Consider the following 144179-nt stretch of genomic DNA (forward strand, 5'->3'; position numbering starts at 1 on the left):
CAATGCCGACTTAAGTACAATAAGACTGACTCTTCCTACTGTCTATGTTTTGTACCATTCCTGACACACTAGTTATAGATTCCGATGCTTTACTTTAGGATTACTGTATCCCTCTGCCCTTCTTATTGACGATGAAACACTGAAATTGCAACGGAATTAAATACAAAAGGGACGATGCCGACTTAAGTACAAGATGACTGACACTTCTTCTGTCTATGTTTTGAACCATTCCTGTGACACAAGTTATAGATTTCGATGCTTCACTTCAGGTTTACCGTATCCCCCTGACCTTCTTATTGACGATGAAACACAGAAATTGCATCGGTATTAAATCCAAAATGCACAGTGCCGAATTAAGTACAAGAAGACTGACTCTTCTTACTGACTATGTTTAGAACCATTCCTGTGACACTAGTTATAGATTCCGGAGCTTCATTTCAGGTTTACTGTATCCCTTCGACCGTCTTATTTACGATGAAACACAGAAATTGCATCGGAATTTAATACAAAAGGCACAATGCCGACTTAAATACAAGAAGACTGACTCCTCTTACTGACTATTTTTTGAACCATTCCTGTGACACTAGTTATGGACTCCGGTGCTTCACTTCAGGTTTACTGGATCCCTTGGACCTACTTATTGACGATGAAACACAGAAATTGCATCGGAATTAAATACAAAGGGCACAATGCCGAAATAAGTACAAGAACACTGACTCTTCTTACTGACTATGTTTTCAACCATTCCTGTGACACTAGTTATAGATTCCGATGCTTCAGTACTGGTTTATTGTATACTTCTGACCTTCTTATTGACGAAGAAACACAGAAATTGCATAGGAATTAAATACAAAGGGCACAATGCCGACTTAAGTACAAGAAGACTGACTCTTCTTACTGACTATGTTTTCAACCATTCCTGTGACACTAGTTATAGATTCCGATGCTTCACTACAGGTTTATTGTATACCTCTGACCTTCTTATTGACGATGAAACACAGAAATTGCATCGGAATTAAATACAAAAGGCACATTGCCGACATAAGTATAAGAAGACAGACGATTCTTACTGTCCGTGTTTGAACCATTCCTGTGACACTAGTTATAGATTCCGATGCTTCACTGCAGGATTACTGTGTCCCTCAGACGTTCTTATTGACGATGAAACTCAAAAATTGCATCGGAATAAAATACAAAAGGCACAATGCCGACTTAAGTACAATAAGACTGACTCTTCCTACTGTCCATGTTTTGAACCATTCCTGTGACACTAGTTGTAGATTCCGATGCTTCACTTCAGGTTTACTCTATCCCTCTGACCTTCTTATTGACGATGAAACACAGAAATTGCATCGGAATTATATAGAAAAGGCACAATGCAGACTTAAGTACAAGAAGACTGACTCTTTTTACTGACTATGATTTGATTCATTCCTGTGACACTAGTTACAGATTCCGATGCTTCACTCCAGGTTTACTGTATCCCTTGGACCTCCTTATTGACGTTGAAACACAGAAATTGCATCGGAATTAAATGCAAAAGGCACAATGCCGACTTAAGTACAAGAAGACTGACTCTTCTTACTGACTATGTTTAGAACCATTTCTGTGAAACCAGTTATAGATTCCGGAGCTTCATTTCAGGTTTACTGTATCCCTTGGACCTTCTTATTGACGATGAAACACAGAAATTGCATCGGATTTAAATACAAAAGGCACAATGCCGACTTAAATACAAGAATACTGACTCTTCTTACTGTCTGTGTTTTGAACCATCCCTGTGTCACTAGTTATAGATTCCGATGCTTCACGCCAGGTTTACTGTATCCCTTGGACCTTCTTATTGACGATGAAACACAGATATTGCATCGGAATTAAATACAAATGCCACAATGCCGTCTTAAGTACAAGAAGACTGACTCTTCATACTGACTATGTTTTGAACCATTCCTGTGACACTAGTTATAGATTCCGATGCTTCACTTCAGGTTTACTGTTTCCCTCTGACCATCTTAATGACGATGAAACACAGAAATTGCATCGGAATTAAATACAAAAGGCACAATGCCGACGTAAGTACAAGAAGACTGACTCTTCTTACGGACTATGTTTTGAACCATTCCTGTGACACTAGTTATAGACTCTGATGCTTCACTTAAAATTTACTGTATCCCTTGGACCTTCTTATTGACGATGAAACACAAAAATTGCATCGGAATTAAATACAAAAGGCACAATGCCGTCTTAAGTACAAGATGACTGTCTCTTCTTACTGTCTATGTTTTGAACCTACCCTGTGACACTAGTTATAGATTCCGATGTTTCACTCCAGGTTTACTTTATCCCTAGGACCTTCTTATTGACGATGAAACACAGAAATTGCATCGGAATTAAATACAAAAGGCACAATCCCGAATTAAGTACAAGAAAACTGACTCTTCTTACTGTCGATGTTTTGAAGCATTCCTGTGACACTAGTTACAGATTCCGATGCTTCACTCCAGGTTTACTGTATCCCTCTGACCTTCTTATTGACGATGAAACACAGAAATTGCATCAGAATTAAGTAAAAAAGCGCAATGCCGAGTTAAGTACAAGAAGACTGACTCTTCTTACTGTCTATGTTTTGAACCATTCCTGTGACACTAGTTATAGATTCCGATGCTTCACTCCAGGTATACTATATCCCTTCGACCTTCTTATTGGCGATGAGACACTGAATTTGCATAGGAATTAAATAAAAAGGGCACAATGCCGACTTAAGTACAAGGAGACTGACTCTTCTTACTGTCTATGTTTTGAACCATTCCTGTGACACTAGTTATAGATTCCGATGCTTCACTTCAGGTTTACTGTTTCCCTCTGACCATCTTAATGACGATGAAACACAGAAATTGCATTAGAATTAAATACGAAAGGCACAATGCCGACTTAAGTACAAGAAGACTGACTCTTCTTACAGACTATGATTTGAACCATTCCTGTGACACTAGTTATAGACTCTGATGCTTCACTTCAAATTTACTGAATCCCTTGGACCTTCTTATTGACGATGAAACACAAAAATTGCATCGGAATTAAATACAAAAGGCACAATGCCGTCTTAAGTACAAGAAGATTGACTCTTCTTACTGACTATGCTTTGAACCATTGCTGTGACACTAGTTATAGATTCCGATGCTTCATTTCAGGTTTACTGTATCCCTCTGACCTTCTTATTGACGATGAAACACAGAAATTGCATCGGAATTAAATATAAAAGGCACAATGCCGACTTAAGTACAAGAAGACTGACTCTTCCTACTGTCTATGTTTTGAACCATTCCTGTGACACTAGTTATAGATTCCGATGTTTCACTCCAGGTTTACTGGATCCCTTGGACCTTGTTATTGACGATGAAACATAGAAATTGCATCGGAATTAAATAAAAAAGGCACAATGCCGACTTAAGTACAAGAAGACTGACACTTCTCACTGTCTATGTTTTAAACCATTCCTGTGACACTAGTTATAGATTCCGATGCTTCACTCGCGGTTTACTATATCCCTTTGTCCTTCTTATTGACGATGAAACACAGAAATTGCATCGGAATTAAATAGAAAAGGCACAATACCGACTTAAGTACATGATGACTGACTCTTCTTACTGTCTGTGTTTTGAACCATTCATGTGACACTAGTTATAGATTCCGATGCTTCACTTCACGTTTACTGTATACTTTGGACCTTCTTATTGACGATGAAACACAGAAATTGCAACGGAATTAAATACAGAAGGCACAATGCCGACTTAAGTACAAGAAGAAAGACTCCTCTTACAGACTATGCTTTGAACCATTCCTGTGACACTAGTTATAGACCCTGATGCTTCACTTCAGGTTTAATGTATGCCTTGGACTCTCTTATTGAAGATGAAACACAGAATTTGCATCGGAATTAAATACAAAAGGCACAATGCCGACTTACGAACAAGAATACTGTCTCTTCTTACTGTCTATGTTTTGAACCTACCATGTGACGCTAGTTATAGATTCCGATGTTTCACTCCAGGTTTACTTTATCCCTTGGACCTTCTTATTGACGATGAAACACAGAAATTGCATCGGAATTAAATACAAAAGGAACAATGCCGACTTTAGTACAAGTAGACTGACTCTTCTTACTGACTATGTTTTGATTCATTCCTGTGACACTATCTATAGATTCCGATGCTTCACTCCAGGTTTACTGTATCCCTTGTACCTTCTTATTGACGATGAAACACAGAAATTGCATCGGAATTAAATACAAAAGGCACAATGCCGACTTAAGTACAAGAGGACTGACTCTTCTTAGTGAGTATGCTTGTAACCATTCCTGTGACACTAGTTATAGATTCCGATGCTGCACTTCAGGTTTACTGTATCCCTTAAACCTTCTTATTGACGATGAAACACAGAAATTGCATCGGAATTAAATACAAAAGGCACAATGCAGATATATGTACAAGAAGACTGACTCTTCTTACTGACTATGCTTTGAACCATTCCTGTGACACTAATTACAGATTCCGATGCTTCACTTCAGGTTTACTGTTTCCCTTGGACCTTCTTATTGACGATGAAACACTGAAATTGCATCGGAATTAAATACAAAATGCACAATGCAGACTTAAGTACAAGAAGACTGACTCTTCTTACTGACTACGCTTTGAACCATTCCTGTGACACTAGTTATAGATTCCGAAGCTTCACTTCAGATTTACTAAATCCCTCTGACCTTCTTATTGACGATGAAACACAGAAATTGCATCGGAATTAAATACAAAGGGCACAATCCCGAATTAAGTACAAGAAAACTGACTCTTCTTACTGTCGATGTTTTGAACCATTCCTGTGACACTAGTTATAGATTCCGATGCTTCACTCCAGGTTTACTGTATCCCTCTGACCTTCTTATTGACGATGAAACACAGAAATTGCATCGTAATTAAGTAAAAAAGGCGCAATGCCGAGTTAAGTACAAGAAGACTGACTCTTCTTACTGTCTATGTTTTGAACCATTCCTGTGACACTAGTTATAGATTCCGATGCTTCACTCCAGGTATACTATATCCCTTCGACCTTCTTATTGGCGATGAGACACTGAAATTGCATAGGAATTAAATAAAAAGGGCTCAATGCCGACTTAAGTACAAGGAGACTGACTCTTCTTACTGTCTATGTTTTGAACCATTCCAGTGATACTAGTTATAGATTCCGATGCTTCACTCCAGGTTTGCTATATCCCTTGGACCTTCTTATTGGCGATGAAACACTGAAATTGCATCGGAATTAAATACAAAAGGCACAATCCCGACTTACGTACACGAAGACTGACTCTTCCTACTGTCTATGCTTTGAACCATTCCTGTGACACTCCTTATAGATTCCGATGCTTCATTTCAGGTTTACTGTATCCCTCTGACCTTCTTATTGATGATGAAACACAGAAATTGCATCGGAATTAAATAAAAAGACTCAATGCTGACTGAAGTACAGCAAGACTAACTCTTCCTACTGTCTATGTTTAGAACCATTCCTGTGACACTAGTTATAGATTCCGATGCTTCACTTCAGGTTTACTGTATCCCTTGGACCTTTGTTATTGACGATGAAACACAGAAATTGCATCGGAATTAAATACAAAAGGCACAATGCCGACTTAAGTACAAGAAGACTGACTCTTCTTATTGTCTATGTTTTGAACCATTCCTGTGACACTAGTTATAGATTCCGATGCTTCACTCAAGGTTTACCATATAACTTGTCCCTTCTTATTGACGATGAAACACAGAAATTGCATCGTAATTAAATACAAAGGGCACAATGCCGACATAAGTAGAAGAAGACTGACACTTCTTACTGACTATGCTTTGAACCATTCCTGTGACACCAGTTAAAGACTCTGATGCTTCACCTCAGATTTACTGTATCCCTTGGACCTTCTTATTGAAGATGAAACACAGAAATTGCATCGGAATTAAATACAATATGCACAATGCCGACTTTAGGACAAGGAGACTGACTCTTCTTACTGACTACGTATTCATCCATTCCTGTGTCACTAGTTATAGATTCCGATGCTTCACTTCAGATTTACTGTATCCCTCTGACGTTGTTATTGACGATGGAACACGGAAATTGCGTCGGAATTAAATACAAAATGCACAATGCCGAATTAAGTACAAGAAGACTGACTCTTCTTCCTGTCTATGTTTTGAACCATTCCTGTGACACTAGTTATAGATTCCGATGCTTCACTCTAGGTTTACTCTATCCCTCTGACCTTCATATTGACGATGAAACACAGAAATTGCATCGGAATTAAATGAATAAGGCACAATGCCGACTTAAGTACAACAAGACTGACTCATCTTACTGTCTATGTTTTGAACCATTCCTGTGCCGCTAGTTACAGATTCCGATGCTTCACTCCAGGTTTACTGTTTCCCTTGGACCTTCTTATTGACGATGAAATACCGAAATTGCATCGGAATTAAATACAAAAAGCACAATACCGACATAAGTACAAGAAGACTGACTCTTCTTACTGACTATCTTTGAACCATTCCTGTGACACCAGTTATAGATTCCGATGCTTCACATCAGGTTTACTGTATCCCTTGGACCTTCTTATTGACGATGAAACACACCAATTGCATCGGAATTAAATAGAGCACGCACAATGCCGACTTAAGTACAAGAAGTCTGACTCTTCCTACTGTCTATGTTTTGTACCATTCCTGTGACACTAGTTATAGATTCCGATGCTTTACTTTAGGTTTACTGTATCCCTCTGCCCTTCTTATTGACGATGAAACACTGAAATTGCAACGGAATTAAATACAAAAGGGACAATGCCGACTTAAGTACAAGATGACTGACACTTCTTCTGTCTATGTTTTGAACCATTCCTGTGACACAAGTTATAGATTTCGATGCTTCACTTCAGGTTTACTGTATCCCTCTGACCTTCTTATTGACGATGAAACACAGAAATTGCATCGGTATTAAATCCAAAATGCACAGTGTCGAATTAAGTACAAGAAGACTGACTCTTCTTAACAAGTTGTTTTGAACCATTCCTGAAACACTAGTTATAGATTCCGATGCTTCACTCCAGGTTTACTGTATCCCTTCGACCGTCTTATTTACGATGAAACACAGAAATTGCATCGAAATTTAATACAAAAGGCACAATGCCGACTTAAATACAAGAAGACTGACTCCTCTCACTGACTATTTTTTGAACCATTCCTGTGACACTAGTTATGGATTCCGGTGCTTCACTTCAGGTTTACTGGATCCCTTGGACCTACTTATAGACGATGAAACACAGAAATTGCATCGGAATTAAATACAAAGGGCACAATGCCGACTTAAGTACAAGAACACTGACTCTTCTTACTGACTATGTTTTCAACCATTCCTGTGACACTAGTTATAGATTCCGATGCTTCACTACAGGTTCATTGTATACTTCTGACCTTCTTATTGACAAAGAAACACAGAAATTGCATCGGAATTAAATACAAAGGGCACAATGCCGACTTAAGTACAAGAAGACTGACTCTTCTTACTGACTATGTTTTCAACCATTCCTGTGACACTAGTTATAGATTCCGATGCTTCACTACAGGTTTATTGTATACCTCTGACCTTCTTATTGACGATGAAACACAGAAATTGCACGGAATTAAATACAAAAGGCACATTGCCGACATAAGTATAAGAAGACAGACGATTCTTACTGTCCATGTTCGAACCATTCCTGTGACACTAGTTATAGATTCCGATGCTTCACTGCAGGTTTACTGTGTCCCTCAGACGTTCTTATTGACGATGAAACACAAAAATTGCATCGGAATAAAATATAAAAAGCACAATGCCGACTTAAGTACAATAAGACTGACTCTTCCTTCTGTCCATGTTTTGAACCATTCCTGTGACACTAGTTGTAGATTCCGATGCTTCACTTCAGGTTTACTCTATCCCTCTGACCTTCTCATTGACGATGAAACACAGAAATTGCTTCGGAATTAAATACAAAAGTCACAATGCCGACTTAAGTAGAAGAAGACTGACTCTTCTTACTGACTATGTTTTGAACCATTCCTGTGTCACTAGTTATAGATTCCGGCGCTTCACTCCAGGTTTACTTAATCCCTTGGACCTCCTTATTGACGTTGAAACACAGAAACTGCATCGGAATTAAATGCAAAAGGCACAATGCCGACTTAAGTACAAGAAGACTGACTCTTCTTACTGACTATGTTTAGAACCATTCCTGTGACACTAGTTATAGATTCCGGTGCTTCATTTCAGGTTTACTGTATCCCTTGGACCTTCTTATTGACGATGAAACACAGAAATTGCATCGGATTTAAATACAAAAGGCACAATGCCGACTTAAATACAAGAATACTGACTCTTCTTACTGTCTGTGCTTTGAACCATCCCTGTGTCACTAGTTATAGATTCCGATCCTTCACGCCAGGTTTACTGTATCCCTTGGACCCTCTTATTGACGATGAAACACAGAAATTGCATCGGAATTAAATACAAAAGCCACAATTCCGTCTTAAGTACAAGAAGACTGACTCTTCATACTGACTATGTTTTGAACCATTCCTGTGACACTAGTTATAGACTCTGATGCTTCACTTAAAATTTACTGTATCCCTTGGGCCTTCTTATTGACGATGAAACACAAAAATTGCATCGGAATTAAATACAAAAGGCACAATGCCGTCTTAAGTACAAGAAGACTGACTCTTCTTACTGACTATGCTTTGAACCATTCCTGTGACACTAGTTATAGATTCCGATGCTTCACTTCAGGTTTACTGTATCCCTCTGACCTTCTTATTGACGATGAAACACAGAAATTGCATCGGAATTAAATACAAATAGCACAATGCCGAATTAAGTACAAGAAGACTGACTCTTCTTACTGTCTATGTTTTGAACCATTCATGTGACACTAGTTATAGATTCCGATGCTTCACTTCACGTTTACTGTATACCTTGGACCTTCTTATTGACGATGAAACACAGAAATTGCATCGGAATTAAATACAGAAGGCACTCACTTCAGGTTTACTGTATCCCTTGGACTTTCTTATTGAAGATGGAACACAGAAATTGCATCGGAATTAAATACAAAAGGCACAATGCCGACTTACGAACAAGAATACTGTCTCTTTTTACTGTCTATGTTTTGAACCTACCCTGTGACACTAGTTATAGATTCCGATGTTTCACTCCAGGTTTACTTTATCCCTTGGACCTTCTTATTGACGATGAAACACAGAAATTGCATCGGAATTAAATACAAAAGGAACAATGCCGACTTTAGACAAGTAGACTGACTCTTCTTACTGACTATGTTTTGTTTCATTCCTGTGACACTATCTATAGATTCCAATGCTTCACTCCAGGTTTACTGTATCCCTTGGACCTTCTTATTGACGATGAAACACAGAAATTGCATCGGAATTAAATACAAAAGGCACAATGCAGATTTAAGTACAAGAAGACTGACTCTTCTTACTGACTATGCTTTGAACCATTCCTGTGACACTAATTATAGATTCCGATGCTTCACTTCAGGTTTACTGTTTCCCTTGGACCTTCTTATTGACGATGAAACACAGAAATTGCATCGGAATTAAATACAAAATGCACAATGCAGACTTAAGTACAAGAAGACTGACTCTTCTTACTGACTATGTTTTGAACCATTCCTGTGACACTAGTTATAGATTCCGATGCTTCACTTCAGATTTACTAAATCCCTCTGACCTTCTTATTGACGATGAAACACAGAAATTGCATCGGAATTAAATACAAAAGGCACAATCCCGAATTAAGTACAAGAAAACTGACTCTTCTTACTGTCGATGTTTTGAACCATTCCTGTGACACTAGTTATAGATTCCGATGCTTCACTCCAGGTTTACTGTATCCCTCTGACCTTCTTATTGACGATGAAACACAGAAATTGCATCAGAATTAAGTAAAAAAGCGCAATGCCGAGTTAAGTACAAGAAGACTGACTCTTCTTACTGTCTATGTTTTGAACCATTCCTGTGACACTAGTTATAGATTCCGATGCTTCACTCCAGGTATACTATATCCCTTCGACCTTCATATTGGCGATGAGACACTGAATTTGCATAGGAATTAAATAAAAAGGGCACAATGCCGACTTAAGTACAAGGAGACTGACTCTTCTTACTGTCTATGTTTTGAACCATTCCTGTGACACTAGTTATAGATTCCGATGCTTCACTTCAGGTTTACTGTTTCCCTCTGACCATCTTAATGACGATGAAACACAAAAATTGCTTCGGAATTAAATTCAAAAGTCACAATGCCGACTTAAGTAGAAGAAGACTGACTCTTCTTACTGACTATGTTTTGAACCATTCCTGTGTCACTAGTTATAGATTCCGATGCTTCACTTCAGGTTTACTGTTTCCCTCTGACCATCTTAATGACGATGAAACACAGAAATTGCATCGGAATTAAATACGAAAGGCACAATGCCGACTTAAGTACAAGAAGACTGACTCTTCTTACAGACTATGTTTTGAACCATTCCTGTGACACTAGTTATAGACTCTGATGCTTCACTTCAAATTTACTGAATCCCTTGGACCTTCTTATTGACGATGAAACACAAAAATTGCATCGGAATTAAATACAAAAGGCACAGTGCCGTCTTAAGTACAAGAAGACTGACTCTTCTTACTGACTATGCTTTGAACCATTCCTGTAACACTAGTTATAGATTCCGATGCTTCATTTCAGGTTTACTGTATCCCTCTGACCTTCTTATTGACGACGAAACACAGAAATTGCATCGGAATTAAATAGAAAAGGCACAATGCCGACTTAAGTACAAGAAGACTGACTCTTCCTACTGTCTATGTTTTGAACCATTCCTGTGACTCTAGTTATAGATTCCGATGTTTCACTCCAGGTTTACAGGATCTCTTGGACCTTGTTATTGACGATGAAAAACAGAAAATGCATCGGAATTAAATAAAAAAGGCACAACGCCGACTTAAGTACAAGAAGACTGACTCTTCTCACTGTCTATGTTTTGAACCATTCCTGTGACACTAGTTATAGATTCCGATGCTTCACTCGCGGTTTACTATATCCCTTTGTCCTTCTTATTGACGATGAAAAACAGAAATTGCATCGGAATTAAATAGAAAAGGCACAATACCGACTTAAGTACATGATGACTGACTCTTCTTACTGTCTATGTTTTGAACCATTCATGTGACACTAGTTATAGATTCCGATGCTTCACTTCACGTTTACTGTATACTTTGGACCTTCTTATTGACGATAAAACACAGAAATTGCAACGGAATTAAATACAGAAGGCACAATGCCGACTTAAGTACAAGAAGAAAGACTCCTCTTACAGACTATGCTTTGAACCATTCCTGTGACACTAGTTATAGACCCTGATGCTTCACTTCAGGTTTAATGTATCCCTTGGACTTTCTTATTGAAGATGAAACACAGAAATTCCATCGGAATTAAATACAAAAGGCACAATGCCGACTTACGAACAAGAATACTGTCTCTTCTTACTGTCTATGTTTTGAACCTACCCTGTGACGCTAGTTATAGATTCCGATGTTTCACTCCAGGTTTACTTTATCCCTTGGACCTTCTTATTGACGATGAAACACAGAAATTGCATCGGAATTAAATACAAAAGGAACAATGCCAACTTTAGTACAAGTAGACTGACTCTTCTTACTGACTATGTTTTGATTCATTCCTGTGACACTATCTATAGATTCCGATGCTTCACTCCAGGTTTACTGAATCCCTTGTACCTTCTTATTGACGATGAAACACAGAAATTGCATCGGAATTAAATACAAAAGGCACAATGCCGACTTAAGTACAAGAGGACTGACTCTTCTTAGTGAGTATGCTTTTAACCATTCCTGTGACACTAGTTATAGATTCCGATGCTGCACTTCAGGTTTACTGTATCCCTTAAACCTTCTTATTGACGATGAAACACAGAAATTGCATCGGAATTAAATACAAAAGGCACAATGCAGATTTAAGTACAAGAAGACTGACTCTTCTTACTGACTATGCTTTGAACCATTCCTGTGACACTAATTATAGATTCCGATGCTTCACTTCAGGTTTACTGTTTCCCTTGGACCTTCTTATTGACGTTGAAACACTGAAATTGCATCGGAATTAAATACAAAATGCACAATGCAGACTTAAGTACAAGAAGACTGACTCTTCTTACTGACTATGTTTTGAACCATTCCTGTGACACTAGTTATAGATTCCGATGCTTCACTTCAGATTTACTAAATCCCTCTGACGTTCTTATTGACGATGAAACACAGAAATTGCATCGGAATTAAATACAAAAGGCACAATCCCGAATTAAGTACAAGAAAACTGACTCTTCTTACTGTCGATGCTTTGAACCAATCCTGTGACACTAGTTATAGATTCCGATGCTTCACTCCAGGTTTACTGTATCCCTCTGACCTTCTTATTGACGATGAAACACAGAAATTGCATCGGAATTAAATAGAAAAGGCACAATGCCGACTTAAGTACAAGAAGACTGACTCTTCCTACTGTCTATGTTTTGAAACATTCCTGTGACACTAGTTATAGATTCCGATGTTTCACTCCAGGTTTACAGGATCCCTTGGACCTTGTTATTGACGATGAAACACAGAAAATACATCGGAATTAAATAAAAAAGGCACAACGCCGACTTAAGTACAAGAAGACTGACTCTTCTCACTGTCTATGTTTTGAACCATTCCTGTGACACTAGTTATAGATTCCGATGCTTCACTCGCGGTTTACTATATCCCTTTGTCCTTCTTATTGACGATGAAAAACAGAAATTGCATCGGAATTAAATAGAAAAGGCACAATACCGACTTAAGTACATGATGACTGACTCTTCTTACTGTCTATGTTTTGAACCATTCATGTGACACTAGTTATAGATTCCGATGCTTCACTTCACGTTTACTGTATACTTTGGACCTTCTTATTGACGATGAAACACAGAAATTGCAACGGAATTAAATACAGAAGGCACAATGCCGACTTAAGTACAAGAAGAAAGACTCCTCTTACAGACTATGCTTTGAACCATTCCTGTGACACTAGTTATAGACCCTGATGCTTCACTTCAGGTTTAATGTATCCCTTGGACTTTCTTATTGAAGATGAAACACAGAAATTCCATCGGAATTAAATACAAAAGGCACAATGCCGACTTACGAACAAGAATACTGTCTCTTCTTACTGTCTATGTTTTGAACCTACCCTGTGACGCTAGTTATAGATTCCGATGTTTCACTCCAGGTTTACTTTATCCCTTGGACCTTCTTATTGACGATGAAACACAGAAATTGCATCGGAATTAAATACAAAAGGAACAATGCCGACTTTAGTACAAGTAGACTGACTCTTCTTACTGACCTATGTTTTGATTCATTCCTGTGACACTATCTATAGATTCCGATGCTTCACTCCAGGTTTACTGAATCCCTTGTACCTTCTTATTGACGATGAATCACAGAAATTGCATCGGAATTAAATACAAAAGGCACAATGCCGACTTAAGTACAAGAGGACTGACTCTTCTTAGTGAGTATGCTTTTAACCATTCCTGTGACACTAGTTATAGATTCCGATGCTGCACTTCAGGTTTACCGTATCCCTTAAACCTTCTTATTGACGATGAAACACAGAAATTGCATCGGAATTAAATACAAAAGGCACAATGCAGATTTAAGTACAAGAAGACTGACTCTTCTTACTGACTATGCTTTGAACCATTCCTGTGACACTAATTATAGATTCCGACGCTTCACTTCAGGTTTACTGTTTCCCTTGGACCTTCTTATTGACGATGAAACACTGAAATTGCATCGGAATTAAATACAAAATGCACAATGCAGACTTAAGTACAAGAAGACTGACTCTTCTTACTGACTATGTTTTGAACCATTCCTGTGACACTAGTTATAGATTCCGATGCTTCACTTCAGATTTACTAAATCCCTCTGACGTTCTTATTGACGATGAAACACAGAAATTGCATCGGAATTAAATACAAAAGGCACAATCCCGAATTAAGTACAAGAAAACTGACTCTTCTTACTGTCGATGCTTTGAACCATTCCTGTGACACTAGTTATAGATTCCGATGCTTCACTCCAGGTTTACTGTATCCCTCTGACCTTCTTATTGACGATGAAACACAGAAATTGCATCAGAATTAAGTAAAAAAGGCGCAATGCCGAGTTAAGTACAAGAAGACTGACTCTACTTACTGTCTATGTTTTGAACCATTCCTGTGACACTAGTTATAGATTCCGATGCTTCACTCCAGGTATACTATATCCCTTCGACCTTCTTATTGGCGATGAGACACTGAAATTGCATAGGAATTAAATAAAAAGGGCACAATGCCGACTTAAGTACAAGGAGACTGACTCTTCTTACTGTCTATGTTTTGAACCATTCCAGTGATACTAGTTATAGATTCCGATGCTTCACTCCAGGTTTGCTATATCCCTTGGACCTTCTTATTGGCGATGAAACACTGAAATTGCATAGGAATTAAATAGAAATGGAACAATGCCGACTTAAGTACAAGAAGACTGACTCTTCCTACTGTCTATGTTTTGAACCATTTCTGTGACACTCGTTATAGATTCCGATGCTTCATTTCAGGTTTACTGTATCCCTCTGACCTTCTTATTGATGATGAAACACAGAAATTGCATCGGAATTAAATACAAAAGGCACAATGAGGACTTAAGTACGAGAAGGCTGACTCTTCCCACTGTCTATGTTTTGAAGCATTCCTGTGACACTAGTTATAGACTCTGATGCTTCACCTCAGGTTTACTGTATCCCTTGGACCTTCTTATTCAAGATGAAACACAGAAATTGCATCGGAATTAAATACAAAAGGCACAATGCCGACTTAAGAACAAGAATACTGTCTCTTCTTACTGTCTATGTTTTGAACCATCCGAGTGACAGTGGTTATAGATTCCGATGCTTCACTCCAGGTTTACTTTATCCCTTGGACCTTTTTATTGACGATGAAACACAGAAATTGCATCGGAAGTAAATACAAAAGAAACAATGCCGACTTTAGTACAAGTAGGCTGACTCATCCTACTGACTGTGTATTGATTCATTCCTGTGACACTAGTTATAGATTCCGATGCTTCACTCCAGGTTTACTGTACCCCTTGTACCTTCTTATTGCCGATGAAACACAGAAATTGCATCGGAATTAAATACAAAAGGCACAATGCCGACTTAAGTACAAGAAGACTGACTCTTCTTAGTTACATTGCTTTTAACAATTCCTGTGAAACTAGTTATAAATTCCGATGCTTCACTTCAGGTTTACTGTATCCCTTAGACCTTCTTATTGACGATGAAACACAGAAATTGCATCGGAATTAAATACAAAAGTCACAATGCCGACTTAAGTACAAGAAGACTGACTCTTCTTACTGACTATGTTTGAACCATTCCTGTGACACTAGTTATAGATTCCGATGCTTCATTTTTGATTTACTGTATATCTCAGACCTTCGTATTGACGATGATACACAGAAATTGCATCGGAACTATATACTAAAGCCACAATGCCGAATTAAGTACAAGAAGATTATCTCTTCTTACTGTCTATGTTTTGAACCATTCCTGTGATACTAGTTATTGATTCCGATGCTTCACTCCAGGTTTACTATATCCCTTGGACCTTCTTAATGGCGATGAAACACTGAAATTGCATAGGAATTAAATAGAAAAGGCACAATACCGACTTAAGTACATGATGACTGACTCTTCCTACTGTCTATGTTTTGAACCATTCCTGTGACACTAGTTACAGATTCCAATGCTTCACTAATAGTTTACTGTATCCCTTGGACCTTCTTATTGACGATGAAACACAGAAATTGAATCGGAATCAAATACAAAAGGCACAATGGCGACATAAGTACAAGAAGACTGACTCTTCTTATTGACTATGCTTTGAACCATTCATGTGACACTAGTTATAGATTCCAGTGCTTCACTTCAGGTTTACTGTATCCCTTGGACTTTCTTATTGACGATGAAACACAGAAATTGCATCGGAAGTAAATACAAAAGGCACAATGCCGACTTAAGTACAAGAAGACTGACTGTTCTTACTGACTATGCTTTCAACCATTCCTGTGACACTAGTTATAGATTCCGATGCTTCACTCCAGATTTACTGTATCCCTCTGACCTTCTTATTGACGATGAAACACTGAAATTGCATCGGAATTACATACAAAAGGCACAATGCCGAATTAAGTACAAGAATCCTGACTCTTCTTACTGTCGATGTTTTGAACCATTCCTGTAACACTAGTTATAGATTCCGATGCTTCACTCCAGGTTTACTGTATCCCTCTGACCTTCTTATTGACGATGAAACACAGAAATTGCATCAGAATTAAATAGAAAGGCACAATGCCGACTTAAGTTCAAGAAGACTGAATCTTCTTACTGTCTATGTTTTGAACCATTCCTGTGATACTAGTTATAGATTCCGATGCTTCACTCCAGGTTTACTATATCCCTTGGACCTTCTTAATGGCGATGAAACACTGAAATTGCATAGGAATTAAATAGAAAAGGCACAATGCCGACTTAAGTACAAGAAGACTGACTCTTCCTACTGTCTATGTTTTGAACCTTTCCTGTGACACTCGTTATAGATTCCGATGCTTCACTTCAGGTTTACTTTATCCCTTGGACCTTCTTATTGACGATGAAACACAGAAATTGCATCGGAAATAAATACAAAAGGAACAATGCCGACTTTAGTACAAGTAGACTGACTCTTCTTACTGACTATATTTTGATTCATTCCTGTGACACTAGTTATAGTTTCCGATGCTTCACTCCAGGTTTACTGTATCCCTTGTACCTTCTTATTGACGATGAAACACAGAAATTGCATCGGAATTAAATACAAAAGTCACAATGCCGACTTAAGTACAAGAAGACTGACTCTTCTTAGTGACTATGCTTTTAACCATTCCTGTGACACTAGTTATAGATTCCGATGCTTCACTTCAGGTTTGCTGTATCCCTTAGACATTCTTATTGACGATGAAACACAGAAATTGCATCTTAATTAAATAGAAAAGGCACAATGCCGACTTAAGTACAAGAAGACTAACTCTTCTTACTGACTATGTTTTGAACCATTCCTGTGACACTAGTTATAGTTTCCGATGCTTCACTTCAGGTTTACTGTATCCCTTAGACCTTCTTATTGACGATGAAACACAGAAATTGCATCCGAATTAAATAAAAATGGCACAATGCCGACTTAAGTACAAGAAGACTGACTCTTCTTACTGTCTATGTTTTGAACCATTCCTGTGACACCAGTTATAGATTCCGATGCTTCACTCCAGGTTTACTATATCCCTCTGACCTTCTTATTGACGATGAAACACAGAAATTGCATCGGAATTAAATAGAAAGGGGAAAATACCGACTTAAGTACAAGAAGACTGACTCTTCCTACTTTCTATGTTTTGAACCATTCCTGTGACACTAGTTATAGTTTCCGATGCTTCACTCCAGGTTCACTGTATCCCTTGGACCCTCTTATTGACAATGAAACACAGAAATTGCTTCGGAATTAAATACAAAAGGCACAATGGCGACTTAAGTACAAGAAGACTGACTCTTCTTACTGACTATGCTTTGAACCATTCATGTGACACTAGTTATAGATTCCGGTGCTTCACTTCAGGTTTACTGTATCCCTTGGACTTTCTTATTGACGATGATACACAGAATTTGCATCGGAAATAAATACAAAAGGCACAATGCCGACTTATGTACAAGAGGACTATGTTTGAACCACTCCTGTGACACTAGTTATAGATTCCGATGCTTCACTTCAGGTTTACTGTTTCCCTTGGACCTTCTTATTGACGATGAAACACAGAAATTGCATCGGAATTCAATACAAAAGGCACAATGCAGACTTAAGTACAAGAAAACTGACTCTCCTTACTGTCGATGTTTTGAACCATTCCTGTGACACTAGTTATAGGTTCCGATGCATCACTCCAGGTTTACTGTATCCCTTGGACCTTCCTATTGGCAATGAAACACTGAAATTGCATAGGAATTAAATAGAAAAGGCACAATGCCGACTTAAGTACACGAAGACCGACTCTTCTTACTGACTATGTTTTGAACCATTCCTGTGACACTAGTTATAGATTCCGATGCTTCACTTCAGATTTACTGTATCCCTCTGATCTTCTTATTGACGATGAAACACAGAAATTGCATCGGAATTAAATACAAAAGGCACAATGCAGACTTAAGTAGAAGAAGACTAACTCTTCTTAGTGAGTACGCTTTTAATCATTCCTGTGACACTAGTTATAGATTCCGATGCTGCACTTCAGGTTTACTGTATCCCTTACACCTTCTTATTGACAATGAAACACAGAAATTGCATCAGAATTCAGTACAAAAGGCACAATGCCGACTTAAGTACAAGAAGACTGACTCTTCCTACTGTTTATGTTTTGAACCGTTCCTGTGAAACTAGTTATAGATTCCGATGGTTCACTCCAGGTTTACTGTATCCCATGGACCTTCTTATTGACGATGAAACACAGAATTTGCATCGGAATGAAATAAAAAAGGCGCAATGCCGACTTAAGTACAAGAAGACTGACTCTTCCTACTGTTTATGTTTTGAACCATTCCTGTGACACTAGTTATAGATTCCAATGCTTCTCTAAAGGTTTACTGTATCCCTTGGACATTCTTATTGACGATGAATCAAAGAAATTGCATCGGAATAAAATACAAAAGGCACAATGGCGACTTAAGTACAAGAAGACTGACTCTTCTTACTAACTATGTATTGAACCATTCATGTGACACTAGTTATAGATTCCGGTGCTTCACTTCAGGTTTACTGTATGCCTTGGACTTTCTTATTGACGATGAAACACAGAAATTGCTTCGGAATTAAATACAAAAGGCACAATGGCGACTTAAGTACAAGAAGACTGACTCTTCTTACTGACTATGCTTTGAACCATTCATGTGACACTAGTTATAGATTCCGGTGCTTCACTTCAGGTTTACTGTATCCCTTGGACTTTCTTATTGACGATGATACACAGAATTTGCATCGGAAATAAATACAAAAGGCACAATGCCGACTTAAGTACAAGAGGACTATGTTTGAACCACTCCTGTGACACTAGTTATAGATGCCGATGCTTCACTTCAGGTTTACTGTTTCCCTTGGACCTTCTTATTGACGATGAAACACAGAAATTGCATCGGAATTAAATACAAAAGGCACAATGCAGACTTAAGTACAAGAAAACTGACTCTCCTTACTGTCGATGTTTTGAACCATTCCTGTGACACTAGTTATAGGTTCCGATGCATCACTCCAGGTTTACTGTATCCCTTGGACCTTCCTATTGGCAATGAAACACTGAAATTGCATAGGAATTAAATAGAAAAGGCACAATGCCGACTTAAGTACACGAAGACCGACTCTTCTTACTGACTATGTTTTGAACCATTCCTGTGACACTAGTTATAGATTCCGATGCTTCACTTCAGATTTACTGTATCCCTCTGATCTTCTTATTGACGATGAAACACAGAAATTGCATCGGAATTAAATACAAAAGGCACAATGCAGACTTAAGTAGAAGAAGACTGACTCTTCTTAGTGAGTACGCTTTTAACCATTCCTGTGACACTAGTTATAGATTCCGATGCTGCACTTCAGGTTTACTGTATCCCTTACACCTTCTTATTGACAATGAAACACAGAAATTGCATCAGAATTAAGTACAAAAGGCACAATGCCGACTTAAGTACAAGAAGACTGACTCTTCCTACTGTTTATGTTTTGAACTGTTCCTGTGATACTAGTTATAGATTCCGATGGTTCACTCCAGGTTTACTGTATCCCATGGACCTTCTTATTGACGATGAAACACAGAATTTGCATCGGAATGAAATAAAAAAGGCGCAATGCCGACTTAAGTACAAGAAGACTGACTCTTCCTACTGTTTATGTTTTGAACCATTCCTGTGACACTAGTTATAGATTCCAATGCTTCTCTAAAGGTTTACTGTATCCCTTGGACATTCTTATTGACGATGAATCAAAGAAATTGCATCGGAATAAAATACAAAAGGCACAATGGCGACTTAAGTACAAGAAGACTGACTCTTCTTACTAACTATGTATTGAACCATTCATGTGACACTAGTTATAGATTCCGGTGCTTCACTTCAGGTTTACTGTATCCCTTGGACTTTCTTATTGACGATGAAACACAGAAATTGCATCGGAAATAAATACAAAAGTCACAATGCCGACTTAAGTACAAGAAGACTGACTCTTCTTACTGACTATGCTTTGAACCATTCCTGTGACACTAGTTATAGATTCCGATGCTTCACTTCAGGTTTACTGTTTCCTTGGACCTTCTTATTGACGATGAAACACAGAAATTGCATCGGAATTAAATACAAAAGGCACAATGCAGACTTAAGTACAAGAAGACTGACTCTTCTTGCTGACTATGCCTTGAACCATCCCAGTGACACTAGTTATAGATTCCGATGCTTCACTCCAGGTTTACTTTATCCCTTGGACCTTCTTATTGACGATGAAACACAGAAATTGCATCGGAATTAAACACAAAAGGAACAATGCCGACTTTAGTACAAGTAGACTGACTCTTCTTACTGACTATGTTTTGATTCATTCCTGTGACACTAGTTATAGATACCGATGCTTCAGTCCAGGTTTACTGCACTCCTTGTACCTTCTTATTGACGATGAAACACCGAAATTGCATCGGAATATAATACAAAAGGCACAATGCCGACTTAAGTACAAGAAGACTGACTCTTCTAAGTGACTATGCTTTTAACCATTCCTGTGACACTAGTTATAGATTCCGATGCTTCACTTCAGGTTTACTGTATCCCTTAGACCTTCTTATTGACGATGAAACACAGAAATTTAATCGGAATTAACTACAAAAGGCACAATGCCGACTTAAGTACAAGAAGTATGACTCTTCTTACTGACTATGTTTTGAACCATTCCTGTGACACTAGTTATAGATTCCTATGCTTCATTTCTGATTTACTGTATCCCTCCGACCTTCTTATTGACGATGATACACAGAAATTGCATCGGAATTAAATACTAAAGGCACAATGGCGAATTAAGTACAAGAAGACTGTCTCTTCTTACTGTCGATGTTTTGAACCATTCCTGTGACACTAGTTATGGATTCCGATGCTTCACTCCAGGTTTACTGTATCCCTTGGACCTTCTTATTGACGATGAAACACAGAGATTGCATCGGAATTAACAAAAAAAGGCACAATGCCGACTTAAGTACAAGAGGACTGACTCTTCTCACTGTCTATGATTTGAACCATTCCTGTGACACTAGTTATGGATTCCGATGCTTCACTCCCGGTTTACTATATCCCTCTGTCCTTGTTATTGACGATGAAACACATAAATTGCATCGGAATTGAATAGAAAAGGCACAATACCGACTTAAGTACAAGAAGACTGACTCTTCTTACTGACTATGTTTTGAACCATTCCTCTGACACTAGTTATACATTCCGATGCTTCATTTCTGATTTACTGTATCCCTCTGACCTTCTTAATGACGATGATACACAGAAATTGCATCGGAATTAAATACTAATGGCACAATGCCGAATTAAGCACAAGAAGACTGTCACTTTTTACTGTCGATGTTTTGAACCATTCCTGTGACACTAGTTATAGATTCCGATGGTTCACTCCAGGTTTACTGTATCCCTTGGACCTTCTTACTGACGATGAAACACAGAAATTGCATCGGAATTAAATACAAAAGGCACAATGCCGACTTAAGTACAAGTAGACTGACTCTTCTTACTGACTATGCTTCAAACCATTCCTGTAACACTAGTTATAGATTCCGATGCCTCACTTCAGGTTTACTGTTTCCCTTGGACCTTCTTATTGACGATGAAACACAGAAATTGCATCGGAATTAAATACAAAAGGCACAATGCAGACTTAAGTACAAGAAGACTGACTCTTCTTACTGACTATGTTTGAAGCATTCCTGTGACACTAGTTATAGATTCCGATGCTTCACTTCAGCTTTACTATATCCCTCCAACCTTCTTATTGACGATGAAACACAGAAATTGCATCCGAATTAAATACAAATCGCACAATGCCGAATTAAGAACAAGAAAACTGACTCTTCTTACTGTCGATGTTTTGAACCATTCCTGTGCTACTAGTTATGGATTCCGATGCTTCACTCCAGGTTTACTGTATCCCTCTGACCTTCATATTGACGATGAAACACAGAAAATGCATCAGAAGTAATTAAAAAAGGCACAATGCCGACTTAAGTACAAGAAGACTGACTCTTCCTACTGTCTATCTTTTGAACCATTCCTGTGATACTAGTTATAGATTCCGATGCTTCACTCCAGGTTTACTATATCCCTTCGACCTTCTTATTGGCGATGAAACACTGCAATTGCATAGGTATTAAATAGAAAAGGCACAATGCCGACTTAAGTACAAGAAGACTGACTCTTCCTACTGTCTATGTTTTGAACCATTCCTGTGATACTCGTTATAGATTCCGACTCTTGACTTCAGGTTTACTGTCTCCCTCTGACATTCTTATTGATGATGCAACACAGAAATTGCATCGGATTTAAATACAAAAGGCACAATGCCGACTTAAGTACAAGAAGACTGACTCTTATTAGTGACTATGCTTTTAACCATTCCTGTGATACTAGTAATAGGTTCCGATGCTTCACTTCAGGTTTACTGTATCCCTTAGACCTTCTTATTGAAAATGAAACACAGAAATTGCATCGGAATTAAATACAAAAGGCACAATGCCGACTTAAGTACAAGAAGACTGACTCTTCTTACTGTCTATGATTGAGCCATTCCTGTGAGACTAGTTATAGATTCCGATGCATCACTCCAGGTGTACTATATCCCTCTGACCTTCTTATTGACGATGAAACACAGAAATTGCATCGGTTTTAAATAGAAAAGGCACATTACCGACTTAAGTACAAGAAGACTGACTCTTCCTACGGTCTATGCTTTGAACCATTCCTGTGACACTAGTTATAGATTCCAATGCTTCACTAAAGGTTTACTGTATCCCTTGGACATTCTTATTGACGATGAAACACAGAAATTGCATCGGAATTAAATATAAAAGGCACAATGGCGACTTAAGTACAAGAAGACTGACTCTTCTTACTGACTATGCTTTGAACCATTCATGTGACACTAGTAATAAATTCCGGTGCTTCACTTCAGGTTTACTGTTTCCCTTGGACCTTGTTATTGACGATGAAACACAGAAATTGCATCGGAATTAAATACAAAATGCACAATGCAGACTTAAGTACAACAAGACTGACTCTTCTTGCTGACTAAGCCTTGAACCATCCCAGCGACACTAGTTATTGGTTCCGATGCTTCACTCCAGGTTTAAGTTATCCCTCGGACCTTCTTATTGACGATGAAACACAGAAATTGCATCGGAATTGAATACAAAAGGAACAATGCCGACTTTAGTACAAGTAGACTGACTCTTCTTACTGACTATGTTTTGATTCATACCTGTGACACTAGTTATAGATTCCGATGCTTCACTTCATGTTTACTGTATCCCTTAGACCTTCTTATTGACGATGAAACACAGAAATTGCATCGGAATTAAATACAAAAGGCACAATGCCGACTTAAGTACAAGAAGACTGACTATTCTTACTGACTATGTTTGGAACCATTCCTGTGACACTAGCTATAGATTCCGATGCTTCATTTCTGATTTACTGTATCCCTCTGACCTTCTTATTGACGATTAAACACAGAAATTGCATCGGAATTAAATACTAAAGGCACAATGCCGAATTAAGTACAAGAAGACTGTCTCTTCTTACTGTCGATGCTTTGAACCATTCCTGTGACACTAGTTATAGATTACGATGTTTCACTACAGGTTTACTGTATCCCTTGGACCTTCTTATTGACGATGAAACACAGAAATTGCATCGGAATTAAATACTAAAGGCACAATGCCGAATTAAGTACAAGAAGACTGTCTCTTCTTACTGTCGATGTTTTGAACCATTCCTGTGACACTAGTTATTGATTCCGATGTTTCACTCCAGGTTTACTGTATCCCTTGGACCTTCTTATTGACGATGAAACACTGAAATTGCATCGGAATTAAATAAAAAAGGCACAATGCCGACTTAAGTACAAGAAGACTGACTCTTCTCACTGTCTATGTTTTGAACCATTCCTGAGACACTAGTTATAGATTCCGATGCTTCACTCGCGGTTTACTATATCCCTCTGTCCTTCTTATTGACGATGAAACACAGAAATTGCATCGGAATGAAATAGAAAAGGCACAATACCGACTTAAGTACAAGAAGACTGACTCTTCCTACTGTCTATGTTTTAAACCATTCCTGTGACACTAGTTATAGATTCCAATGCTTCACTAAAGGTTTACTGTATCCCTTGGACCTTCTTATTGACGATGAAACACAGAAATTGAATCGGAATCAAATACAAAAGGCACAATGCGGACATAAGTACAAGAAGACTGACTCTTCTTATTGACTATGCTTTGAACCATTCATGTGACACTAGTTATAGTTTCCGGTGCTTCACTTCAGGTTTACTGTATCCCTTGGACTTTTTTTTTGACGATGAAACACAGAAATTGCATCGGAAGTAAATACAAAAGGCACAATGCTGACTTAAGTACAAGAAGACTGTCTCTTCTTACTGACTATGCTTTGATCCATTCCTGTGACACTAGTTATAGATTCCGATGCTTCACTTCAGATTTCCTGTATCCCTCTGACCTTCTTATTGACGATGAAACACAGAAATTGCATCGGAATTAAATACAAAAGGCACAATGCCGAATTAAGTACAAGAAAACTGACTCTTCTTACTGTCGATGTTTTGAACCATTCCTGTAACACTAGTTATAGATTCCGATGCTTCACTCCAGGTTTACTGTATCCCTCTGACCTTCTTATTGACGATGAATTACAGAAATTGCATCAGAATTAAATAGAAAAGGCACAATGCCGACTTAAGTACAAGAAGACTGACTCTTCTTACTGTCTATGTTTTGAACCATTCCTGTGATACTAGTTATAGATTCCGATGCTTCACTCTAGGTATACTATATCCCTTGGACCTTCATAATGGCGATGAAACACTGAAATTGCATAGGAATTAAATAGAAAAGGCACAATGCCGACTTAAGTACAAGAAGACTGACTCTTCCTACGGTCTATGATTTGAACCATTCCTGTGACACTCGTTATAGATTCCGATGCTTCACTTCAGGTTTACTGTATCCCTCTTACCTCCTTATTGACGATGAAACACAGAAATTGCATCGGAATTAAATACAAAAGGCACAATGCCGACTTAAGTGCAAGAAGACTAACTCTTCCCACTGTCTATGTTCTGAACCATTCCTTTGACACTAGTTATAGATTCTGATGCTTCACTTCAGGTTTACTGTATCCCTTGTACCTTCTTATTGACGATGAAACACAGAAATTGCATCGGAATTTAATACAAAAGGCACAATGCCGACTTAATTACAAGAAGACTGACTCTTCTTACAGACTATGTTTTGAACCATTCCTGTGACACTAGTTATAGACTCTGATGCTTCACTTCAGGTTTACTGTATCCCTTGGACCGTCTTATTGAAAATGAAACACAGAAATTGCATCGGAATTAAATACAAAAGGCACAATGCCGACTTAAGTACAAGAAGACTGACTCTTCTTAGTGACTATGCTTTTAACCATTCCTGTGACAATAGTTACAGATTCCGATGCTTAACTTCAGGTTTGCTGTATCCCTTAGACATTCTTATTGACTATGAAACACAGAAATTGCATCGGAATTAAATAGAAAAGGCACAATGCCGACTTAAGTACAAGAGGACTGACTCTTCTTACTGACTATGTTTTGAATCATTATTGTGACACTAGTTATATTTTCCGGTGCTTCACTTGAGGTTTACTGTATCCCTCAGACCTTCTTATTGACGATGAAACACAGAATTTGCATCGGAATTAAATAAAAGTGGCTCAATGCCGACTTAAGTACAAGATGTCTGACTGTTCTTACTGTCTATGTTTTGAACCATTCCTGTGACACCAGTTATAGATTGCGATGCTTCACTCCAGGTTCACTATATCCCTCTGACCTTCTTACTGACGATGAAACACACAAATTGCATCGGAATTAAATAGATAGGGTACAATACCGACTTAAGTACCAGAAGACTGACTCTTCCTACTGTCTCTGTTTTGAACCATTCCTGTGACACTAGTTATAGATTCCGATGCTTCACTCCAGGTTTACTGTATCCCTTGGACCTTATTATTGAAGATGAAACACAGAAATTGCATCGGAATTAAATACAAAAGGCACAATGGCGACTTAAGTACAAGAAGACTGACTCTTCTTACTGACTATGCTTTGAACCATTCATGTGGCACTAGTTATAGATTCCGGTGCTTCACTTCAGGTTTACTGTATCCCTTGGAATTTCTTATTGACGATGAAACACAGAAATTGCATCGGAATTAAATACAAAAGGCACAATGCCGACTTAAGTACAAGAAGACTGACTCTTCTTACTGACTATGTTTTGAACCATTCCTGTGACACTAGTTATAGATTCCGATGCTTCATTTCTGATTTACTGTATCCCTCTGACCTTCTTATTGATAATGAAACACAGAAATTGCATCGGAATTAAATAAAAAAGGCACATTGCCGACTTAAGAACAAGAAGGCTGACTCTTCCCACTGTCTATGTTTTGAACCATTCCTGTGACGCTAGTTACAGATTGCGATGCTTCACTCCAGGTTTACTGTATCCCTTGGACCTTCTTATTGAAGATGAAACACAGAAATTGCATCGGAATTAAATACAAAAGGCACAATGCCGACTTAAGAACAAGAAGACTGACTCTTCTCACTGTCTATGTTTTGAACCATTCCTGTGACACTAGTTATAGATTCCGATGCTTCACTCCCGGTTTACTATATCCCTCTGTCCTTGTTATTGACGATGAAACACATAAATTGCATCGGAATTGAATAGAAAAGGCACAATACCGACTTAAGTACAAGAAGACTGACTCTTCCTACTGTCTATGCTTTAAACCATTCCTGTGACACTAGTTATAGATTCCAATGCTTCACTAAAGGTTTACTGTATCCCTTGGACCTTCGTATTGACGATGAAGCACAGAAATTGCGTCGGAATTAAATATAAAAGGCACAATGGCGACTTAAGTACAAGAAAACTTACTCTTCTTACTGACTATGCTTTGATCCATTCATGTGACACTAGTTATAGATTCCGGTGCTTCACTTCAGGTTTACTGTATCCCGTGGACTTTCTTATTGACGATGAAACACAGAAATTGCATCGGAAGTAAATACAAAAGGCACAATGCCGAATTATGTACAAGAAAACTGACTCTTCTTACTGTCGATGTTTTTAACCATTCCTGTAACACTAGTTATAGATTCCGATGGTTCACTCCAGGATAACTGTATCCCTCTGACCTTTTTATTGACGATGAAACACAGAAATTGCATCAGAATTAAATAAAAAATGCACAATGCCGACTTAAGTACAAGAAGACTGACTCTTCTTACTGTCTATGATTTGAACCATTCCTGTGATACTAGTTATAGATTCCGATGCTTCACTCCAGGTTTACTATATCCCTTGGACCTTCTTATTGGCGATGAAACACTGAAATTGCATAGGAATTAAATAGAAAAGGCACAATGCCGACTTAAGTACAAGAAGACTGACCCTTCCTACTGTCTATGTTTTGAACCATTCCTGTGACACTCGTTATAGATTCCGATGCTTCACTTCACGTTTACTGTATCCCTCTGACCTTCTTATTGATGATGAAACACAGAAATTGCATCGGAATTAAATACAAAAGGCACCATGCCGACTTAAGTACAAGAAGACTGACTCTTTCCACTGTCTATGTTTTGAACCATTTCTTTGACACTAGTTATAGATTCTGATGCTTCACTTCAGGTTTACTGTATCCATTGGATCTTCTAATTGACGATGAAACCAGAAATTGCATCGGTATTAAATACAAAAGGCACAATGCCGACTTAATTACAAGAAGACTGACTCTTCTTACAGACTATGTATTGAACCATTCCTGTGACACTAGTTATAGACTCTGATGCTTCACTTCAGGTATACTGTATCCCTTGGATCTTCTTATTGAAGATGAAACACAGAAATTGCATCGGAATTAAATACAAAATGCACAATGCCGACTTAAGAACAGGAATACTGTCTCTTCTTACTGTCTACGTTTTGAACCATTCCTGTAACACTAGTTATAGATTCCGATGCTTCACTCCAGGTTTACGTTATCCCTTGGACCTTCTTATTGACGATGAAACACAGAAATTGCATCGGAAATAAATACAAAAGGCACAATGCCGACTTAAGTGCAAGAAGACTGACTCTTCCTACTGACTATGTTTTGAACCATTCCTGTGACACTAGTTAGAGATTCCGATGCTTCATTTCTGATTTACTGTATCCATCTGACCTTCTTATTGACGATGATACACAGAAATTGCATCGGAATTAAATACTAAAGGCACAATGCCGAATTAAGTACAAGAAGACTGTCTCTTCATACTGTCGATGTTTTGGACCATTCCTGTGACACTAGTTATAGATTCCGATGCTTCACTCCAGGTTTACTGAATCCCTTGGACCTTCTTATTGACGATGAAACACAGAAATTGCATCGGAATTAAATACAAAAGGCACAATGCCGACTTAAGTACAAAAAGACTGACTCTTCTTACTGTCTATGTTTTGAACCATTCCTGTGACACTAGTTATAGATTCCGATGCTTCACTTCAGGTTTACTGTACCTCTTGGACCTTCTTATTGACGATGAAAAACAGAAATTGCATCGGAATTAAATAGAAAACGCACAATGCCGACTTAAGTATAAGAACACTGACTCTTCCTACTGTCTATGTTTTGAACCATTCCTGTGACACAAGTTATAGATCCTGATGCTTCACTTCAGGTTTACTGTACCCCTTGGACCTTCTTATTGGCGATGAAACACAGAAATTGCATCGGAATTAAATACAAAAGCCGCAATGCCGACTTAAGTACAAGAAGTCTGACTCATCTTACTGTCTATGTTTTGAACCATTCCTGTGACACTAGTTATAGATTCCGATGCTTCACTCCCGGAATACTGTATCCCTTGAACCTTCATAATGACGATGAAACACAGAAATTGCATCGGAATAAATACAAAAGGCACAATGCCGACTTAAGTACAAGAATACTGACTCTTCTTACTGTCTATGTTTTGAACCATCCCTGTGACACTAGTTATTGATACCGATGCCTCACTCCAGGTTTACTGTATCCCTTGGACCTTCTTATTGGCGATGAAACACAGAAATTGCTTCGGAATTAAATGCAAAAGGCACAAAGCCGACTTAAGTACAAGAAGACTGACTCTTTTTACTGACTATGTTTTGAACCATTCGTGTGACACTAGTTATAGATTCTGATGCTTCACTTCGGGTTTACTGTATTCCTTGGACCTTCTTATAGGCAATGAAACACAGAAATTGCATCGGAGTTAAATACAAAAGGCACAATGCCGACTTAAGTAGAAGAAGACTGACTCATCTCACTGTCTATGATTTGAACCATTCCGGTGACACTAGTTATAGATTCCGATTCATCACTCCAGGTTTACTGTATCCCTTGGACCTTGATATTGACGATGAAACGCAGAAAATGCATCGGAATTAAATACAAAAGGCACAATGCCAAGTTAAGTACAAGAAGACTGACTCTTCTTACTGACTATGTTTTGAACCATTCCTGTGACACTAGTTATAGATTCCGATGCTTCACTTCAGGTTTATTGTATCCCTCTGACCTGCTTATTGACGATATAACACAGAAATTACATCGGAATTAAATACAAAAGGCATAATGCCGACTTAAGTAGAAGAAGACCGACTCTTCTTACTGTCTATTTTTTGAACCATTCCTGTGACACTAGTTATAGATTCCGATGCTTCACTTCAGATTTACTGTACCCTCTGACGTTCTTATTGACGATGAAACACAGAAATTGCGTCAGAATTAAAAACATAAGGAACAATGCCGAATTAAGTACAAGAAGACTGACTCTTCTTACTGTCTATGTTTTGAACCATTCCTGTGACAGAAGTTATAGATTCCGATGCTTCACTCTAGTCTTACTGTATCCCTTGGACCTTCGTATTGACGATGAAACACAGAAACTGCATCGGAATGAAATAAAAAAGGCACAATGCCGACTTAAGTACAAGAAGACTGACTCTTCTTACTGTTTACGTCTTGAACCATTCCTGTTGCATCGGAATGTAATACAAAAGGCACAATGCCGACTTAAGTACAAGAAGACTGACTCTTCTTACTGTTTATGTCTTGAAACATTCCTGTTGCATCGGAATGTAATACAAAAGGCACAATGCCGACTTAAGTACAAGAAGACTGACTCTGCTTACTGTCTATGTTTTGGACCATTTCTGTGCTACTAGTTATTGGTTTCGATGCTCCACTTCAGGTTTACTGTATCCCTTGGACCTTCTTATCGACGATGAAACACAGAAATTGCATGGGAATTAAATACAAAAGGAACAAGGTTGACTTAAGTACAAGAAGACTGACTCTTCTCACTGGCTATGTTTTGAACAATTCCTGTGACACTAGATATAGATTCCGATGCTTCACTCCAGGTTTACTGTATCCCTTGGACCTTCATATTGACGATGAAACACAGAAATTGCATCGAATTTAAAATCAAAAGGCACAATGCCGACATAAGTACTAGAAAACTGACTCTTCTTACTGACTTAGTTTTGAACCAATCCTGTGACACTAGTTATAGATTCCGATGCTTCACTTCAGGTTTACTGTATCCCTCTGGTTTTCTTATTCACGATAAAACACAGAAATTACATCGGAATTAAATACAAAAGGCACAATGCCGAATTAAGTACAAGAAGACAGACTCTGCTTACTGTCTATATTTTGAACCATTCCTGTGACACTAGTTATAGATTCCGATGCTTCACTCTAGGTTTACTGTATCCCTTGGACCTTCTTATTGAAGATGAAACACTGAAATTGCATCGGAATTAAATACAAAAGGCACAATGCCGACTTCAGGGCAAGAAGACTGACTCATCTTACTGTATATGATTTGAACCATTCGTGTGACACTAGTTATAGATTCCGGTGCTTCCCTGCAGGTTTACTGTATCCCTCTGACCTTCTTATTGACGATGAAACACAGAAATTGCATCGGAATTAAATAGAAATGGCACAATGCCGACTTAAGTACAAGAAGACTGACTTTTCTTACTGACTATGGTTTGAACCCTTCCTGTGACACTAGTTATAGATTCCGATGATTCACTCCAGGTTTACTGTATCCCTTGGACCTTGATATTGACGATGAAACACAGAAAATGCATCGGAAATAAATACAAAAGGCACAATGCCGACTTAAGTACAAGAAGACTGACTCTTCTTACTGACTATGTTCTGAACCATTCCTGTGACACTAGTTATAGATTCCGACGCTTCACTTCAGGTTTACTGTATCCCTCTGACCTGCTTATTGACGAAAAAAACACAGAAATTACATCGGAATTAAATACAAAAGGCATAATGCCGACTTAAGTACAAGAAGACCGACTCTTCTTACTGTCTATTTTTTGAACCATTCCTGTGACACTAGTTATAGATTCCGATGCTTCACCTCAGATTTACTGTACCCTCTGACGTTCTTATTGACGATGAAACACAGAAATTTCGTCGGAAATAAATACATAAGGCACAATGCCGAATTAAGTACAAGAAGACTGACTCTGCTTACTGACTATGTTTTGAACCAATCCTGTGACACTAGTTATAGATTCCGATGCTTCACTCCAGGTTTACTGTATCTCTTGGACCTGCTTATTGACGATGAAACACAGAAATTGCATCGGAATTAAATACAAAATGCACAATGCCGACTTAAGGACTAGAAGACTGGCTCTTCTTACTGACTATGCTTTGAACCAATCCTGTGACACTAGTTATAGATTCTGATGCTTCACTTCAGGTTTACTGTATCCCTTGGACCTTCTTATTCGCGATGAAACACAGAAATTGCATCGGAATTAAATACAAAAGGAACATTGCCGACTTAAGTACAAGAGGACTGACTCATCTTACTGACTATGATTTGAACCATTCCTGTGACACTAGATATAGATTCCGATGCTTCACTCCAGGTTTACTGTATCTCTTGGACCTTCTTATTGACGATGAAACACAGAAATTGCATCGGAATTAAATACAAAATGCACAATGCCGACTTAAGGACTAGAAGACTGGCTCTTCTTACTGACTATGCTTTGAACCACTCCTGTGACACTACTTATAGATTCCGATGCTTCCATCAGGTTCACTGTATCCCTTGGACCTTCTTATTGGCGATTTAACACAGAAATTGCATCGGAATTAAATTGAAAAGGCACAATGCCGACTTAAGTACAAGAAGACTAACTCTTCACACTGTCTATGTTTTGAACCATTCCTGTGACACTAGTTATAGATTCCGATGCTTCACTTCAGGTTTACTGTATCCCTCTGCCCTTCTTATTGACGATGAAACACAGAAATTGCATTGGAATTAAAGACAAAAGGCACAAGGCCGGCTTAAGTACAAGATGACTGACTCTTCTTACTGACTATGTTTTGAACCATTCCTGTGATACTAGTTATAGATTCTGATGCTTCACTTCAGGTTTACTGTGTCCCTTGGACCTTCTTATTGGCGATGAAACACAGAAATTGCATCGGAATTAAATACAAAAGGCACAATGCAGACTTAAGTACAAGAAGACTGACTCATCTTACTGACTATGTTTTGAACCAATCCTGTGACACTAGTTATAGATTCCGATGCTTCACTTCAGGTTTACTGTATCGCTCTGGTCTTCTTATTCACAATAAAACACAGAAATTACATCGGAATTAAATACAAAAGGCACAATGCCGAATTAAGTACAAGAAGACAGACTCTTCTTACTGTCTGTGTTTTGAACCATTCCTGTGACACTAGTTATGGATGCCGATGCTTCACTTCAGGTTTACTGTATCCCTTGGACCTTCCTATTGACGATGAGACACAGAAATCGCATCGGAATTAAATAGAAAAAGCACAATGCCGACCTAAATACAAGAAGACTGACTCTTCCTACTCTCTATGCTTTGAACCACTCCTGTGACACTAGTTACTGATTCCGATGCTTACTCCAGGTTTACTGTATCTCTTGGACCTTCTTATTGACGATGAAACACAGAAATTGCATCGGAATTAAATACAAAATGCACAATGCCGACTTAAGTACAAGAAGACTGACTCTTCACACTGTCTATGTTTTGAACCATTCCTGTGACACTAGTTATAGATTCCGATGCTTCACTTCAGGTTTACTGTATCCCTCTGCCCTTCTTATTGACGATGAAACACAGAGATTGCATTGGAATTAAATACAAAAGGCACAAGCCGGCTTAAGTACAAGATGACTGACTCTTCTTACTGACTATGTTTTGAACCATTCCTGTGACACTAGTTATAGATTCCGATGCTTCACTTCAGGTTTACTGTATCCCTCTGCCCTTCTTATTGACGATGAAACACAGAAATTGCATTGGAATTAAATACAAAAGGCACAAGGCCGGCTTAAGTACAAGATGACTGACTCTTCTTACTGACTATGATTTGAACCATTCCTGTGATACTAGTTATAGATTCTGATGCTTCACTTCAGGTTTACTGTATCCCTTGGACCTTCTTATTTTCGATGAAACACAGAAATTGCATCGGAATTAAATACAAAAGGCACAATGCAGACTTAAGTACAAGAAGACTGACTCATCTTACTGTCTATGTCTTGAACCATTCCTGTGACACTAGTTATAGATTCCGATGCTTCACTTCAGGTTTACTGTATCCCTCTGACCTTCTTATTGACGATAAAACACAGAAATTACATCGGAATTAAATACAAAAGGCACAAAGCCGACTTAAGTACAAGAAGACTGACTCTTCTTACTGTCTATGTTATGAACCATTTCCTGTGACACTAGTTATAGATTACGATGCTTCGCTTCAGATTTAGTGTATGCCTCTGCCCAAGTTATTGACGATGAGACACAGAAATTGCGTCGGATTCAAATACAAAAGGCACAATGCCGAATTAAGTACAAGAAGAGTGACTTATCTTACTGTCTATGTTTCAGCCATTCCTGTGACACCAGTTACAGATTCCGATGCTTCACTCAAAGTTTGGTGTATCCCTTGGACCTTCTTATTGACGATGAACACAGAAATTGCATCGGAATTAAATAAAAAAGGCACAATGCCGACTTAACTACAAGAAGACTCACTCTTCTTACTGTCTATGTTTTTAACTATTCCTGTCACACTAGTTACAGATTCCGATGCTTCACACCAGGTTTACTGTATCCCTTGGACTTTCTTATTGACGATGAAACACAGAAATTGCATCGGAATTAAATACAAAAGGCACATTGCCGACTTAAGTACAAGAAGACTGGCTCTTCTTACTGACTATGATTTGAACCCTTCCTGTGACACTAGTGACAGATTCCGGTGCTTCACTTCAGCTTCACTGTATCCGTTGGACCTTCTTATTGACTATGAAACACAGAAACTGCATCGGAATTAAATAGAAAAGGCACAATGCCGACTTAAGTACAAGATGACTGATTCTACTCACTGTCTATGTTTTGAACCATTCCTGTGACACTAGTTATAGATTCCGATGCTTCACTTCAGGTTTACTGTATCCATCTGACCTTCTTATTGACGATGAAACACAGAAATTGCGTCGGAATTAAATACAAAAGGGCACAATAGCGACATAAGTACAAGAAAACTGATTCTGCTTACTGTCTATGTTTTGAACCATTTCTGTGATACTAGTTATAGATATCGATACTTTCTCTTCAGGTTTACTGTAACCCTTGGACCTTTTATTGACGATGAAACACAGAAATTGCATCGGAATTAATTACAAAAGGCACAATGCCGACTTAAGTACAAGAGGACTGACTCTTCCAACTCTCAATGTTTTGAACCATTTCTGTGACACTAGTTATAGATTCCGATGCTTCACTTCAGGTTTACTGTATCCCTCTGACTTTCTTATTGACGATGAAACACAGAAATTGCATCGGAATTAAATAGAAAATTCACAATACCGACTTAAGTACAAGAAGACTGACTCTTCTTACTGACTATGATTTGAACCATTCCTGTGACACTAGTTATAGATTCCGATGCTTCACTTCAGGTTTACTGTATCCCTCTGACCTTCTTATGAGACGATAAAACACAGAAATTATATCGGAATTAATTACAACAGGCACAATGCCGACTTAGGTACAAGAAGACTGACTCTTCTTACTGTCTATGTTTGAACCACTCCTGTGACACTAGTTATAGATTCCGATGCTTCACTTCAGATTTACTGTATCACCCTGACGTTCTTATTGACGATGAAACACAGAAATTGCGTCGGAATTAATTATAAAAGGCACAATGCCGAATTAAGTACCAGAAGACTGACTCTTCTTACTGTCTATGTTTTGAACCATTCCTACGACACTAGTTATAGATTCCGATGCTTCACTCTAGGTTTACTGTTTCCCTTGGACCTTCTTATTGACGATGAAACACAGAAATTGCATCGGAATGAAATAAAAAAGGCACAATGCCGACTTAAGTACAAGAAGACTAACTCTTCTTACTGTTTATGTCTTGAACCATTCCTGTTGCATCGGAATGTAATACAAAAGGCACAATGCCAACTTAAGTGCAAGAAGACTGACTCTGCTTACTGTCTATGTTTTGTACCATTTCTGTGATACTAGTTATAGGTTTCGATGCTCCACTTCAGGTTTACTGTATCCCTTGGACCTTCTAATCGACGATGAAACACAGAAATTGCATCGGAATTAAATACAAAAGGCACAATGCTGACTTAAGTACAAGAAGACTGACTCTTCTTACTGACTGTGTTTTGAACCATTCCTGTGACACCAGTTATTAATTCTGATGCTTCACTTCAAGTTTACTGTATCCCTAGGACCTTCTTATTGACGATGAAACACAGAAATTGCATCGGAATTAAATACAAAAGGAACAAGGCCGACTTAAGTACAAGAAGACTGACTCTTCTTACTGGCTATGATTTGAACCAATCCTGTGACACTAGTTATAGATTCTGATGCTTCACTTCAGGTTTACTGTATCCCTTGGACCTTCTTATTCGCGATGAAACACAGAAATTGCATCGGAATTAAATACAAAAGCACAATGCCGACTTAAGTAACAGAGGACTGACTCATCTTACTGACTATGTTTTGAATCATTCCTGTGACACTAGATATAGATTCCGATGCTTCACTCCAGGTTTACTGTATCCCTTGGACCTTCATATTGACGATGAAACACAGAAATTGCATCGGACTTAAAAACAAAAGGCACAATGCCGACATAAGTACAAGAAGACTGACTTTTCTTACTGACTATGTTTTGAACCAATCCTGTGACACTAGTTATAGATTCCGATGCTTCACTTCAGGTTTACTGTATCCCTCTGGTCTTCTTATTCACGATAAAACACAGAAATTATATCGGAATTAAATACAAAAGCCACAATGCCGAATTAAGTACAAGAAGACAGACTCTTCTTACTGTCTATGTTTTGAACCATTCCTGTGACACAAGTTATAGATTCCGATGCTTCACTCTAGGTTTACTGTATCCCTTGGACCTTCTTATTGAAGATGAAACACTGAAATTGCATCGGAATTAAATACAAAAGGCACAATGCCGACTTCAGTGCAAGAAGACTGACTAATCTTACTGTATTTGTTTGAACCATTCCTGTGACACTAGTTATAGATTCCGATGCTTCCCTGCAGGTTTACTGTATCCCTCTGACCTTCTTATTGACGATGAAACACAGAAATTGCATCGGAATTAAATAGAAAAGGCACAATGCCGACTTAAGTACAAGAAGACTGACTTTTCTTACTGACTATGGTTTGAACCCTTCCTGTGACACTAGTTATAGATTCCGATGCTTCACTTCAGGTTTACTGTATCCCTCTGACCTTCTTATTGACGATAAAACACAGAAATTACATCGGAATTAAATACAAAAGGCACAAAGCCGACTTAAGTACAAGAAGACTGACTCTTCTTACTGTCTATGCTATGAACCATTCCTGTGACACTAGTTATAGATTACGATGCTTCGCTTCAGATTTACTGTATCCCTCTGACCTAGTTATTGACGATGAAACACAGAAATTGCTTCGGAATCAAATACAAAAGGCACAATGCCGAATTAAGTACAAGTAGACTGACTTATCTTACTGTCTATGTTTCAACCATTTCTGTGACACTAGTTGCAGATACCGATGCTTCACTCAAAGTTTGGTGTATCCCTTGGACCTTCTTATTGACGATGAAACACAGAAATTGCATCGGAATTAAATAAAAAGGGCACAATGCCGACTTAAGTACAAGAAGACTCACTCTTCTTACTGTCTATGTTTTTAACCCTTCCTGTGACACTAGTTACAGATTCCGATGCTTCACACCAGGTTTACTGTATCCCTTGGACCTTCTTATTGACGATGAATCACAGAAATTGCGTCGGAATTAAATACAAAAGGCACATTGCCGACTTAAGTATAAGAAGACTGGCCCTTCTTACTGACTATGATTTGAACCCTTCCTGTGACACTAGTTATAGATTCCGGTGCTTCACTCCAGGTTTACTGTATCCCTTGGACCTTCATATTGACGAAGAAACACAGAAATTGCTTCGGAATTAAATACAAAAGGCACAATGCCGACTTAAGTACAAGAAGACTGACTCTTCTTACTGACTATGTTTTGAACCATTCCTGTGACACTAGTTATAGATTCCGATGCATCACTTCAGATTTACTGTATCCCTCTCACGTTCTTATTGACGATGAAACACAGAAATTGCTTCGGAATTAAATACAAAAGGCACAATGCCGACTTAAGTACAAGATGACTGATTCTACACACTGTCTATGTTTTGAACCATTCCTGTGACGCTAGTTATAGATTCCGATGCTTCACTTCAGGTTTACTGTATCCCTCTGACCTACTTATTGACGATGAAACACAGAAATTGCGTCGGAATTAAACACAAAAGGCACAATGCCGGCATAAGTACAAGAGAACTGATTCTGCTAACTGTCTATGTTTTGAACCATTTCTGTGATACTAGTTATAGATTTCGATGCTTCTCTTCAGGTTTACTGTAACCCTTGGACCTTTTATTGGCGATGAAACACAGAAATTGCATCGGAATTAAATACAAAAGGCACAATGCCGACTTAAGTACAAGAGGACTGACTCTTCCAACTCTCAATGTTTTGAACCATTCCTGTGACACTAGTTATAGATTCCGATGCTTCACTTCAGGTTTACTGTATTCCTCTGACTTTCTTATTGACGATAAAACACAGAAATTGCATCGGAATTAAATAGAAAAGGCACAATACCGACTTAAGTACTAGAAGACTGACTCTTCTTACTGACTATGTTTTGAACCATTCCTGTGACACTAGTTATAGATTCCGATGCTTCACTTCAGTTTTACTGTATCCCTCTGACCTTCTTATGAGACGATAAAACACAGAAATTATATCGGAATTAATTACAACAGGCACAATGCCGATCTAAGTACAAGAAGACTGACTCTTCTTATTGTCTATGTTTTGAACCATTCCTGTGACACTAGTTATAGATTCCGACGCATCACTTCAGATTTACTCTATCACTCTGACGTTCTTATTGACGATGAAACACAGAAATTGCGTCGGAATTAATTATAAAAGGCACAATGCCGAATTAAGTACAAGAAGACTGACTCTTCCTACTGTCTATGTTTTGAACCATTCCTACGACGCTAGTTATAGATTCCGATGCTTCACTCTAGGTTTACTGTTTCCCTTGGACCTTCTTATTGACGATGAAACACAGAAATTGCATCGGAATTAAATAAAAAAGGCACAATGCCGACTTAAGTACAAGAAGACTGGCTCTTCTTACTGACTATGTTCTGAACCATTCCTGTGACACTAGTTATAGATTCCGATGCTTCACTTCAGGTTCACTATATCCCTTGGACCTTCTTATTGACGATGAAACATAGAAATTGCATCGGAATTAAATAAAAAATTCACAATGCCGACTTAAGTACAACAAGACTGACTCTTCTTACTGTCTATGTTTTGAACCATTCCTGTGACACTAGTTACAGATTCCGATGCTTCACTCCAGGTTTACTGTATCCCTCTGCCCTTCTTATTGACGATGAAACACAGAAATTGCATCAGAATTAAATACAAAAGGCACAATGCCGACTTAAGTACAAGAAGACTGATTCTGCTTACTGTCTATGTTTTGAACCATTTCTGTGATACTAGTTATAGATTTCGAAGCTTCAGTTCAGGTTTATTGTGTCCCTTGGACCTTCTTATTGACGTAGAAATACAGAAATTGCATCGGAATTACATACAAAAGGCACAATGCCGACTTAAGTGCTAGAAGACTGGCTCTTCTTACTGACTATGATTTGAACCATTCCTGTGACACTAGTGATAGATTCCGGTGCTTCTCTTCAGGTTTACTGTAACCCTTGGACGTTCTTATTGACGATGAAACACAGAAATTGCATCGGAATTAATTACAAAAGGCACAATGCCCACTTAAGTAAATGAAGACTGACTCTTCCTACTCTCTATGTTTTGAATTATTCCTGTGACACTAGTTTTTTATTCCGATGCTTCACTTGAGGTTTACTGTATCCCTCGGACCTTCTTATTGGCGATGAAAAACAGAAATTGCACCGGAATTAAATACAAGAGGCACAATGCCGACTTCAGTACAAGAGGACTGACTCTTCTTACTGACTATGTTTTGATTCATTCCTGTGACACTAGTTACAGATTCCGATGCTTCACTTCAAGTTTACTGTATCTCCCTGACTTTCTTATTGACGATGAAACACAGAAATTGCATCGGAATTAAATACAAAAGGCACAATACCGACATAAGTACAAGAAGACTGACTCTTCCTACAGTCTATGCTTTGAGCCATTCCTGTGACACTAGTTATAGATTCCGAAGCTTCACTTCAGGTTGACTGTATCCCTTGGACCTTCTTATTGACGATGAAACACAGAAAATGCATCGAAATTAAATACAAAAGGCACAATGCCGACTTAAGTACAAGAAGACTGACGCATCTCACTGTCTATGTTTTGAACCATTCCTACGACACTAGTTATAGATTCCGGTGCTTCACTCCAGGTTTACTGTATCCCTTGGACCTTCATATTGACGAAGAAACACAGAAATTGCTTCGGAATTAAATACAAAAGGCACAATGCCGACTTAAGTACAAGAAGACTGACTCTTCTTACTGACTATGTTTTGATCCATTCCTGTGACACTAGTTATAGATTCCGATGCTTCACTTCAGATTTACTGTATCCCTCTGACCTTCTTATTGACGATAGAACACAGAAATTACATCGGAATTAAATACAAAAGGCACAATGCCGACTTAAGTACAAGAAGACTGACTCTTCTTAATATCTATGTTTTGAACCATTCCTGTGACACTAGTTACAGATTCCGATGCTTCACTTCAGGTTTACTGTATCCCTTGGACCGTCTTATTGACGATGAAACACAGAAATTGCATCGGAATTAAATACAAAAAGCACAATGCCGACTTAAGTACAAGAAGTCTGGCTCTTCTTACTGACTATGCTCTGAACCATACCTGTGACACTAGTTATAGATTCCGATGCTTCACTCCAGGTTCACTGTATCCCTTGGACCTTCTTATTGACGATGAAACACAGATATTGCATCGGAATGAAATACAAAAGGCATAATGCCGACTTAAGTACAAGAAGACTGACTCCTCCAACTCTCTATGCTTTGAACCATTCCTGTGACACTAGTTATAGATTCCGATGTTTCACTTCAGGTTTACTGTATCCCTCTGACTTTCTTATTGACGATGAAACACAGAAATTGCATCGGAATTATATAGAAAAGGCGCAATACCGACTTAAGTACAAGAAGACTGACTCTTCTTACGGTCTATGTTTTGAACCATTCCTGTGACACTAGTTATAGATTCCGATGCTTCACTTCAGGTTGACTGTATCCCTTGGACCTTCCTATTGACGATGAAACACAGAAAATGCATCGAAATTAAATACAAAAGGTACAATGCCGACTTAAGTACAGGAAGACTGACTCATCTTACTGTCTATGTTTTGAACCATTCCTACGACACTAGTTATAGATACCGGTGCTTCACTCCAGGTTTACCGTATCCCTTGGACCTTCATATTGACGATGAAACACAGAAATTGCATCGGAATTAAATACAAAAGGCACAATGCCGACTTAAGTACAAGAAGACTGACTCTTCTTACTGACTATGTTTTGATCCATTCCTGTGACACTAGTTATAGATTCCGATGCTTCACTTCAGGTTTACTGTATCCCTCTGACCTTCTTATTGACGATAGAACACAGAAATTACATCGGAATTAAATACAACAGGCACAATGCCGACTTAAGTACAAGAAGACTGACTCTTCTTACTGTCTATGTTTTGAACCATTCCTGTGACACTAGTTATAGATTCCGATGCATCACTTCAGATTTACTGTATCCCTCTCACGTTCTTATTGACGATGAAACACAGAAATCGCGTCGGAATTAAATACAAAAGGCACAATGCCGAACTAAGTACAAGAAGACTGACTCTTCTTACTGTCTATGTTTTGAACCATTCCTGCGACACTAGTTATAGATTCCGATGCTTCTCTCTAGGTTTACTGTTTGCCTTGGACCTTCTTATTGACGATGAAACACAGAAATTGAATCGGAATTAAATAAAAAAGGCACAATGCCGACTTAAGTACAAGAAGACTGACTCTTCTTACTGTCTATGCTTTGAACCATTCCTGTGACACTAGTTACAGATTCCGATGCTTCACTTCAGGTTCACTGTATCCCTTGGACCTTCTTATTGACGATGAAACACAGAAATTGCATCGGAATTAAATACAAAAAGCACAATGCCAAATTAAGTACAAGAAGTCTGGCTCTTCTTACTGACTATGCTCTGAACCATTCGTGTGACACTAGTTATAGACTCCGATGCTTCACTCCAGGTTCACTGTATCCCTTGGACCTTCTTATTGACGATGAAACACAGAAATTGCATCGGAATTAAATAGAAAAGCCACAATGCCGACTTAAGTACAAGAAGACTGATTCTTCCTACTGTCTATCTTTTGAACCATTCCTGTGACACTAGTTATAGATTCCGATGCCTCACTTCAGGTTTAATGTATCCCTCTGCCCTTCTTATTGACGACGAAACACAGAAATTGCATCGGAATGAAATACCAAAGGCACAATGCCGTCTTAAGTACAAGAAGACTGATTCTGCTTACTGTCTATGTTTTGAACCATTCCTGTGACACTAGTTATAGATTCCGATGCTTCACTTCAGATTTACTGTTTCCCTTGGACCTTCCTATTGACGATGAGACACAGAAATCGCATCGGAATTAAATGGAAAAAGCACAATGCCGACTTAAGTACAAGAAGACTGACTCTTCCTACTCTCTATGTTTTGAACCATTCCTGTGACACTAGTTTTTTATTCCGATGCTTCACTTGATGTTTACTGTATCCCTCGGACCTTCTTATGGACGATGAAACACAGAAATTGCATCGGAATGAAATACAAAAGGCATAATGCCGACTTAAGTACAAGAAGACTGACTCTTCCAACTCTCAATGCTTTGATCCATTCCTGTGACACTAGTTATACATTCCGATGCTTCACTTCAGGTGCAATGCATCCCTTGGACCTTCTTATTGACGATGGAACACAGAAATTGCATCGGAATTAATTACAAAAGGCGCAATGGCGACTTAAGTACATGAGGACTGACTCATCTTACTGTCTTGTTTTGAACCATTCCTGTGACACTAGTTATAGATTATGATGCTTCACTTCAGGTTTAATGTATCCCTTGGACCTTCATATTGTCGATGAAACACAGAAATTGCATCGGAATTAAATACAAATGGCACAATGCCGACTTAAGTACAAGAAAACTGACTCTTCTTACTGACTATGTTTTGAACCTTTCCAGTGACACTAGTTATAGATTCCGATGCATCACTTCAGATTTACTTTATCCCTCTGACATTCTTATTGACGATGAAACACAGAAATTCCGTCGGAATTAAATACAAAGGGCACAATGCCGACTTAAGTATAAGAAGACTGGCCCTTCTTACTGACTATGATTTGAACCCTTCCTGTGACACTAGTGATAGATTCAGGTGCTTCACTTCAGTTTCACTGTATCCGTTGGACCTTCTTATTGACTATGAAACACAGAAATTGCATCGGAATTAAATAGAAAATGCACAATGCCGACTTAAGTACAAGATGACTGATTCTACACACTGTCTATGTTTTGAACCATTCCTGTGACGCTAGTTATAGATTCCGATGCTTCACTTCAGGTTTACTGTATCCCTCTGACCTACTTATTGACGATGAAACACAGAAATTGCGTCGGAATTAAACACAAAAGGCACAATGCCGGCATAAGTACAAGAGAACTGATTCTGCTAACTGTCTATGTTTTGAACCATTTCTGTGATACTAGTTACAGATTTCGATGCTTCTCTTCAGGTTTACTGTAACCCTTGGACCTTTTATTGGCGATGAAACACAGAAATTGCATCGGAATTAAATACAAAAAGCACAATGCCGACTTAAGTACAAGAGGACTGACTCTTCCAACTCTCAATGTTTTGAACCATTCCTGTGACACTAGTTATAGATTCCGATGCTTCACTTCAGGTTTACTGTATTCCTCTGACTTTCTTATTGACGATGAAACACAGAAATTGCATCGGAATTAAATAGAAAAGGCACAATACCGACTTAAGTACTAGAAGACTGACTCTTCTTACTGACTATGTTTTGAACCATTCCTGTGACACTAGTTATAGATTCCGATGCTTCACTTCAAGTTTACTGTATCTCCCTGACTTTCTTATTGACGATGAAACACAGAAATTGCATCGGAATTAAATAGAAAAGGCACAATACCGACATAAGTACAAGAAGACTGACTCTTCCTACAGTCTATGCTTTGAACCATTCCTGTGACACTAGTTATAGATTCCGAAGCTTCACTTCAGGTTTACTGAATCTCTTGGACCTTCTTATTGACGATGAAACACAGAAATTGCATCGGAATTAAATACAAAATGCACAATGCCGACTTAAGTACTAGAAGACTGGCTCTTCTAACTGACTATGCGTTGAACCATTCCTGTGACACTAGTTATAGATTCCGATGCTTCCTTCAGGTTCACTGTATCCCTTGGACCTCCTTATTGACGATTTAACACAGTAATTGCATCGGAATTAAATAGAAAAGGCACAATGCCGACTTAAGTACAAGAAGACTAACTCTTCACACTGTCTATATTTTGAACCATTCCTGTGACACTAGTTATAGATTCAGATGCTTCACTTCAGGTTTACTGTATCCCTCTGCCCTTCTTATTGACGATGAAACACAGAAATTGCATTGGAATTAAATACAAAAGGCACAAGGCCGGCTTAAGTACAAGATGACTGACTCTTCTTACTGACTATGTTTTGAACCATTCCTGTGATACTAGTTATAGATTCTGATGCTTCACTTCAGGTTTACTGTATCCCTTGGACCATCTTATTGGCGATGAAACACAGAAATTGCATCGGAATTAAATACAAAAGGCACAATGCAGACATAAGTACAAGAAGACTGACTCATCTTACTGTCTATGTTTTGAACCATTCCTGTGACACTAGTTGTAGATTCCGATGCTTCACTTCAGGTTTACTGTATCCCTCTGACCTTCTTATTGACGATAAAACACAGAAATTACATCGGAATTAAATACAAAAGGCACAAAGCCGACTTAAGTACAAGAAGACTGACTCTTCTTACTGTCTATGCTATTAACCATTCCTGTGACACTAGTTATAGATTACGATGCTTCGCTTCAGATTTACTGTATCCCTCTGACCTAGTTATTGACGATGAAACACAGAAATTGCTTCGGAATCAAATACAAAAGGCACAATGCCGAATGAAGTACAAGTAGACTGACTTGTCTTACTGTCTATGTTTCAACCATTCCTGTGACACTAGTTGCAGATACCGATGCTTCACTCAAAGTTTGGTGTATCCCTTGGACCTTCTTATTGACGATGAAACACAGAAATTGCATCGGAATTAAATAAAAAGGGCACAATGCCGACTTAAGTACAAGAAGACTCGCTCTTCTTACTGTCTATGTTTTTAACCATTCCTGTGACACTAGTTACAGATTCCGATGCTTCACACCAGGTTTACTGTATCCCTTGGACCTTCTTATTGACGATGAATCACAGAAATTGCGTCGGAATTAAATACAAAAGGCACATTGCCGACTTAAGTACAAGAAGACTGGCCCTTCTTACTGACTATGATTTGAACCCTTCCTGTGACACTAGTGATAGATTCCGGTGCTTCACTTCAGTTTCACTGTATCCGTTGGACCTTCTTATTGGCTATGAAACACAGAAATTGCATCGGAATTAAATAGAAAATGCACAATGCCGACTTAAGTACAAGATGACTGATTCTACACACTGTCTATGTTTTGAACCATTCCTGTGACGCTAGATATAGATTCCGATGCTTCACTTCAGGTTTACTGTATCCCTCTGACCTACTTATTGACGATGAAACACAGAAATTGCGTCGGAATTAAACACAAAAGGCACAATGCCGGCATAAGTACAAGAGAACTGATTCTGCTAACTGTCTATGTTTTGAACCATTTCTGTGATACTAGTTATTGATTTCGATGCTCCTCTTCAGGTTTACTGTAACCCTTGGACCTTTTATTGACGATGAAACACAGAAATTGCGTCGGAATTAATTATAAAAGGCACAATGCCGAATTAAGTACAAGAAGACTGACTCTTCCTACTGTCTATGTTTTGAACCATTCCTACGACGCTAGTTATAGATTCCGATGCTTCACTCTAGGTTTACTGTTTCCCTTGGACCTTCTTATTGACGATGAAACACAGAAATTGCATCGGAATTAAATAAAAAAGGCACAATGCCGACTTAAGTACAAGAAGACTGGCTCTTCTTACTGACTATGTTCTGAACCATTCCTGTGACACTAGTTATAGATTCCGATGCTTCACTTCAGGTTCACTATATCCCTTGGACCTTCTTATTGACGATGAAACATAGAAATTGCATCGGAATTAAAAAAAAAAAGGCACAATGCCGACTTAAGTACAACAAGACTGACTCTTCTTACTGTCTATGTTTTCAACCATTCCTGTGACACTAGTTACAGATTCCGATGCTTCACTCCAGGTTTACTGTATCCCTCTGCCCTTCTTATTGACGATGAAACACAGAAATTGCATCAGAATTAAATACAAAAGGCACAATGCCGACTTAAGTACAAGAAGACTGATTCTGCTTACTGTCTATGTTTTGAACCATTTCTGTGATACTAGTTATAGATTTCGAAGCTTCAGTTCAGGTTTATTGTGTCCCTTGGACCTTCTTATTGACGTAGAAATACAGAAATTGCATCGGAATTACATACAAAAGGCACAATGCCGACTTAAGTGCTAGAAGACTGGCTCTTCTTACTGACTATGATTTGAACCATTCCTGTGACACTAGTGATAGATTCCGGTGCTTCTCTTCAGGTTTACTGTAACCCTTGGACGTTCTTATTGACGATGAAACACAGAAATTGCATCGGAATTAATTACAAAAGGCACAATGCCCACTTAAGTAAATGAAGACTGACTCTTCCTACTCTCTATGTTTTGAATTATTCCTGTGACACTAGTTTTTTATTCCGATGCTTCACTTGAGGTTTACTGTATCCCTCGGACTTTCTTATTGGCGATGAAAAACAGAAATTGCACCGGAATTAAATACAAGAGGCACAATGCCGACTTCAGTACAAGAGGACTGACTCTTCTTACTGACTATGTTTTGATCCATTCCTGTGACACTAGTTATAGATTCCGATGCTTCACTTCAAGTTTACTGTATCTCCCTGACTTTCTTATTGACGATGAAACACAGAAATTGCATCGGAATTAAATAGAAAAGGCACAATAACGACATAAGTACAAGAAGACTGACTCTTCCTACAGTCTATGCTTTGAACCATTCCTGTGACACTAGTTATAGATTCCGAAGCTTCACTTCAGGTTGACTGTATCCCTTGGACCTTCTTATTGACGATGAAACACAGAAAATGCATCGGAATTAAATACAAAAGGCACAATGCCGACTTAAGTACAAGAAGACTGACTCATCTCACTGTCTATGTTTTGAACCATTCCTACGACACTAGTTATAGATTCCGGTGCTTCACTCCAGGTTTACTGTATCCCTTGGACCTTCATATTGACGAAGAAACACAGAACTTGCTTCGGAATTAAATACAAAAGGCACAATGCCGACTTAAGTACAAGAAGACTGACTCTTCTTACTGACTATGTTTTGATCCATTCCTGTGACACTAGTTATAGATTCCGATGCTTCACTTCAGATTTACTGTATCCCTCTGACCTTCTTATTGACGATAGAACACAGAAATTACATCGGAATTAAATACAAAAGGCACAATGCCGACTTAAGTACAAGAGGACTGACTCTTCTTAATATCTATGTTTTGAACCATTCCTGTGACACTAGTTACAGATTCCGATGCTTCACTTCAGGTTTACTGTATCCCTTGGACCGTCTTATTGACGATGAAACACAGAAATTGCATCGGAATTAAATACAAAAAGCACAATGCCGACTTAAGTACAAGAAGTCTGGCTCTTCTTACTGACTATGCTCTGAACCATACCTGTGACACTAGTTATAGATTCCGATGCTTCACTCCAGGATCACTGTATCCCTTGGACCTTCTTATTGACGATGAAACACAGATATTGCATCGGAATGAAATACAAAAGGCATAATGCCGACTTAAGTACAAGAAGACTGACTCTTCCAACTCTCTATGCTTTGAACCATTCCTGTGACACTAGTTATAGATTCCGATGTTTCACTTCAGGTTTACTGTATCCCTCTGACTTTCTTATTGACGATGAAACACAGAAATTGCATCGGAATTATATAGAAAAGGCGCAATACCGACTTAAGTACAAGAAGACTGACTCTTCTTACTGTCTATGTTTTGAACCATTCCTGTGACACTAGTTATAGATTCCGATGCTTCACTTCAGGTTGACTGTATCCCTTGGACCTTCCTATTGACGATGAAACACAGAAAATGCATCGAAATTAAATACAAAAGGTACAATGCCGACTTAAGTACAGGAAGACTGACTCATCTTACTGTCTATGTTTTGAACCATTCCTACGACACTAGTTATAGATACCGGTGCTTCACTCCAGGTTTACCGTATCCCTTGGACCTTCATATTGACGATGAAACACAGAAATTGCATCGGAATTAAATACAAAAGGCACAATGCCGACTTAAGTACGAGAAGACTGACTCTTCTTACTGACTATGTTTTGATCCATTCCTGTGACACTAGTTATGGATTCCGATGCTTCACTTCAGGTTTACTGTATCCCTCTGACCTTCTTATTGACGATAGAACACAGAAATTACATCGGAATTAAATACAACAGGCACAATGCCGACTTAAGTACAAGAAGACTGACTCTTCTTACTGTCTATGTTTTGAACCATTCCTGTGACACTAGTTATAGATTCCGATGCATCACTTCAGATTTACTGTATCCCTCTCACGTTCTTATTGACGATGAAACACAGAAATCGCGTCGGAATTAAATACAAAAGGCACAATGCCGAACTAAGTACAAGAAGACTGACTCTTCTTACTGTCTATGTTTTGAACCATTCCTGCGACACTAGTTATAGATTCCGATGCTTCTCTCTAGGTTTACTGTTTGCCTTGGACCTTCTTATTGACGATGAAACACAGAAATTGAATCGGAATTAAATAAAAAAGGCACAATGCCGACTTAAGTACAAGAAGACTGACTCTTCTTACTGTCTATGCTCTGAACCATTCGTGTGACACTAGTTATAGACTCCGATGCTTCACTACAGGTTCACTGTATCCCTTGGACCTTCTTATTGACGATGAAACACAGAAGTTGCATGGGAATTAAATAGAAAAGGCACAATGCCGACTTAAGTACAAGAAGACTGATTCTTCCTACTGTCTATCTCTTGAACCATTCCTGTGACACTAGTTATAGATTCCGATGCCTCACTTCAGGTTTAATGTATCCCTCTGCCCTTCTTATTGACGACGAAACACAGAAATTGCATCGGAATGAAATACCAAAGGCACAATGCCGACTTAAGTACAAGAAGACTGATTCTGCTTACTGTCTATGTTTTGAACCATTCCTGTGACACTAGTTATAGATTCCGATGCTTCACTTCAGATTTACTGTTTCCCTTGGACCTTCCTATTGACGATGAGACACAGAAATCGCATCGGAATTAAATGGAAAAAGCACAATGCCGACTTAAGTACAAGAAGACTGACTCTTCCTACTCTCTATGTTTTGAACCATTCCTGTGACACTAGTTTTTTATTCCGATGCTTCACTTGATGTTTACTGTATCCCTCGGACCTTCTTATGGACGATGAAACACAGAAATTGCATCGGAATGAAATACAAAAGGCATAATGCCGACTTAAGTACAAGAAGACTGACTCTTCCAACTCTCTATGCTTTGATCCATTCCTGTGACACTAGTTATACATTCCGATGCTTCACTTCAGGTGCAATGCATCCCTTGGACCTTCTTATTGACGATGGAACACAGAAATTGCATCGGAATTAATTACAAAAGGCGCAATGGCGACTTAAGTACATGAGGACTGACTCATCTTACTGTCTTGTTTTGAACCATTCCTGTGACACTAGTTATAGATTATGATGCTTCACTTCAGGTTTAATGTATCCCTTGGACCTTCATATTGTCGATGAAACACAGAAATTGCATCGGAATTAAATACAAATGGCACAATGCCGACTTAAGTACAAGATAACTGACTCTTCTTACTGACTATGTTTTGAACCTTTCCAGTGACACTAGTTATAGATTCCGATGCATCACTTCAGATTTACTGTATCCCTCTGACATTCTTATTGACGATGAAACACAGAAATTCCGTCGGAATTAAATACAAAGGGCACAATGCCGACTTAAGTACAAGAAGAATGACTCTTCTTACTGACTATGTTTTGATCCATTCCTGTGACACTAGTTATAGATTCCGATGCTTCACTTCAAGTTTACTGTATCTCCCTGACTTTCTTATAGACGATGAAAGACAGAAATTGCATCGGAATTAAATAGAAAAGGCACAATACCGACTTAAGTACAAGAAGACTGACTCTTCCTACTGTCTATGCTTTGAACCATTCCTGTGACACTAGTTATAGATTCCGAAGCTTCACTTCAGGTTGACTGTATCCCTTGGACCTTCTTATTGACGATGAAACACAGAAAATGCATCGGAATTAAATACAAAAGGCACAATGCCGACTTAAGTACAAGAAGACTGACTCATCTCACTGTCTATGTTTTGAACCATTCATACGACACTAGTTATAGATTCCGGTGCTTCACTCCAGGTTTACTGTATCCCTTGGACCTTCATATTGACGAAGAAACACAGAAATTGCTTCGGAATTAAATACAAGAGGCACAATGCCGACTTAAGTACAAGAAGACTGACTCTTCTTACTGACTATGTTTTGATCCATTCCTGTGACACTAGTTATAGATTCCGATGCTTCACTTCAGATTTACTGTATCCCTCTGACCTTCTTATTGACGATAGAACACAGAAATTACATCGGAATTAAATACAAAAGGCACAATGCTGACTTAAGTACAAGAAGACTGACTCTTCTTAATATCTATGTTTTGAACCATTCCTCTGACACTAGTTACAGATTCCGATGCTTCACTTCAGGTTTACTGTATCCCTTGGACCGTCTTATTGACGATGAAACACAGAAATTGTATCGGAATTAAATACAAAAAGCACAATGCCGACTTAAGTACAAGAAGTCTGGCTTTTCTTACTGACTATGCTCTGAACCATACCTGTGACACTAGTTATAGATTCCGATGCTTCACTCCAGGTTCACTGTATCCCTTGGACCTTCTTATTGACGATGAAACACAGATACTGCATCGGAATGAAATACAAAAGGCATAATGCCGACTTAAGTACAAGAAGACTGACTCTTCCAACTCTCTATGCTTTGAACCATTCCTGTGACACTAGTTATAGATTCCGATGTTTCACTTCAGGTTTACTGTATCCCTCTGACTTTCTTATTGACGATGAAACACAGAAATTGCATCGGAATTATATAGAAAAGGCGCAATACCGACTTAAGTACAAGAAGACTGACTCTTCTTACTGTCTATGTTTTGAACCATTCCTGTGACACTAGTTATAGATTCCGATGATTCACTTCAGGTTGACTGTATCCCTTGGACCTTCCTATTGACGATGAAACACAGAAAATGCATCGGAATTAAATACAAAAGGTACAATGCCGACTTAAGTACAAGAAGACTGACTCATCTTACTGTCTATGTTTTGAACCATTCCTACGACACTAGTTATAGATACCGGTGCTTCACTCCAGGTTTACTGTATCCCTTGGACCTTCATATTGACGATGAAACACAGAATTTGCATCGGAATTAAATACAAAAGGCGCAATGCCGACTTAAGTACAAGAAGACTGACTCTTCTTACTGACCATGTTTTGATCCATTCCTGTGACACTAGTTATAGATTCCGATGCTTCACTTCAGGTTTACTGTATCCCTCTGACCTTCTTATTGACGATAGAACACAGAAATTACATCGGAATTAAATACAACAGGCACAATGCCGACTTAAGTACAAGAAGACTGACTCTTCTTACTGTCTATGTTTTGAACCATTCCTGTGACACTAGTTATGGATTCCGATGCTTCACTTCAGATTTACTGTATCCCTCTCACGTTCTTCTTGACGATGAAACACAGAAATCGCGTCGGAATTAAATACAAAAGGCACAATGCCGAACTAAGTACAAGAAGACTGACTCTTCTTACTGTCTATGTTTTGAACCATTCCTGCGACACTAGTTATAGATTCCGATGCTTCTCTCTAGGTTTACTGTTTGCCTTGGACCTTCTTATTGACGATGAAACACAGAAATTGAATCGGAATTAAATAAAAAAGGCACAATGCCGACTTAAGTACAAGAAGACTGACTCTTCTTACTGTCTATGATTTGAACCATTCCTGTGACACTAGTTACAGATTCCGATGCTTCACTTCGGTTCACTGTATCCCTTGGACCTTCTTATTGACGATGAAACACAGAAATTGCATCGGAATTAAATACAAAAAGCACAATGCCAACTTAAGTACAAGAAGTCTGGCTCTTCTTACTGACTATGCTCTGAACCATTCGTGTGACACTAGTTATAGACTCCGATGCTTCACTCCAGGTTCACTGTATCCCTTGGACCTTCTTATTGACGATGAAACACAGAAATTGCATCGGAATTAAATAGAAAAGGCACAATGCCGACTTAAGTACAAGAAGACTGATTCTTCCTACTGTCTATCTTTTGAACCATTCCTGTGACACTAGTTATAGATTCCGATGCCTCACTTCAGGTTTACTGTATCCCTCTGCCCTTCTTATTGACGACGAAACACAGAAATTGCATCGGAATGAAATACCAAAGGCACAATGCCGACTTAAGTACAAGAAGACTGATTCTGCTTACTGTCTATGTTTTGAACCATTCCTGTGACACTAGTTATAGTTTCCGATGCTTCACTTCAGATTTACTGTTTCCCTTGGACCTTCCTATTGACGATGAGACACAGAAATCGCATCGGAATTAAATAGAAAAAGCACAATGCCGACTTAAGTACAAGAAGACTGACTCTTCCAACTCTCTATGCTTTGATCCATTCCTGTGACACTAGTTATACATTCCGATGCTTCACTTCAGGTGCAATGTATCCCTTGGACCTTCTTATTGACGATGGAACACAGAAATTGCATCGGAAATAATTACAAAAGGCGCAATGGCGACTTAAGTACTTGAGGACTGACTCATCTTACTGTCTATGTTTTGAACCATTCCTGTGACACTAGTTATAGATTATGATGCTTCACTTCAGGTTTAATGTATCCCTTGGACCTTCATATTGTCGATGAAACACAGAAATTGCATCGGAATTAAATACAAATGGCACAATGCCGACTTAAGTACAAGAAAACTGACTCTTCTTACTGACTATGTTTTGAACCTTTCCAGTGACACTAGTTATAGATTCCGATGCATCACTTCAGATTTACTGTATCCCTCTGACATTCTTATTGACGATGAAACACAGAAATTCCGTCGGAATTAAATACAAAGGGCACAATGCCGACTTAAGTACAAGAAGAATGACTCTTCTTACTGACTATGGTTTGAACCATTCCTGCGACACTAGTTATGGACTCCGATGCTTCACTTCAGGTTTACTGTATCCCTTGGACCTTCCTATTGACGATGAGACACAGAAATCGCACCGGAATTAAATAGAAAATGCACAATGCAGTTTTAAGTACAAGAAGACTGACTCTTCCTACTCCCTATGTTTTGAACCATTCCTGTGACACTAATTACAGATTCCGATCCTTCACTCCAAGTTTTCTGTATCCCTTGGACCTTCTTATTGACGATGAAACACAGAAATTGCATCGGAATTAAATACAAAAGGCACAATGCCGACTTAAGTACTCGAAGACTGGCTCTTCTTACTGACTATGCTTTGAAACATTCCTGTGACACTACTTATAGATTCCGATGCTTGGCTTCAGATTTACTGTATCCCTCTCACGTTCTTATTGACGATGAAACACAGAAATCGCGTTGGAATTAAATACAAAAGGCACAATGCCGAATTAAGTACAAGAAGACTGACTCTTCTTACTGTCTATGTTTTGAACCATTCCTGCGACACTAGTTATAGATTCCGATGCTTCACTCTATTTTTACTGTTTCCCTTGGACCTTCTTATTGACGATGAAACACAGAAATTGAATCGGAATTAAATAAAAAAGGCACAATGCCGACTTAAGTACAAGAAGACTGACTCTTCTTACTGTCTATGTTTGGAGCCATTCCTGTGACACTAGTTACAGATTCCGATGCTTCACTTCAGGTTCACTGTATCCCTTGGACCTTGTTATTGACGATGAAACACAGAAATTGCATCGGAATTAAATACAAAAAGCACAATGCCAACTTAAGTACAAGAAGTCTGGCTCTTCTTACTGACTATGCTCTGAACCATTCCTGTGACACTAGGTATAGACTCCGATGCTTCACTCCAGGTTCACTGTATCCCTTGGACCTTCTTATTGACGATGAAACACAGAAATTGCTTCGGAATTAAATAGAAAAGGCACAATGCCGACTTAAGTACAAGAAGACTGATTCTTCCTACTGTCTATCTTTTGAACCATTCCTGTGACACTAGTTATAGATTCCGATGCCTCACTTCAGGTGTACTGTATCCCTCTGCCCTTCTTATTGACGATGACACACAGAAATTGCTTCAGGATTAAACACAAAAGGAACAAATTTCGACTTAAGTACAAGAAGACTGACTCTTCTTACTGTCTATGTTTTGAACCATTCCTGTGACACTAGTTATAGATTCCGATGCATCACTTCAGATTTACTGTATCCCTCTGACATTCTTATTGACGATGAAACACAGAAATTGCATCGGAATTAAATACAAAAGGCACAATGCCGACTTAAGTACAAGAAGACTGACTCATCTTACTGTCTACGTTTGAACCATTCCTGTGACACTAGTTATAGATTCTAATGCTTCACTTCAGGTTTAATGTATCCCTTGGACCTTCATATTGTCGATGAAACACAGAAATTGCATCGGAATTAAATACAAATGGCACAATGCCGACATAAGTACAACAAGACTGACTCTTCTTACTGACTATGTTTTGAACCATTCCAGCGACACTAGTTATAGATTCTGATGCATCACTTCAGATTTACTGTATCCCTCTGACATTCTTATTGACGATGAAACACAGAAATTGCATCGGAATGATATACAAAAGGCATAATGCCGACTTACGTACAAGAAGACTGACTCTTCCAACTCTCTATGCTTTGATCCATTCCTGTGACACTAGTTATACATTCCGATGCTTCACTTCAGGTGCAATGTATCCCTTGGACCTTTTTATTGACGATGGAACACAGAAATTGCATCGGAATTAATTACAAAAGGCGCAATGGCGACTTAAGTACATGAAGACTGACTCATCTTACTGTCTATGCTTTGAACCATTCCTGTGCCACTAGTTATAGATTCTGATGCTTCACTTCAGGTTTAATGTATCCCTTGGACCTTCATATTGTCGATGAAACACAGAAATTGCATAGGAATTAAATACAAATGGCACAATGCCGACTTAAGTACAAGAAGACTGACTCTTCTTACTGACTATGTTTTGAACCATTCCAGTGACATTAGTTATAGATTCCGATGCATCACTTCAGATTTACTGTATCCCTCTGACATTCTTATTGACGATGAAACACAGAAATTCCGTCGGAATTAAATACAAAGGGCACAATGCCGACTTAAGTACAAGGAGAATGACTCTTCTTTCTGACTATGGTTTGAACCATTCCTGCGACACTAGTTATGGACTCCGATGCTTCACTTCAGGGTTCCTGTATCCCTTGGACCTTCCTATTGACGATGAGACACAGAAATCGCATCGGAATTAAGTAGAAAATGCACAATGCAGTTTTAAGTACAAGGAGACTGACTCTTCCTACTCCCTATGTTTTGAACCATTCCTGTGACACTAGTTACAGATTCCGATGCTTCACTCCAAGTTTTCTGAATCCCTTGGACCTTCTTATTGACGATGAAACACAGAAATTGCATCGGAATTAAATTCAAAAGGCACAATGCCGACGTAAGTACTCGAAGACTGGCTCTTCTTACTGACTATGTTTTGAAACATTCCTGTGACACTAGTTATACATTCCGATGCTTCTCTTCAGGTGCAATGTATCCCTTGGACCTTCTTATTGACGATGGAACACAGAAACTGCATCACAATTAAGTGGAAAAGGCACAATGCCGACTTAAGTACAGGAAGACTGACTTCTCTTACTGTCTATGTTTGAACCATTCCTGTGACACTAGTTATAGATTCCGATGCTTCACTTCAGGTTTACTTTATCCCTCTGCCCTTCTTATTGACGATGAAACACAGAAATTCCATCGGAATTAAATACGAAAGGCACAATGCCGACTTAAGTACAAGAAGAGTGACTCCTCTTACTGACTATGTTTTGAACCATTCCTGTGACACTAGTTATAGATTCTGATGCTTCACTTCAGGTTTACTGTATCCCTTGGACCTTCCTATTGACGATGAGACACAGAAATCGCATCGGAATTAAATAGAAAAAGCACAATGCCGACTTAAGTACAAGAAGACTGACTCTTCCAACTCTCTATGCTTTGATCCATTCCTGTGACACTAGTTATACATTCCGATGCTTCACTTCAGGTTCACTGTATCCCTTGGACCTTCTTATTGACGATGAAACACAGAAATTGCATCGGAATTAAATACAAAAAGCACAATGCCAACTTAAGTACAAGAAGTCTGGCTCTTCTTACTGACTATGCTCTGAACCATTCGTGTGACACTAGTTATAGACTCCGATGCTTCACTCCAGGTTCACTGTATCCCTTGGACCTTCTTATTGACGATGAAACACAGAAATTGCATCGGAATTAAATAGAAAAGGCACAATGCCGACTTAAGTACAAGAAGACTGATTCTTCCTACTGTCTATCTTTTGAACCATTCCTGTGACACTAGTTATAGATTCCGATGCCTCACTTCAGGTTTACTGTATCCCTCTGCCCTTCTTATTGACGACGAAACACAGAAATTGCATCGGAATGAAATACCAAAGGCGCAATGCCGACTTAAGTACAAGAAGACTGATTCTGCTTACTGTCTATGTTTTGAACCATTCCTGTGACACTAGTTATAGTTTCCGATGCTTCACTTCAGATTTACTGTTTCCCTTGGACCTTCCTATTGACGATGAGACACAGAAATCGCATCGGAATTAAATAGAAAAAGCACAATGCCGACTTAAGTACAAGAAGACTGACTCTTCCAACTCTCTATGCTTTGATCCATTCCTGTGACACTAGTTATACATTCCGATGCTTCACTTCAGGTGCAATGTATCCCTTGGACCTTCTTATTGACGATGGAACACAGAAATTGCATCGGAAATAATTACAAAAGGCGCAATGGCGACTTAAGTACATGAGGACTGACTCATCTTACTGTCTATGTTTTGAACCATTCCTGTGACACTAGTTATAGATTATGATGCTTCACTTCAGGTTTAATGTATCCCTTGGACCTTCATATTGTCGATGAAACACAGAAATTGCATCGGAATTAAATACAAATGGCACAATGCCGACTTAAGTACAAGAAAACTGACTCTTCTTACTGACTATGTTTTGAACCTTTCCAGTGACACTAGTTATAGATTCCGATGCATCACTTCAGATTTACTGTATCCCTCTGACATTCTTATTGACGATGAAACACAGTAATTCCGTCGGAATTAAATACAAAGGGCACAATGCCGACTTAAGTACAAGAAGAATGACTCTTCTTACTGACTATGGTTTGAACCATTCCTGCGACACTAGTTATGGACTCCGATGCTTCACTTCAGGTTTACTGTATCCCTTGGACCTTCCTATTGACGATGAGACACAGAAATCGCACCGGAATTAAATAGAAAATGCACAATGCAGTTTTAAGTACAAGAAGACTGACTCTTCCTACTCCCTATGTTTTGAACCATTCCTGTGACACTAGTTACAGATTCCGATCCTTCACTCCAAGTTTTCTGTATCCCTTGGACCTTCTTATTGACGATGAAACACAGAAATTGCATCGGAATTAAATACAAAAGGCACAATGCCGACTTAAGTACTCGAAGACTGGCTCTTCTTACTGACTATGCTTTGAAACATTCCTGTGACACTACTTATAGATTCCGATGCTTGGCTTCAGATTTACTGTATCCCTCTCACGTTCTTATTGACGATGAAACACAGAAATCGCGTTGGAATTAAATACAAAAGGCACAATGCCGAATTAAGTACAAGAAAACTGACTCTTCTTACTGTCTATGTTTTGAACCATTCCTGCGACACTAGTTATAGATTCCGATGCTTCACTCTATTTTTACTGTTTCCCTTGGACCTTCTTATTGACGATGAAACACAGAAATTGAATCGGAATTAAATAAAAAAGGCACAATGCCGACTTAAGTACAAGAAGACTGACTCTTCTTACTGTCTATGTTTGGAGCCATTCCTGTGACACTAGTTACAGATTCCGATGCTTCACTTCAGGTTCACTGTATCCCTTGGACCTTGTTATTGACGATGAAACACAGAAATTGCATCGGAATTAAATACAAAAAGCACAATGCCAACTTAAGTACAAGAAGTCTGGCTCTTCTTACTGACTATGCTCTGAACCATTCTTGTGACACTAGGTATAGACTCCGATGCTTCACTCCAGGTTCACTGTATCCCTTGGACCTTCTTATTGACGATGAAACACAGAAATTGCTTCGGAATTAAATAGAAAAGGCACAATGCCGACTTAAGTACAAGAAGACTGATTCTTCCTACTGTCTATCTTTTGAACCATTCCTGTGACACTAGTTATAGATTCCGATGCCTCACTTCAGGTGTACTGTATCCCTCTGCCCTTCTTATTGACGATGACACACAGAAATTGCTTCAGGATTAAATACAAAAGGAACAAATTTCGACTTAAGTACAAGAAGACTGACTCTTCTTACTGTCTATGTTTTGAACCATTCCTGTGACACTAGTTATAGATTCCGATGCATCACTTCAGATTTACTGTATCCCTCTGACATTCTTATTGACGATGAAACACAGAAATTGCATCGGAATTAAATACAAAAGGCACAATGCCGACTTAAGTACAAGAAGACTGACTCATCTTACTGTCTACGTTTGAACCATTCCTGTGACACTAGTTATAGATTCTAATGCTTCACTTCAGGTTTAATGTATCCCTTGGACCTTCATATTGTCGATGAAACACAGAAATTGCATCGGAATTAAATACAAATGGCACAATGCCGACATAAGTACAACAAGACTGACTCTTCTTACTGACTATGTTTTGAACCATTCCAGCGACACTAGTTATAGATTCTGATGCATCACTTCAGATTTACTGTATCCCTCTGACATTCTTATTGACGATGAAACACAGAAATTGCATCGGAATGAAATACAAAAGGCATAATGCCGACTTAAGTACAAGAAGACTGACTCTTCCAACTCTCTATGCTTTGATCCATTCCTGTGACACTAGTTATACATTCCGATGCTTCACTTCAGGTGCAATGTATCCCTTGGACCCTTTTATTGACGATGGAACACAGAAATTGCATCGGAATTAATTACAAAAGGCGCAATGGCGACTTAAGTACATGAAGACTGACTCATCTTACTGTCTATGCTTTGAACCATTCCTGTGCCACTAGTTATAGATTCTGATGCTTCACTTCAGGTTTAATGTATCCCATGGACCTTCATATTGTCGATGAAACACAGAAATTGCATAGGAATTAAATACAAATGGCACAATGCCGACTTAAGTACAAGAAGACTGACTCTTCTTACTGACTATGTTTTGAACCATTCCAGTGACATTAGTTATAGATTCCGATGCATCACTTCAGATTTACTGTATCCCTCTGACATTCTTATTGACGATGAAACACAGAAATTCCGTCGGAATTAAATACAAAGGGCACAATGCCGACTTAAGTACAAGGAGAATGACTCTTCTTTCTGACTATGGTTTGAACCATTCCTGCGACACTAGTTATGGACTCCGGTGCTTCACTTCAGGGTTCCTGTATCCCTTGGACCTTCCTATTGACGATGAGACACAGAAATCGCATCGGAATTAAGTAGAAAATGCACAATGCAGTTTTAAGTACAAGGAGACTGACTCTTCCTACTCCCTATGTTTTGAACCATTCCTGTGACACTAGTTACAGATTCCGATGCTTCACTCCAAGTTTTCTGAATCCCTTGGACCTTCTTATTGACGATGAAACACAGAAATTGCATCGGAATTAAATTCAAAAGGCACAATGCCGACGTAAGTACTCGAAGACTGGCTCTTCTTACTGACTATGTTTTGAAACATTCCTGTGACACTAGTTATACATTCCGATGCTTCTCTTCAGGTGCAATGTATCCCTTGGACCTTCTTATTGACGATGGAACACAGAAACTGCATCACAATTAAGTGGAAAAGGCACAATGCCGACTTAAGTACAGGAAGACTGACTTCTCTTACTGTCTATGTTTGAACCATTCCTGTGACACTAGTTATAGATTCCGATGCTTCACTTCAGGTTTACTTTATCCCTCTGCCCTTCTTATTGACGACGAAACACAGAAATTGCATCGGAATGAAATACCAAAGGCACAATGCCGACTTAAGTACAAGAAGACTGATTCTGCTTACTGTCTATGTTTTGAACCATTCCTGTGACACTAGTTATAGTTTCCGATGCTTCACTTCAGATTTACTGTTTCCCTTGGACCTTCCTATTGACGATGAGACACAGAAATCGCATCGGAATTAAATAGAAAAAGCACAATGCCGACTTAAGTACAAGAAGACTGACTCTTCCAACTCTCTATGCTTTGATCCATTCCTGTGACACTAGTTATACATTCCGATGCTTCACTTCAGGTGCAATGTATCCCTTGGACCTTCTAATTGACGATGGAACACAGAAATTGCATCGGAAATAATTACAAAAGGCGCAATGGCGACTTAAGTACATGAGGACTGACTCATCTTACTGTCTATGTTTTGAACCATTCCTGTGACACTAGTTATAGATTATGATGCTTCACTTCAGGTTTAATGTATCCCTTGGACCTTCATATTGTCGATGAAACACAGAAATTGCATCGGAATTAAATGCAAATGGCACAATGCCGACTTAAGTACAAGAAAACTGACTCTTCTTACTGACTATGTTTTGAACCTTTCCAGTGACACTAGTTATAGATTCCGATGCATCACTTCAGATTTACTGTATCCCTCTGACATTCTTATTGACGATGAAACACAGAAATTCCGTCGGAATTAAATACAAAGGGCACAATGCCGACTTAAGTACAAGAAGAATGACTCTTCTTACTGACTATGGTTTGAACCATTCCTGCGACACTAGTTATGGACTCCGATGCTTCACTTCAGGTTTACTGTATCCCTTGGACCTTCCTATTGACGATGAGACACAGAAATCGCACCGGAATTAAATAGAAAATGCACAATGCAGTTTTAAGTACAAGAAGACTGACTCTTCCTACTCCCTATGTTTTGAACCATTCCTGTGACACTAGTTACAGATTCCGATCCTTCACTCCAAGTTTTCTGTATCCCTTGGACATTCTTATTGACGATGAAAAACAGAAATTGCATCGGAATTAAATACAAAGGGCACAATGCCGACTTAAGTACTCGAAGACTGGCTCTTCTTACTGACTATGCTTTGAAACATTCCTGTGACACTACTTATAGATTCCGATGCTTGGCTTCAGATTTACTGTATCCCTCTCACGTTCTTATTGACGATGAAACACAGAAATCGCGTTGGAATTAAATACAAAAGGCACAATGCCGAATTAAGTACAAGAAGACTGACTCTTCTTACTGTCTATGTTTTGAACCATTCCTGCGACACTAGTTATAGATTCCGATGCTTCACTCTATTTTTACTGTTTCCCTTGGACCTTCTTATTGACGATGAAACACAGAAATTGAATCGGAATTAAATAAAAAAGGCACAATGCCGACTTAAGTACAAGAAGACTGACTCTTCTTACTGTCTATGTTTGGAGCCATTCCTGTGACACTAGTTACAGATTCCGATGCTTCACTTCAGGTTCACTGTATCCCTTGGACCTTGTTATTGACGATGAAACACAGAAATTGCATCGGAATTAAATACAAAAAGCACAATGCCAACTTAAGTACAAGAAGTCTGGCTCTTCTTACTGACTATGCTCTGAACCATTCCTGTGACACTAGGTATAGACTCCGATGCTTCACTCCAGGTTCACTGTATCCCTTGGACCTTCTTATTGACGATGAAACACAGAAATTGCTTCGGAATTAAATAGAAAAGGCACAATGCCTACTTAAGTACAAGAAGACTGATTCTTCCTACTGTCTATCTTTTGATCCATTCCTGTGACACTAGTTATACATTCCGATGCTTCACTTCAGGTTCACTGTATCCCTTGGACCTTCTTATTGACGATGAAACACAGAAATTGCATCGGAATTAAATACAAAAAGCACAATGCCAACTTAAGTACAAGACGTCTGGCTCTTCTTACTGACTATGCTCTGAACCATTCGTGTGACACTAGTTATAGACTCCGATGCTTCACTCCAGGTTCACTGTATCCCTTGGACCTTCTTATTGACGATGAAACACAGAAATTGCATCGGAATTAAATAGAAAAGGCACAATGCCGACTTAAGTACAAGAAGACTGATTCTTCCTACTGTCTATCTTTTGAACCATTCCTGTGACACTAGTTATAGATTCCGATGCCTCACTTCAGGTTTACTGTATCCCTCTGCCCTTCTTATTGACGACGAAACACAGAAATTGCATCGGAATGAAATACCAAAGGCGCAATGCCGACTTAAGTACAAGAAGACTGATTCTGCTTACTGTCTATGTTTTGAACCATTCCTGTGACACTAGTTATAGTTTCCGATGCTTCACTTCAGATTTACTGTTTCCCTTGGACCTTCCTATTGACGATGAGGTACAGAAATCGCATCGGAATTAAATAGAAAAAGCACAATGCCGACTTAAGTACAAGAAGACTGACTCTTCCAACTCTCTATGCTTTGATCCATTCCTGTGACACTAGTTATACATTCCGATGCTTCACTTCAGGTGCAATGTATCCCTTGGACCTTCTTATTGACGATGGAACACAGAAATTGCATCGGAAATAATTACAAAAGGCGCAATGGCGACTTAAGTACATGAGGACTGACTCATCTTACTGTCTATGTTTTGAACCATTCCTGTGACACTAGTTATAGATTATGATGCTTCACTTCAGGTTTAATGTATCCCTTGGACCTTCATATTGTCGATGAAACACAGAAATTGCATCGGAATTAAATACAAATGGCACAATGCCGACTTAAGTACAAGAAAACTGACTCTTCTTACTGACTATGTTTTGAACCTTTCCAGTGACACTAGTTATAGATTCCGATGCATCACTTCAGATTTACTGTATCCCTCTGACATTCTTATTGACGATGAAACACAGAAATTCCGTCGGAATTAAATACAAAGGGCACAATGCCGACTTAAGTACAAGAAGAATGACTCTTCTTACTGACTATGGTTTGAACCATTCCTGCGACACTAGTTATGGACTCCGATGCTTCACTTCAGGTTTACTGTATCCCTTGGACCTTCCTATTGACGATGAGACACAGAAATCGCACCGGAATTAAATAGAAAATGCACAATGCAGTTTTAAGTACAAGAAGACTGACTCTTCCTACTCCCTATGTTTTGAACCATTCCTGTGACACTAGTTACAGATTCCGATCCTTCACTCCAAGTTTTCTGTATCCCTTGGACCTTCTTATTGACGATGAAACACAGAAATTGCATCGGAATTAAATACAAAAGGCACAATGCCGACTTAAGTACTCGAAGACTGGCTCTTCTTACTGACTATGCTTTGAAACATTCCTGTGACACTACTTATAGATTCCGATGCTTGGCTTCAGTTTTACTGTATCCCTCTCACGTTCTTATTGACGATGAAACACAGAAATCGCGTTGGAATTAAATACAAAAGGCACAATGCCGAATTAAGTACAAGAAAACTGACTCTTCTTACTGTCTATGTTTTGAACCATTCCTGCGACACTAGTTATAGATTCCGATGCTTCACTCTATTTTTACTGTTTCCCTTGGACCTTCTTATTGACGATGAAACACAGAAATTGAATCGGAATTAAATAAAAAAGGCACAATGCCGACTTAAGTACAAGAAGACTGACTCTTCTTACTGTCTATGTTTGGAGCCATTCCTGTGACACTAGTTACAGATTCCGATGCTTCACTTCAGGTTCACTGTATCCCTAGGACCTTGTTATTGACGATGAAACACAGAAATTGCATCGGAATTAAATACAAAAAGCACAATGCCAACTTAAGTACAAGAAGTCTGGCTCTTCTTACTGACTATGCTCTGAACCATTCTTGTGACACTAGGTATAGACTCCGATGCTTCACTCCAGGTTCACTGTATCCCTTGGACCTTCTTATTGACGATGAAACACAGAAATTGCTTCGGAATTAAATAGAAAAGGCACAATGCCGACTTAAGTACAAGAAGACTGATTCTTCCTACTGTCTATCTTTTGAACCATTCCTGTGACACTAGTTATAGATTCCGATGCCTCACTTCAGGTGTACTGTATCCCTCTGCCCTTCTTATTGACGATGACACACAGAAATTGCTTCAGGATTAAATACAAAAGGAACAAATTTCGACTTAAGTACAAGAAGACTGACTCTTCTTACTGTCTATGTTTTGAACCATTCCTGTGACACTAGTTATAGATTCCGATGCATCACTTCAGATTTACTGTATCCCTCTGACATTCTTATTGACGATGAAACACAGAAATTGCATCGGAATTAAATACAAAAGGCACAATGCCGACTTAAGTACAAGAAGACTGACTCATCTTACTGTCTACGTTTGAACCATTCCTGTGACACTAGTTATAGATTCTAATGCTTCACTTCAGGTTTAATGTATCCCTTGGACCTTCATATTGTCGATGAAACACAGAAATTGCATCGGAATTAAATACAAATGGCACAATGCCGACATAAGTACAACAAGACTGACTCTTCTTACTGACTATGTTTTGAACCATTCCAGCGACACTAGTTATAGATTCTGATGCATCACTTCAGATTTACTGTATCCCTCTGACATTCTTATTGACGATGAAACACAGAAATTGCATCGGAATGAAATACAAAAGGCATAATGCCGACTTAAGTACAAGAAGACTGACTCTTCCAACTCTCTATGCTTTGATCCATTCCTGTGACACTAGTTATACATTCCGATGCTTCACTTCAGGTGCAATGTATCCCTTGGACCCTTTTATTGACGATGGAACACAGAAATTGCATCGGAATTAATTACAAAAGGCGCAATGGCGACTTAAGTACATGAAGACTGACTCATCTTACTGTCTATGCTTTGAACCATTCCTGTGCCACTAGTTATAGATTCTGATGCTTCACTTCAGGTTTAATGTATCCCTTGGACCTTCATATTGTCGATGAAACACAGAAATTGCATAGGAATTAAATACAAATGGCACAATGCCGACTTAAGTACAAGAAGACTGACTCTTCTTACTGACTATGTTTTGAACCATTCCAGTGACATTAGTTATAGATTCCGATGCATCACTTCAGATTTACTGTATCCCTCTGACATTCTTATTGACGATGAAACACAGAAATTCCGTCGGAATTAAATACAAAGGGCACAATGCCGACTTAAGTACAAGGAGAATGACTCTTCTTTCTGACTATGGTTTGAACCATTCCTGCGACACTAGTTATGGACTCCGATGCTTCACTTCAGGGTTCCTGTATCCCTTGGACCTTCCTATTGACGATGAGACACAGAAATCGCATCGGAATTAAGTAGAAAATGCACAATGCAGTTTTAAGTACAAGGAGACTGACTCTTCCTACTCCCTATGTTTTGAACCATTCCTGTGACACTAGTTACAGATTCCGATGCTTCACTCCAAGTTTTCTGAATCCCTTGGACCTTCTTATTGACGATGAAACACAGAAATTGCATCGGAATTAAATTCAAAAGGCACAATGCCGACGTAAGTACTCGAAGACTGGCTCTTCTTACTGACTATGTTTTGAAACATTCCTGTGACACTAGTTATACATTCCGATGCTTCTCTTCAGGTGCAATGTATCCCTTGGACCTTCTTATTGACGATGGAACACAGAAACTGCATCACAATTAAGTGGAAAAGGCACAATGCCGACTTAAGTACAGGAAGACTGACTTCTCTTACTGTCTATGTTAGAACCATTCCTGTGACACTAGTTATAGATTCCGATGCTTCACTTCAGGTTTACTTTATCCCTCTGCCCTTCTTATTGACGACGAAACACAGAAATTGCATCGGAATGAAATACCAAAGGCACAATGCCGACTTAAGTACAAGAAGACTGATTCTGCTTACTGTCTATGTTTTGAACCATTCCTGTGACACTAGTTATAGTTTCCGATGCTTCACTTCAGATTTACTGTTTCCCTTGGACCTTCCTATTGACGATGAGACACAGAAATCGCATCGGAATTAAATAGAAAAAGCACAATGCCGACTTAAGTACAAGAAGACTGACTCTTCCAACTCTCTATGCTTTGATCCATTCCTGTGACACTAGTTATACATTCCGATGCTTCACTTCAGGTGCAATGTATCCCTTGGACCTTCTTATTGACGATGGAACACAGAAATTGCATCGGAAATAATTACAAAAGGCGCAATGGCGACTTAAGTACATGAGGACTGACTCATCTTACTGTCTATGTTTTGAACCATTCCTGTGACACTAGTTATAGATTATGATGCTTCACTTCAGGTTTAATGTATCCCTTGGACCTTCATATTGTCGATGAAACACAGAAATTGCATCGGAATTAAATACAAATGGCACAATGCCGACTTAAGTACAAGAAAACTGACTCTTCTTACTGACTATGTTTTGAACCTTTCCAGTGACACTAGTTATAGATTCCGATGCATCACTTCAGATTTACTGTATCCCTCTGACATTCTTATTGACGATGAAACACAGAAATTCCGTCGGAATTAAATACAAAGGGCACAATGCCGACTTAAGTACAAGAAGAATGACTCTTCTTACTTACTATGGTTTGAACCATTCCTGCGACACTAGTTATGGACTCCGATGCTTCACTTCAGGTTAACTGTATCCCTTGGACCTTCCTATTGACGATGAGACACAGAAATCGCACCGGAATTAAATAGAAAATGCACAATGCAGTTTTAAGTACAAGAAGACTGACTCTTCCTACTCCCTATGTTTTGAACCATTCCTGTGACACTAGTTACAGATTCCGATCCTTCACTCCAAGTTTTCTGTATCCCTTGGACATTCTTATTGACGATGAAACACAGAAATTGCATCGGAATTAAATACAAAAGGCACAATGCCGACTTAAGTACTCGAAGACTGGCTCTTCTTACTGACTATGCTTTGAAACATTCCTGTGACACTACTTATAGATTCCGATGCTTGGCTTCAGATTTACTGTATCCCTCTCACGTTCTTATTGACGATGAAACACAGAAATCGCGTTGGAATTAAATACAAAAGGCACAATGCCGAATTAAGTACAAGAAGACTGACTCTTCTTACTGTCTATGTTTTGAACCATTCCTGCGACACTAGTTATAGATTCCGATGCTTCACTCTATTTTTACTGTTTCCCTTGGACCTTCTTATTGACGATGAAACACAGAAATTGAATCGGAATTAAATAAAAAAGGCACAATGCCGACTTAAGTACAAGAAGACTGACTCTTCTTACTGTCTATGTTTGGAGCCATTCCTGTGACACTAGTTACAGATTCCGATGCTTCACTTCAGGTTCACTGTATCCCTTGGACCTTGTTATTGACGATGAAACACAGAAATTGCATCGGAATTAAATACAAAAAGCACAATGCCAACTTAAGTACAAGAAGTCTGGCTCTTCTTACTGACTATGCTCTGAACCATTCCTGTGACACTAGGTATAGACTCCGATGCTTCACTCCAGGTTCACTGTATCCCTTGGACCTTCTTATTGACGATGAAACACAGAAATTGCTTCGGAATTAAATAGAAAAGGCACAATGCCGACTTAAGTACAAGAAGACTGATTCTTCCTACTGTCTATCTTTTGAACCATTCCTGTGACACTAGTTATAGATTCCGATGCCTCACTTCAGGTGTACTGTATCCCTCTGCCCTTCTTATTGACGATGACACACAGAAATTGCTTCAGGATTAAATACAAAAGGAACAAATTTCGACTTAAGTACATGAAGACTGACTCTTCTTACTGTCTATGTTTTGAACCATTCCTGTGACACTAGTTATAGATTCCGATGCATCACTTCAGATTTACTGTATCCCTCTGACATTCTTATTGACGATGAAACACAGAAATTGCATCGGAATTAAATACAAAAGGCACAATGCCGACTTAAGTACAAGAAGACTGACTCATCTTACTGTCTACGTTTGAACCATTCCTGTGACACTAGTTATAGATTCTAATGCTTCACTTCAGGTTTAATGTATCCCTTGGACCTTCATATTGTCGATGAAACACAGAAATTGCATCGGAATTAAATAGAAATGGCACAATGCCGACATAAGTACAACAAGACTGACTCTTCTTACTGACTATGTTTTGAACCATTCCAGCGACACTAGTTATAGATTCTGATGCATCACTTCAGATTTACTGTATCCCTCTGACATTCTTATTGACGATGAAACACAGAAATTGCATCGGAATGAAATACAAAAGGCATAATGCCGACTTAAGTACAAGAAGACTGACTCTTCCAACTCTCTATGCTTTGATCCATTCCTGTGACACTAGTTATACATTCCGATGCTTCACTTCAGGTGCAATGTATCCCTTGGACCTTTTTATTGACGATGGAACACAGAAATTGCATCGGAATTAATTACAAAAGGCGCAATGGCGACTTAAGTATATGAAGACTGACTCATCTTACTGTCTATGCTTTGAACCATTCCTGTGCCACTAGTTATAGATTCTGATGCTTCACTTCAGGTTTAATGTATCCCTTGGACCTTCATATTGTCGACGAAACACAGAAATTGCATAGGAATTAAATACAAATGGCACAATGCCGACTTAAGTACAAGAAGACTGACTCTTCTTACTGACTATGTTTTGAACCATTCCAGTGACATTAGTTATAGATTCCGATGCATCACTTCAGATTTACTGTATCCCTCTGACATTCTTATTGACGATGAAACACAGAAATTCCGTCGGAATTAAATACAAAGGGCACAATGCCGACTTAAGTACAAGGAGAATGACTCTTCTTTCTGACTATGGTTTGAACCATTCCTGCGACACTAGTTATGGACTCCGATGCTTCACTTCAGGGTTCCTGTATCCCTTGGACCTTCCTATTGACGATGAGACACAGAAATCGCATCGGAATTAAGTAGAAAATGCACAATGCAGTTTTAAGTACAAGGAGACTGACTCTTCCTACTCCCTATGTTTTGAACCATTCCTGTGACACTAGTTACAGATTCCGATGCTTCACTCCAAGTTTTCTGAATCCCTTGGACCTTCTTATTGACGATGAAACACAGAAATTGCATCGGAATTAAATTCAAAAGGCACAATGCCGACGTAAGTACTCGAAGACTGGCTCTTCTTACTGACTATGTTTTGAAACATTCCTGTGACACTAGTTATACATTCCGATGCTTCTCTTCAGGTGCAATGTATCCCTTGGACCTTCTTATTGACGATGGAACACAGAAACTGCATCACAATTAAGTGGAAAAGGCACAATGCCGACTTAAGTACAGGAAGACTGACTTCTCTTACTGTCTATGTTTGAACCATTCCTGTGACACTAGTTATAGATTCCGATGCTTCACTTCAGGTTTACTTTATCCCTCTGCCCTTCTTATTGACGATGAAACACAGAAATTCCATCGGAATTAAATACGAAAGGCACAATGCCGACTTAAGTACAAGAAGAGTGACTCCTCTTACTGACTATGTTTTGAACCATTCCTGTGACACTAGTTATAGATTCTGATGCTTCACTTCAGGTTTACTGTATCCCTTGGACCTTCTTATTGACGATGAAACACAGAAATTGCATCGGAATTAAATACAAAAGGCGCAAGGCCGATTAAGTACAAGAAGACTGACTCCTCTTACTATGCTTTGAACCATTCCTGTGACACTAGTTATGGATTCTGATGCTTCACTTCAGGTTTACTGTATCCCTCTGACCTTCTTATTGGCGACGAATCACAGAAATTGCATCGGAATTAAATACAAAAGGCACAATGCCGACTTAAGTACAAGAAGACTGACTCATCTTACTTTCTATGTTTTGAACCACTCCCGTGAAACTAGTTATAGATTCCGATGCTTCACTCCAGGTTTACTGTATCCCTTGGACCTTCACATTGACGATGAAACACAGAAATTACATCGGAATTAAATACAAAAGGCACAATGCCGACTTAAGTACAAGAGGACTGACTCTTCTTACTGTCTATGTTTTGACCATTGCTGTGACACTAGTTATAGATTCCGATGCTTCACTTCAGATTTATTGTATCCCTCTGCCGTTCTTATTGACGATGAAACACAGAAATTGCGTCGGAATTTAATACAAAAGGCACAATGCCGAATTATGTACAAGAAGACTGACTCTTCTTACTTTCTATGTTTTGAACCATTTCTGTGACACTAGTTATAGATTCCGATGCTTGACTCTAGGTTTACTGTATCCCTTGGACCTTCGTATTGACGATTAAACACAGAAATTGCATCGGAATTAAATAGAAAAGGCACAATGCCGACTTAAGTACAATAAGACTGACTCTTCTTACTGTCTATGTTTTGAACCATTCCTGTATCACTAGTTACAGATTCCGACGCTTCACTCCAGGTTTACTGTATCCCTTGGACCTTCTTATTGACGATGAAACACAGAAATTGCATCGGAATTAAACACAAAAGGCACAATGCGAACTTAAGTACAAGAAGTCAGGCCCTTCGTACTGACTATGTCTTGAACCATTCCTGTGACACTAGTTATAGGTACCGATGCTTCACTTCAGGTTCACTGTATCCCTTGGACCTTCTTGTTGACAATGAAACACAGAAATTGCATCGGTATTAAACAGAACAGGCACAATACCGACTTAAGAAAAGAAGACTGACTCTTCTTACTGACTATGCTTTGAACCACTCCTGTGACACTAGTTACAGATTCCGATGCTTCACTTCAGATTAACTCTATCCCTCTGACGGTCTTATTGACGATGAAACACAGAAATTGCGTCGGAATTAAATACAAAAGGCACAATGCCGAATTAAGTACAAGAAGACTGAGTCTTCTTACTGTCTATGTTTTGAACCATTCCTGCGACACTAATTATAGATTCCGATGCTTCACTCTAGGTTTAATGTATCCCTTGGACCTTCTTATTGACGATGAAACATAGATATTGCATCGGAATTAAATAAAAAAGGCACAATGCCGACTAAAGTACAAGAAGACTGACTCTTCTTACTGTCTATGTTTTGAACCATTCCTGTCAACTAGTTACAGATTCCGATGCTTCACTCCAGGTTTACTGTATCCCTTGGACCTTCTTATTGACGATGAAACACAGAAATTGCATCGGAATTAAATGCAAAAGGCACAATGACGACTTAAGTACAAGAAGGCTGGCTCTTCTTACTGACTATGCTTTGAACCATTCCTGTGACACCTGTTATAGATTCCGATGCTTCACTTCAGATTCACTGTATTTGGACCTTCTTATTGATGATGAAACACAGAAATTGCATCGGAATTAAATACAAAAGGCACAATGCCGACTTAAGTACAAGAAGACTACTCTGCTTTCTGTCTATGTTTTGAACCATTTCTGTGATACTAGTTATAGATTTTGATGCTTCCCTTCAGGTTTATTGTATCCCTTGGACCTTCTTATTGACGATGAAACACAGAAATTGCATCGGAATGAAAAACAAAAGGCACAATGCCGACTTAAGTACTAGAAGACTGACTCTTCCAACTCTCTATGTTTTGAACCATCCCTGTGACACTGGTTGTAGATTCCGATGCTTCACTTCAGGTTTACTGTATCCCTTGGACCTTCCTATTGACGATGAGATACAGAAATCGCATCGGAATTAAATAGAAAAAGCACAATGCCGTTTTAAGTACAAGAAGACTGACTCTTCCTACTCTCTATGTTTGAACCATTCCTGTGACACTAGTTACAGATTCCGATGCTTCACTCCAGGTTTTCTGTATCCCTTGGACCTTCTTATTGACGATGAAACACAGAAATTGCATCGGAATTAAATAGAAAAGGCACAATGACGACTTAAGTACAAGAAGACTGGTTCTTCCTACTGTCTATGTTTTGAACCATTCCTGTGACACTAGTAATAGATTCCGATGCTTCACTTCAGGTTTACTGTATCCCTCTGCCCCTCTTGTTGACGATGAAACACAGAAATTGCATCAGAATTAAATACAAAAGGCACAATGCCGACTTAAGTACTAGAAGACTGATTCTGCTTACTGTCTATGTTTTGAACCATTTCTGTGATACTAGTTATAATATCTCGATGCTTCACTTCAGGTTTACTGTGTCCCTTGGACCTTCTTATTGACGATGAAACACAGAAATATCATCGGAATTAAATACAAAGGGCACAATGACCACTTAAGTACAAGATGACTGACTCTCCTTACTGACTATGTTTTGAACCATTCCTGTGACAATAGTTATAATTTCCGATGCTTCACTTCAGGTTTACTGTATCCCTTGGACCTTACTATTTACGATGAGACGCAGAAATTGCATCGGAATTAAACAGAAAAAGCACAATGCCGACTTAAATACGAGAAGACTGACATTTCCTACTCTCTATGCTTTAAACCATTCCTGTGACACTAGTTTTTTATTCCGATGCTTCACTTGAGGTTTACTGTATCCCTCGGACCTTCTTATGGACGATGAAACACAGAAATTGCATCGGAATGAAATACAAAAGGCACAATGCCGACTTAAGTACAAGAAGACTGACTCTTCCAAATCTCTATGTTTTGAACCATTCCTGTGACACTAGTTATAGATTCCGATGCTTCACTTCAGGTTTACTGTATCCCTCTGACTTTCTTATTGACGATGAAACACAGAAATTGCATAAGAATTAAATACAATAGGCACAATGCCGACTTAAGTACAAGAAGACTGACTCATCTTACTGTCTATGTTTTGAACCATTCCTGTGACACTAGTCATAGATTCCGATGCTTCCCTACGGGTTTAATGTATCCCTTGGCCCTTCTTTTTGACGATGAAACACAGAAATTGCATCGGAATTAAATGGAAAAGGCACAATGCCGACTCAAGTACAAAAAGACTGACGCTTCTTACTGACTATGTTTTGAACCATTCCTGTGACACTACTTATAGATTCCGATGCTCCACTTCAGGTTTACTGTATCCCTCTGACGTTCTTATTGACGATGAAACACAGAAATTGCGTCGGAATTAAATACAAAAGGCACAATGTCGATTTAAGTACAAGAAGACTGGCTCTTCTTGCTGACTGTGCTTTGAACCATACCTGTGGCACTAGTTATAGATTCCGATGCTTCACTTTAGGTTCACTGTATCCCTTGGACATTCTTATTGGCGTTGAAACACAGAAATTGCATCGGAATTAAATACAAAAGCACAATGCCGACTTAAGTACATGAAGACTGACTCTTCTTACTGTCTATGTTTTGAACCATTCCTGTGACACTAGTTATAGATTCCGATTCTTCACTCCAGGTTTACTGTATCCCTTGGACCTTCTTATTGACGATGAAACTCAGAAATTGCATCAGAATTAAATGCAAAAGGCACAATGCCGACTTAAGTACAAGAAGACTGATTCCTCCTACTGTCTATGATTTGAACCATTCCTGTGACACTAGTTACAGATTCCGATGCTTCACTTCAGCTTTACTGTATCCCTCTGCCCTTTTTATTGACGATGAAACACAGAAATTGCATTTGAATTAAATAGAAAAGGCACAATGCCGACTTAAGTACAAGAAGACTGATTATTCCTACTGTTTATGTATTGAACCATTCCTGTGACACTAGTTATAGATTCCGATGCTTCACTTCAGGTTTACTGTATCCCTCTGCCCTTCGTATTGGCGATGAAACACAGAAATTGCATCGGAATTAAATACAAAGTCACAATGGCGACATAAGTACATGAAGACTGACTCATATTACTGTCTATGATTTGAACCATTCCTGTGACACTAGTTATAGATGCTGATGCTTCACTTCAGGTTTACTGTATCCCTTGGACCTTCTTATTGGCGTTGAAACACAGAAATTGCATCGGAATTAAATACAAAAGCACAATGCCGACTTAAGTACATGAAGACTGACTCTTCTTACTGTCTATGTTTTGAACCATTCCTGTGACACTAGTTATAGATTCCGATTCTTCACTCCAGGTTTACTGTATCCCTGGGACCTTCTTATTGACGATGAAACTCAGAAATTGCATCAGAATTAAATGCAAAAGGCACAATGCCGACTTAAGTACAAGAAGACTGATTCCTCCTACTGTCTATGATTTGAACCATTCCTGTGACACTAGTTACAGATTCCGATGCTTCACTTCAGCTTTACTGTATCCCTCTGCCCTTTTTATTGACGATGAAACACAGAAATTGCATCGGAATTAAATACAAAAAGCACAATGCCGACTTAAGTACAAGAAGACTGACTCTTCTTACGGACTATGTTTTGAACCATTCCTGTGACACTAGTTATTGATTCTGATGCTTCACTTCAGGTTTACAGTATCCCTTGGACCTTCTTATTAGCGATGAAACACAGAAATTACATAGGAATCAAATACAAATAGCACAATGCCGACTTAAGTACAAGAAGACTGACTCATCTTACTGTCTATGTTTTGAACCATTCCTGTGACACGAGTTATAGATTCCGATGCTTCACTCCAGGTTTACTGTATCATTTGGACCTTCATATTGACGATGAAACACAGAATTTGCATCAGAATTAAATACAAAAGGCACAATGCCGACTTAAGTACAAGAAGACTGACTCTTCTTACTGTCTATGTTTTGAACCATTCCTGTGGCACTAGTTTTGATTCTGATGCTTCACTTCAGATTTACTGTATCCCTCTGACGTTCTAATTGACGATGAAACACAGAAATTGCGTCGGAATTAAATACAATAGGCACAATGCCGACTTAAGTACAAGAAGACTGACTCTTCTTACTGTCTATGTTTTGAACCATTCCTGTGACACTAGTTATAGATTCTGATGCTTCACATCAGGTTTATAGTATCCCTTGGACCTTCTTATTAGCGCTGAAACACAGAAATTGCATAGGAATCAAATACAAAAGGCACAATGCCGACTGAAGTACAAGAAGACTGACTCATCTTACTGTCTATGCTTTGAACCATTCCTGTGGCACTAGTTATAGATTCCGATGCTTCACTTCAGGTTTACTGTATCCCTTAGACCATCCTAATGACGATGAGGCACAGAAATCGCATCGGAATGAAATAGAAAAGCACAATGCCGACTTAAGTACAAGAAGAATGACTCTTCCTACTCTCTATGTTTTGAACAATTCCTGTGACACTAGTTATAGATTCAGATGCTTCACTTTCGGTTTACTGTATCCCTCTGACTTTCTTATTGACGATGAAACACAGAAATAGCATCGGAATTAAATAGAAAAGGCACAATACCGACCTAAGAACAAGAAGACTGACTCTTCCTACTGTTTATGTTTTGAACCATTCCTGTGACACTAGTTATTGATTCCGATGCTTCACTTCAGGTTTACTGTATCCCTTGGACCTTCTTATTGACGATGAAACACACAAATTGCATCGGAATTAAATACAAAGTCACAATGGGTACATAAGTACATGAAGACTGACTCATCTTACTGTCTATGTTTTGAACCATTCCTGTGACACTAGTTATAGATTCCGATGCTTCACTTCAGATTTACTGTATCCTTCTGACGTTCTTATTGACGATGAAACACAGAAATTGCGTCGGAATTAAATACAAAAGGCACAATGTCGATTTAAGGACAAGAAGACTGGCTCTTCTTACTGACTGTGCTTTGAACCGTTCCTGTGACACTAGTTATAGATTCCGATGCTTCACTTTAGGTTCACTGTATCCCTTGGACATTCTTATTGACGATGAAACACAGAAATGGTATTTGAATTAAATAGAAAAGGCACAATGCCGACTTAAGTACAAGAAGACTGATTATTCCTACTGTCTATGATTTGAACCATTCCTGTGACACTAGTTATAGATTCCGATGCTTCACTTCAGGTTTACTGTATCCCTCTGCCCTTCTTATTGGCGATGAAACACAGAAATTGCATCGGAATTAAATACAAAAGGCACAATGCCGACTTCTGTACAAGAAGACTGACTCTTCTTACTGTCTATGTTTTGAACCATTCCTGTGACACTAGTTATAGATTCTGATGCTTCACTTCAGATTTACTGTATCCCTTTGACGTTCTTATTGACGATGAAACACAGAAATTGCGTCGGAATTAAATACAAAAGGCACAATGCCGACTTAAGTACAAGAAGCGTGACTCTTCTTACTGTCTATGTTTTGAACCATTCCTGTGACGCTAGTTACAGATTCCGATGCTTCACTCCAGGTTTACTGTTTCCCTTGGACCTTCTTATTGACGATGAAACACAGAAATTGCATCGGAATTAAATACAAAGGGCACAATGCCCACTTAAGTACAAGAAGACTGACTCTTCCTACGGACTATGTTTTGAACCGTTCCTGTGACACTAGTTATAGATTCTGATGCTTTACTTCAGGTTTATAGTATCCCTTGGACCTTCTTATTAGCGCTGAAACACAGAAATTGCATAGGAATCAAATACAAAAGGCACAATGCCGACTGAAGTACAAGAAGACTGACTCATCTTACTGACTATGCTTTGAACCATTCCTGTGGCACTAGTTATGGATTCCGATGCGTCACTTCCGGTTTACTGTATCCCTTAGACCATCCTAATGACGATGAGGCACAGAAATCGCATCGGAATGAAATAGAAAAGCACAATGCCGACTTAAGTACAAGAAGACTACTCTGCTTTCTGTCTATGTTTTGAACCATTTCTGTGATACTAGTTATAGATTTTGATGCTTCCCTTCAGGTTTATTGTATCCCTTGGACCTTCTTATAGACGATGAAACACAGAAATTGCATCGGAATGAAAAACAAAAGGCACAATGCCGACTTAAGTACTAGAAGACTGACTCTTCCAACTCTCTATGTTTTGAACCATCCCTGTGACACTGGTTGTAGATTCCGATGCTTCACTTCAGGTTTACTGTATCCCTTGGACCTTCCTATTGACGATGAGATACAGAAATCGCATCGGAATTAAATAGAAAAAGCACAATGCCGTTTTAAGTACAAGAAGACTGACTCTTCCTACTCTCTATGTTTGAACCATTCCTGTGACACTAGTTACAGATTCCGATGCTTCACTCCAGGTTTTCTGTATCCCTTGGACCTTCTTATTGACGATGAAACTCAGAAATTGCATCGGAATTAAATAGAAAAGGCACAATGACGACTTAAGTACAAGAAGACTGGTTCTTCCTACTGTCTATGTTTTGAACCATTCCTGTGACACTAGTAATAGATTCCGATGCTTCACTTCAGGTTTACTGTATCCCTCTGCCACTCTTGTTGACGATGAAACACAGAAATTGCATCAGAATTAAATACAAAAGGCACAATGCCGACTTAAGTACTAGAAGACTGATTCTGCTTACTGTCTATGTTTTGAACCATTTCTGTGATACTAGTTATAATATTTCGATGCTTCACTTCAGGTTTACTGTGTCCCTTGGACCTTCTTATTGACGATGAAAAACAGAAATTTCATCGGAATTAAATACAAAGGGCACAATGACCACTTAAGTACAAGAAGACTGACTCTCCTTACTGACTATGTTTTGAACCATTCCTGTGACAATAGTTATAATTTCCGATGCTTCACTTCAGGTTTACTGTATCCCTTGGACCTTACTGTTTACGATGAGACGCAGAAATTGCATCGGAATTAAACAGAAAAAGCACAATGCCGACTTAAATACGAGAAGACTGACTTTTCCTACTCTCTATGCTTTGAACCATTCCTGTGACACTAGTTTTTTTATTCCGATGCTTCACTTGAGGTTTACTGTATCCCTCGGACCTTCTTATGGACGATGAAACACAGAAATTGCATCGGAATGAAATACAAAAGGCACAATGCCGACTTAAGTAGAAGAAGACTGACTCTTCCAAATCTCTATGTTTTGAACCATTCCTGTGACACTAGTTATAGATTCCGATGCTTCACTTCAGGTTTACTGTATCCCTCTGACTTTCTTATTGACGATGAAACACAGAAATTGCATAAGAATTAAATACAATAGGCACAATGCCGACTTAAGTACAAGAAGACTGACTCATCTTACTGTCTATGTTTTGAACCATTCCTGTGACACTAGTCATAGATTCCGATGCTTCCCTACGGGTTTAATGTATCCCTTGGCCCTTCTTTTTGACGATGAAACACAGAAATTGCATCGGAATTAAATGGAAAAGGCACAATGCCGACTCAAGTACAAAAAGACTGACGCTTCTTACTGACTATGTTTTGAACCATTCCTGTGACACTAGTTATAGATTCCGATGCTTCACTTCAGGTTTTCTGTATCCCTTAGACCATCCTATTGACGATGAGGCACAGAAATCGCATCGGAATGAAATAGAAAAGCACAATGCCGACTTAAGTACAAAAAGAATGACTCTTCCTACTCTCTATGTTTTGAACCATTCCTGTGACACTAGTTATAGATTCAGATGCTTCACTTCAGGTTTACTGTATCCCTCTGACTTTCTTATTGACGATGAAACACAGAAATAGCATCGGAATTAAATAGAAAAGGCACAATACCGACCTAAGAACAAGAAGACTGACTCTTCCTACTGTCTATGTTTTGAACCATTCCTGTGACACTAGTTATAGATTCCGATGCTTCCCTGCAGGTTTACTGTATCCCTTGGCCCTTCATTTTGACGATGAAACAGAGAAATTGCATCGGAATTAAATAGAAAATGCACAATGCCGACTTAAGTACAAAAAGACTGACGCTTCTTACTGACTATGTTTTGAACCATTCCTGTGACACTACTTATAGATTCCGATGCTCCACTTCAGGTTTACTGTATCCCTCTGACGTTCTTATTGACGATGAAACACAGAAATTGCGTCGGAATTAAATACAAAAGGCACAATGTCGATTTAAGTACAAGAAGACTGGCTCTTCTTACTGACTGTGCTTTGAACCATACCTGTGGCACTAGTTATAGATTCCGATGCTTCACTTTAGGTTCACTGTATCCCTTGGACATTCTTATTGGCGTTGAAACACAGAAATTGCATCGGAATTAAATACAAAAGCACAATGCCGACTTAAGTACATGAAGACTGACTCTTCTTACTGTCTATGTTTTGAACCATTCCTGTGACACTAGTTATAGATTCCGATTCTTCACTCCAGGTTTACTGTATCCCTTGGACCTTCTTATTGACGATGAAACTCAGAAATTGCATCAGAATTAAATGCAAAAGGCACAATGCCGACTTAAGTACAAGAAGACTGATTCCTCCTACTGTCTATGATTTGAACCATTCCTGTGACACTAGTTACAGATTCCGATGCTTCACTTCAGCTTTACTGTATCCCTCTGCCCTTTTTATTGACGATGAATCACAGAAATGGCATTTGAATTAAATAGAAAAGGCACAATGCCGACTTAAGTACAAGAAGACTGATTATTCCTACTGTCTATGTATTGAACCATTCCTGTGACACTAGTTATAGATTCCGATGCTTCACTTCAGGTTTACTGTATCCCTCTGCCCTTCGTATTGGCGATGAAACACAGAAATTGCATCGGAATTAAATACAAAGTCACAATGGCGACATAAGTACATGAAGACTGACTCATATTACTGTCTATGATTTGAACCATTCCTGTGACACTAGTTATAGATGCTGATGCTTCACTTCAGGTTTACTGTATCCCTTGGACCTTCTTATTGGCGTTGATACACAGAAATTGCATCGGAATTAAATACAAAAGCACAATGCCGACTTAAGTACATGAAGACTGACTCTTCTTACTGTCTATGTTTTGAACCATTCCTGTGACACTAGTTATAGATTCCGATTCTTCACTCCAGGTTTACTGTATCCCTGGGACCTTCTTATTGACGATGAAACTCAGAAATTGCATCAGAATTAAATGCAAAAGGCACAATGCCGACTTAAGTACAAGAAGACTGATTCCTCCTACTGTCTATGATTTGAACCATTCCTGTGACACTAGTTACAGATTCCGATGCTTCACTTCAGCTTTACTGTATCCCTCTGCCCTTTTTATTGACGATGAAACACAGAAATTGCATCGGAATTAAATACAAAAAGCACAATGCCGACTTAAGTACAAGAAGACTGACTCTTCTTACGGACTATGTTTTGAACCATTCCTGTGACACTAGTTATTGATTCTGATGCTTCACTTCAGGTTTACAGTATCCCTTGGACCTTCTTATTAGCGATGAAACACAGAAATTACATAGGAATCAAATACAAATAGCACAATGCCGACTTAAGTACAAGAAGACTGACTCATCTTACTGTCTATGTTTTGAACCATTCCTGTGACACGAGTTATAGATTCCGATGCTTCACTCCAGGTTTACTGTATCCTTTGGACCTTCATATTGACGATGAAACACAGAATTTGCATCAGAATTAAATACAAAAGGCACAATGCCGACTTAAGTACAAGAAGACTGACTCTTCTTACTGTCTATGTTTTGAACCATTCCTGTGGCACTAGTTTTGATTCTGATGCTTCACTTCAGATTTACTGTATCCCTCTGACGTTCTAATTGACGATGAAACACAGAAATTGCGTCGGAATTAAATACAATAGGCACAATGCCGACTTAAGTACAAGAAGACTGACTCTTCTTACTGTCTATGTTTTGAACCATTCCTGTGACACTAGTTATAGATTCTGATGCTTCACTTCAGGTTTATAGTATCCCTTGGACCTTCTTATTAGCGCTGAAACACAGAAATTGCATAGGAATCAAATACAAAAGGCACAATGCCGACTGAAGTACAAGAAGACTGACTCATCTTACTGTCTATGCTTTGAACCATTCCTGTGGCACTAGTTATAGATTCCGATGCTTCACTTCAGGTTTACTGTATCCCTTAGACCATCCTAATGATGATGAGGCACAGAAATCGCATCGGAATGAAATAGAAAAGCACAATGCCGACTTAAGTACAAGAAGAATGACTCTTCCTACTCTCTATGTTTTGAACAATTCCTGTGACACTCGTTATAGATTCAGATGCTTCACATTCGGTTTACTGTATCCCTCTGACTTTCTTATTGACGATGAAACACAGAAATAGCATCGGAATTAAATAGAAAAGGCACAATACCGACCTAAGAACAAGAAGACTGACTCTTCCTACTGTTTATGTTTTGAACCATTCCTGTGACACTAGTTATTGATTCCGATGCTTCACTTCAGGTTTACTGTATCCCTTGGACCTTCTTATTGACGATGAAACACACAAATTGCATCGGAATTAAATACAAAGTCACAATGGGTACATAAGTACATGAAGACTGACTCATCTTACTGTCTATGTTTTGAACCATTCCTGTGACACTAGTTATAGATTCCGATGCTTCACTTCAGATTTACTGTATCCTTCTGACGTTCTTATTGACGATGAAACACAGAAATTGCGTCGGAATTAAATACAAAAGGCACAATGTCGATTTAAGGACAAGAAGACTGGCTCTTCTTACTGACTGTGCTTTGAACCGTTCCTGTGACACTAGTTATAGATTCCGATGCTTCACTTTAGGTTCACTGTTTCCCTTGGACATTCTTATTGACGATGAAACACAGAAATGGTATTTGAATTAAATAGAAAAGGCACAATGCCGACTTAAGTACAAGATGACTGATTATTCCTACTGTCTATGATTTGAACCATTCCTGTGACACTAGTTATAGATTCCGATGCTTCACTTCAGGTTTACTGTATCCCTCTGCCCTTCTTATTGGCGATGAAACACAGAAATTGCATCGGAATTAAATACAAAAGGCACAATGCCGACTTCAGTACAAGAAGACTGACTCTTCTTACTGTCTATGTTTTGAACCATTCCTGTGACACTAGTTATAGATTCTGATGCTTCACTTCAGATTTACTGTATCCCTTTGACGTTCTTATTGACGATGAAACACAGAAATTGCGCCGGAATTAAATACAAAAGGCACAATGCCGACTTAAGTACAAGAAGCCTGACTCTTCTTACTGTCTATGTTTTGAACCATTCCTGTGACGCTAGTTACAGATTCCGATGCTTCACTCCAGGTTTACTGTTTCCCTTGGACCTTCTTATTGACGATGAAACACAGAAATTGCATCGGAATTAAATACAAAGGGCACAATGCCCACTTAAGTACAAGAAGACTGACTCTTCCTACGGACTATGTTTTGAACCGTTCCTGTGACACTAGTTATAGATTCTGATGCTTTACTTCAGGTTTATAGTATCCCTTGGACCTTCTTATTAGCGCTGAAACACAGAAATTGCATAGGAATCAAATACAAAAGGCACAATGCCGACTGAAGTACAAGAAGACTGACTCATCTTACTGACTATGCTTTGAACCATTCCTGTGGCACTAGTTATGGATTCCGATGCGTCACTTCCGGTTTACTGTATCCCTTAGACCATCCTAATGACGATGAGGCACAGAAATCGCATCGGAATGAAATAGAAAAGCACAATGCCGACTTAAGTACAAGAAGAATGACTCTTCCTACTCTCTATGTTTTGAACAATTCCTGTGACACTAGTTATAGATTCAGATGGTTCACTTCAGGTTAACTGTATCCCTCTGACTTTCTTATTGACGATGAAACACAGAAATAGCATCAGAATTAAATAGAAAAGGCACAATACCGACCTAAGAACAAGAAGACTGACTCTTCCTACTGTCTATGTTTTGAACCATTCCTGTGACACTAGTTATAGATTCCGATGCTTCACTTCAGGTTTACTGTATCCCTTGGACCTTCTTATTGACGATGAAACACACAAATTGCATTGGAATTAAATACAAAGTCACAATGGGTACATAAGTACTTGAAGACTGACTCATCTTACTGTCTATGTTTTGAACCATTCCTGTGACACTAGTTATAGATTCCGATGCTTCACTTCAGATTTACTGTATCCCTTTGACGTTCTTATTGACGATGAAACACAGAAATTGCGTCCGAATTAAATACAAAAGGCACAATGTCGATTTAAGTACAAGAAGACTGGCTCTTCTTACTGACTGTGCTTTGAACCGTTCCTGTGACACTAGTTATAGATTCCGATGCTTCACTTTAGGTTCACTGTATCCCTTGGACATTCTTATTGACGATGAAACACAGAAATGGCATTTGAATTAAATAGAAAATGCACAATGCCGACTTAAGTACAAGAAGACTGATTATTCCTACTGTCTATGTTTTGAACCATTCCTGTGACACTAGTTATAGATTCCGATGCTTCACTTCAGGTTTACTGTATCCCTCTGCCCTTCTTATTGGCGATGAAACACAGAAATTGCATCGGAATTAAATACAAAAGGCACAATGCCGACTTAAGTACAGAAAGACTGACTCTTCTTACTGTCTATGTTTTGAACCATTCCTGTGACACTAGTTATAGATTCCGATTCTTCACTCCAGGTTTACTGTATCCCTTGGACCTTCGTATTGACGATGAAACAGAGAAATTGCATCGGAATTAAATAGAAAAGGCACAATGCCGACTTAAGTACAAGAAGACTGTGACTCTTCTTACTGACTATCTTTTGAACCATTCCTGTGACACTATTTATAGATTCCGATGCTTCACTTCACGTTTACTGTATCCCTCTGACCTTCTTATCGACGATTAAACAGGAAATTACATCGGAATTAAATACAAAAGGCACAATGCCGACTTAAGTACAAGAAGACTGACTCTTCTTACTGTCTATGTTTTGAACCATTCCTGTGACACTAGTTATAGATTCTGATGCTTCACTTCAGATTTACTGTATCCCTCTGACGTTGTAATTGACGATGAAACACAGAAATTGCGTCGGAATTAAATACAAAAGGCAGAATGCCGACTTAAGTACAAGAAGACTGACTCTTCTAGTTTTGAACCATTCCTGTGACGCTAGTTACAGATTGCGATGATTCACTCCAGGTTTACTGTTTCCCTTGGACCTTCTTATTGACGATGAAACACAGAAATTGCATCGGAATTAAATACAAAGGGCAAAATGCCCACTTAAGTACAAGAAGACTGACTCTTCTTACGGACTATGTTTTGAACCATTCCTGTGACATTAGTTATAGATTCCGATGCTTCACTCCAGGTTTACAGTATCCCTTGGACCTTCATATTGACGATGAAACACAGAATTTGCATCGGAATTAAATACAAATGGCACAATACCGACTTAAGTACAAGAAGACTGTGACTCTTCTTACTGATTATGCTTTGAACCATTCCTGTGACACTATTTATAGATTCCGATGCTTCACCTCACGTTTACTGTATCCCTCTGACGTTCTAATTGACGATGAAACACAGAAATTGCGTCGGAATTAAATACAAAAGGCACAATGCCGACTTAAGTACAAGAAGTCTGACTCTTCTAGTTTTGAACCATTCCTGTGACGCTAGTTACAGATTCCGATGCTTCACTCCAGGTTTACTGTTTCCCTTGGATTTTCTTATTGACGATGAAACACAGAAATAGCATCGGAATTAAATAGAAAAGGCACAATACCGACCTAACAACAAGAAGACTGACTCTTCCTACTGTCTATGTTTTGAACCATTCCTGTGACACTAGTTATAGATTCCGATGCTTCCCTGCAGGTTTACTGTATCCCTTGGCCCTTCTTTTTGACGATGAAACAAAGAAATTGCATCGGAATTAAATAGAAAAAGCACAATGCCGACTTAGGTACAAAATGACTGACGCTTCTTACTGACTATGTTTTGAACCATTCCTGTGACACTAGTTATAGATTCCGCGCTTCACTTCAGGTTTACTGTATCCCTTAGTCCTTCCTATTGACGATGAGACACAGATATCGCATCGGAATGAAATACAAAAGGCACTATGCCGACTTAAGTACAAGAAGACTGACTCGTCTTACTGTCTATGTTTTGAACCATTCCTGTGACACTAGTTATAGATTCCGATGAATCACTTCAGATTTACTGTATCCCTCTGACGTTCTTATTGACGATGAAACACAGAAATTGCGTCGGAATTAAATACAAAAGGCACAATGCCGACTTAAGTACTAGAAGACTGACTCTTCTTACTGTCTATGTTTTGAACCATTCCTGTGACACTAGTTACAGATTCCGAAGCTTCACTCCAGGTTTACTGTTTCCCTTTGGACTTTCTTATTGACGATGAAACTCAGAAATTGCATCGGAATTAAATACAAAAGGCACAATGCCGACTTAAGTACAAGAAGACTGGCTCTTCTTACTGACTGTGTTTTGAACCGTTCCTGTGACACTAGTTATAGATTCCGATGCTTCGTTTTTGGTTCACTGTATCCCTTGGACCTTCTTATTGACGATGAAATTCAGAAATTACATCGGAATTAAATAGAAAAGGCACAATGCCGACTTAAGTACAAAAAGACTGATTATTCCTACTGTCTATGTTTTGAACCATTCCTGTGACACTAGTTACAGATTCCGATGCTTCACTTCAGATTTACTGTATCCCTCTGACGTTCGTATTGACGATGAAACACAGAAATTTCGTCGGAATTAAATACAAAAGGCACAATGCCGACTTAAGTACAAGAAGGCTGACTCTTCCAACTCTCTATGTTTTGAACCATTCCTGTGACACTAGTTATAGATTCAGATGCTTCACTTCAGGTTTACTGTATCCCTCTGCCCTTCTTATTGACGATGAAACACAGAAATTGCATCGGAATTAAATACAAATGGCACAATGCCGACTTAAGTACAAGAAGACTGATTCTTCCTACTGTCTTTGATTTGAACCATTCCTGTGACACTAGTTACAGATTCCGATGCTTCACTTCAGGTTTACTGTATCCCTCTGCCCTTCTTATTGACGATGAAACACAGAAATTGCATCGGAATTAAATAGAAAAGGCACAATGACGACTTAAGTACAAGAAGACTGATTCTTCCTACTGTCTATGTTTTGAACCATTCCTGTGACACTAGTAATAGATTCCGATGCTTCACTTCAGGTTTACTGTATCCCTCTGCCCCTCTTGTTGACGATGAAACACAGAAATTGCATCAGAATTAAATACAAAATGCACAATGCCGACTTAAGTACTAGAAGACTGATTCTGCTTACTGTCTATGTTTTGAACCATTTCTGTGATACTAGTTATAATATTTCGATGCTTCACTTCAGGTTTACTGTGTCCCTTGGACCTTTTTATTGACGATGAAACACAGAAATTTCATCGGAATTAAATACAAAGGGCACAATGCCCACTTAAGTACAAGAAGACTGACTCTCCTTACTGACTATGTTTTGAACCATTCCTGTGACACTAGTTATAATTTCCGATGCTTCACTTCAGGTTTACTGTATCCCTTGGACCTTACTATTTACGATGAGACACAGAAATTGCATCGGAATTAAATAGAAAAAGCACAATGCCGACTTAAATACGAGAAGACTGACTTTTCCTACTCTCTATGTTTTGAACCATTCCTGTGACACTAGTTTTTTATTCCGATGCTTCACTTGAGGTTTACTGTATCCCTCGGACCTTCTTATGGACGATGAAACACAGAAATTGCATCGGAATGAAATACAAAAGGCACAATGCCGACTTAAGTACAAGAAGACTGACTCTTCCAAATCTCTATGTTTTGAACCATTCCTGTGACACTAGTTATAGATTCCGATGCTTCACTTCAGGTTTACTGTATCCCTCTGACTTTCTTATTGACGATGAAACACAGAAATTGCATAAGAATTAAATACAATAGGCACAATGCCGACTTAAGTACAAGAAGACTGACTCATCTTACTGTCTATGTTTTGAACCATTCCTGTGACACTAGTTATAGATTCCGATGCTTCCCTGCGGGTTTAATGTATCCCTTGGCCCTTCTTTTTGACGATGAAACACAGAAATTGCATCGGAATTAAATGGAAATGGCACAATGCCGACTGAAGTACAAAAAGACTGACGCTTCTTACTGACTATGTTTTGAACCATTCCTGTGACACTAGTTATAGATTCCGATGCTTCACTTCAGGTTTACTGTATCCCTTAGACCATCCTATTGACGATGAGGCACAGAAATCGCATCGGAATGAAATAGAAAAGCACAATGCCGACTTAAGTACAAAAAGAATGACTCTTCCTACTCTCTATGTTTTGAACCATTCCTGTGACACTAGTTATAGATTCAGATGCTTCACTTCAGGTTTACTGTATCCCTCTGACTTTCTTATTGACGATGAAACACAGAAATAGCATCGGAATTAAATAGAAAAGGCACAATACCGACCTAACAACAAGAAGACTGACTCTTCCTACTGTCTATGTTTTGAACCATTCCTGTGACACTAGTTATAGATTCCGATGCTTCCCTGCAGGTTTACTGTATCCCTTGGCCCTTCATTTTGACGATGAAACACAGAAATTGCATCGGAATTAAATAGAAAATGCACAATGCCGACTTAAGTACAAAAAGACTGACGCTTCTTACTGACTATGATTTGAACCATTCCTGTGACACTACTTATAGATTCCGATGCTCCACTTCAGGTTTACTGTATCCCTCTGCCCTTCGTATTGGCGATGAAACACAGAAATTGCATCGGAATTAAATACAAAGTCACAATGGCGACATAAGTACATGAAGACTGACTCATATTACTGTCTATGATTTGAACCATTCCTGTGACACTAGTTATAGATGCTGATGCTTCACTTCAGGTTTACTGTATCCCTTGGACCTTCTTATTGGCGTTGAAACACAGAAATTGCATCGGAATTAAATACAAAAGCACAATGCCGACTTAAGTACATGAAGACTGACTCTTCTTACTGTCTATGTTTTGAACCATTCCTGTGACACTAGTTATAGATTCCGATTCTTCACTCCAGGTTTACTGTATCCCTTGGACCTTCTTATTGACGATGAAGCTCAGAAATTGCATCAGAATTAAATGCAAAAGGCACAATGCCGACTTAAGTACAAGAAGACTGATTCCTCCTACTGTCTATGATTTGAACCATTCCTGTGACACTAGTAACAGATTCCGATGCTTCACTTCAGCTTTACTGTATCCCTCTGCCCTTCTTATTGACGATGAAACACAGAAATTGCATCGGAATTAAATACAAAAAGCACAATGCCGACTTAAGTACAAGAAGACTGACTCTTCTTACGGACTATGTTTTGAACCATTCCTGTGACACTAGTTATTGATTCTGATGCTTCACTTCAGGTTTACAGTATCCCTTGGACCTTCTTATTAGCGATGAAACACAGAAATTACATAGGAATCAAATACAAATAGCACAATGCCGACTTAAGTACAAGAAGACTGACTCATCTTACTGTCTATGTTTTGAACCATCCCTGTGACACGAGTTATATATTCCGATGCTTCACTCCAGGTTTACTGTATCCTTTGGACCTTCATATTGACGATGAAACACAGAATTTGCATCAGAATCAAATACAAAAGGCACAATGCCGACTGAAGTACAAGAAGACTGACTCATCTTACTGTCTATGCTTTGAACCATTCCTGTGGCACTAGTTATAGATTCCGATGCTTCACTTCAGGTTTACTATATCCCTTAGACCATCCTAATGACGATGAGGCACAGAAATCGCATCGGAATGAAATAGAAAAGCACAATGCCGACTTAAGTACAAGAAGAATGACTCTTCCTACTCTCTATGTTTTGAACAATTCCTGTGACACTAGTTATAGATTCAGATGCTTCACTTCAGGTTTACTGTATCCCTCTGACTTTCTTATTGACGATGAAACACAGAAATAGCATCGGAATTAAATAGAAAAGTCACAATACCGACCTAAGAACAAGAAGACTGACTCTCCCTACTGTTTATGTTTTGAACCATTCCTGTGACACTAGTTATAGATTCCGATGCTTCACTTCAGGTTTACTATATCCCTTGGACCTTCTTATTGACGATGAAACACACAAATTGCATCGGAATTAAATACAAAGTCACAATGGGTACATAAGTACATGAAGACTGACTCATCTTACTGTCTATGTTTTGAACCATTCCTGTGACACTAGTTATACATTCCGATGCTTCACTTCAGATTTACTGTATCCTTCTGACGTTCTTATTGACGATGAAACACAGAAATTGCGTCGGAATTAAATACAAAAGGCACAATGCCGACTTAAGTACAAGAAGCCTGACTCTTCTTACTGTCTATGTTTTGAACCATTCCTGTGACGCTAGTTACAGATTCCGATGCTTCACTCCAGGTTTACTGTTTCCCTTGGACCTTCTTATTGACGATGAAACACAGAAATTGCATCGGAATTAAATACAAAGGGCACAATGCCCACTTAAGTACAAGAAGACTGACTCTTCCTACGGACTATGTTTTGAACCGTTCCTGTGACACTAGTTATAGATTCTGATGCTTTACTTCAGGTTTATAGTATCCCTTGGACCTTCTTATTACCGCTGAAACACAGAAATTGCATAGAAATCAAATACAAAAGGCACAATGCCGACTGAAGTACAAGAAGACTGACTCATCTTACTGTCTATGCTTTGAACCATTCCTGTGGCACTAGTTATAGATTCCGATGCTTAACTTCCGGTTTACTGTATCCCTTAGACCATCCTAATGACGATGAGGCACAGAAATCGCATCGGAATGAAATAGAAAAGCACAATGCCGACTTAAGTACAAGAAGAATGACTCCTCCTACTCTCTATGTTTTGAACAATTCCTGTGACACTAGTTATAGATTCAGATGGTTCACTTCAGGTTAACTGTATCCCTCTGACTTTCTTATTGACGATAAAACACAGAAATAGCATCGGAATTAAATAGAAAAGGCACAATACCGACCTAAGAACAAGAAGACTGACTCTTCCTACTGTCTATGATTTGAACCATTCCTGTGACACTAGTTATAGATTCCGATGCTTCACTTCAGGTTTACTGTATCCCTTGGACCTTCTTATTGACGATGAAACACACAAATTGCATTGGAATTAAATACAAAGTCACAATGGGTACACAAGTACTTGAAGACTGACTCATCTTACTGTCTATGTTTTGAACCATTCCTGTGACACTAGTTATAGATTCCGATGCTTCACTTCAGATTTACTGTTTCCCTCTGACGTTCTTATTGACGATGAAACACAGAAATTGCGTCGGAATTAAATACAAAAGGCACAATGTCGATTTAAGTACAAGAAGACTGGCTCTTCTTACTGACTGTGCTATGAACCGTTCCTGTGACACTAGTTATAGATTCCGATGCTTCACATTAGGTTCACTGTATCCCTTGGACATTCTTATTGACGATGAAACACAGAAATGGCATTTGAATTAAATAGAAAATGCACAATGCCGACTTAAGTACAAGAAGACTGATTATTCCTACTGTCTATGATTTGAACCATTCCTGTGACACTAGTTATAGATTCCGATGCTTCACTTCAGGTTTACTGTATCCCTCTGCCCTTCTTATTGGCGATGAAACACAGAAATTGCATCGGAATTAAATACAAAAGGCACAATGCCGACTTAAGTACAGAAAGACTGACTCTTCTTACTGTCTATGCTTTGAACCATTCCTGTGACACTAGTTATAGATTCCGATTCTTCACTCCAGGTTTACTGTATCCCTTCGACCTTCGTATTGACGATGAAACAGAGAAATTGCATCGGAATTAAATAGAAAAGGCACAATGCCGACTTAAGTACAAGAAGACTGTGACTCTTCTTACTGACTATGTTTGAACCATTCCTGTGACACTATTTATAGATTCCGATGCTTCACTTCACGTTTACTGTATCCCTCTGACCTTCTTATCGACGATTAAACAGGAAATTACATCGGAATTAAATACAAAAGGCACAATGCCGACTGAAGTACAAGAAGACTGACTCTTCTTACTGTCTATGTTTTGAACCATTCCTGTGAGACTTGTTATAGATTCTGATGCTTCACTTCAGATTTACTGTATCCCTCTGACGTTCTAATTGACGATGAAACACAGAAATTGCGTCGGAATTAAATACAAAAGGCAGAATGCCGACTTAAGTACAAGAAGACTGACTCTTCTAGTTTTGAACCATTCCTGTGACGCTAGTTACAGATTGCGATGATTCACTCCAGGTTTACTGTTTCCCTTGGACCTTCTTATTGACGATGAAACACAGAAATTGCATCGGAATTAAATACAAAGGGCAAAATGCCCACTTAAGTACAAGAAGACTGACTCTTCTTACGGACTATGTTTTGAACCATTCCTGTGACATTAGTTATAGATTCCGATGCTTCACTCCAGGTTTACAGTATCTCTTGGACCTTCATATTGACGATGAAACACAGAATTTGTATCGGAATTAAATACAAAAGGCACAATGCCGACTTAAGTACAAGAAGACTGTGACTCTTCTTACTGACTATGCTTTGAACCATTCCTGTGACACTATTTATAGATTCCGATGCTTCACCTCACGTTTACTGTATCCCTCTGACGTTCTAATTGACGATGAAACACAGAAATTGCGTCGGAATTAAATACAAAAGGCACAATGCCGACTTAAGTACAAGAAGTCTGACTCTTCTAGTTTTGAACCATTCCTGTGACGCTAGTTACAGATTCCGATGCTTCACTCCAGGTTTACTGTTTCCCTTGGACTTTCTTATTGACGATGAAACACAGAATTTGCATCGGAATTAAATACAAAAGGCACAATGCCGACTTAAGTACAAGAAGACTGTGAGTCCTCTTACTGACTATGTTTTGAACCATTCCTGTGACACTAGTTATAGATTCAGATGCTTCACTTCAGGTTTATAGTATCCCTTGGACCTTCGTATTAGCACTGAAACACAGAAATTGCATAGGAATCAAATACAAAAGGCACAATGCCGAATGAAGTACAAGAAGACTGATTCATCTTACTGTCTATGTTTGAACCATTACTGTGGCACTAGTTATAGATTCCGATGCTTTCCTGCAGGTTTACTGTATCCCTTGGCCCTTCTTTTTGACGATGAAACAATGAAATTGCATCGGAATTAAATAGAAAAAGCACAATGCCGACTTAGGTACAAAATGACTGACGCTTCTTACTGACTATGTTTTGAACCATTCCTGTGACACTAGTTATAGATTCCGCGCTTCACTTCAGGTTTACTGTATCCCTTAGTCCTTCCTATTGACGATGAGACACAGATATCGCATCGGAATGAAATACAAAAGGCACAATGCCGACTTAAGTACAAGAAGACTGACTCGTCTTACTGTCTATGTTTTGAACCATTCCTGTGACACTAGTTATAGATTCCGATGAATCACTTCAGATTTAATGTATCCCTCTGACGTTCTTATTGACGATGAAACACAGAAATTGCGTCGGAATTAAATACAAAAGGCACAATGCCGACTTAAGTACTAGAAGACTGACTCTTCTTACTGTCTATGTTTTGAACCATTCCTGTGACACTAGTTACAGATTCCGAAGCTTCACTCCAGGTTTACTGTTTCCCTTTGGACTTTCTTATTGACGATGAAACACAGAAATTGCATCGGAATTAAATACAAAAGGCACAATGCCGACTTAAGTACAAGAAGACTGGCTCTTCTTACTGACTGTGTTTTGAACTGTTCCTGTGACACTAGTTATAGATTCCGATGCTTCATTTTAGGTTCACTGTATCCCTTGGACCTTCTTATTGACGATGAAACACAGAAATTACATCGGAATTAAATAGAAAAGGCACAATGCCGACTTAAGTACAAAAAGACTGATTATTCCTACTGTCTATGTTTTGAACCATTCCTGTGACACTAGTTATAGATTCAGATGCTTCACTTCAGGTTTACTGTATCCCTCTGCCCTTCTTATTGACGATGAAACACAGAAATTGCATCGGAATTAAATACAAATGGCACAATGCCGACTTAAGTACAAGAAGACTGATTCTTCCTACTGTCTTTGATTTGAACCATTCCTGTGACACTAGTTACAGATTCCGATGCTTCACTTCAGGTTTACTGTATCCCTCTGCCCTTCTTATTGACGATGAAACACAGAAATTGCATCGGAATTATATACAAAAGGCAGAATGCCGACTTAAGTACAAGAAGACTTTCTGTCTATGTTTTGAACCATTTCTGTGATACTAGTTATAGATTTCGATTCTTCACTTCAGGTTTATTGTATCCCATGGACCTGCTTATTGACGATGAAACACAGAAATTGCATCGGAATTAAATACAAAGGTCACAATGCCCACTTAAGTACAAGAAGACTGACTCATCTTACTGTCTATGTTTTGAACCATTCCTGTGACACTAGTTATAGATTCCGATGCTTCCCTGCAGGTTTACTGTATCCCTTGGTCCTTCATATTGACGATGAAACACAGAAATAGCATCGGAATTAAAGAGAAAGGCACAATGCCGACTTAAGTACAAAAAGACTGACGCTTCTTACTGACTATGTTTTGAACCATTCCTGTGACACTACTTATAGATTCCGATGCTCCACTTCAGGTTTACTGTATCCCTTAGACCTTCCTATTGACAATGAGACACAGAAATCGCATCGGAATGAAATAGAAAAAGCACAGTGCCGACTTAAGTACAAGAAGACTGACTCTGCTTTCTGTCTATGTTTTGAACCATTTCTGAGATACTAGTTATAGATTTCGATTCTTCACTTCAGGTTTATTGTATCCCATGGATCTGCTTATTGACGATGAAACAGAAATTGCATCGGAATTAAATACAAAAGTCACAATGCCCACTTAAGTACAAGAAGACTGACTCTTCTTACGGGCTATGGTTTGAACCATTCCTGTGACACTAGTTATAGATTCTGATGCTTCACTTCAGGTTTACAGTATCCCTTGGACCTTCTTATTAGCGATGAAACACAGAAATTGCATAGGAATCAAATACAAATAGCACAATGCCGACTAAAGTACATGAAGACTGACTCATCTTACTGTCTATGTTTTGAACCATTCCTGTGACACTAGTTATAGATTCCGATGCTTCACTTCAGGTTTACTGTATCCCTTGGACCATCTTATTGACGATGAAACACACAAATTGCATCGGAATTAAATACAAAGTAACGATGGCGACATAAGTACATGAAGACTGACTCATCTTACTGTCTATGTTTTGAACCATTCCTGTGACACTAGTTATAGATTCTGATGCTTCACTTCTGATTTACTGTATCCCTCTGACTTTCTAATTGACGATGAAAAACAGAAATTGCGTCGGAATTAAATACAAAAGGCACAATGCCGACTTAAGTACAAGAAGACTGACTCTTCTTACTGTCTATGTTTTGAACCATTCCTGTGACGCTAGTTACAGATTGCGATGCTTCACTCCAGGTTTACTGTTTCCCTTGGACCCTCTTATTGACGATGAAACACAGAAATTGCATCGGAATTAAATACAAAGGGCACAATGCCCACTTAAGTACAAGAAGACTGACTCTTCTTACGGACTATGTTTTGAACCATTCCTGTGACATTAGTTATAGATTCCGATGGTTCACTCCAGGTTTACAGTATCCCTTGGACCTTCATATTGACGATGAAACACAGAATTTGCATCGGAATTAAATACAAAAGGCACAATGCCGACTTAAGTACAAGAAGACTGTGACTCTTCTTACTGACTATGCTTTGAACCATTCCTGTGACACTATTTATAGATTCCGATGCTTCACTTCACGTTTACTGTATCCCTCTGACGTTCTAATTGACGATGAAACACAGAAATTGCGTCGGAATTAAATACAAAAGGCACAATGCCGACTTAAGTACAAGAAGTCTGACTCTTCTAGTTTTGAACCATTCCTGTGACGCTAGTTACAGATTCCGATGCTTCACTCCAGGTTTACTGTTTCCCTTGGACTTTCTTATTGACGATGAAACACAGAATTTGCATCGGAATTAAATACAAAAGGCACAATGCCGACTTAAGTACAAGAAGACTGTGACTCTTCTTACTGACTATGTTTTGAACCATTCCTGTGACACTAGTTATAGATTCTGATGCTTCACTTCAGGTTTATAGTATCCCTTGGACCTTCTTATTAGCACTGAAACACAGAAATTGCATAGGAATCAAATACAAAAGGCACAATGCCGACTGAAGTACAAGAAGACTGACTCATCTTACTGTCTATGCTTTGAACCATTCCTGTGGCACTAGTTATAGATTCCGATGCTTTCCTGCAGGTTTTCTGTATCCCTTGGCCCTTCTTTTTGACGATGAAACAAAGAAATTGCATCGGAATTAAATAGAAAAAGCACAATGCCGACTTAGGTACAAAATGACTGACGCTTCTTACTGACTATGTTTTGAACCATTCCTGTGACACTAGTTATAGATTCCGCGCTTCACTTCAGGTTTACTGTATCCCTTAGTCCTTCCTATTGACGATGAGACACAGATATCGCATCGGAATGAAATACAAAAGGCACAATTCCGACTTAAGTACAAGAAGACTGACTCGTCTTACTGTCTATGTTTTGAACCATTCCTGTGACACTAGTTATAGATTCCGATGAATCACTTCAGTTTTACTGTATCCCTCTGACGTTCTTATTGACGATGAAACACAGAAATTGCGTCGGAATTAAATACAAAAGGCACAATGCCGACTTAAGTACAAGAAGACTGACTCTTCTTACTGTCTATGTTTTGAACCATTCCTGTGACACTAGTTACAGACTCCGAAGCTTCACTCCAGGTTTGCTGTTTCCCTTTGGACTTTCTTATTGACGATGAAACACAGAAATTGCATCGGAATTAAATACAAAAGGCACAATGCCGACTTAAGTACAAGAAGACTGGCTCTTCTTACTGACTGTGTTTTGAACCGTTCCTGTGACACTAGTAATAGATTCCGATGCTTCATTTTAGGTTCACTGTATCCCTTGGACCTTCTTATTGACGATGAAACACAGAAATTACATCGGAATTAAATAGAAAAGGCACAATGCCGACTTAAGTACAAGAAGACTGATTATTCCTACTGTCTATGTTTTGAACCATTCCTGTGACACTAGTTACAGATTCCGATGCTTCACTTCAGATTTACTGTATCCCTCTGACGTTCGTATTGACGATGAAACACAGAAATTTCGTCGGAATTAAATACAAAAGGCACAATGCCGACTTAAGTTCAAGAAGGCTGACTCTTCCAACTCTCTATGTTTTGAACCATTCCTGTGACAGTAGTTATAGATTCAGATGCTTCACTTCAGGTTTACTGTATCCCTCTGCCCTTCTTATTGACGATGAAACACAGAAATTGCATCGGAATTAAATACAAAAGGCACAATGCCGACTTAAGTACAAGAAGACTGATTATTCCTACTGTCTAAGTTTTGAACCATTCCTGTGACACTAGTTATAGATTCCGATGCTTCACTTCAGGTTTACTGTATCCGTTGGACCTTCATATTGACGATGAAACACAGAATTTGCATCGGAATTAAATACAAAAGGCACAATGCCGACTTAAGTACAAGAAGACTGTGACTTTTCTTACTGACTATGTTTTGAACCATTCCTGTGACACTATTTATAGATTCCGATGCTTCACTTCACGTTTACTGTATCCCTCTGACCTTCTTATCGACGATTAAACAGAGAAATTACATCGGAATTAAATACAAAAGGCACAATGCCGAGTTAAGTACAAGAAGACTGCCTCTTCTTACTGTCTATGTTTTGAACCATTCCTGTGACACTAGTTATAGATTCTGATGCTTCACTTCAGATTTACTGTATCCCTCTGAAGTTCTAATTGACGATGAAACACAGAAATTGCGTCGGAATTAAATAGAAAAAGCACAATGCCGACTTAAGTACAAAATGACTGACGCTTCTTACTGACTATGTTTTGAACCATTCCTGTGACACTAGTTATAGATTCCGAGCTTCACTTCAGGTTTACTGTGTCCCTTAGACCTTCCTATTGACGATGAGACACAGAAATCGCATCGGAATGAAATACAAAAGGCACAATGCCGACTTAAGTACAAGAAGACTGACTCTTCTTACTGTCTATGTTTTGAACCAATCCTGTGACACTAGTTATAGATTCCGATGAATCACTTCAGATTTACTGTATCCCTCTGACGTTCTTATTGACGGTGAAACACAGAAATTGCGTCGGAATTAAATACAAAAGGCACAATGCCGACTTAAGTACAAGAAGACTGACTCTTCTTACTGTCCATGTTTTGAACCATTCCTGTGACACTAGTTACAGATTCCGAAGCTTCACTCCAGGTTTGCTGTTTCCCTTGGACTTTCTTATTGACGATGAAACACAGAAATTGCATCGGAATTAAATACAAAAGGCACAATGCCGACTTAAGTACAAGAAGTCTGGCTCTTCTTACTGACTGTATTTTGAACCGTTCCTGTGACACTAGTTATAGATTCCGATGCTTCACTTTAGCTTCACTGTATCCCTTGGACCTACTTATTGACGATGAAACACAGAAATTTCATCGGAATTAAATAGAAAAGGCACAATGCCGACTTAAGTACAAGAAGACTGATTATTCCTACTGTCTATGCTTTGAACCATTCCTGTGACACTAGTTATAGATTCCGATTCTTCACTTCTGGTTCACTGTATCCCTTGGACCTTCTTATTGACGATGAAACACAGAAATTGCATCGGAATTAAATAGAAAAGGCACAATGCCGACTTAAGTACAAGAAGACTGATTCTTCCTACTGTCTATGTTTTGAACCATTCCTGTGACACTAGTTATAGATTCCGATGCTTCACTTCAGGTTTACTGTATCCCTCTGCCCTTCTTATTGACGATGAAACACAGAAATTGCATCGGAATTAAATACAAAAAGCACAATGCCGACTTAAGTACAAGAGGACTGACTTTTCCTACTCTCTATGTTTTGAACCATTCCTGTGACACTAGTTTTTTATTCCGATGCTTCACTTGAGGTTTACTGTATCCCTCGGACCTTCTTATGGACGATGAAACACAGAAATTGTATCGGAATGAAATACAAAAGGCACAATGCCGACTTAAGTACAAGAAGACTGACTCTTCCAACTCTCTATGTATTGAACCATTCCTGTGACACTAGTTATAGATTCCGATGCTTCACTTCAGGTTTACTGTATCCCGCTGACTTTCTTATTGACGATGGAACACAGAAATTGCATCGGTATTAAACAGAAAAGGAACAATGCCGACTTAAGTACAACCACACTGACTCTTCCTACTGTCTATGTTTTGAACCATTCCTGTGACACTAGTTATAGATTCCGATGCTTCACTTCAGGTTTACTGTATCCCTTAGACCTTCTTATTGACGATGAAACACAGAAATTGCATCGGAAATAAATACAAAACGCACAATGCTGACTTGAGTACAAGAAGACCGACTCATCTTACTGTCTATGTTTTGAACCATTCCTGCGACACTAGTTATAGATTCCGATGCTTCACTGCAGGTTTACTGTACCTCTTGGACCTTCATATTGACGATGAAACACAGAAATTGCATCGGAATTAAATACAAAAGGCACAATGCCGACTTAAGTACAAGAAGACTGTCTCTTCTTACTGACTATGTTTTGAACCATTCCTGTGACACTAGTTATAGATTCCGATGCTTCACTTCAGGTTTACTGTATCCCTCTGACCTTCTTATTGACGATAAAGCACAGAAATTACTTTGGAATTAAATACAAAAGGCAGAATGCTGACTTAAGTACAAGAATACTGACTCTTCTTACTGTCTATGTTTTGTACCATTCCTGTGACACTAGTTACAGATTCCGATGCTTCACTTCAGATTTACTGTATCCCTCTGTCGTTCTTATTGACGATGAAACACAGAAATTGCATCGGAATTAAATACAAAAGGCACAATGCCGACTTAAGTACAAGAAGACTGACTCTTCCAACTCTCTATGTTTTGAACCATTCCTGTGACACTACTTATAGATTCAGATGCTTCACGTCAGGTTTACTGTATCCCTCTGCCCTTCTTATTGACGATGAAACACAGAAATTGCATCGGAATTAAATACAAAAGGCACAATGCCGACTTAAGTACAAGAGGACTGATTCTTCCTTCTGTCTTTGATTTGAACCATTCCTGTGACACTAGATATGGATTCCGATGCTTCACTTCATGTTTACTGTATCCCTCTGCCCTTCTTATTGACGATGAAACACAGAAATTGCATCGGAATTAAATACAAAAGGCACAATGCCGATTTAAGTACAAGAAGACTGACGCTGCTTTCTGTCTATGTTTTGAACCATTTCTATGATACTAGTTATAGATTTCGATGCTTCACTTCAGGTTTACTGTATCCCTTGGACCTTCATATTGACGATGAAACACAGAATTTGCATCGGAATTAAATAGAAAAGGCACAATGCCGACTTAAGTACAAAAAGACTGACGCTTCTTACTGACTATGTTTTGAACCATTCCTGTGACACTAGTTATAGATTCCGAGCTTAACTTCAGGTTTACTGTATCCCTTAGACCTTCCTGTTGACGATGAGACACAGAAATCGCATCGGAATTAGATACAAAAGGCACAATGCCGATTTAAGTACAAGAAGACTGACTCTTCTTACTGTCTATGTTTTGAACCAATCCTGTGACGCTAGTTATAGATTCCGATGAATCACTTCAGATTTACTGTATCCCTCTGACGTTCTTATTGACGATGAAACTCAGAAATTGCGTCGGTATTAAATACAAAAGGCACAATGCCGACTTAAGTACAAGAAGACTGACTCTTCTTACTGTCTATGTTTTGAACCATTCCTGTGACACTGGTTACAGATTCCGAAGCTTCACTCCAGGTTTACTGTTTCCCTTGGACTTTCTTATTGACGATGAAACACAGAAATTGCATCGGAATTAAATACAAAAGGCACAATGCCAACTTAAGTACAAGAAGACTGGCTCTTCTTACTGACTGTGTTTTGAACCGTTCCTGTGACACTAGTTATAGATTCCGATGCTTCACTTTAGGTTCACTGTATCCCTTGGACCTTCTTATTGACGATGAAACACAGAAATTACATCGGAATTAAATAGAAAAGGCACAATGCCGACTTATGTACAGGAAGACTGATTATTCCTACTGTCTATGTTTTGAACCATTCCTGTGACACTAGTTATAGATTACGATGCTTCACTCCAGGCTTACTGTATCCCTCGGACCTTCTTATTGACGATGAAACTCACAAATTGCATCGGAATTAAATACAAAAAGCACAATGCCGACTTAAGTACAAGAAGACTGACTTTTCCTACTCTCTATGTTTTGAACCATTCCTGTGACACTAGTTATAGATTCCGATGCTTCACTTCAGCTTTACTGTATCCCTCTAACTTTCTTATTGACGATGGAACACAGAAATTGCATCGCTATTAAACAGAAAAGGAACAATACCGACTTAAGTACAACAAGACTGACTCTTCCTACTGTCTATGCTTTGAACCTTTCCTGTGACACTAGTTATAGATTCCGATGCTTCACTTCAGGTTTACTGTATCCCTTAGACCTTCTTTTTGACGATGAAACACAGAAATTGCATCGGAAATAAATACAAAAGGCACAATGCTGACTTGAGTACAAGAAGACTGACTCATCTTACTGTCTATGATTTGAACCATTCCTGTGACACTAGTTATAGATTCCGATGCTTCACTCCAGGTTTACTGTACCTCTTGGACCTTCATATTGACGATGAAACACAGAAATTGCATCGGAATTAAATACAAAAGGCACAATGCCGACTTAAGTACAAGAAGACTGTCTATTCTTACTGACTATGTTTTGAACCATTCCTGTGACACTAGTTATAGATTCCGATGCTTCACTTCAGGTTTACTGTATCCCTCTGACCTTCTTATTGACGATAAAGCACAGAAATTACATCGGAATTAAATACAAAAGGCAGAATGCTGACTTAAGTACAAGAATACTGACTCTTCTTACTGTCTGTGTTTTGTACCATTCCTGTGACACTAGTTACAGATTCCGATGCTTCACTTCAGATTTACTGTATCCCTCTGACGTTCTTATTGCCGATGAAACACAGATATTTCGTCGGAATTAAATACAAAAGGCACAATGCCGACTTAAGTACAAGAAGACTGACTCTTCCAACTCTCTATGCTTTGAACCATTCCTGTGACATTAGTTATAGATTCAGATGCTTCACTTCAGGTTTACTGTATCCCTCTGCCCTTCTTATTGACGATGAAACACAGAAATTGCATCGGAATTATTTACAAAAGGCACAATGCCGACTTAAGTACAAGAAGACTGATACTTCCTACTGTCTTTGATTTGAACCATTCCTGTGACACTAGTTATAGATTCCGATGCTTCACTTCAGGTTTACTGTATCCCTCTGCCCTTCTTATTGACGATGAAACACAGAAATTGCATCGGAATTAAATACAAAAGGCACAATGCCGATTTAAGTACAAGAAGACTGACTCTGCTTTCTGTCTATGTTTTGAACCATTTCTATGATACTGGTTATAGATTTCGATGCTTCACTTCAGGTTTATTGTATCCCTTGGACCTTCTTATTGACGATGAAACACAGAAATTGCATCGGCATTAAATACAAAAGGCACAATGCCCAGTTAAGTACTAGAAGACTAGCTCTTCTTACGGACTATGTATTGAACCATTGCTGTGACACTAGTTATAGATTCTGATGCTTCACTTCAGGTTTACTGTATCCCTTGGACCTTCGTATTAGCGATGAAACACAGGAATTGCATAAGAATTAAATACAATAGGCACAATACCGACTTAAGTACAAGAAGACTGACACATCTTACCGTCTATGTTTTGAACCATTCCTGTGACACTAGTTATAGATTCCGATGCTTCCCTGCAGGTTTAATGTATCCCTTGGCCCTTCTTTTTGACGATGAAACACAGAAATTGCATCGGAATTAAATAGAAAAGGCACAATGCCGACTTAAGTACAAAAAGACTGACGCTTCTTACTGACTATGTTTTGAACCATTCCTGTGACACTAGTTATAGATTCCGATGCTTCACTTCAGATTTACTGTATCCATTAGACCATCCTATTGACGATGAGGCACAGAAATCGCATCGGAATGAAATAGAAAAAGCACAATGCCGACTTAAGTACAAGAAGACTGACTCTTCCTACTCTCTATGTTTTGAACCATTCCTGTGACTTTTTTTTTTTTTATTCCGATGCTTCACTTGAGGCTTACTGTATCCCTCGGACCTTCTTATGGTCGATGAAACACAGAAATTGCATCGGAATGAAATACAAAAGGCACAATGCCGACATAAGTATAAGAAGACTGACTCTTCCAACTCTCTATGTTTTGAACCATTCCTGTGACACTAGTTATAGATTCAGATGCTTCTCTTCAGGTTTACTGCATACCTCTGACTTTCTTATTGACGATGAAACACAGAAATAGCATCGGAATTAAATAGAAAAGGCACAATACCGACCTAAGAACAAGAAGACTGACTCTTCCTACGGTCTATGTTTTGAACCATTCCTGTGACACTAGTTATAGATGCTGATGCTTCACTTCAGGTTTACTGTATCCCTTGGACCTTCTTATTGGCGTTGAAACACAGAAATTGCATCGAAAATAAATACAACAGGCGCAATGCCGACTTAAGTACAAGAAGACTGACTCATCTCACTGTCTATGTTTTGAACCATTCCTTTGACACTAGTTATAGATTCCGATGCTTCACTCCAGGTTTACTGTATCCCTTGGAGCTTCATATTGACTATGAAACACAGAATTAGCATCGGAATTAAATACAAAAGGCACAATGCCGACTTAAGTACAAGAAGACCGACTCTTCTTACTGTCTATGTTTTGAACCATTCCTGTGACACTAGTTACAGATTCAGAAGCTTCACTCCAGGTTTACTGTTTCCCTTAGACTTTCTTATTGACGATGAAACACAGAAATTGCATCGGAATTAAATACAAAAGGCACAATGCCGACTTAAGTACAAGAAGACTGGCTCTTCTTACTGACTGTGCTTTGAACCGTTCCTGTGACACTAGTTATAGATTCCGATGCTTCACGTTAGGTTCACTGTATCCCTTGGACCTTCTTATTGACGATGAAACACAGAAATTACATCGGAATTAAATAGAAAAGGCACAATGCCGACTTAAGTACAAGAAGACTGATTATTCTTAATGTCTATGTTTGGAACCATTCCTGTGACACTAGTTATAGATTCCGATGCTTCACTTCAGGTTTACTGTATCCCTCTGCCCTTCTTATTGACTATGAAACACAGAAATCGCATCGGAATTAAATACAAAAGGCACAATGCCGACTTAAGTACAAGAAGACCGACTCTTCTTACTGTCTATGTTTTGAACCATTCCTGTGACACTAGTTATAGATTCCGAATCTTCACTCCAGGTTTACTGTATCCCTTGGACCGTCTTATTGACGATGAAACAGAGAAATTGCATCGGAATTAAATAGAATAGGCACAATGCCGACTTAAGTACAAGAAGACTGACTCTTCTTACTGTCTATGTTTTGAACCATTTCTGTGACACTAGTTACAGATTACGATGCTTCACTCCACGTTTACTGTATCGCTCGGACCGTCTTATTGACGATGAAACTCAGAAATTGCATCGGAATTAAATACAAAAGGCACAATGCCGACTTAAGTACAAGAAGACTGACTCTTCCAACTCTCTATGTTTTGAACCATTCCTGTGACACTAGTTATAGATTCCGATGCTTCACTTCAGGTTTACTGTATACCTCTGACCTTCTTATTGACGATAAAGCACAGAAATTACATCGGAATTAAATACAAAAGGCAGAATGCTGACTTAAGTACAAGAATACTGACTCTTCTTACTGTCTGTGGTTTGTACCATTCCTGTGACACTAGTTACAGATTCCGATTGCTTCACTTCACATTTACTGTATCCCTCTGACGTTCTTATTGCCGATGAAACACAGATATTTCGTCGGAATTAAATACAAAAGGCACAATGCCGACTTAAGTACAAGAAGACTGACTCTTCCAACTCTCTATGCTTTGAACCATTCCTATGACATTAGTTATAGATTCAGATGCTTCACTTCAGGTTTACTGTATCCCTCTGCCCTTCTTATTGACGATGAAACACAGAAATTGCATCGGAATTAAATACAAAAGGCACAATGCCGACTTAAGTACAAGAAGACTGATTCTTCCTACTGTCTTTGATTTGAACCATTCCTGTGACACTAGTTATAGATTCCGATGCTTCACTTCAGGTTTACTGTATCCCTCTGCCCTTCTTATTGACGATGAAACACAGAAATTGCATCGGAATTAAATACAAAAGGCACAATGCCGATTTAAGTACAAGAAGACTGACTCTGCTTTCTGTCTATGTTTTGAACCATTTCTATGATACTGGTTATAGATTTCGATGCTTCACTTCAGGTTTATTGTATCCCCTTGGACCTTCTTATTGACGATGAAACACAGAAATTGCATCGGCATTAAATACAAAAGGCACAATGCCCACTTAAGTACTAGAAGACTAGCTCTTCTTACGGACTATGTATTGAACCATTCTGTGACACTAGTTATAGATTCTAATGCTTCACTTCAGGTTTACTGTATCCCTTGGACCTTCTTATTAGCGATGAAACACAGAAATTGCATAAGAATTAAATACAATAGGCACAATACCGACTTAAGTACAAGAAGACTGACTCAACTTACCGTCTATGTTTTGAACCATTCCTGTGACACTTGTTATAGATTCCGATGCTTCCCTGCAGGTTTAATGTATCCCTTGGCCCTTCTTTTTGACGATAAAAACACAGAAATTGCATCGGAATTAAATAGAAAAGGCACAATGCCGACTTAAGTACAAAAAGACTGACGCTTCTTACTGACTATGTTTTGAACCATTCCTGTGGACACTAGTTATAGATTCCGATGCTTCACTTCAGATTTACTGTATCCATTAGACCATCCTATTGACGATGAGGCACAGAAATCGCATCGGAATGAAATAGAAAAAGCACAATGCCGACTTAAGTACAAGAAGACTGACTCATCTCACTGTCTATGTTTTGAACCATTCCTTTGACACTAGTTATAGATTCCGATGCTTCACTCCAGGTTTACTGTATCCCTTGGAGCTTCATATTGACGATGAAACACAGAATTAGCATCGAATTAAATACAAAAGGCACAAAGCCGACTTAAGTACAAGAAGACTGTGACTCTTCTTACTGACTATGTTTTTAACCATTCCTGTGACACTATTTATAGATTCCGATGCTTCACTTCACGTTTACTGTATCCCTCTGCCCTTCTTATTGACGATGAAACACAGAAATCGCATCGGAATTAAATACAAAAGGCACAATGCCGACTTAAGTACAAGAAGACTGGCTCTTCTTACTGACTGTGCTTTGAACCGTTCCTGTGACACTAGTTATAGATTCCGATGCTTCACTTTAGGTTCACTGTATCCCTTGGACCTTCTTATTGACGATGAAACACAGAAATTACATCGGAATTAAATAGAAAATGCACAATGCCGACTTAAGTACAAGAAGACTGATTATTCTTAATGTCTATGTTTGGAACCATTCCTGTGACACTAGTTATAGATTCCGATGCTTCACTTCAGGTTTACTGTATCCCTCTGCCCTTCTTATTGACGATGAAACACAGAAATCGCATCGGAATTAAATACAAAAGGCACAATGCCGACTTAAGTACAAGAAGACCGACTCTTCTTACTGTCTATGTTTTGAACCATTCCTGTGACACTAGTTATAGATTCCGATTCTTCACTCCAGGTTTACTGTATCCCTTGAACCTTCTTATTGACGATGAAACAGAGAAATTGCATCGGAATTAAATAGAATAGGCACAATGCCGACTTAAGTACAAGAGACTGACTCTTCTTACTGTCTATGTTTTGAACCATTTCTGTGACACTAGTTACAGATTACGATGCTTCACTCCACGTTTACTGTATCCCTCGGACCGTCTTATTGACGATGAAACTCAGAAATTGCATCGGAATTAAATACAAAAGGCACAATGCCGACTTAAGTACAAGAAGACTGGCTCTTCTTACTGACTATGCTTTGAACCATTCCTGTGACACTAGTTATAGATTCCCATTCTTCACTTCTGGTTCACTGTATCCCTTGGACCTTCTTATTGACGATGAAACACAGAAATTGCATCGGAATTAAATAGAAAAGGCACAATGCCGACTTAAGTACAAGAAGACTGATTCTTCCTACTGTCTATGTTTTGAACCATTCCTGTGACACTAGTTATAGGTTCCGATGCTTCACTTCAGGTTTACTGTATCCCTCTGCCCTTCTTATTGACGATGAAACACAGAAATTGCATCGGAATTAAATACAAAAAGCACAATGCCGACTTAAGTACAAGAAGACTGACTTTTCCTACTCTCTATGTTTTGAACCATTACTGTGACACTAGTTTTTTATTCCGATGCTTCACTTGAGGTTTGCTGTATCCTCGGACCTTCTTATGGACGATGAAACACAGAAATTGCATCGGAATGAAATACAAAAGGCACAATGCCGACTTAAGTACAAGTAGACTGACTCTTCCAACTCTCTATGTTTTGAACCATTAGTGTGACACTAGTTATAGATTCCGATGCTTCACTTCAGGTTTACTGTATCCCTCTGACTTTCTTATTGACGATGGAACACAGAAATTGCATCGCTATTAAACAGAAAAGGAACAATACCGACTTAAGTACAACAAGACTGACTCTTCCTACTGTCTATGTTTTGAACCATTCCTGTGACACTAGTTATAGATTCCGATGCTTCACTTCAGGTTTACTGTATCCCTTGGACCTTCTTATTGACGATGAAACACAGTAATTGCATCGGAAATAAATACAAAAGGCACAATGCTGACTTGAGTACAAGAAGACTGACTCACCTTACTGTCTATGTTTTGAGCCATTCCTGTGACACTAGTTATAGATTCCGATGCTACACTCCAGGTTTACTGTATCTCTTGGACCTTCATATTGACGATGAAACACAGAAATTGCATCGGAATTAAATACAAAAGGCACAATGCAGACTTAAGTACAAGAAGACTGTCTCTTCTTACTGACAATGTTTTGAACCATTCCTGTGACTCTAGTTATGGATTCCGATGCTTCACTTCAGATTTACTGTATCCCTCTGACCTTCTTATTGACGATAAAACACAGAAATTACATAGGAATTAAATACAAAAAGCACAATGCTGACTTAAGTACAAGAATACTGACTCTTCTTACTGTCTATGCTTTGTACCATTCCTGTGACACTAGTTACAGATTCCGATGCTTCACTTCAGATTTACTGTATCCCTCTGACGTTCTTATTCACGATGAAACACAGAAATTTCGTCGGAATTAAATACAAAAGGCACAATGCCGACTTAAGTACAAGAAGACTGACTCTTCCAACTCTCTATGTTTTGAACCATTCCTGTGACACTAGTTATAGATCCAGATGCTTCACTTCAGGTTTACTGTATCCCTTTGCCCTTCTTATTGACGATGAAACACAGAAATTGCATCGGAATTAAATACAAAAGGCACAATGCCGACATAAGTACAAGAAGGCTGATTCTTCCCACTGTCTTTGATTTGAACCATTCCTGTGACACTAGTTATAGATTCCGATGCTTCACTTCAGGTTTACAGTTTTCCTCTGCCCTTCTTTTTGACGATGAAACACAGAAACTGCATCGGAATTAAATACAAAAGGCACAATGCCGACTTAAGTACAAGAAGACTGACTCTGCTTTCTGTCTATGTTTTGAACCATTTCTATGATATTAGTTATAGATTTAGATGCTTCACTTCAGGTTTATTGTATCCCTTGGACCTTCTTATTGACGATGAAACACAGAAATTGCATCGGAATTAAATACAAAAGGCACAATGCCCACTTAAGTACTAGAAGACTGACTCCTCTTACGGACTATGTTTTGAACCATTCCTGTGACACTAGTTATAGATTCTGATGCTTCACTTCAGGTTTACTGTATCCCTTATACCTTCTTATTAGCGATGAAACACAGAAATTGCATAGGAAATAAATACAATAGGCACAATGCCGACTTAAGTACAAGAAGACTGACTCATCTTACTGTCTATGTTTTGAACCATTCCTGTGACACTAGTTATAGATTCCGACGCTTCACTTCAGGTTTACTGTATCCCTTGGACCTTCTTATTGACGATGAAACACACAAATTGCATCGGAATTAAATACAAAGTCACAATGGCGACATAAGTACATGAAGACTGACTCATCTTACTGTCTATGTTTTGAACCATTCCTGTGACACTAGTTATAGATGCTGATGCTTCACTTCAGATTTACTGTATCCCTTGGACCTTCTTATTGGCGTTGAAACACAGAAATTGCATCGAAATTAAATACAACAGGCACAATGCCGACTTAAGTACAAGAAGACTGACTCATCTCACTGTCTATGTTTTGAACCATTCCTTTGACACTAGTTATAGATTCCGATGCTTCACTCCAGGTTTACTGTATCCCTTGGAGCTTCATATTGACGATGAAACACAGAATTTGCATCGGAATTAAATACAAAAGGCACAAAGCTGACTTAAGTACAAGAAGACTGTGACTCTTCTTACTGACTATGTTTTGAACCATTCCTGTGACACTATTTATAGATTCCGATGCTTCACTTCACGTTTACTGTATCCCTCTGACCTTCTTATTGACGATTAAACACAGAAATTACATCGGAATTAAATACAAAATCACAATGCCGAATTAAGTACAAGAAGACTGACTCTTCTTACTGTCTATGTTTTGAACCATTCCTGTGACACTAGTTATAGATTCCGATGCTTCACTTCTGATTTACTGTATCCCTCTGACGTTCTTATTGACGATGAAACTCAGAAATTGCATTGGAATTAAATAGAAAAGGCACAATGCCGTCTTAAGCACAAGAAGACTGGCTCATCTTACTGACTATTCTTTGAACCATTCCTGTGACACTAGTTATAGATTCCGATGCTTCACTTCTGGTTCACTGTATCCCTTGGATCTTCTTATTGACGATGAAACACAGAAATTGCATCGGAATTAAATAGAAAAGGCACAATGCCGACTTAAGTATAAGAAGACTGACTCTTCCAACTCTCTATGTTTTGATCCATTCCTGTGACACTAGTTATAGATTCAGATGCTTCTCTTCAGGTTTACTGTATTCCTCTGACTTTCTTATTGACGATGAAACACAGAAATAGCATCGGAATTAAGTAGAAAAGGCACAATACCGACCTAAGAACAAGAAGACTGACTCTTCCTACTGTCTATGTTTTGAACCATTCCTGTGACACTAGTTATAGATTCCGATGCTTCACTTCAGGTTTACTGTATCCCTCTGACGTTCGTATTGACGATGAAACACAGAAATTGCGTCGGAATTAAATACAAAAGGCACACTGCCGTCTTAAGGACAAGAAGACTGACTCTTCTTACTGTCTATGTTTGAACCATTCCTGTGACACTAGTTATAGATTCCGATTCTTCACTCCAGTTTTACTGTATCCCTTGGACCTTCTTATTGACGATGAAACAGAGAAATTGCATCGGAATTAAATAGAATAGGCACAATGCCGACTTAAGTACAAGAAGACTGACTCTTCTTACTGTCTATGTTTAGAACCATTTCTGTGACACTAGTTACAGATTACGATGCTTCACTCCACGTTTACTGTATCCCTCGGACCGTCTTATTGACGATGAAACTCAGAAATTGCATCGGAATTAAATACAAAAGGCACAATGCCGACTTAAGTACAAGAAGACTGGCTCTTCTTACTGACTATGCTTTGAACCATTCCTGTGACACTAGTTATAGATTCCCATTCTTCACTTCTGGTTCACTGTATCCCTTGGACCTTCTTATTGACGATGAAACACAGAAATTGCATCGGAATTAAATAGAAAAGGCACAATGCCGACTTAAGTACAAGAAGACTGATTCTTCCTACTGTCTATGTTTTGAACCATTCCTGTGACACTAGTTATAGGTTCCGATGCTTCACTTCAGGTTTACTGTATCCCTCTGCCCTTCTTATTGACGATGAAACACAGAAATTGCATCGGAATTAAATACAAAAAGCACAATGCCGACTTAAGTACAAGAAGACTGACTTTTCCTACTCTCTATGTTTTGAACCATTACTGTGACACTAGTTTCTTATTCCGATGCTTCACTTGAGGTATGCTGTATCCTCGGACCTTCTTATGGACGATGAAACACAGAAATTGCATCGGAATGAAATACAAAAGGCACAATGCCGACTTAAGTACAAGTAGACTGACTCCTCCAACTCTCTATGTTTTGAACCATTCCTGTGACACTAGTTATAGATTCCGATGCTTCACTTCAGGTTTACTGTATCCCTCTGACTTTCTTATTGACGATGGAACACAGAAATTGCAACGCTATTAAACAGAAAAGGAACAATACCGACTTAAGTACAACAAGACTGACTCTTCCTACTGTCTATGTTTTGAACCATTCCTGTGACACTAGTTATAGATTCCGATGCTTCACTTCAGGTTTACTGTATCCCTAGGACCTTCTTATTGACGATGAAACACAGAAATTGCATCGGAAATAAATACAAAAGGCACAATGCTGACTTGAGTACAAGAAGACTGACTCACCTTACTGTCTATGTTTTGAGCCATTCCTGTGACACTAGTTATAGATTCCGATGCTACACTCCAGGTTTACTGTATCTCTTGGACCTTCATATTGACGATGAAACACAGAAATTGCATCGGAATTAAATACAAAAGGCACAATGCAGACTTAAGTACAAGAAGACTGTCTCTTCTTACTGACAATGTTTTGAACCATTCCTGTGACTCTAGTTATGGATTCCGATGCTTCACTTCAGACTTACTGTATCCCTCTGACCTTCTTATTGACGATAAAACACAGAAATTACATAGGAATTAAATACAAAAAGCTCAATGCTGACTTAAGTACAAGAATACTGACTCTTCTTACTGTCTATGCTTTGTACCATTCCTGTGACACTAGTTACAGATTCCGATGCTTCACTTCAGATTTACTGTATCCCTCTGACGTTCTTATTCACGATGAAACACAGAAATTTCGTCGGAATTAAATACAAAAGGCACAATGCCGACTTAAGTACAAGAAGACTGACTCTTCCAACTCTCTATGTTTTGAACCATTCCTGTGACACTAGTTATAGATTCAGATGCTTCACTTCAGGTTTACTGTATCCCTCTGCCCTTCTTATTGACGATGAAACACAGAAATTGCATCGGAATTAAATACAAAAGGCACAATGCCGACTTAAGTACAAGAAGGCTGATTCTTCCCACTGTCTTTGATTTGAACCATTCCTGTGACACTAGTTATAGATTCCGATGCTTCACTTCAGGTTTACAGTATTCCTCTGCCCTTCTTTTTGACGATGAAACACAGAAACTGCATCGGAATTAAATACAAAAGGCACAATGCCGACTTAAGTACAAGAAGACTGACTCTGCTTTCTGTCTATGTTTTGAACCATTTCTATGATATTAGTTATAGATTTAGATGCTTCACTTCAGGTTTATTGTATCCCTTGGACCTTCTTATTGACGATGAAACACAGAAATTGCATCGGAATTAAATACAAAAGGCACAATGCCCACTTAAGTACTAGAAGACTGACTCCTCTTACGGACTATGTTTTGAACCATTCCTGTGACACTAGTTATAGATTCTGATGCTTCACTTCAGGTTTACTGTATCCCTTATACCTTCTTATTAGCGATGAAACACAGAAATTGCATAGGAAATAAATACAATAGGCACAATGCCGACTTAAGTACAAGAAGACTGACTCATCTTACTGTCTATGTTTTGAACCATTCCTGTGACACTAGTTATAGATTCCGACGCTTCACTTCAGGTTTACTGTATCCCTTGGACCTTCTTATTGACGATGAAACACACAAATTGCATCGGAATTAAATACAAAGTCACAATGGCGACATAAGTACATGAAGACTGACTCATCTTACTGTCTATGTTTTGAACCATTCCTGTGACACTAGTTATAGATGCTGATGCTTCACTTCAGATTTACTGTATCCCTTGGACCTTCTTATTGGCGTTGAAACACAGAAATTGCATCGAAATTAAATACAACAGGCACAATGCCGACTTAAGTACAAGAAGACTGACTCATCTCACTGTCTATGTTTTGAACCATTCCTTTTACACTAGTTATAGATTCCGATGCTTCACTCCAGGTTTACTGTATCCCTTGGAGCTTCATATTGACGATGAAACACAGAATTTGCATCGGAATTAAATACAAAAGGCACAAAGCTGACTTAAGTACAAGAAGACTGTGACTCTTCTTACTGACTATGTTTTGAACCATTCCTGTGACACTATTTATAGATTCCGATGCTTCACTTCACGTTTACTGTATCCCTCTGACCTTCTTATTGACGATTAAACACAGAAATTACATCGGAATTAAATACAAAATCACAATGCCGAATTAAGTACAAGAAGACTGACTCTTCTTACTGTCTATGTTTTGAACCATTCCTGTGACACTAGTTATAGATTCCGATGCTTCACTTCTGATTTACTGTATCCCTCTGACGTTCTTATTGACGATGAAACTCAGAAATTGCATTGGAATTAAATAGAAAAGGCACAATGCCGTCTTAAGCACAAGAAGACTGGCTCTTCTTACTGACTATTCTTTGAACCATTCCTGTGACACTTGTTATAGATTCCGATGCTTCACTTCTGGTTCACTGTATCCCGTGGATCTTCTTATTGACGATGAAACACAGAAATTGCATCGGAATTAAATAGAAAAGGCACAATGCCGACTTAAGTATAAGAAGACTGACTCTTCCAACTCTCTATGTTTTGATCCATTCCTGTGACACTAGTTATAGATTCAGATGCTTCTCTTCAGGTTTACTGTATTCCTCTGACTTTCTTATTGACGATGAAACACAGAAATAGCATCGGAAGTAAGTAGAAAAGGCACAATACCGACCTAAGAACAAGAAGACTGACTCTTCCTACTGTCTATGTTTTGAACCATTCCTGTGACACTAGTTATAGATTCCGATGCTTCACTTCAGGTTTACTGTATCCCTCTGACGTTCTTATTGACGATGAAACACAGAAATTGCGTCGGAATTAAATACAAAAGGCACACTGCCGTCTTAAGGACAAGAAGACTGACTCTTCTTACTGTCTATGTTTGAACCATTCCTGTGACACTAGTTATAGATTCCGATTCTTCACTCCAGTTTTACTGTATCCCTTGGACCTTCTTATTGACGATGAAACAGAGAAATTGCATCGGAATTAAATAGAATAGGCACAATGCCGACTTAAGTACAAGAAGACTGACTCTTCTTACTGTCTATGTTTTGAACCATTTCTGTGACACTAGTTACAGATTACAATGCTTCACTCCAGGTTTACTGTAACCCTCGGACCTTCTTATTGACGATGAAACTCAGAAATTGCATCGGGATTAAATACAAAAGGCACAATGCCGTCTTAAGTACAAGAAGACTGGCTCTTCTTACTGACTATGCTTTGAACCATTCCTGTGACACTAGTTATAGATTCCGATTTTTCACTTCTGGTTCACTGTATCCCTTGGACCTTCGTATTGACGATGAAACACAGAAATTGCATCGGAATTAAATAGAAAATCCACAATGCCGACTTAAGTACAAGAAGACTGATTCTTCCTACTGTCTATGTTTTGAACCATTCCTGTGACACTAGTTATAGATTCCGATGCTTCACTTCAGCTTTACTGTATCCCTCTGCCCTTCTTATTGACAATGAAACACAGAAATTGCATCGGAATTAAATACAAAAAGCACAATGCCGACATAAGTACAAGAAGACTGACTTTTCCTACTCTCTATGTTTTGAACCATTCCTGTGACACTAGTTATTTATTCCGATGCTTCACTTGAGGTTTGCTGTATCCTCAGACCTTCCTATGGACGATGAAACACAGAAATTGCATCGGAATGAAATACAAAAGGCACAATGCCGACTTAAGTACAAGAAGACTGACTCTTCCAACTCTCTATGTTTTGAACCATTCCTGTGACACTAGTTATAGATTCCGATGCTTCACTTCAGGTTAACTGTATCCCTCTGACTTTCTTATTGACGATGGAACACAGAAATTGCATCGGTATTAAACAGAAAAGGAACAATACCGACTTAAGTACAACAAGACTGACTCTTCCTACTGTCTATGTTTTGAACCATTCCTGTGACACTAGTTATAGATTCCGATGCTTCACTTCAGGTTTACTGTATCCCTTGGACCCTCTTATTGACGATGAAACACAGAAATTGCATCGGAAATAAATACAAAAGCACAATGCTGACTTGAGTACAAGAAGACTGACTCATCTTACTGTCTATGTTTTGAACCATTCCTGTGACACTAGTTATAGATTCCGAAGCTTCACTTCAGGTTTACTGTATCCCTCTGACCTTCTTATTGACGATAAAACACAGAAATTACATCGGAATTAAATACAAAAAGCACAATGCTGACTTAAGTACAAGAATACTGACTCTTCTTACTGTCTATGTCTTGTACCATTCCTGTGACACTAGTTACAGATTCCGATGCTTCACTTCAGATTTACTGTATCCCTCTGACGTTCTTATTGACGATGAAACACAGAAATTTCGTCGGAATTAAATACAAAAGGCACAATGCCGACTTAAGTACAAGAAGACTGACTCATCTCACTGTCTATGTTTTGAACCATTCCTTTGACACTAGTTATAGATTCCGATGCTTCACTCCAGGTTTACTGTATCCCTTGGAGCTTCATATTGACGATGAAACACAGAATTTGCATCGGAATTAAATACAAAAGGCACAAAGCTGACTTAAGTACAAGAAGACTGTGACTCTTCTTACTGACTATGTTTTGAACCATTCCTGTGACACTATTTATAGATTCCGATGCTTCACTTCACGTTTACTGTATCCCTCTGACCTTCTTATTGACGATTAAACACAGAAATTACATCGGAATTAAATACAAAATCACAATGCCGAATTAAGTACAAGAAGACTGACTCTTCTTACTGTCTATGTTTTGAACCATTCCTGTGACACTAGTTATAGATTCCGATGCTTCCCTTCTGATTTACTGTATCCCTCTGACGTTCTTATTGACGATGAAACTCAGAAATTGCATTGGAATTAAATAGAAAAGGCACAATGCCGTCTTAAGCACAAGAAGACTGGCTCATCTTACTGACTATTCTTTGAACCATTCCTGTGACACTAGTTATAGATTCCGATGCTTCACTTCTGGTTCACTGTATCCCTTGGATCTTCTTATTGACGATGAAACACAGAAATTGCATCGCAATTAAATAGAAAAGGCACAATGCCGACTTAAGTATAAGAAGACTGACTCTTCCAACTCTCTATGTTTTGATCCATTCCTGTGACACTAGTTATAGATTCAGATGCTTCTCTTCAGGTTTAATGTATTCCTCTGACTTTCTTATTGACGATGAAACACAGAAATAGCATCGGAATTAAGTAGAAAAGGCACAATACCGACCTAAGAACAAGAAGACTGACTCTTCCTACTGTCTATGTTTTGAACCATTCCTGTGACACTAGTTATAGATTCCGATGCTTCACTTCAGGTTTACTGTATCCCTCTGACGTTCGTATTGACGATGAAACACAGAAATTGCGTCGGAATTAAATACAAAAGGCACACTGCCGTCTTAAGGACAAGAAGACTGACTCTTCTTACTGTCTATGTTTGAACCATTCCTGTGACACTAGTTATAGATTCCGATTCTTCACTCCAGTTTTACTGTATCCCTTGGACCTTCTTATTGACGATGAAACAGAGAAATTGCATCGGAATTAAATAGAATAGGCACAATGCCGACTTAAGTACAAGAAGACTGACTCTTCTTACTGTCTATGTTTAGAACCATTTCTGTGACACTAGTTACAGATTACGATGCTTCACTCCACGTTTACTGTATCCCTCGGACCGTCTTATTGACGATGAAACTCAGAAATTGCATCGGAATTAAATACAAAAGGCACAATGCCGACTTAAGTACAAGAAGACTGGCTCTTCTTACTGACTATGCTTTGAACCATTCCTGTGACACTAGTTATAGATTCCCATTCTTCACTTCTGGTTCACTGTATCCCTTGGACCTTCTTATTGACGATGAAACACAGAAATTGCATCGGAATTAAATAGAAAAGGCACAATGCCGACTTAAGTACAAGAAGACTGATTCTTCCTACTGTCTATGTTTTGAACCATTCCTGTGACACTAGTTATAGGTTCCGATGCTTCACTTCAGGTTTACTGTATCCCTCTGCCCTTCTTATTGACGATGAAACACAGAAATTGCATCGGAATTAAATACAAAAAGCACAATGCCGACTTAAGTACAAGAAGACTGACTTTTCCTACTCTCTATGTTTTGAACCATTACTGTGACACTAGTTTCTTATTCCGATGCTTCACTTGAGGTATGCTGTATCCTCGGACCTTCTTATGGACGATGAAACACAGAAATTGCATCGGAATGAAATACAAAAGGCACAATGCCGACTTAAGTACAAGTAGACTGACTCCTCCAACTCTCTATGTTTTGAACCATTCCTGTGACACTAGTTATAGATTCCGATGCTTCACTTCAGGTTTACTGTATCCCTTATACCTTCTTATTAGCGATGAAACACAGAAATTGCATAGGAAATAAATACAATAGGCACAATGCCGACTTAAGTACAAGAAGACTGTCTCTTCTTACTGACAATGTTTTGAACCATTCCTGTGACTCTAGTTATGGATTCCGATGCTTCACTTCAGACTTACTGTATCCCTCTGACCTTCTTATTGACGATAAAACACAGAAATTACATAGGAATTAAATACAAAAAGCTCAATGCTGACATAAGTACAAGAATACTGACTCTTCTTACTGTCTATGCTTTGTACCATTCCTGTGACACTAGTTACAGATTCCGATGCTTCACTTCAGATTTACTGTATCCCTCTGACGTTCTTATTCACGATGAAACACAGAAATTTCGTCGGAATTATATACAAAAGGCACAATGCCGACTTAAGTACAAGAAGACTGACTCTTCCAACTCTCTATGTTTTGAACCATTCCTGTGACACTAGTTATAGATTCAGATGCTTCACTTCAGGTTTACTGTATCCCTCTGCCCTTCTTATTGACGATGAAACACAGAAATTGCATCGGAATTAAAAACAAAAGGCACAATGCCGACTTAAGTACAAGAAGGCTGATTCTTCCCACTGTCTTTGATTTGAACCATTCCTGTGACACTAGTTATAGATTCCGATGCTTCACTTCAGGTTTACAGTATTCCTCTGCCCTTCTTTTTGACGATGAAACACAGAAACTGCATCGGAATTAAATACAAAAGGCACAATGCCGACTTAAGTACAAGAAGACTGACTCTGCTTTCTGTCTATGTTTTGAACCATTTCTATGATATTAGTTATAGATTTAGATGCTTCACTTCAGGTTTATTGTATCCCTTGGACCTTCTTATTGACGATGAAACACAGAAATTGCATCGGAATTAAATACAAAAGGCACAATGCCCACTTAAGTACTAGAAGACTGACTCCTCTTACGGACTATGTTTTGAACCATTCCTGTGACACTAGTTATAGATTCTGATGCTTCACTTCAGGTTTACTGTATCCCTTATACCTTCTTATTAGCGATGAAACACAGAAATTGCATAGGAAATAAATACAATAGGCACAATGCCGACTTAAGTACAAGAAGACTGACTCATCTTACTGTCTATGTTTTGAACCATTCCTGTGACACTAGTTATAGATTCCGACGCTTCACTTCAGGTTTACTGTATCCCTTGGACCTTCTTATTGACGATGAAACACACAAATTGCATCGGAATTAAATACAAAGTCACAATGGCGACATAAGTACATGAAGACTGACTCATCTTACTGTCTATGTTTTGAACCATTCCTGTGACACTAGTTATAGATGCTGATGCTTCACTTCAGATTTACTGTATCCCTTGGACCTTCTTATTGGCGTTGAAACACAGAAATTGCATCGAAATTAAATACAACAGGCACAATGCCGACTTAAGTACAAGAAGACTGACTCATCTCACTGTCTATGTTTTGAACCATTCCTTTTACACTAGTTATAGATTCCGATGCTTCACTCCAGGTTTACTGTATCCCTTGGAGCTTCATATTGACGATGAAACACAGAATTTGCATCGGAATTAAATACAAAAGGCACAAAGCTGACTTAAGTACAAGAAGACTGTGACTCTTCTTACTGACTATGTTTTGAACCATTCCTGTGACACTATTTATAGATTCCGATGCTTCACTTCACGTTTACTGTATCCCTCTGACCTTCTTATTGACGATTAAACACAGAAATTACATCGGAATTAAATACAAAATCACAATGCCGAATTAAGTACAAGAAGACTGACTCTTCTTACTGTCTATGTTTTGAACCATTCCTGTGACACTAGTTATAGATTCCGATGCTTCACTTCTGATTTACTGTATCCCTCTGACGTTCTTATTGACGATGAAACTCAGAAATTGCATTGGAATTAAATAGAAAAGGCACAATGCCGTCTTAAGCACAAGAAGACTGGCTCTTCTTACTGACTATTCTTTGAACCATTCCTGTGACACTAGTTATAGATTCCGATGCTTCACTTCTGGTTCACTGTATCCCGTGGATCTTCTTATTGACGATGAAACACAGAAATTGCATCGGAATTAAATAGAAAAGGCACAATGCCGACTTAAGTATAAGAAGACTGACTCTTCCAACTCTCTATGTTTTGATCCATTCCTGTGACACTAGTTATAGATTCAGATGCTTCTCTTCAGGTTTACTGTATTCCTCTGACTTTCTTATTGACGATGAAACACAGAAATAGCATCGGAAGTAAGTAGAAAAGGCACAATACCGACCTAAGAACAAGAAGACTGACTCTTCCTACTGTCTATGTTTTGAACCATTCCTGTGACACTAGTTATAGATTCCGATGCTTCACTTCAGGTTTACTGTATCCCTCTGACGTTCTTATTGACGATGAAACACAGAAATTGCGTCGGAATTAAATACAAAAGGCACACTGCCGTCTTAAGGACAAGAAGACTGACTCTTCTTACTGTCTATGTTTGAACCATTCCTGTGACACTAGTTATAGATTCCGATTCTTCACTCCAGTTTTACTGTATCCCTTGGACCTTCTTATTGACGATGAAACAGAGAAATTGCATCGGAATTAAATAGAATAGGCACAATGCCGACTTAAGTACAAGAAGACTGACTCTTCTTACTGTCTATGTTTTGAACCATTTCTGTGACACTAGTTACAGATTACAATGCTTCACTCCAGGTTTACTGTAACCCTCGGACCTTCTTATTGACGATGAAACTCAGAAATTGCATCGGGATTAAATACAAAAGGCACAATGCCGTCTTAAGTACAAGAAGACTGGCTCTTCTTACTGACTATGCTTTGAACCATTCCTGTGACACTAGTTATAGATTCCGATTTTTCACTTCTGGTTCACTGTATCCCTTGGACCTTCGTATTGACGATGAAACACAGAAATTGCATCGGAATTAAATAGAAAATCCACAATGCCGACTTAAGTACAAGAAGACTGATTCTTCCTACTGTCTATGTTTTGAACCATTCCTGTGACACTAGTTATAGATTCCGATGCTTCACTTCAGCTTTACTGTATCCCTCTGCCCTTCTTATTGACAATGAAACACAGAAATTGCATCGGAATTAAATACAAAAAGCACAATGCCGACATAAGTACAAGAAGACTGACTTTTCCTACTCTCTATGTTTTGAACCATTCCTGTGACACTAGTTATTTATTCCGATGCTTCACTTGAGGTTTGCTGTATCCTCAGACCTTCCTATGGACGATGAAACACAGAAATTGCATCGGAATGAAATACAAAAGGCACAATGCCGACTTAAGTACAAGAAGACTGACTCTTCCAACTCTCTATGTTTTGAACCATTCCTGTGACACTAGTTATAGATTCCGATGCTTCACTTCAGGTTAACTGTATCCCTCTGACTTTCTTATTGACGATGGAACACAGAAATTGCATCGGTATTAAACAGAAAAGGAACAATACCGACTTAAGTACAACAAGACTGACTCTTCCTACTGTCTATGTTTTGAACCATTCCTGTGACACTAGTTATAGATTCCGATGCTTCACTTCAGGTTTACTGTATCCCTTGGACCCTCTTATTGACGATGAAACACAGAAATTGCATCGGAAATAAATACAAAAGCACAATGCTGACTTGAGTACAAGAAGACTGACTCATCTTACTGTCTATGTTTTGAACCATTCCTGTGACACTAGTTATAGATTCCGAAGCTTCACTTCAGGTTTACTGTATCCCTCTGACCTTCTTATTGACGATAAAACACAGAAATTACATCGGAATTAAATACAAAAAGCACAATGCTGACTTAAGTACAAGAATACTGACTCTTCTTACTGTCTATGTCTTGTACCATTCCTGTGACACTAGTTACAGATTCCGATGCTTCACTTCAGATTTACTGTATCCCTCTGACGTTCTTATTGACGATGAAACACAGAAATTTCATCGGAATTAAATACAAAAGGCACAATGCCGACTTAAGTACAAGAAGACTGACTCTTCCAACTCTCTATGTTTTGAACCATTCCTGTGACACTAGTTATAGATTCAGATGCTTCACCTCAGGTTTACTGTGTCCCTCTGCCCTTCTTATTGACGATGAAACACAGGAATTGCATCGGAATTAAATACAGAAGGCACAATGCCGACTTAAGTACAACAAGACTGACTCTGCGTTCTGTCTATGTTTGAACCATTTCTATGATACTAGTTATAGATTTCGATGCTTCACTTCAGGTTTATTGTATCACTTGGACCTTCCTATTGACGATGAAACACAGAAATTGCATCGGAATTAAATACAAAAAGCACAATGCAGACTTAAGTACAAGAGGACTGACTCTGCTTAGTGAGTATGCTTTTAACCATTCCTGTGACACTAGTTATAGATTCCGATGCTGCACTTCAGGTTTACTGTATCCCTTAAACCTTCATATTGACGATGAAACACAGAAATTGCATCGGAATTAAATACAAAAGGCACAATGCCGACTTAAGTACAAGAAGACTGACTCTTCTTACTGACTATGCTTTGAACCATTCCTGTGACACTAGTTATAGATTCCGATTTTTCACTTCTGGTTCACTGTATCCCTTGGACCTTCGTATTGACGATGAAACACAGAAATTGCATAGGAATTAAATAGAAAAGGCACAATGCCGACTTAAGTACAAGAAGACTGATTCTTTCTAGTGTCTATGTTTTGAACCATTCCTGTGACACTAGTTATAGATTCCGATGCTTCACTTCAGCTTTACTGTATCCCTCTGCCCTTCTTATTGACAATGAAACACAGAAATTGCATCGGAATTAAATACAAAAAGCACAATGCCGACTTCAGTACAAGAAGACTGACTCTTCCTACTCTCTATGTTTTGAACCATTCCTGTGACACTAGTTTTTTATTCCGATGCTTCACTTGAGGCTTACTGTATCCCTCGGACCTTCTTATGGACGATGAAACACAGAAATTGCTTCGGAATGAAATACAAAAGGCACAATGCCGACTTAAGTATAAGAAGACTGACTCTTCCAACTCTCTATGTTTTGAACCATTCCTGTGACACTAGTTATAGATTCAGATGCTCCTCATCAGGTTTACTGTATCCCTCTGACTTTCTTATTGACGACGAAACACAGAAATAGCATCGGAATTAAATAGAAAAGGCACAATACCGACCTAAGAACAAGAAGACTGACTCTTCCTACTGTCTATGTTTTGAACCATTCCTGTGACACTAGTTATAGATTCCGATGCTTCACTTCAGGTTTACTGTATCCCTTGGACCTTCTTATTGACGATGAAACACACAAATTGCATCGGAATTAAATACAAAGTCACAATGGCGACATAAGTACATGAAGAATGACTCATCTTACTGTCTATGATTTGAACCATTCCTGTGACACTAGTTATAGATTCCGATGCTTCACTGCAGGTTTACTGTATCCCTTGGACCTTCATATTGACGATGAAACACAGAATTTGCATCGGAATTAAATACAAAGGGCAAAATGCCGACTTAAGTACAAGAAGACTGTGACTCTACTTGCTGACTATGTTTTGAACCATTCCTGTGACACTATTTATAGATTCTGATGCTTCACTTCACGTTCACTGTATCCCTCTGACCTTCTTATTGACGATTAAACACAGAAATTACATCGGAATTAAATACAAAAGGCACAATGCCGACTTAAGTACAAGAAGACTGTCTCTTCTTACTGACTATGTTTTGAACCATTCCTGTGACACTAGTTATAGATTCCGATGCTTCACTTTAGGTTTACTGTATCCTCTGACCTTCTTATTGACGATAAAACACAGAAATTACAACGGAATTAAATACAAAAGGCACAATGCTGACTTAAGTACAAGAATACTGACTCTTCTTACTGTCTATGTTTTGTACCATTCCTGTGACACTAGTTACAGATTCCGATGCTTCACTTCAGATTTACTGTATCCCTCTGACGTTCTTATTGACGATGAAACACAGAAATTTCGTCGGAATTAAATACAAAAGGCACAATGCCGACTTAAGTACAAGAAGACTGACTCTTCCAACTCTCTATGCTTTGAACCATTCCTGTGACACTAGTTATAGATTCAGATGCTTCACTTCAGGTTTACTGTATCCCTCTGCCCTTCTTATTGACGATGAAACACAGAAATTGCATCGGAATTAAATACAAAAGGCACAATGCCGACTTAAGTACAAGAAGACTGATTCTTCCTACTGTCTTTGATTTGAACCATTCCTGTGACACTAGTTATAGATTCCGATGCTTCACTTCTGGTTTACTGTATTTCCCTGCCCTTCTTCTTCACGATGAAACACAGAAATTGCATCGGAATTAAATACAAAAGGCACAATGCCGACTTAAGTACAACAAGACTGACTCTGCGTTCTGTCTATGTTTGAACCATTTCTATGATACTAGTTATAGATTTCGATGCTTCACTTCAGGTTTACTGTATCCCTCTGACCTTCTTATTGACGATGAGGCACAGAAATCGCATCGGAATGAAATAGAAAAAGCACAATGCCGACATAAGTACAAGAAGACTGACTCTTCCTACTCTCTATGTTTTGTACCATTCCTGTGACACTAGTTTTTTATTCCGATGTTTCACTTGAGGCTTACTGTATCCCTCGGATCTTCTTATGGACGATGAAACAAAGAAATTGCATCGGAATGAAATACAAATGGCACAATGCCGACTGAAGTATAAGAAGACTGACTCTTCCAACTCTCTATGTTTTAAATCATTCCTGTGACACTAGTTATAGATTCAGATGCTTCTCTTCAGGTTTACTGTATCCCTCTGACTTTCTTATTGACGATGAAACACAGAAATAGCATCGGAATTAAATAGAAAACACACAATACCGACCTAAGGACAAGAAGACTGACTCTTCCTACTGTCTATGTTTTGAACCATTCCTGTGACACTAGTTATAGATTCCGATGCTTCACTTCAGGTTTACTGTATCCCTTGGACCTTCTTATTGACGATGAAACACACAAATTGCATCGGAATTAAATACAAAGTCATAATGGCGACATAAGTACATGAAGACTGACTCATCTTACTGTCTATGATTTGAACCATTCCTGTGACACTAGTTATAGATTCCGATGCTTCACTTCAGATTTACTGTATCCCTCTGACGTTCTTATTGACGATGAAACTCAGAAATTGCATCGGAATTAAATACAAAAGGCACAATGCCGACTTAAGCACAAGAAGACTGGCTCTTCTTACTGACTATGCTTTGAACCATTCCTGTGAAACTAGTTATAAATTCCGATGCTTCACTTCTGGTTTACTGTATCACTCTGCCCTTCTTATTGACGATGAAACACAGAAATCGCATCGGAATTAAATACAAAAGGACCAATGCCGCCTTAAGTACAAGAAGACTGACTCTTCTTACTGTCTATGTTTTGAACCATTCCTGTGACACTAGTTATAGATTCCGATTCTTCACTCCAGTTTTACTGTATCCCTTGGACCTTCTTATTGACGATGAAACAGAGAAATTGCATCGGAATTAAATAGAATAGGCACAATGCCGACTTAAGTACAAGAAGACTGACTCTTCTTACTGTCTATGTTTTGAACCATTTCTGTGACACTAGTTACAGATTACGATGCTTCACTCCAAGTTTACTGTATCCCTCGGTCCTTCTTATTGACGATGAAACTCAGAAATTGCATCGGAATTAAATACAAAAGGCAAAATGCCGACTTAAGTACAAGATGACTGGCTCTTCTTACTGACTATGCTTTGAACCATTCCTGTGACACTTGTTATAGATTCCGATTCTTCACTTCTGGTTCATTGTATCCCTTGGACCTTCTTATTGACGATGAAACACAGAAATTGCATCGGAAATAAATACAAAAGGCACAACGCTGACTTGAGTACAAGAAGACTGATTTTTCCTACTCTCTATGTTTTGAACCATTCCTGTGACACTAGTTTTTTATTCCGATGCTTCACTTGAGGTTTGCTGTATCCTCGGACCTTCTTATGGACGATGAAACACAGATATTGCATCGGAATGAAATAGAAAAAGCACAATGCCGACTTAAGTACAAGAAGACTGACTTTTCCTACTCTCTATGTTTTGAACCATTCCTGTGACACTAGTTTTTTATTCCGATGCTTCACTTGAGGTTTGCTGTATCCTCGGACCTTCTTATGGACGATGAAACACAGAAATTGCATCGGAATGAAATACAAAAGGCACAATGCCGACTTAAGTACAAGAAGACTGAGTCTTCCAACTCTCTATGTTTTGAAAAATTCCTGTGACACTAGTTATAGATTCCGATGCTTCACTTCAGGTTTACTGTATCCCTCTGACTTTCTTATTGACGATGGAACACAGAAATTGCATCGGTATTAAACAGAAAAGGAACAATACCGACTTAAGTACAACAAGACAGACTCTTCTTACTGTCTAAGTTTTGAACCATTCCTGTGACACTAGTTATAGATTCAGATGCTTCACTTCAGGATTACTGTATCCCTTGGACCTTCTTATTGACGATGAAACACAGAAATTGCATCGGAAATAAATACAAAAGGCACAACGCTGACTTGAGTACAAGAAGACTGACTCATCTTACTGTCTATGTTTTGAACCATTCCTGTGACACTAGTTATAGATTCCGATGCTTCACTTCAGGTTTACTGTATCCCTCTGACCTTCTTATTGACAATAAAACACAGAAATTACATCGGAATTAAATACAAAAACCACAACGCTGACTTAAGTACAAGAATACTGACTCTTCTTATTGTCTATGTTTTGTACCATTCCTGTGACACTAGTTACAGATTCCGATGCTTCACTTCAGATTTACTGTATCCCTCTGACGTTCTTATTGACGATGAAACACAGAAATTTCGTCGGAATTAAATTCATAAAGCACAATGCCGACTTAAGTACAAGAAGACTGACTCTTCCAACTCTCTATGTTTTGAACCATTCCTGTGACACTAGTTATAGATTCAGATGCTTCACTTCAGGATTACTGTATCCCTCTGCCCTTCTTATTGACGATGAAACACAGAAATTGCATCGGAATTAAATACAAAAGGCACAATGCCGACTTAAGTACAAGAAGACTGATTCTTCCTACTGTCTTTGATTTGAACCATTCCTGTGACACTAGTTATAGATTCCGATGCTTCACTTCAGGTTTACTGTATTCCTCTGCCCTTCTTATTGACGATGAAACACAGAAATTGCATCGGAATGAAATACAAAAGGCACAATGCCGACTTAAGTACAACAAGACTGACTCTGCTTTCTGTCTATGTTTTGAACCATTTCTATGATACTAGTTATGTATTTCGATGCTTCACTTCATTTTTATTGTATCCCTTGGACCTTCTTATTGACGATGATACACAGAAATTGCATCGGAATGAAATACAAAAGGCACAATGCCCACTTAAGTAGTAGAAGACTGACTCTTCTTACGGACTATGCCTTGAACCATTCCTGTGACACTAGTTATAGATTCTGATGCTTCACTTCAGGTTTACTGTATCCCTTATACCTTCTTATTAGCGATGAAACACAGATATTGCATAGGAATTAAATACAATAGGCACAATGCCGACTTAAGTACAAGAAGACTGACTCATCTTACTGTCTATGTTTTGAACCATTCCTGTGACACTAGTTATAGATTCCGATGCTTCCCTGCAGGTTTAATGTATCCCTTGGCCCTTCTTTTTGACGATGAAACACAGAAATTGCATCGGAATTAAATAGAAAAGGCACAATGCCGACTTAAGTACAAAAAGACTGACGCTTCTTACTGACTATGCTTTGAACCATTCCTGTGTCACTAGTTATAGATTCCGATGCTTCACTTCAGGTTTACTGTATCCCTAAGACCATCCTATTGACGATGAGGCACGGAAATCGCATCGGAATGAAATAGAAAAAGCACAATGCCGACATAAGTACAAGAAGACTGACTCTTCCTACTCTCTATGTTTTGAACCATTCCTGTGACACTAGTTTTTTATTCCGATGCTTCACTTGAGGCTTACTGTATCCCTCGGACCCTCTTATGGACGATGAAACACAGAAATTGCTTGGGAATGAAATACAAAAGGCACAATGCCGACTTAAGTATAAGAAGACTGACTCTTCCAACTCTCTATGTTTTGAACCATTCCTGTGACACTAGTTATAGATTCAGATGCTCCTCTTCAGGTTTACTGTATCCCTCTGACTTTCTTATTGACGATGAAACACAGAAATAGCATCGGAATTAAATAGAAAAGGCACAATACAGACCTAAGAACAAGAAGACTGACTCTCCCTACTGTCTATGTTTTGAACCATTCCTGTGACACTAGTTATAGATGCCGATGCTTCACTTCAGGTTTACTGTATCCCTTGGACCTTCTTATTGGCGTTGAAACACAGAAATTGCATCGAAATTGAATACAAAAGGCACAATGCCGACTTAAGTACAAGAAGACTGACTCATCTCACTGTCTATGTTTTGAACCATTCCTTTGACACTAGTTATAGATTCCCATGCTTCACTCCAGGTTTACTGTATCCCTTGGACCTTCATATTGACGATGAAACACAGAATTTGCATCGGAATTAAATACAAAAGGCACAATGCCGACTTAAGTACAAGAAGACTGACTCATCTCACAGTCTATGTTTTGAACCATTCCTGTGACACTAGTTATAGATTCCGAAGCTTCACTTCTGGTTTACTGTATTCCTCTGCCCTTCTTATTGACGATGAAACACAGAAATTGCATCGGAATTAAATACAAAAGGCACAATGCCCACTTAAGTACTAGAAGACTGACTGTTCTTACGGACTATGTTTTGAACCATTCCTGTGACACTAGTTATAGATTCTGATGCTTCACTTCAGGTTTAATGTATCCCTTGGACCTTCTTATTAGCGATGAAACACAAAAATTGCATAGGAATTAAATACAATAGGCACAATGCCGACTTAAGTACAAGAAGACTGACTCATCTTACTGTCTATGTTTTCAATCATTCCTGTGACACTAGTTATAGATTCCGATGCTTCACTTCAGGTTTACTGTATCCCTTAGACCATCCTATTGACGATGAGGCACAGAAATCGCATCGGAATAAAATAGAAAAAGCACAATGCCGACTTAAGTACAAGAAGACTGACTCTTCCTACTCTCTATGTTTTGTACCATTCCTGTGACACTAGTTTTTTATTCCGATGCTTCACGTGACTCTTACTGTATCCCTCGGATCTTCTTATGGACGATGAAACACAGAAATTGCATCGGAATGAAATACGAAAGGCACAATTCCGACTTAAGTACAACAAGACTGACACTGCTTTCTGTCTATGTTTTGAACCATTTCTATGATACTAGTTATAGATTTCGATGCTTAACTTCAGGTTTATTGTATCCCTTGGACCTTCTTATTGACGATGAAACACAGAAATTGCATCGGAATTAAATACAAAAGTCACAATGCCCACTTAAGTACTAGAAGACTGACTCTTCTTACGGACTATGTTTTGAACCATTCCTGTGACACTAGTTATAGATTCTGATGCTTCACTTCAGGTTTACTGTATCCCTTATACCTTCTTATTAGCGATGAAACACAGAAATTGCATAGGAATTAAATACAATAGGCACAATGCCGACTTAAGTACAAGAAGACTGACTCATCTTACTGTCTATGTTTTGAACCATTCCTGTAACACTAGTTATAGATTCCGATGCTTCCCTGCAGGTTTAATGTATCCCTTGGCCCTTCTTTTTGACGATGAAACACAGAAATTGCATCGGAATTAAATAGAAAAGGCACAATGCCGACTTAAGAACAAAAAGACTGACGCTTCTTACTGACTATGCTTTGAACCATTCCTGTGACACTAGTTATAGATTCCGATGATTCACTTCAGGTTTACTGTATCCCTAAGACCATCCTATTGACGATGAGGCACGGAAATCGCATCGGAATGAAATAGAAAAAGCACAATGCCGACATAAGTACAAGAAGACTGACTCTTCCTACTCTCTATGTTTTGAACCATTCCTGTGACACTAGTTTTTTATTCCGATGCTTCACTTGGGGCTTACTGTACCCCTCGGACCTTCTTATGGACGATGAAACACAGAAATTGCTTCGGAATGAAATACAAAACGCACAATGCCGACTTAAGTATAAGAAGACTGACTCTTCCAACTCTCTATGTTTTGAACCATTCCTGTGACACTAGTTATAGATTCAGATGCTCCTCTTCAGGTTTACTGTATCCCTCTGACTTTCTTATTGACGATGAAACACAGAAATAGCATCGGAATTAAATAGATAAGGCACAATACCGACCTAAGAACAAGAAGACTGACTCTCCCTACTGTCTAAGTTTTGAACCATTCCTGTGACACTAGTTATAGATTCAGATGCTTCACTTCAGGTTTACTGTATCCCTTGGACCTTCTTATTGACGATGAAACACACAAATTGCATCGGAATTAAATACAAAGTCACAATGGCGACAAAAGTACATGAAGACTGACTCATCTTACTGTCTATGATTTGAACCATTCCTGTGACACTAGTTATAGATGCCGATGCTTCACTTCAGGTTTACTGTATCCCTTGGACCTTCTTATTGGCGTTGAAACACAGAAATTGCATCGAAATTAAATACAAAAGGCACAATGCCGCCTTAAGTACAAGAAGACTGACTCATCTCACTGTCTATGTTTTGAACCATTCCTTTGACACTAGTTATAGATTCCCATGCTTCACTCCAGGTTTACTGTATCCCTTGAACCTTCATATTGACGCTGAAACACAGAATTTACATCGGAATTAAATACAAAAGGCACAATGCCGACTTAAGTACAAGAAGACTGTGACTCTACTTGCTGACTATGTTTTGAACCATTCCTGTGTCACTATTTATAGATTCCGATGCTTCACTTCACGTTCACTGTATCCCTCTGCCCTTCTTATTGACGATTAAACACAGAAATTACATCGGAATTAAATACAAAAGGCACAATGCCGACTTAAGTACAAGAAGACTGTCTCTTCTTACTGACTATGTTTTGAACCATTCCTGTGACACTAGTTATAGATTCCGATGCTTCACTTCAGATTTACTGTATCCCTCTGACGTTCTTATTGACGATAAAACACAGAAATTTCGTCGGAATTAAATACAAAAGGCACAATGCCGACTTAAGTACAAGAAGACTGACTCTTCCAACTCTCTATGTTTTGAACCATTCCTGTGACACTAGTTATAGATTCAGATGCTTCACTTCAGGTTTACTGTATCCCTCTGCCCTTCTTATTGACGATGAAACACAGAAATTGCATCGGAATTAAATACAAAAGGCACAACGCCGACTTAAGTACAAGAAGACTGATTCTTCCTACTGTCTTTGATTGGAACCATTCCTGTGACACTAGTTATAGATTCCGATGCTTCACTTCTGGTTTACTGTATTCCTCTGCCCTTCTTATTGACGATGAAACACAGAAATTGCATCGGAATTAAATACAAAAGGCACAATGCCCACTTAAGTACTAGAAAACTGACTCTTCTTACGGACTATGTTTGAACCATTCCAGTGACACTAGTTATAGATTCTGATGCTTCACTTCAGGTTTACTGTATCCCTTGGACCTTCTTATTAGCGATGAAACACAAAAATTGCATAGGAATTAAATACAATAGGCACAATGCCGACTTAAGTACAAGAAGACTGATTCATCTTACTGTCTATGTTTTGAATCATTCCTGTGACACTAGTTATAGATTCCGATGCTTCACTTCAGGTTTACTGTATCCCTTAGACCATCCTATTGACGATGAGGCACAGAAATCGCATCGGAATAAAATAGAAAAAGCACAATGCCGACTTAAGTACAAGAAGACTGACTCTTCCTACTCTCTATGTTTTGTACCATTCCTGTGACACTAGTTTTTTATTCCGATGCTTCACTTGAGGCTTACTGTATCCCTCGGATCTTCTTATGGACGATGAAACACAGAAATTGCATCGGAATGAAATACAAAAGGCACAATTCCGACTTAAGTATAAGAAGACTGACTCTTCCAACTCTCTATGTTTTAAACCATTCCTGTGACACTAGTTATAGATTCAGATGCTTCTCTTCAGGTTTACTGTATCCCTCTGACTTTCTTATTGATGATGAAACACAGAAATAGCTTCGGAATTAAATAGAAAACACACAATACCGACCTAAGGACAAGAAGACTGACTCTTCCTACTGTCTATGTTTTGAACCATTCCTGTGACACTAGTTATAGATTCCGATGCTTCACTTCAGGTTTACTGTATCCCTTGGACCTTCTTATTGACGATGAAACACACAAATTGCATCGGAATTAAATACAAAGTCACAATGGCGACATAAGTACATGAAGACTGACTCATCTTACTGTCTATGATTTGAACCATTCCTGTAACAATTGTTATAGATTCCGATGCTTCACTTCAGATTTACTGTATCCCTCTGACGTTCTTATTGACGATGAAACACAGAAATAGCATCGGAATTAAATACAAAAGGCACAATGCCGACTTAAGCACAAGAAGACTGGCTCTTCTTACTGACTATGCTTTGAACCATTCCTGTGACACTAGTTATAGATTCCGATGCTTTACTTCTGGTTCACTGTATCCCTTGGATCTTCTTATTGACGATGATACACAGAAATTGCAACGGAATTAAATAGAAAAGGCACAATGCCGACTTCAGTACAAGAAGACTATGACTCTTCTTAGTGACTATATTTTGAACCATTCCTGTGACACTATTTATAGAATCCGATGCTTCACTTCACGTTTACTGTATCCCTCTGACCTTCTTATTGACGATTAAACACAGAAATAGAATCGGAATTAAATATAAAAGGCACAATACCGACCTAAGAACAAGAAGACTGACTCTTCCTACTGTCTATGTTTTGAGCCATTCCTGTGACACTAGTTATAGATTCCGATGCTTCACTTCAGGTTTACTGTATCCCTCTGACGTTCTTATTGACGATGAATCTCAGAAATTGCGTCGGAATAAAATAGAAAAGGCACAATGTCGACTTAAGTACAAGAAGACTGGCTCTTCTTACTGACTGTGCTTTGAACCGTTCCTGTGACACTAGTTATAGATTCCGATGCATCACTTTAGGTTCACTGTATCCCTTGGACATTCTTATTGACGATGAAACACAGAAATTGCATTTGAATTAAATAGAAAACGAACAATGCCGACTTAAGTACAAGAAGCCTGATTATTCCTACTATGTTTTGAACCATTCCTGTGACTCTAGTTATAGATTCCGATGCTTCACTTCAGGTTTACTGTATCCCTCTGCCCTTCTTATTGACGATGAAACTCAGAAATTGCATCGGAATTAAATACAAAGGGCACAATGCCGACTTAAGTACAAGAAGACTGGCTCTTCTTACTGTCTATGTTTTGAACCATTCCTGTGACACTAGTAATAGATTCCGATTCTTCACTTCAGGATTACTGTATCCCTTGGACCATCTTATTGACGATGAAACAGAGAAATTGCATCGGAATTAAATACAAAAGGCACAATGCCGACTTAAGTACAAGAAGACTGACTCTTCTTACTGTCTATGTTTTGAACCATTCCTGTGACACTAGTTACAGATTCCGATGCTTCACTCCAGGTTTACTCTATCCCTCGGACCTTCTTATTGACGATGAAACTCAGAAATTTCATTGGAATTAAATAGAAAAGGAACAATGCCGACTTAAGTACAAGAAGACTGATTCCTCCTACTGTCTATGATTTGAACCATTCCTGTGACACTAGTTACAGATTCCGATGCTTCACTTCAGATTTACTGTATCCCTCTGACGTTCTTATTGACGATGAAACACAGAAATTTTGTCGGAATTAAATACAAAAGGCACAATGCCGACTTAAGTACAAGAAGACTGACTCTTCCAACTCTCTATGTTTTGAACCATTCCTGTGACACTAGTTATAGATTCCGATGCTTCACTTCAGGTTTACTGTATCCCTTAGACCATCCTATTGACGATGAGGCACAGAAATCGCATCAGAATGAAATAGAAAAAGCACAATGCCGACTTAAGTACAAGAATACTGACTCTTCCTACTCTCTATGTTTTGAACCATTCCCGTGACACTAGTTTTTTATTCCGATGCTTCATTTGAGCTTTACTGTATCCCTCGGACCTTCTTATGGACGATGAAACACAGAAATTGCATCGGAATGAAATACAAAAGGCACAATGCCGACTTAAGGATAAGAAGACTGACTCTTCCTACTGTCTACGTTTTGAACCATTCCTGTGACACTAGTTATGGATTCTGATGCTTCACTTCAGATTTACTGTATCCCTCTGACGTTCTTATTGACGATGAAACACAGAAATTGCGTCGGAACTAAATACAAAAGGCACAATGTCGACTTAAGTACAAGAAGACTGGCTCTTCTTACTGACTGTGCTTTGAACCGTTCCTGCGACACTAGTTATAGATTTCGATGCTTCACTTTAGGTTCACTGTATCCCTTGGACATTCTTATTAACGATAAAACACAGAAATTGCATTTGAATTAAATAGAAAAGGCACAATGCCGAATTAAGTACAAGAAGACTGATTATTCCTACTGTCTATGTTTTGAACCATTCCTGTGACACTAGTTATAGATTCCGATGCTTCACTTCAGGTTTACTGTATCCGTCTGCCCTTCTTATTGACGATGAAACACAGAAATTGCATCGGAATTAAATACAAAAGGGACAATGCCGACTTAAGTACAAGAATACTGACTCTTCTTACTGTCTATGTTTTGAGCCATTTCTGTGACACTAGTTACAGATTCCGATGCTTCACTCCAGGTTTACTGTATCCCTCGGACCTTCTTATTGACGATGAAACTCAGAAATTGCATCGGAATTAAATACAAAAGGCAGAATGCCGACTTAAGTACAAGAAGACTGGCTCTTCTTACTGACCATGCTTTGAACCATTTCTGTGACACTAGTTATAGTTTCCGATGCTTCACTTCTGGTTCACTGTATCCCTTGGACCTTCTTATTGACGATGAAACACAGAAATTGCATCGGAATTAAATAGAAAAGGCACAATGCCGACTTAAGTACAAGAAGACAGATTCCTCCTACTGTCTATGATTTGAACCATTCCTGTGACACTAGTTATAGATTCCGATGCTTCACTTCAGGTTTACTGAATCCCTCTGCCCTTCTTATTGACGATGAAACACAGAAATTGCATCGGAATTAAATACAAAAGGCACAATGCCGACTTAAGTACAAGAATACTGACTCTTCTTACTGTCTATGTTTTGAGCCATTCCTGTGACACTAGTTATAGATTCCGAATCTTCACTCCAGGTTTACTGTATCCCTTGGACCTTCTTATTGACGATGAAACAGAAAAATTGCATCGGAATTAAATAGAAAAGGCACAATGCCGACCTAAGTACAAGAAGACTGACTCGTCTTACTGTCTATGTTTTGAACCATTCCTGTGACACTAGTTACAGATTCCGATGCTTCACTCCAGGTTTACTGTATCCCTCGGACCTTCTTATTTACGATGAATCTCAGAAATTGCATCGGATTTAAACACAAAAGGCACAATGCCGACTTAAGTACAAGAAGACTGGGTCTTCTTACTGACTATGCTTTGACCCATTCCTGTGACACTAGTTATAGATTCCGATGCTTCACTTCTGGTTCTCTGTATCCCTTGGTCCTTCTTATTGACGATGAAACACAGAAATTGCATCGGAATTAAATAGAAACAGCACAATGCCGTCTTAAGTACAAGAAGACAGATTCCTCTACTGTCTATGATTTGAACCATTCCTGTGACACTAGTTATAGATTCCGATGCTTCACTTCAGGTTTACTGTATCCCTTTGCCCTTCTTATTGACGATGAAACACTGAAATTGCATCCTAAATAAATACAAAAAGCACAATGCCGAATTAAGTACAGGAAGACTGACTCTGCTTTCTGTCTATGTTTTGAACCATTCCTGTGACACTAGTTATAGATTCCGATGCTTCCGTGCAGGTTTACTGTATCTCTTGGCCCTTCGTTTTGACGATAAAACACAGAAATTGCATCGGAATTAAATAGAAAAGGCACAATGCCGACATAAGTACAAAAAGACTGACGCTTCTTACTGACTATGTTTTGAACCATTCCTGTGACACTAGTTATAGATTTCGATGCTTCACTCCAGGTTTACTGTATCCCTTGGACTTTCTTATTGACGTTGAAACACAGAAATTGCATCGAAATTAAATACAAAAGGCACAATGCCGATTTAAGTACAAAAAGACTGACTCATCTTACTGTCTATGTTTTGAACCATTCCTTTGACACTAGTTATAGATTCCAATGCTTCACTCCAGGTTTACTGTATCCCTTGGACCTTCATATTGACGATGAAACACAGAATTTGCATCGGAATTAAATACAAAAGGCACAATGCCGACTTAAGTACAAGAAGACTGTGACTCTTCTTACTGACTATGTTTTGAACCGTTCCTGTGACACTATTTATAGATTCCGATGCTTCACTTCACGTTTACTGTATCCCCCTGACCTTCTTATTGACGATTAAACACAGAAATTACATCGGAATTAAATACAAAAGGCACAATGCCCACTTAACTACAAGAAGACTGACTCTTCTTACTGTCTATGCTTTGAACCATTTCTGTGATACTAGTTATGGATTTCGATGCTTCACTTCAGGTTTATTGTATCCCTTGGACCTTCTTATTGACGATGAAACAGAGAAACTGCATCGGAATTAAATACAAAGGGCACAATGCCCACTTAAGTACAAGAAGACTGACTCTTCTTACGGACTGTGTTTTGAACCATTCCTGTGACACTAGTTATAGATTCTGATGCTTCACTTCAGGTTTACAGTACCCCTTGGACCCTCTTGTTAGCGATGAAACACAGAAATTGCATAGGAATCAAATACAAAAGGCACAATGCCGACTTAAGTACAAGAAGACTGACTCATCTTACTGTCTATGTTTTGAACCATTCCTGTGACACTAGTTATAGATTCCGATGCTTCCGTGCAGGTTTACTGTATCGCTTGGCCCTTCGTTTTGACTACAAAACACAGAAATTGCATCGGAATTAAATAGAAAAGGCACAATGCCGACTTAAGTACAAAAAGACTGACGCTTCTTACTGACTATGTTTTGAACCATTCCTGTGACACTAGTTATAGATTCCGATGCTTCACTCCAGGTTTACTGTATCCCTTGGACCGTCTTATTGACGTTGAAACACAGAAATTGCATCGAAATTAAATACAAAAGGCACAATGCCGATTTAAGTACAAGAAGACTGACTCATCTTAATGTCTATGTTTTGAACCATTCCTTTGACACTAGTTATAGATTCCAATGCTTCACTCCAGGTTTACTGTATCCCTTGGACCTTCATATTGACGATGAAACACAGAATTTGCATCTGAATTAAATACAAAAGGCACAATCCCGATTTAAGTACAAGAAGACTGTGACTCTTCTTACTGACTATGTTGTCAACCATTCCTGTGACACTATTTATAGATTCCGATGCTTCACTTCACGTTTACTGTATCCCTCTGACCTTCGTATTGACGATTAAACACAGAAATTACATCGGAATTAAATACAAAAGGCACAATGCCCACTAAACTACAAGAAGACTGACTCTTCTTACTGTCTATGTTTTGAACCATTCCTGTGACACTAGTTATAGATTCCGATGCTTCACTTCAGATTTACTGTATCCCTCTGACGTTCTTATTGACGATGAAACACAGAAATTGCGTCGGAATTAAATACAAATGCACAATGCCGACTTAAGTACAAGAAGACTGACTCTTCTTATTGTCTATGTTTTGAACCATTCCTGTGACACTAGTTATAGATTCCGATGCTTCACTTCAGGTTTACTGTATCCCTCTGCTCTTCTTATTGACGATGAAACACAGAAATTGCATCGAAATTAAATACAAAAGGCACAATGCCGACTTAAGTACAAGAAGACTGACTCTTCTTACTGTCTATGTTTTGAACCATTCCTGTGACGCTAGTTATGGATTCCGATTCTTCACTCCAGGTTTACTGTATCTCTTGGACCTTCTTATTGACGATGAAACAGAGAAATTGCATCGGAACTAAATACAAAAGGCACAATGCCGACTTAAGTACAAGAAGACTGACTCTTCTTTCTGTCTATATTTTGAACCATTTCTGTGATACTAGTTATAGATTTCGATGCTTCACTTCAGGTTTATTGTATCCCTTGGACCTTCTTATTGACGATGAAACACAGAAATTGCATCGGAATTAAATACAAAAGGCACAACGCCCACTTAAGTACTAGAAGACTGACTCTTCTTACGGACTATGTTTTGAACCATTCCTGTGACACTAGTTATAGATTCCGATGCTTCACTTCAGGTTTACTGTATCCCTCTGACGTTCTTATTGACGATGAAACACAGAAATTTTGTCGGAATTAAATACAAAAGGCACAATGTCGAGTTAAGTACAAGAGGACTGACTCATCTTACTGTCTATGTTTTGAACCACTCCTGTGACATTAGTTATAGATTCCGATGCTTCCCTGCAGGTTTAATGTATCCCTTGGCCCTTCATTGTGATGATGAAACCCAGAAATTGATCCGGAATTAAATAGAAAAGGCACAATGCCGACTTAAGTACAAAAAGACTGACTCTACCTACTGATTATGTTTTGAACCATTCCTGTGACACTAGTTATAGATTCCGATGCTTCACTTCAGGTTTACTGTATCCCGTAGACCATCCTATTGACGATGAGGCACAGAAATCGCATCAGAATGAAATAGAAGAAGCACAATGCCGACTTAAGTACAAGAAGACTGACTCTTCCTACTCTCTATGTTTTGAACCATTCCTGTGACACTAGTTTTTTATTCCGATGCTTCATTTGAGGTTTACTGTATCCCTCGGACCTTCTTATGGACGATGAAACACAGAAATTGCATCGGAATGAAATACAAAAGTCACAATGCCGACTTAAGTATAAGAAGACTGACTCTTCCAACTCTCTATGTTTTGAACCATTCCTGTGACACTAGTTATAGATTCAGATGCTTCACTTCATGTTTACTGTATACCTCTGACTTTCTTATTGACGATGAAACACAGAAATAGCATCGGAATTAAATAGAAAAGGCACAATACCGACCTAAGAACAAGAAGACTGACTCTTCCTACTGTCTATGTTTTGAACCATTCCTGTGACACTAGTTATGGATTCTGATGCTTCACTTCAGATTTACTGTATCCCTCTGACGTTCTTATTGACGATGAAACACAGAAATTGCGTCGGAACTAAATACAAAAGGCACAATGTCGACTTAAGTACAAGAAGACTGGCTCTTCTTACTGACTGTGCTTTGAACCGTTCCTGCGACACTAGTTATAGATTCCGATGCTTCACTTTAGGTTCACTGTATCCCTTGGACATTCTTATTAACGATGAAACACAGAAATTGCATTTGAATTAAATAGAAAAAGCACAATGCCGAATTAAGTACAAGAAGACTGATTATTCCTACTGTCTATGTTTTGGACCATTCCTGTGACACTAGTTATAGATTCCGATGCTTCACTTCAGGTTTTCTGTATCCCTCTGCCCTTCTTATTGACGATGAAACACAGAAATTGCATCGGAATTAAATACAAAAGGCACAATGCCGACTTAAGTACAAGAATACTGACTCTTCTTACTGTCTATGTTTTGAACCATTCCTGTGACACTAGTTATAGTTTCCGAATCTTCACTCCAGGTTTACTGTATCCCTTGGACCTTCTTATTGACGATGAAACAGAGAAATTGCATCGGAATTAAATAGAAAAGTCACAATGCCGAGTTAAGTACAAGAAGACTGACTCTTCTTACTGTCTGTGTTTTGAACCATTCCTGTGACACTAGTTACAGATTCCGATGCTTCACTCCAGGTTTACTGTATCCCTCGGACGCTCTTTTTGACGATGAAACTCAGAAATTGCATCGGAATTAAATACAAAAGGCACAATGCCGACTTAAGTACAAGAAGACTGGCTCTTCTTACTGACCATGCTTTGAACCATTCCTGTGCCACTAGTTATAGATTCCGATGCTTCACTTCTGGTTCACTGTATCCCTTGGACCTTCTTATTGACGATGAAGCACAGAAATTTCATCGGAATAAAATAGAAAAGGACAATGCCGACTTAAGTACAAGAAGACAGATTCCTCCTACTGTCTATGATTTGAACCATTCCTGTGACACTAGTTATAGATTCCGATGCTTCACTTCAGGTTTACTGAATCCCTCTGCCCTTCTTATTGACGATGAAACACAGAAATTGCATCGGAATTAAATACAAAAGGCACAATGCCGACTTAAGTACAAGAATACTGACTCTTCTTACTGTCTATGTTTTGAACCATTCCTGTGACACTAGTTATAGATTCCGAATCTTCACTCCAGGTTTACTGTATCCCTTGGACCTTCTTATTGACGATGAAACAGAAAAATTGCATCGGAATTAAATAGAAAAGGCACAATGCCGACTTAAGTACAAGAAGACTGACTCGTCTTACTGTCTATGTTTTGAACCATTCCTGTGACGCTTGTTACAGATTCCGATGCTTCACTCCAGGTTTACTGTATTCCTCGGACCTTCTTATTGACGATGAAACTCAGAAATTGCATCGGAATTAAATACAAAAGGCACAATGCCGACTTAAGTACAAGAAGACTGGGTCTTCTTACTGACTATGCTTTGAACCATTCCTGTGACACTAGTTATAGATTCCGATGCTTCACTTCTGGTTCACTGTATCCCTTGGTCCTTCTTATTGACGATGAAACACAGAAATTGCATCGGAATTAAATAGAAAAGGCACAATGCCGTCTTAAGTACAAGAAGACAGTTTCCTCCTACTGTCTATGATTTGAACCATTCCTGTGACACTAGTTATAGATTCCGATGCTTCACTTCAGGTTTACTGTATCCCTCTGCCCTTCTTATTGACGATGAAACACAGAAATTGCATCCAAAACAAATACAAAAAGCACAATGCCGAATTAAGTACAGGAAGACTGACTCTGCTTTCTGTCTATGTTTTGAACCATTTCTGTGATACTAGTTATGGACTTCGATGCTTCACTTCAGGTTTATTGTATCCCTTGGACCTTCTTATTAGCGATGAAACACAGAAATTGCATAGGAATCAAATACAAAAGGCACAATGCCGACGTAAGTACAAGGAGAATGACTCATCTTACTGTCTATGTTTTGAACCATTCCTGTGACACTAGTTATAGATTCCGATGCTTCCGTGCAGGTTTACTGTATCCCTTGGCCCTTCGTTTTGACGATAAAACACAGAAATTGCATCGGAATTAAATAGAAAAGGCACAATGCCGACTTAAGTACAAAAAGACTGACGCTTCTTACTGACTATGTTTTGAACCATTCCTGTGACACTAGTTATAGATTCCGATGCTTCAGTTCAGGTTTACTGTATCCCTTAGACCATCCTATTGACGATGAGACACAGAAATCGCATCGGAATGAAATAGAAAAAGCACAATTCCGGCTTAAGTACAAGAAGACTGAATCTTCCAACTCTCTACGTTTTGAACCATTCCTGGGACTCTAGTTTTTTATTCCTATGCTTCACTTGAGGTTTACTGTATTCCTCGGACCTTCTTATGGACGATGAAACACAGAAATTGCATCGGAATGAAATACAAAAGGCATAATGCCGGCTTAAGTACAAGAAGACTGACTCTTCCTACTCTCTATGTTTTAAACCATTCCTGTGACACTAGTTATAGATTCAGATGCTTCGCTCCAGGTATACTGTATCCCTCTGACTTTCTTATTGACGATGAAACAAAGAAATAGCATCGTAATTAAACAGAAAAGGCACAATACCGACCTAAGTACAAGAAGACTGACTCTTCCTACTGTCTATGCTTTGAACCATTCCTGTGACACTAGTTATAGATTCCGATGCTTCACTTCAGGTTTACTGTATCCCTTGGACCTTCTTATTGACGATAAAACACACAAATTGCATCGGAAATCAATACAAAGTCACAATGGCGACATAAGTACATGAAGACTGACTCATCTTACTGTCTATGCTTTGAACCATTCCTGTGACACTAATTATAGATGCTGATGCTTCACTTCAGGTTTACTGTATCCCTTGGACCTTCTTATTGGCGTTGAAACACAGAAATTGCATCGGAATTAAATACAAAAGGCACAATGCCGACTTAAGTACAAGAAGACTGTGACTATTCTTACTGACTATGTTTTGAGCCATTCCTGTTACACTAGTTATAGATTCCGATGCTTCACTTTAGGTTTACTGTATCCCTCTGCCCTTCTTATTGACGATGAAACAAAGAAATTGCATCGGAATTAAATACAAAAGGCACAATGCCGACTTAAGTATAAGAAGACTGACTCTTCCAACTCTCTATGTTTTGAACCATTCCTGTGACACTAGTTATAGATTCAGATGCTTCACTTCATGTTTACTGTATCCCTCTGACTTTCTTATTGACGATGAAACACAGAAATAGCATCGGAATTAAATAGAAAAGGCACAATACCGACCTAAGAACAAGAAGACTGACTCTTCCTACTGTCTATGTTTTGAACCATTCCTGTGACACTAGTTATGGATTCTGATGCTTCACTTCAGATTTACTGTATCCCTCTGACGTTCTTATTGACGATGAAACACAGAAATTGCGTCGGAACTAAATACAAAAGGCACAATGTCGACTTAAGTACAAGAAGACTGGCTCTTCTTACTGACTGTGCTTTGAACCGTTCCTGCGACACTAGTTATAGATTCCGATGCTTCACTTTAGGTTCACTGTATCCCTTGGACATTCTTATTAACGATGAAACACAGAAATTGCATTTGAATTAAATAGAAAAAGCACAATGCCGAATTAAGTACAAGAAGACTGATTATTCCTACTGTCTATGTTTTGGACCATTCCTGTGACACTAGTTATAGATTCCGATGCTTCACTTCAGGTTTTCTGTATCCCTCTGCTCTTCTTATTGACGATGAAACACAGAAATTGCATCGGAATTAAATACAAAATGCACAATGCCGACTTAAGTACCAGAAGACTGCCTCTTCTTACTGACTATGGTTTGAACCATTCCTGTGAAACTAGTTATTGATTCTGATGCTTCACTTCTGGTTCACTGTATCCCTTGGACCTTCTTATTGACGATGAAACACAAAAATTGCATCGGAATTAAATACAAAGGGCACAATGCCCAATTAAGTACAAGAAGACTGACTCTTCTTACGGGTTATGTTTTGAACCATTCCTGTGACACTAGTTATAGATTCTGATGCTTCACTTCAGGTTTACTATATCCCTTAGAGCTTCTTATTAGCGATGAAACACAGAAATTGCATAGGAATCAAATACAAAAGGCACAATGCCGACTTAAGTACAAGAAGCCTTACTCATCTTACTGTCTATGATTTGAACCATTCCTGTGACACTAGTTATAGATTCCGATGCTTTCCTGCAGGTTTACTGTATCCCTTGGCCCTTCTTTTTGACGATGAAACACAGAAATTGCATCGGAATTAAATAGAAAAGGCACAATGCCGACTTAAGTACAAAAA

The sequence above is a fragment of the Schistocerca piceifrons genome, chromosome 3, assembly GCF_021461385.2.
Source record: "Schistocerca piceifrons isolate TAMUIC-IGC-003096 chromosome 3, iqSchPice1.1, whole genome shotgun sequence".
Lineage (NCBI taxonomy): Eukaryota > Metazoa > Arthropoda > Insecta > Orthoptera > Acrididae > Schistocerca > Schistocerca piceifrons.